This window comes from Aotus nancymaae, unplaced genomic scaffold, assembly GCF_030222135.1.
Source record: "Aotus nancymaae isolate 86718 unplaced genomic scaffold, 86718_ANA_hifiasm-v0.15.2.pri h1tg000059l, whole genome shotgun sequence".
Lineage (NCBI taxonomy): Eukaryota > Metazoa > Chordata > Mammalia > Primates > Aotidae > Aotus > Aotus nancymaae.
Genome location: NW_026988473.1, coordinates 4,691,804 through 4,825,637, shown reverse-complemented (window position 1 = coordinate 4,825,637; position 133,834 = coordinate 4,691,804). Strand labels below are relative to the sequence as shown.

Here is a 133,834-nt window from a genome sequence, read left to right as displayed (position 1 = left end):
GCCAGGATGGTGGCTGGGTGTCTGTAATTCCAGCTACTCAGGAGGCTGAGGCAGGAGAATCGCTTGAACCTGGGAGGCAGAGGTTGCAGTGAGCCAGGATTGTGCTACTGCACTCCAGTCTGGGCGACAGAGCCAGACTCTGTCTAAAAAAAAAAAATCTAGAAACACCCAAGGTAGTAATTTTATGTTCCCCCAAACTTACTGCCCAGTTAACAGCTGCATTACAGTGATTTTCAAACTTTTGTGACTGTGACTCACAGTGAGAAGTACACATAGCTGTATAAATATCTGAAAGAAATGTTTTGCCAAACACTACGTACCTTTACTGCATGGGTAAAGGTAGTAATGTTTTCTGTTCTGCTCATTCTGTTTCATTTTTGTTAATGCTACTAGGTTGAACCATATGAAACACGTCTGTGTAGTGAGAACTCAAACATGGGCAATTTCATATGGTTCAACCTATTCGTGACACTAATTTTACAACCCACTTCCTTAATGGAACGCATCCCATAGACTGAAAAATGTTGCTAAGTGGGCATGTTTCCAGTTAATGTTTTTTTTAATTATTTTTTTTTTGAGATGGAGTCTTGCTCTGTCGCCCAGGATGGAGTGCAATGGCACGATCTCGATTCACTGCAACCTCTGCCTCCCAGGTTCAAGTGATTCTCCTGACTCAGCCTCCCGAGCAACTGGGATTACAGGCCCCTACCACCACACCCAGCTAATTTTTGTATTTTTAGTAGAAACGGGGTTTCACCATGTTGGCCAGGCTGGTCTCGATTTCTTGACCTCATGACCCACACACCTTGGCCTCCCAAAGTGCTAGGATTAGAGGTGTGAGCCACAGCGCCTGGCCCACTGTTTTCTGTTTCTTTGAGACAGGATCTAACTGTCGTGGAAGCTGGAGTGCAGTGGCATGATCACGGCTCACAGTAGCCTCATCCTCCTGGGATCCCACCTCAGCTTCCCAGGTAGCTGGGACTACAGATGTGCACCACCACACCTGGCTAATTTTTTTTTTTTTCTTCTGAGACAGACTCTGTCACCCAGGCTGGAGTGCAGTGGCACAGTCTTTCTGGAACCTTCGCCTCCTGGGTTCAAGTGAGCACATCTGGCTAATTTTTGTAGAGTCTCCCTATGTTGGCCAGGTTGGTCTTGAACTTCTGGGCTCAAGCAATCCACCCACCTTGGCCTCCCAAAGTGCTGGGATTACAGGCATGAGCCACTGTGCCTGGCCCACTTCCTTGTTTTAAGGGCTTCATGGAATCCACATGCACCTAACCCGGTTTAGATAACCTGCCCTCACTGGAGGCACTTAAATTTTTTCCAATTTCTTGCTGTTCCAAACCATGCCACAGTGAACTTCCTTGTCATAAACGTTCTTGTGCAATGCCAGAGTTTCTATGGTGCAGGCTCCTCAAAGCAGGATGGCAGACTCCTACCATCTAGGCACTTACCATTGATCTTAATTGTGTTTAAAAGCCTCTGGGTAAGGGCTATGCTCAGTTTCTTCCTTTGTGTGTGTCTGATGGAGAGTAAATGGTGCCGACTGAAGGGTCCCACTCAGGCACCCTATCTGTCCAGCCCTCCTCTGACCACAAGCCCCTTTCTGCAAGATGGGAAGCTCTAGTTTCTTCCAGACCTCTCTCTCTCTCTTTTTTTTTTTTTTTTTTTGAGACAGAGTTTCACTCTTATTGCCCAGACTGCAGTGCAGTGGCGCTATCTCAGCTCACCACAACCTCCACCTTCCGGATTCAAGAGATTCTCCTGCCTCAGCCTCCCGAGTAGCTGGGATTACAGGCATGCGCCACCACACCCGGCTAATTTTGTATTTTAGTAGAGATCAGGTTTCTTCATGTTGGTCAGGCTGGTCTCAAACTCCCGACCTCAGGTGATTAGCCCGCCTCAGCTTCCCAAAGTGCTGGGATTACAGGCAAGTGAGCCACCGCACCCAGCCCCCTCCAGGCCTCTCTAGGCAAACTTCATGGAGGCGTGAAGACAGTAAGCTTTACCACTGACCAGACCTGAGTTTGAATGTCACCCATGCTCCTTAAACTCTCTGGATTCCATTATCATAGCTACAAAAAGAATACAACCCTCTCAGGGTTGCAGGGAGGATGAAGCTGAACACGTGGAGTGCGTTGCAAACAGTTACACAGAAGTTAGCCATTGTCTTCAGCTGGTGCTGACAGCTCTTTCCCAAGCATGAGAGGCTCCTCCGTGCTGCCTATTCACATTTACCCTGCTGGGACCCAAATTAAGACAATAAGGTTCTCCTGAGTTTACAATCGGCTTGGTCCCAGGCCTCAGTTTCCTCAAGTTGGACTTCTTTTTTTCTTCTTTTTTTATTTGTTATTTTTCACCAAGTAAACGTTGGACGTCTTGAGCGCCAAGGTAAAGAAGGAAACTCTTGGACAAAGCCATTCATTTAACAACAAATATTTATTGAGCACCTACTACGTGCCAGCCACTGTCCTAAGCATCATCTGGGCCTCAGTTCTCCCATCCGCAAAAGTAGGAATTGTACTTTTCAACTGGGAACCGCTGGGCCTCTGGGGACCGGCAGCTTTTGGGGCCGACTACGATTCCTTCGTTGGAACCCAGGGGCGCCCCGCACGTTTCCGAAAGGCCTCCAGGGGGCACTGCCGCCCTGAATCGAGAGCCACTGGAGCTGGGTATGGGGAGGCCCAACTTTCTGCTCTGCCATTGGCCGACTGAGGATGATGCCGATGGCCCAGATTAGCAGGATGTGGACCGTGTTTCTGGGAACTGGGGCCTACACTGGCCACAAGATGAGTCCGTCCGTCCCTGGGGCCCTGCGTTCTGACTCTTGGGTCAGACGCAGCCAAGATACAACTTCAAGGTTTCCGCTCCGGCCGAGTGCCCGGGTCCGGCGGGGGAAAGGGTGACGGTGTCGCCCTCGCTCCCCCAGCCTCAGCCCTCGGGAGGCGCAGCCTCAGGGCGGGCGGCCACGCTGAAGCCCCCTGCGCCGCTAGAGGGATTCTCGCAGCAGCGGCGCGGGCCGGCCTTGCGGTCACGTGCGGCGTGGGCGGGACCAAACCAGCGGCCAGCCAATCGGCTGTGCCGTTGCCGGGCGTGATAGCCAATAGGGGCCGGGAGCGGGGTCCCGGGACTGGGAAGAAACGGTGGCCGGGAGGGGGCTCCGGGGACCATGGGGCTCCTGGCCATTCTGAAGAAGATGAAGCAGAAAGAGCGGGAGGTGCGACTGCTCATGCTGTATCCTCCCCAGCGCCGGAGCCACGGGGGGTAGCGGGGCCCCGCCGGGCGGGCGGTGCCGGGCGCCCCCTGCCGGGAGCGGAACACGGCGGCCGGCGCTTCCCAACTGCCCCTGGCGTCACCACGCGGGCCCCACCAATCGCCCCAGAGGGCCAGGGGGAACCGCACCCCCAGCCTGGAGCTGGGGCCAGCTCAGAGGGCCGCTGAAATGTGCCTACAGGCGCAGTGGCGGGACCGGGCGGCCCGAGTGTCAGGGGTGGTGGGACCCGGAGGTGACTCGGACGCCACCACCCAGCGGCCTGGCCCGAGCGTGGGGCCGCTGCCCTCCCAGCTCTGATCTCCTCCCCGCGGCCCGAGGGTTTCAGGCCCCGGCTCCGTCCTCGAGCTCCTAATTCCGGGGGCGTGCGGGGTGGCGGGTGTGGGCTCCATGGATCCTTTCCAGCGTGGATCCAACAGTCCGTCTCTTTGTCTTTGCTGCTACGCGGGCCGTGGATGTCCCTGCGGCTGAGGATGTGTGGACCCGAATGTCCCGTGCGCCTTCTGAGTCCAGTTAGGCGCCTGCACCTGTTCCCCCCTGTTCTGTGCCAGGCCCCGCAGGGGGAGAAAAGACGCTTACATGCACATCTAACTTAATAATCACTTCATGACTGTTTTATTTTTTGAGACAGGGTCTTGCTCTGTTGCCCTGGCCAGAGTGCAGTCAAGGCTCACTGCAGCCTTAAGCTTCTAGGCTCAAGTGATCCTCACGCCTCAGCCTCCCAAAACCCTGGGATTATAGGCATGAGCTACGGAGTCCGGCCCATGTCTGTTTCATTTTAATTTTTTTGAGACGGAGTTTCGCCTTGTTCCCCAGGCTGGAGTGCAATGGTGCAATCTCGGCTCACTGCAAAACAAAAAAATCTTGCCTTCATGGAAATTCTGTAATGCAAGGGGGTAGAAATGACAACACAGGAAGTAAGTAGAATATGTGATACGGGTTGGGTGCAGTGGCGCACACCGGTAACTCCAGCACTCTGGAAGGCTGAGGTGGGAGGAACGATTGAGCTCAGGAGTTTATCAGCCTGGGCAACATAGTGAGACCCTGCCTCTATTTATACACATATACTTCTCCATATATACTGCATATATATGGGCCATGCTTTGGACCATGCTTCTGGGGAACAGGGCCTTATCCTGCTACAGGATGAACTCCCAGTACGTATATATGTATATATGTATGGAGAAGAATGCAATTTACGGTGGTCGTAGAAAACCACTCTATGATGGCTGGACGCGGTGGCTCACACCCGTAATCCCAGTACTTTGGGAGGTCGAGGCTGGAGGTCGAGGCTGGTCGAGGAATTCCAGACCAGCCTGGCCAACATGGTGAAATCCCATCTCTACTAAAAATACAAAAATCAGCTGGGTGTAGTGGCGTGCGTCTTTAATCCCAGCTACCTAGGAGGCTGAAGCAGGAGAATCACTAGAACCTGAGAGGCAGAGATTGTAGTGAGCCAAGATCACACCACAGCACTCCAGCCTGGGCTTCAAGAGCAAAACCCTGTCTCAAAAAAAAAAAAAAAAAAAAAAAAAATTGAAACTCTCTTAAAAATTGAGTACATGAGGGAGGTGAGGGTTGAACCATGCAGCAATCTGGGGTTGGGGGGCACTTTAAAGCAAAGGCCCTGGGAGGACTAACGCATGTTCGGAGAAATGGCCAGGCAGGCAGTGTGTCCTAGGAGAGCTGGCTGGAAACCTAGGGCCTTTTGGTTCTTGGTTTTCCCTTTTGATGAGAAGTGCAGAGGAGACAAGGAATCAGACCAGTTAGGCCACTGCAGTGATGCAGGCGAGATAGGATGGTGGCTTGGACCAGGATGGAAGTAGTGAGGTCATGGAAGTTTCTGGCCTGAACAATTAGAAGGGCGAGGAGCCATTTGCTGCTGAGCTGGAGAAGACTGGGGGAGGAGCAGGTTCAGAGGGGAGATGGGAGCCCTGTATGTGCCATGTGAGATGCCTCTGGACAGCCCAGAAGTGTCAGGCAGACAGCTGGATGTAGGCACTGATGTCGTGTGTGGGAGGTACACATTTGGGTGTTGTGAGGATAGAGATGGTGTTGGAAGCTGTGATCCTGGATGCGGTCACCTAGGGATGAGCCTTGCCCCGAGAAGAGAACCCAGTTATACCAGGATAAAGTCAGAGAGGTGAGGAGGACAACCAGGGTGGGGGTATGTCCGGGTGCTGAGGACAGCACTTGTGCTGGGGAGGAGGGTGAGCCCCTCCGATAGATGCTGAGTGGGAAGTGGATGACTGAGGGCTGCTCTGGCACTGGAGGGCCGGAGGGAGGTCTTTGGGGACTGACCTTGGTAAGAGCAGTTTTGGGCACAGCAGAAGCAAAAGCCTGATGGGAGTGTGTTCTAGAAAGAGCAAAAAGGCAGAAACGGGTGAACACAAACAACTATTCTGAGATTTCCTGTAACAAGGAAAGATATAAATGAATAAATAGATGGGGCAGAGAGATCAAGGGCTTTGTTTGCTCTTTTTAAGGTAGGAAGAACAGAAAGCTCATCAGCCAGTGGGAATGATCAAGAGGGGAAGGAAACATGGATGATGGCTTGAGGGCAGGGGCTTAGCAGCAGCCAGGTTCCAGGGGCTAAGGCTGGGCCTCAGGGAAAGTCCCCTCCTCACCCCTCTCCTGGGCCTGGGTCACTCGCCTCAGCTTTGATGAGCAGGGAGAGGTGGCCGAGTCCAGGACCTGCCCACCCCACCAAGTTTCAGTGTTGGGAGGACAGAGGAGGGTGATTCTCTCCCACAGGGAAGCACACCCATTAATTTGCACTCTGCAGTAGCAGGTCTGGAATATTCCAGAAACAGATGAGGGAGGCTGCCTCCAGATATTTGTTCTTCCCTTAGTTCTTCAAAAAGCTTGCTCCTTGTATTTCGGGTCTCAGCTCCAGACACCTCAGAGAGGGCTTTCCTGGCACCCAAGCTGAAAGCGCCTCCTCCGACGGCCCTCTCGGAAAGCCTCTCTGTTGTGTTGATGGCGCTAGCCAGGATCTGGCAGGGCCTTCTTTTCTCATGTGTTTGTTCTCTGTCGACTGTCTTCCCACTAGAGTGTAAGCTTCCTAAGGGCAGGGCTTTGTCCTGCAGCACCCAGAAGAAGGTCTGGCACATAGTAGGTGTTCAAAAAACTAAGGAGCTTTTGGTCAGTAGAGATGATATTTGTATCTTGATACTTTCACATTTATCATGGGCCAGTTATGGCCAGGCCTGTGCTCAACTCAGTTTGAACCGTGGTGGGAAATGGTGAGTCCCCTAAGAGGGGCTCTGTGACTATGTCGCCACCCAGCAGAGCACAGGGACTTCTCCTTAACCTGCTGCGCCCAGTGGCCTGGACAATGCTGGGAAGACAACCATCCTGAAGAAGTTCAACGGGGAGGACATTGACACCATCTCCCCGACACTGGGTTTCAACATCAAGACCCTGGAGCACCGAGGGTGAGCAGGGTCCCCGTGGGTGAGCCAGCCCAGAGCAGGGCAGGGAAGGTGGGAGAGGGGCCCAGCTGACCCTCCTGCCGCCTGCTCCTTGCCCAGATTCAAGCTGAACATCTGGGATGTGGGCGGCCAGAAGTCCCTGCGGTCCTACTGGCGGAACTACTTTGAGAGCACCGACGGCCTCATCTGGGTGGTGGACAGCGCGGACCGCCAGCGCATGCAGGACTGCCAGCGGGAGCTCCAGAGCCTGCTGCTGGAGGAGGTGGGCACTTCTACCCTTTGTGCACACATGTGGACCTGTGGCCGCCTTCTCGGCAGATGCCCGGAGGAGTCCATGGTCCCAGAGGGAAACCTAGAGGCAGGATCTATTCCTTCACTGGGCCCCCACCATGGGAGGCCCACGGCGCCAGAGGAAGGACATGTGCTGTGGACTGAAACTGAGTTAATGTCCCTGTGGTGTGACTGTGTCACTACCCTGAGCATCAGTTTCTGTGCCTTGAAATGGCGATGATGACATCCACCTCACTGGGCTTTAGGGAGGATGACCCAAGGCCAGCATGAAGCTTTGAGAGGCCATCAAGCCTGGCTCAGGAGTCTGACTCTTCACTATGTGACCTCAGCCAGGTGTGGTGGCATGTACCTGTAGTCTTAGCTACTCCAGAGGCTCAGACAGGAGGATCAGTTGAGCCTGGGAGGTCGAGGGTGCAGTGAGCTGTGATCATGCCACTGCACTCCAGCCTCCTGGGCGATAGAGTGAAACCCTGTCTCAAAATAAATAAATAAATAAAAATAAAAGAAGGAAAACTTGCAAAGACAGTACAGAGGTTCCCCATATACCCGTTACCTTGCTTCCCCATCTCACCTAACCGTGGTCAGTCCAAACTAAAAAATCACCATTGGGGAATTACTCGTATCGTAATTACAGATTTTACTGAATTTCATCAGTTTTTCCACTAACGTACTTTTTGCTTTCCAGTGTTTGATTCAGGCTACAACATTGCATTTAGTTGAAAATGAGGACCCTTGTGAGAGTGAAGGGGTCATTAATGATTCTGAGGCAGAGGGGATTGTCCTGGGCACACCACACACTCCTCCTGTGGGACTGGAGCAGGTCAGACGAGATCAGGGCCATCGAATGCTGGTCAAGGCAGGTCCAGGCCCAAGGGTTAGACCCGCCCACCCACATCCCAGTCACAGACACATATGTGGAAAAAACTAGAATCAGAATTGGACAGTAGGCCTGTCGGGACTGAAAATGGTTAAAGGGTGAACTCAGAAGAGAGAGAGGTCACTTCCAGCAGACCTCCATGGGCCTCTGGGATGCTCACATTCTCTGTGCATGTCTGGTCGTCAGATTGGAGCAGTCTAGAACCACAGAGAGCTCAGGGATCATCTTACCCAACACCCCTCCTGTTTATGGAAGAGGAAGCTGGAGCATGGGGGACAGTGGTGTCCCTTGGTGGTGGTTGGCGGTAACCAGAACCCTGGCCCAGGGCTGCCTCTGCCCACATGGGCCAGCCTTGATGACTGTGTCCACCACCTCACTCCTCCTGGGCCTCTCCCACCACCACGGGCCTTACCTTGATCTTCCAGGTCAGTCCTTCACCCCAGATGCTCTGCACCATTAGAGGAGGCGTCAGTCTGTCCTCGAGTCCCCACCTCACCCCTCTGTCTTGTCTTCCCCAGCGCCTGGCCGGAGCAACCCTCCTCATCTTTGCCAACAAGCAGGACCTGCCTGGAGCACTGTCCTCTAACGCCATCCGCGAGGTGAGTCCAGGCCCTGGGACAGGCTCACTGAGGGAAAGGGGCACACATTTCTTTATTTTAAAAGCTTTTACTAAAAATAAAAAAAGTTTAAAAAGAATAATAAAAGCATTTATTAGCTCCCACTAGGTGGCAGGACCTATGCAGGGCACTGGGGAGCCAGTGATTAATAAGGCATGGGGTAGCCACAGCCTGGGGAACGCAGAGCTGCACATGTGTTGTCACGGGGTAACAGTAGCCAGCACACAGTGAGTGCTTTTGGTATGCTCTGCTCCTCGTATGGATTAACTCATTTCATTCTCACAGCAACCTCATAAAGTGAGGACTATTATTTTACAGATGATGAAGCAGGCTCAGAGAGGTTAGGTAACTTGTCCCAGGTCACATAGCCACTAAATAGACAAGCCTGTCTGAACTTTGGGTTCCTCCTTGGTGAAATGTCTGACACAATCCCTGGCTCATGAGGGCTTGAGGGGAATGAGAGAGAGGACGTGTGGGGCTCCTAGCATGATGCCTGGATCCTGGTGGCCGCTCAGGAGCCCATGTTGCATTTACATCACTAAGGGACAGCACTGGCGTGGTGCTGGACAGAGAGCCCAGGTGCCCCTGGGGGCTGACAAACTCTCCCAGGGGCCAGCGGGGCTTCTTGGATGGGATGACGTAGAGCAAGGCCTTGAGGGAGGTGCGGAGCTCCCTGGGCTGGGGAGGGAAGGGGCTGAGGGCAGGCGGGGGCTACAGTCACTGGCCATCACCACCAGCGCCTTCGTCCTCCAGGCCCTGGAGCTGGACTCCATCCGCAGCCACCACTGGTGCATCCAGGGCTGCAGCGCCGTCACCGGGGAGAACCTGCTGCAGGGCATCGACTGGCTCCTGGATGACATTTCCAGCCGCATCTTCACAGCTGAATGAGCCACTCCAGATGCCCCCCACCTAGCAGTCTAGGTCTCCCAGCCCTCACCAAACACTCTCCACGGGGACGGGAGTCAGCCGGCCAGACTAACACTCCCCTCCTCCACCCCAACCTGCTGCTGCTACTGCTGCCCGCTGCTGCTCTGTGGCGGGAGGGCTGTGCCCTGGCTGTCTCCCTCGCTCCTGACCTGGCCTTTGGCTGCCATACCAAGAAGAGAGGGCTAGGCGGGCAGAAGCTGCCTCTGCTGCTACCGAGGCTGTGGGCCTCATCCTTCGCTCAGCTGTGAAATAAACCACTCCTTGTCCTGATTCCTGGCTATTTGTTGATTCAACAGCGTTAGAGACCACCTGGGACCCACAGTCCAGCAGGGGACAGAAAGGAACAGATCATTGGAACTGATGGTGAACTATGGCTACATCAAAGCGATGCAGAAAAAGTTACAGAAGCATGAGACACGGTGCAGCTAACTCCCATCTAGAGGAGCCCAGGCAGGCTTCCCAGAGGATGTTACATTAAAGCTGGGAGTAAAGCCTGAGTAGTTTTCCAGGTAGAGGAAGGGGAAGACAGTTCACCAGGGGAACTCCAGCCCTCATAGATATGAATTAGAAAAAGAGACACGGCTCCAGACCAGGGCTCCAGCTTTTTGCATGGAATGTGGGCTGAAATTCAGCTCCCAATTCGCAGTGGCAGCCAGGTGATCCTCCCACCTTGGCCTCCCGAAGTGCTGGGATTACGGGCATGAGCCACCATGCCCGGCCTGGGTTTCCTTAAGAGTGGAAAAAGGGAAGTTAATGTTGAGTGGACAAGCTTAGAACATGAACAAACTGCCCTTCACTGTACAAAATTAGAAGCCCCTGCCCTGTCCTCCTTACAAGACAGACCTGGTATTAGAAAAAGGACTCAGGCTCTCAAACCTGGACTCTGGCCAAACCCTGGCTCTGCCACTCTCTGGTTGATGCTGAGCAACTTGCCTAGCCTCTCTGTGCCTCAGTTTTCCTCCTAGTGTTGGAACGAGGACCAAACAGGTTGGTGTCTCTTTTTTGAGATGGACTCTCACTCCGTCACCCAGGCTGGAGTGCAGTGGCACGATCTCGGCTTACTGCAACCTCTACTTCCCAGGTTCAAGCGATTCTCCTGCCTCAGCCTCCCAAGTAGCTGGGACTACAGGTGCGTTCCACTATACCCAGGTAATTATTGTATTTTTTTTTTTTTTGAGACAGAGTTTCGCTCTTGTTACCCAGGCTGGAGTGCAATGGCACGATCTCGGCTCACCGCAACATCCGCCTCCTGGGTTCAGGCAATTCTCCTGCCTCAGCCTCCTGAGTAGCTGGGATTACAGGCACGCGCCACCATGCCCAGCTAATTTTTTGTATTTTTAGTAGAGACGGAGTTTCACCATGTTGACCAGGCTATTCTCAAAACTCCTGACCTCAGGTGATCTGTCCGCCTCAGCCTCCTAAAGTGCTGGGATTACAGGCATGAGCCACCACGCTTGGCCCGGTTGGTGTCTTGTATGCCATAAGCACTGTGTAAGTGTCAGCTATAATTGTCATTATTTGAACCAGTAGGCCTGTAAGCAAATTCAACTAATGTGAAGTCAGTCACCCACTGACACAAGTGTCACCCCAGTGTTGATGTCCTCCCAAGGGCCCTGAGGAGACAATGCTCTTCTTGAAAAGGTGAATTAGGCCAGGCTTGGTGGCTCACGCCTATAATCCCAGCACTTTGGGAGGCCAAAGTGGGCAAATCACCTGAGGTCAGGAGTTCAAGACCAGCCTGACCAACATGGTAGAACCCTGTCTCTACTAAAAATACAAAAATTAGCCAGACATAGTGTGTGCCTGAAATCCCAGCTACCCACTGGAGTGCAATGAGCTGAGATCACGCCACTGCACTCCAGCCTGGACAGCAGAGTGAGATTCTGTGTGAAAAAAGAAAGAAAAGGTGAATTATTCATAGTTATAGACAAATATGAAAATAACAAGGTGATAATTCATCACAGAGGTCTCCACCACATGGTCAAGCATTCCCTGGGTGAGCTCGGGTAGCAGCCCCTGAGGGAGTGTGGTGGGCAGCCCAGTGTGGGGCCCCTGCAGCCTCTCCCGCTTCACAGCTGCCTTATTTTTTTTTAATTTTTTAATTTTTTATTTTCCCATCACCCTGTTACTGAATTTTTTTTTTTTTTTTTTTTTTTTTGAGATAGAGTTTTGCTCTTGTTGCCCAGGCTGGAGTGTGATGGTGTGATCTCAGCTCACTGCATCCTCTGCCTCCCGGGTTCAAACGATTGCTCCTACCTCAGCCTCCCAAGTAGCTGGGATTATAGGCATGTGCCACCATGCCTAATTTTGTATTTTAGTAGAGATGGGGTTTCTCCATGTTGGTCAGGCTGGTCTCGAACTCCTGACCTCAGGTGATCTGCCCGCCTTGGCCTCCCAAAGTCCTGGGATTGTAGGCGTGAGCCACCGCGCCTGGCCTCTACTGCCGCCTTCTGTTTGCTCCTCCTGGTGAGGGAACTGGTGGGGTGGGAGATCTGGAGAAGGCCAGGGGCTAAATTGCTCTAGATGAAAAAGGGCTTGGAGGGAACAGGGAGAAAGAAGGGGAAAGGGAAGAATGTGGGAGATGCTGCCCCAGAGAGGGAGGGAAGATGGGTGAGAAGGAAACTGAAGCAACAGCCCTGCTGAGGGAACTTTGGAGAGGGGAGTGATGTCTGAAGGGGTCTTCAGAGGAGTCCTGGTGTGTGTTGCACGAGGGGACATCCCCTATTCCCGGCCTCCTCCTGAACACCTGCTAGATGAGCCACCCAATTCAGAGCCACCAGCATCTGATCTGGAGTCTGCTTTTTTTTTTTTTTTTTTTTTTGAGACAGCATCTCACTGTGTTGCCCAGGCTGTAGTGCACTGGCATGATCATAGCTCCCTGCCACCTTGAACTCAGTGACTCCATAGCTCACTGTAACCTCAAACTCCCGGATTCAAGCCATCCTCCTGCCTCAGCCTCTGGAATAACTGGGTGTACAGACCCATGCCACCATGGCCAGCTAATTTTTTTATTTTATTTTATTTTTTTTGAGAGAGAGAGTTTCGCTCTTGTCACCCAGGCTGGAGTTACAATGGCACAATCTCAGCTCACTGCAACCTCTGTCTCCCGGGTTCAAGGGATTCTCCTGCCCCATCCTCCCAAGTACCTAGGATTACAGGCACCCACCACCACATCTGGCTGATTTTTATATTTTTAGTAGAGACAGGGTTTCACCATGTTGCCCAGGGTGGTCTTGAACTCCTGACCTCAAGTGATCCACCTGCCTCGACCTCCCAAAGTGCTGAGATTACAGGGGGCCACCGTGCCTGGCCCCTACCTAATTTTTACATTTTTTGTGGAGTCAGGGTCTCACTATGTTGCCCAGGCTGGTCTCGAACTCCTGGCCTCAAGTAATCCTCTCACCTTGGCCTCCCAAAGTGCTGGGATTACAGGCATGAGCCCCATGCCATGCTTTGCTTCTTTCTGAAGACCAAGGCACCTTGCCTGTACATCTGAGTTCCGGAACAAGAGTGGCTATTCACAGTGGTTCCTCTGCACAAAGCACTGTGTATCATATTTAAGCCTCCCACCTTCATGCTGCACTTCAACAGATTTTCGCTTCAATTCTAACGCTTACTGGAGCAAAGGTGACCACCATGCCGGGTTTGAGAACACCAGTCTCCACGTGGCCCACAGGGACCGTACCAATACCACCAATTCTGTGGATGTCCTGGAGGGGCAGAACCAGAGCTTCTGGGCAGCATAGTTCCACAGCATTGCCATCTTCACAGGTAACTTTCCATCCCTTGAGCCAAGGCCTGTGAGCTCTTGGCTCTCACCTGTCACCATTCCAACCAGATATTGGCACAAATACTACTATGTCAGGGTTGTAGACAATTTGCTAATGTACGTCCTGATTTCCTTAATGATTTCCCCCATCTCTCCTCTTTAGGGTGGCTCAGTGGGATCCATTTTGTTAACACCAACAATGTAAGCCAGAAGGGTATGCTCACGCGTCTGCCCATTCTTGGAAATACCAGCTTCAAATTCACCAACACCAGCAGCAACAATTAGGGCAGCATAATCAGCCTGAGATGTGCCTGTAATCAGTTCTTTGATAAAGTCTCTGCATCCTGGGGCATTGATGATGGTCACATAGTACTTGCTGGTCTCAATTGCCGGCAGGGAGGTGTCCGTGGTGATACCACTCTCACGTTCAGCTTTCAGTTTACCCAAGACCCGGGTATGCTTGAGGGAGCCCTTTCCCATCTCAGCAGCCTCCTCAAAATTTTCATGAGTTCTTTTGTGGATCCCACCACGTTTGTAGATCAGATGGCTGGTAGTGGTGGACTTGCCCAAATCAGATGACAATGTTGAACTGAGTCTTTTCCCCCTGCTTCGCTTTTCTTGAGATGGAGTCTTGCTCTGTTGCCCAGGCTGGAGTGCAGTGGCCCGATCACAGCTCACTGCAGTCCCAACCTCCTGGGCTCAAGCCATCCACCCAGCTCAGCCTCCGGAGTAGCTGGAATTACAGGTGTGCACCACCACACCCAGCTAATTTTTGTTTTTTGTTTTTTGTTTTTTGTTTTGAGACGGAGTTTCGCTCTTGTTACCCAGGCTGGAGTGCAATGGCACGATCTCGGCTCACCGCAACCTCCGCCTCCTGGGTTCAGGCAATTCTCCCGCCTCAGCCTCCTGAGTAGCTAGGATTACAGGCACGCGCCACCATGCCCAGCTAATTTTTTGTATTTTCAGTAGAGACGGGGTTTCACCATGTTGACCAGGATGGTCTCGATCTCTTGACCTCGTGATCCACCTTCCTCCACTGCCCAAAGTGGGATTACAGGCATGAGCCACCACGCCCCGAGCCCCATTTTGGCTTTGATTTAACGGTGATTTTCATGACATCTGTGTTCTGGCAGCAAACCCACTGCAAAAAAGCTCCACTGCCCTAGGTAGATTATATTATAAACATTTCCATTCTACAGATAAGAAACTGAGGCTGCGTAGTTAGGGGAAAGTCCTACAGCTAATAAGAGTCGTGACTCAGAGCCCATGACACCATCCTGCTTCTCCAGCGTTCTTTGCTTCCTCTACTTTCCAGAAGATATGAATTGTGGAATCCTGTGGAGGGAGACAGGGAAATAATTTGACGTTGTCTTGCACATACTCGACACAATAAGCATCGGGTGGATGAGGCCGGGCGCGGTGGCTCACGCCTATAATCCCAGCACTTTGGGAGGCCGAGGCGGGTGGATCACGAGGTCAAGAGATCGAGACCATCCTGGTCAACAAGGTGAAACCCCGTCTCTACTAAAAAAATACAAAAATTAGCTGGGCATGGTGGCGCACGCCTGTAGCCCCAGCTACTCGGGAGGCTGAGGCAGGAGAATTGCTTGAACCCAGGAGGTGGAGGTTGCGGTGAGCCAAGATCGCGCCATTGCACTCCAGCCTGGGTAACAAGAGCGAAACTCCGTCTTAAAAAAAAAAAAAAAGAACAGAAATGAGACAAGTAATCACAACCTCCCCAACCGATCTTTCCAATTACCTAGGTTTACGCTTCACCACAGAGAGGGAACTTTTTAGACGCTCCCTTAGCCGAACGCCAGCGACCAGAACAGCGCTGTCACTTGCGATCAAATCCCTGCGCCGAAGGAAGAAGGGCGCAGGCCCGGGAGAAGCGGTGGCGGGTGGAGGCCGGGCTGGAGGGGTGGGGACGGCGAGGAGGTGGAGGCCGGTGCTCCGCTCCGCTTAGCTCCAGCTCGGTTTCATGTCCCGCCAGGCGAAGGATGACTTCCTGCGGCACTACACAGTGTCGGACCCCAGGACGCACCCTAAAGGCTACACCGAGTACAAAGTAACCGCGCAGGTGAGGTGGGGCCCAGCACTTCCTTTACCCTTTTAACCAGAGGAGCGCCGAGTTTTACCTTAAGGAAAAGCGCTGCAGCCTCTGCTCCCTATTTAGACGCCAGAAATGGGTTTCCCCTTTAAGGGGAGGTTGCGGTACGAGATTTGGTTTGCTGCTTTAACCATTAGGGGGCGGGGCCCTAGATGGGTGCTGTCTTTTTTAAAAGGGCGTGGACGGCCGTTCCCAGGTAGGCAAGGCGAGTGTGCCCACGCTCGGTGTGTAGGGTCTAGGCATCAAGCTGTGAATTCCTCTAAATTAACATGAAAACTCTGGTTTAACCCAAATATTAGTTAGTACGCCAATCTCGTAGAGTAAGTTTTGTTTATCGGTTTGTTTGATCTTACATAAAATCCCTTTAACGAGTTTAACCATTTTTAATTTTTCAAAAAATAATACTGGTCAATGGTTGAAGAAAATTCATGCAGTTCAGACTGATTAAGGAGCAAGTCGCCATATCAAGGTCACAGCAGGAAGTCAATAGGCTAGAGTTGATATGTGAAGCAATAGCAACATCGTAAGTACATTTTATAGAGACATGGAGGAAACCATGAAAATAATTAAAAGTAAAACAATAAAACAGGACACCTGTAGAATGATATACAAGAATTGGTAACAAGGAAGTTCCCCAGGAAGAGGAACTAGGTCACTGGGGACAGGAGTTAGGAGAAGACTTTTTACTGTAATTTTTTTGTACTTTTAGAATTTTCAACTAGCCGACTTTTGACCTTTTTTTTTTTTTTTTTTTTTTTTTTTTGAGATGCACCCCAGGCTGGGGTGCAGTGGCGCGATCTCAGCTTACTGCAACTTCTGCTTCCCAGGTTCAAGCGATTCTCCTGCCTCAGCCTCCCAAGTAGCTGGGACAGGCGCATGCCACCACAGCTAATTTTTCGTATTTTTAGTAGAGACGGGTTTTCACCGTGGTTAGCCAGGATGGTCTCGATCTCCTGACCCCATGCTCTGCCTGCCTTGGCGTCCCAAAGTGCTGGGATTATAGGCGTGAGCCACCGTGCCTGGCCAACTAGGCGACTATTAAGCTGGTATATTAGTTAACTATAAAAGCTAAGCAAGCACATAAGGACACTTTCAAAGTGATCTAAGTGCAGAATCTTAGCTATTTATGCTTTCCCCAAATCTTTTGTCTTTTCTATGCCTAAATAAATGCAAATAAGGCCAGGCTCAGTGGCTCACACCTGTAAATCCCAGCACTTTGGGAGGCTGAGGCAGATGGATCGTTTGAGCTCAGGAGTTTGAGACAAACCTGGGCAACATAGCGAGACCCTGACTCAATATTTAAAAAAACAACACACACACACACAAAACTTAAAAAAAAATTTTTTTAATGCAAATAAAAAGATTGTCCCTGGGAAGACAGACCGGAGGTGGGATTGGTGTGGGAACTTTTTCTTTTTTCCTTTCCTTTCCTTTTCTTTTTTGAGACAGAGTCTCGCTCTGTCACAGAGGCTGGAGTGCAGTGGCACAATCTCAGCTCACTGCAACTTCTGCCTCCTGGGTTCAGCCTCAGCCTCAGCCTCAGCCTCCTGAGCAGCTGAGACTACAGGCGCATGCCACCATGTCTGGTTAATTTTTTTTTATTTTTAGTGTAGACAGGATTTCACCATGTTAGCCAGGCTGGTCTCAAACTTCTGACCTCAAGTGATCTGCCTGCCTTGGCCTCCCAGAGTGCTAGGATTATAGGTGTGAGCCATCGTGCCTGGCTGGAACTGTAACCTTTTCTTGTAAGTCTTCCCAGTGGCTTTTTTGTGTCATTGCTTGCTTTGTTTTGTTCTTGAGATAGTCTCACTCTGTTGCCTGGGCTGGAGTGAAGTGGCTTGATCTCAGCTCACTGCAAACCTCTGCCTCCCGGGTTCAGATTCTCCCACCCTTAACCTCCCAAGTAGCTGGGACTACAGGCACATGCCATTATGCCTAGCAACTTTTCATACTTTTTGGCAGAGACAGCGTTTCACCATGTTAGCCAGGCTGATCTGGAACTCCTGACCTCAAGTGATCCACCCACCTTGGCCTCCCAAAGTTCTGGGATTACAGGTGTGAACCATTGCACCTGGCCACTTTTTTCCCCTTTTTTTTTTTTTGAGACGGAGTCTCTCTCTGCTGCCCAGGCTGGAGTGCAATGGCGTGATCTCAGCTCACTGCAACCTCTGCCTCCCAGGTTCCAGTGATTCTCCTGCCTGAGCCTCCCAAGTAGCTGGGAGTATAGGTGCATGCCACCACGCCCTGCTAATTTTTATATTTTTAGTAGAGACAGGGTTTCAGCATGTTGGTCAGGCTGGTCTCCAACTCCTGACCTCAGGTGATCTGCCTGCCTCAGCCTCCCAAAGTGCTAGGATTATGGGCATGAGCCACCTCGCCTGGCCGTGTTTTACTTTCTTTACTCAATATTATGTTTTTGGAATTTATCCATGCTGTTGCATATTTCAGTAGTTTGGGGATTTTAGGGGGTTTTGTTTGTTTGTTTTGAGACAGGGTCTTACTCTGTCACCCCGGCTGGAGGGCAGTGGTGTGATCTTGCAGTGTCCACCTTCCTGGCTCAAGCCATCCTCCTTCCTTATCCTCCCCAGTAGCTGGGACCACAGGTGTGAGCCACCAAGCCCAGCTGATTTTTGTATTTTTTTTGCAGAGATGGGGTTTTGCCATGCTGTCCAGGCTGGAGAAGTTTGTTCTTTGTTATTGATGTGTAGTAGCCCATTGTATGAATTTATCACTGTTTCTTCATTTATTCTCCTGTTGGACATTTGGGTTGTCTTGAAAAAAATTTTAAGTCATAAAGTTGTACGAACATTCATATACAAATTTTTTTATGGATTTATACACTAATTTCTCCTTGGTATATACCTAGGAATGGAATTGGTGGATCATAGGAAAGGTGTATGTATATATAGCTTTACTAGAAATTGCAGTCACCTCTGGAATCTTCAAAGAGAAAAAAGAAATTGGCAACAGTTTCCCAGAGTGACTGTACCATTTTATACTTCCATTCTCAGCAGCACTTGCTGTCATCAGTATCTTTCCTGTTCATTTCAGCCATTTTTGCTGGGTTGTGTGGTGTCTAACCGGAGTGTTAATTTGTATTTCTCTGATGACTAAAATGATCTTGAGCATATTTTCAGAGTCTTCTTGGCCATTTAAACATTTTCTTTTGTGGGAGGTGCCGGTTCAAGTATTTTGGCCTTTTTTTTTTTTTTTGAGATGGAGTCTTGCTCTGTCACCCAGGTTGGAGTGCAGTGGCGTGATTTTGGCTCACTGCAACCTCCACCTCCTGAGTTCAAGCTGATTCTTCTGCTTCTGCCTCCCAAGTAGCTGGGATTACAGCTGGGATTACAGCCACAACACGTGGCTGATTTTTGTATTTTTAGTAGAGATGGGGTTTCACCCTGTTGGCCATGCTGGTCTCAAACTCCTGATCTCAGATGATCCTGCCCGCCTTGGCCTCCCAAAGTGCTGGGATTACAGGTGTGAGCCACTGTGTCCAGCTGCATTTTGCCCATTTTTAAAAGTCATTTGTCTTAAAATTGATCTGTAGGAGAGCTTGATCAGTTCTGGATATGAGTCCTTTATCAGGTGTATATTCGTATATGTTGTTTTTATTTTCTTTCATTTTATTTTTTTGAGATAAGTCTTGCTCTACTGCCCAGGCTAGAGTGTGGTGGCGTGATCACAGCTCCCAGCAGCCTCAACTTCCTGGGCTCCAGCCATCCTCCTCCCACCTCAGTCTTCTGAATAGCTGGGACACAGGCTCATGCCACCACACCCAGCTAATTTTTTTTTTTTTGAGACAGAGTCTTGCTCTGTTGCCCAGGCTGGCATGCAGTGGCATGATCTTGGCTCACTGCAACCTCTGCCTCCCAGGTTCAAGCAATTCTCCTGCCTCAGCCTCCTGAGTAGAGTAGCTGGGACTAGAGGCATGCGCCACCACACTTGGCTAATTTATATTTTTAGTAGAGAGTGGGTTTCACCATGTTGGCCGGGCTGATCTTGAACTCTTGACCTCAAGTGATTCGCCCACCCTCAGCCTCCCAAAGTGCTGGATTACAGGCATGAGCCACCACACCCAGCCATTTTTGAATTTTTTGGTAGACACAGGGTTTCGCCATGTGGCCCAGGCTAGTCTCAAACTCCTGAGCTCAAGCAATTCACCCACCTCAGCCTTTCAAAGTGCTGAGATTACAGGTGTGAGCCACCACACCTGGCTACTCAATTTTTTTTTTTTTTTTTTTTTTTTTTTAGACAGAGTCTTGCTCTGTCACCCAGGCTGGAATGCAATGGTGCAGTCGTGGCTCACTGCAACCTCAGCCTCCCGAGTTCAATCGATTCTCCTGCTTCAGCCTCCCAAGTAGCTGTGACTACAGGTGTCTACCACCATGCCCAGCTAATTTTTTTTATTTTTAATAGAGATGGGGTTTCACTATAATAGCCAGGATGGTCTCAATCTCCTGACCTCGTGATCCGCCTGCCTCGGTCTCCCAAAGTGTCGGGATTACAGGCGTGAGCCACCTCGCCCAGCACTCAGTGATTTTTAAGTAGTTTCTTTTACCAGAATATTTTAGGCAGTTCTCTGTTGTCATAAGCCAAGGCCAGGGTTTGAGTCCCAGCTGTCCTTCTTACTTGGTATGTGACCTTGTATGGCCACCCCTCTCAGAACCTCCATTTCCTCATCTTTTAAGTGGGCATGTTAATTATGTCTGCCTCAGTGGGGTCTAGGATAAGGAATAGGAGATGTTTTTATTTATTTAGTGTGTGAAAGACAGCGTCTCACTGTCTCCAGGCTGGAGTGCGGTGGTGTGATCTCAGCTCACTGCAATCTCTGCCTCCCATGCTCAAGTGATCCTCCCACCTCAGCCTTCCAAGTAGCTGGGACTACAGGTGTGTCACGCCACCACACCCAGCTAACTTTTTGTATTTTTTGCAGAGACTGGGTATCACTATGTTGCCCAGGCTGGTCTCAAACTCTTGGACTCAAGTGATCTGCCCACCTGGGCCCCCTAAAGTGTTGGTATTACAGGCATGAGCCACTGTGCCCAGCATAGGAGATGTTATTAAACCATCAAATACCCTAAACCATAGGACATTATTTTAAAATTATTATGAACATAACATGATGAAAACTGAATCCTGTTTTCACCTCAAACCCATCCGCCTTTCCAGGGGACTTTAGCTCCAGCGATGGTTCCTTCTGTGTCCAGGGTGCTGAAGCACAGGACTTTCTCCCTTAAGGAAGGGTGTTCCTGAGGCAGAACCTCCCTTCTTTGGAGATTTGGGGTTATTTGGTTTCAGAAGGAGATGCAGGGACTTGGCCTGTTCAAGGAACTGGGGTAAAAATTGGGCTGATGGCCATGCGCAGTGGCTCACGCCTGTAATCCCAGCACTTTGGGAGGCCAAGGTAGGTGGATCACTTGAGGTCAGGAGTTGGAGACCAGTCTGGCCAACAATGTGAAACCTGTCTTTACTAAAGATACAAAAAATTAGCCGGGTGTTATGGTGCGTGCCTATAATCCCAGCTACTCGGGAGGCTGAAGCAGGAGAATGGCTTGAACTGGGGAGGTGGAGGTTTCAGTGAACCAAGATCATGCCATTGCACTCCAGCCTACAGGGCAAGGCTCTGTCTCAAAACAAAATATTGTTGGGCTGAGGTTGGAGTAGTCCAAATGGGCCTTCAGGGTTCCTCCTGTTTGACAGATGGAGAAACTGAGGTGCATAGTGGAAAAATTGCTGAGGTTACACTCAAAGGCTTAAAGCCAGGGTGCCTTGATGCCAGATCCCAGTGGCCAAAGGACACTGCCCCTTGCGGGGGACTAGGAGGCGTCTGGGCATGACAGGGTGAGAAGGTATCAGTTGGTGGTCTCTGGTCTCAACTGGCTCTTGCCTTTCTTTCTCAGTTCATCTCAAAGAAGGACCCAGAGGATGTCAAAGAGGTGAGGCTCCTGGGAGGAAGAGGGAAGTTGCAGATCTGGAAACTGACAAGGAGCAGTTGGTAACTCTGTTTGAACACCGGCCCTCCTTCCTCCCCGGCCCTGGGCAAAGCAGTGCTGCATCCTGATCCTCACACCCCCTGGGGGCAGACTGGGCATGGAGGTGGCTGCCTCCCACCATTGCCAGTCCCAGGCAAGTCTTGTGTCCCTCGTAGGTGGTCGTCTGGAAGCGGTACAGCGACTTCCGCAAGCTGCATGGAGACCTGGCCTACACCCACCGCAACCTCTTCCGCCGCCTGGAGGAGTTCCCTGCTTTTCCCCGGGCCCAGGTGTTTGGTGAGTGTTAGATCCGGGCACTCAGGCCGAAGATAGAGGGAGCATTGGGCAAAGGGGACATCTGCCAGTGGGGGCTGGATAGAGAGGGACTGAATCTCTGGGCAGATACACGTTTGGAAGGGCCTTTAGGGATGACCTTATTTGACAGATGAGGAAACTGAGGCTCAGAGCAGCCTAACCCTGTATATTGCGCTTTTTTCTTTTTTTTTTTTTTTTTGAGACGGAGTCTCACTGTATCGTCCAGGCTGGAGTGCAATGGCATGATCTCGGCTCCCCGCAACCTCCGCCTCCCGGGTTCAAGCAATTCCCCTGTCTCAGCCTCCCAAGTAGCTGGGACTACAGGTGCGTGCCACCACACCCAGCTAATTTTTTAAGTAGAGACGGGGTTTTACCATGTTGGTCAGGCTGGTCTCGAACCCCTGACCTTGTGATCCACCCGCCTCAGCCTCCCAAAGTGCTGGGGTATTGAGCCTTTTAACATTCCTGTCGGGCCAGGTGCAGTGGCTCATGCCTGTAATCCCAGGGTTTTGGGAGGCCAAGGCGGGTGGCTCACCTGAGGTCAGTAGTTCGAGACCAGTCTGACCAACATGGTGAAACCCTATTTCTACCAAAAGTACAAAAAATTAGCCAGGCGTGGTGGCACATGCCTGTAATCCCAGCTACTCGGGAGCCTGAGGGAGGAGACTCACTTGAACCCAGGAGGCGGAGGTTGCAGTGAGCCAAGATCGCGCCACTGCACTCCAGCCTGGGCAACAAAAGTGAAACTCTGTCTCAAAAAAAAAAAAATTCCTGTCTTTATTAGCTCCATTTTCTTTTTCTTTTTTATTATTGTTGACAGCCTCACTTTGTTGCCCAGGCTGGAGTACAGTGGCACTATCTTGGCTCACTGCAATTTCCACCTTCCAGGTTCAAGCGATTCTCCCGCCTCAGCCTCCCAAGTAGCTGGGATTACAGGCATGCACCACCCCACCTGGCTAATTTTTGTATTTTTAGTAGAGACAGGGTTTCACCATGTTGGCAGGCTGGTCTCGAATGCCTGACCTCAAGTGATCTCCTGCCTTGGCCTCTCAAAGTTCTAGGATTACAGGTGTGAACCACTGCACCCAGCCTATTAGCTCCATTTACAAGGTAAGGGAGCTGAGGCTCAGTGAGGTGAAGGGTCTTGGCCTGTAGGTGGCAGAACCAGGATTCCTTGCCACAGCTGCACAGCTGGGATTTCCTGTAGACCTGTGCCTTCCAAAACAGTAGCCATGAGCCCTGTGTGGCTGAGGAGCACTTGGGATGAGAGTAGCTGGGACTATTGGCGCACGCCACCATGCCCAGCTAATTTTTATATTTTTAGTAGAGACAGGGTTTCACCATGTTGGCCATGCTGGTCTTGAACTCCTGACCTCAAGTGATCTACTTGCCTCGGCCTCCCAAAGTGCTGGGATTACAGGCATGAGCCACCGTGCCTGGCCGAGATGTTCTTTTGAAGCAAGGAGAAGGATCGCTGCTGTCAGGCCAGTGGGGAGTGCCGCAGACTGGCCACACAGTAACTGGACCAGAGTTAGCCTGCTCTATTTAATACTTAGGACAGAGCAATGAAACTGTGGCTCAAACCTGTAATCTCAGCACTTTGGGAGGCCAAGGCAGGTGAATCAGTTGAGCTCAGAAGTTCAAGACCAGCCTGGGAAACATGGCAAAACCCCATCTCTACAAAAAATACAAAAGTTAGCCAGGCATGGAGGTGTGCGCCTATAGTCCCAGCTACTTGGGAGGCTGAGGTGGAAAGGCAGGTTGATCCCAGGAGGCAGAGGTTGCAGTGAGCTGAGATCACTGTACACCCACCAGCCTGGGTAACAGAGCCAGGCCCTGTCTCAAAAAATAAACAGGGAGGCTACTTGCTGTGTGACCTTGGGCAAGTCACTTTACCTCTCTGAGCCTTACTTTTCTCCTCATTAGATCAAAGCCATCAGAAATGCTTTTGTTTCTTGTTAACTACCTAGGTCTCCCTGTATAGAATATGATATTCACAAGGGCAGAGACTTGTGTCTCCCCTGTACACCTGAGCCTAGCATATAGTAGGTGCTCAGTAAACATCTGGCAAATGAATGAATAGGGAGACTGATCCCTCCTGGAAGCCCCTACCTCACCCCAGGAGGAGCCGGGGAAGACTGCTGGGAAGATGGGTAGGAGGGCAGTGAGTTGCTAAGAGCATCTCTGGCAGGACCAGGAAAAGTGGCTTTGGGGCAGAAGCCTCTGTGAGTCACCACCACTCTCCCCTCTTCCTTGTCGTGGGGGCTGTAGGCCGGTTTGAAGCCTCAGTGATTGAGGAGCGGCGAAAGGGGGCAGAGGACCTGCTTCGCTTCACGGTGCACATACCTGCGCTCAACAACAGCCCCCAGCTCAAGGAGTTTTTCCGGGTATGTGCACCCGGTCCTTCCATCTTCCCAGAACCTGGGCCACGTACGTGCCACCGGATTGCACCCCATGACTCCCCATGGCTGGTCTTTCTGTCCTGCAGGGTGGGGAGGTGACCCGACCCTCAGAAGCGTCCAGGGACCTGCACATCCTGCCACCCCCTCTGATCCCCACCCCACCCCCTGATGACCCCCGGCTGCCCCAGCCGCTCCCTGCAGAAAGGAGGGGCTTCGAGGAATTGGAGGTGCCAGGTACATCGGGGTGGGAGGAGGGAACCAGGGCTGGAGGGTGCAGAGTGGGGAGGGAGCCCACACTCCCTCCTCAGCGATCTTAGTGAGAAATGTGTGTGTGTCCCGGGTCTGTCGCTTGCTGGCTGAGGAACTTTGGGCAGGTCCTTTTCCTTCTCTGAACTACAGTTTGGTAATCTGTAAAATGGGCGCAAACTCTAATAATAGGCTTGTCTATGCCCGTGGTTGCTGCAAGGGTTTAGGGAGAGAGTAATTCCATTTTGAAAGCTGAGAAATAAATGCAGGTATTCATGTCCCCAATTATCTCTTCCTCAGCGGACCCCCCACCATCCAGCCCTGCCCAGGAGGCCCTGGATCTCCTCTTTAACTGTGGGAGCACCGAGGAGGCGTCCGGTTCCCCTGCCCGAGGCCCCCTCACTGAGGCTGAGCTTGCACTCTTCGACCCCTTCTCCAAGGAAGGTAATGAGCTGGGACAGCCGGGAAGGAGCCAGGGCAGGATATCCTTGGGACAGGGAGGAAGGCAGAGCCTCACTAGCCTGCTCAGTGCCTGCGCAGATCTGAGAAAGATACCCCCTCCACAATGCTGCCCTTTGGGCCAATAGCAGCTTCATTGAGAATTAGAAGCCCCGTGCCAGGGCTCATGCGTGGTGTGCTGGATGCCCCTGTGCAGCGAGTAGCCACGAGGAAGGAAAAGACGCACTTCCCACGTTGGGGCCGTCTCACTGAGAAGGCTTTAGAAAGAGCCAGGTCACACTGCCCTGGGACATTTTAGTTCCTTCCGTGAAAGCTCATGGTGGGAGTTCAGGGTCTGGCTGCAGATCTTGAAGGCAAGAGGCCTGCTGGTCAATGGGGATGAGGTCTGAGCTCAAAGAGCAGCCACAAAGGGAAACCCCTCTGGGGGCCTGGAGCCACTGGCATTTGGGGACGCCAGAGATAGAAGGGCCCCCCGATGGAGGTCAGGGTCCTGGGCACCTTCTTGCTCTGAGATCCTGGGACTTGACAGTCCCAAGTTCCGAGACACTGGAGTTTTTCATTCTAAGATTTGGCAAGGCCTGGCACAGTTACTTAAACCTGTAATCTCAACACTTTGGGAGGCTGGGGCAGGAAGATCATGTAAGCCCAGGAATTCAAGACCAGCCTGGGCAATATAGTGAGACCCCATGTCTGTTATTCTTTTTTTTTGAGACGGAATCTCACTCTGTCACCCAGCCTGGAGCTCAGTGATGCAATCTCTGCTCACTGCAACCTCTCGGGTTCAAGCCATTCTTCTGCCTCAGCCTCCCGAGTAGCTAGGACTACAGGCACACGCCACGGTGCCTGACTAATTTTTGTATTTTTAGTAGAGAAGAGGTTTCACCATGTGGTGAGGCTGGTCTTGAACTCCTGACCTCAAGTGATCTGCCCATCTCAGCCTCCTTAAGTGCTGGAATTATGGGCGTGAGCCACAGCACCTGGCCTGTTATTCTTAGAATTAAAAACTTAAATAAGGCCAGGCATGGTGGCTCACACCTGTAACTCCAGCACTTTGGGAAGCCAAGACAGGCAGATCATGAGGTCAAGAGATTGAGACCATCCTGGCCAACATGGTGAAACCTGTCTCTACTAAAAATACAAAAATTATCTGGACGTGCTGGCGCGCGCACCTGTAGTCCCGGCTACTTGGGAGGCTGAGGCAGGAGAATCGTTTGAATCTGGGAGGTGGAAGTTGCAGTGAGCCGAGATTGCGCCACTGCACTCCAGCCTGGTGACAGAGCAAGACTCTGTCTCAGAAAGATAAATAAATACAAAAATTAAAATTAAAAACTTACATAAGGCCAGGCATGGTGGCGCGCACCTGTAGTCCAGCTACTCGGGAGGCTGAGACAGGAGAATCGCTTGAACCCGGGAGGTGAGGCTGTTGCAGTGAGCCGAGATCATGCCATTGCACTCCAGCCTGGGCAGCAGAGCAAGACTCCATCTCAAAAAGAAACCAACAAAGCAAAACCTATTTTAAAAATAGAAGGAAAAGAAAAAATTTGCCAAGTTTATGATGTCACTGCTGGCATGGTGTGGAGTGGCTGGTCCCACTCAGGGATAATCATGGGAGAGTTTCCATTTTGATCTGAGCGGTTTTAAGCCTGTTTTGTTGGTGTCCCTTCTTCACCCTTTGGTGACCTCCTGGGCAGACAAACCCATGGCTTTCTGGTCAGTTTAAGGCATGTGAGCTCTCTCCCTCAGGCAAGAAAAAGTCTAGTCCTGGCGGGGCGCAGCGGTTCATGCCTATAATCCCAGCACTTAGGGAGTCCGAGTTGGGTGGATCATGAGGTCAAGAGTGAAACCCCATCACTACTAAAAATACAAAAAATTAGTCGGACGTGGTGGCGCATGCCTGTAGTCCCAGCTACTCGGGAGGCTGAGGCAGGAGAATCACTTGAACCCAGGAGGCGGAGGTTGCAGTGAGCCGAGATCGCACCACAGCACTCCAACCTGGGCGACAGAGTGAGACTCCATCTCAGAAAAAAAAAAAAAAGTCTAATCCTGTCTGAATTAGGACCGCCGTCTCCCGGTCTCAGCCTCCCCACTCCGCCTGGCTCAAGCCTGACCAGTGACCTGCGGCTGTGAGGAATCTCCTTTCACTTTTTTTTTTTTTTGAGACAGAGTTTTGTTCTTGTTGCCCAGGCTGGCATGCAGTGGCACGATCACTCACAGTAACCTCCGCCTCCTGGGTTCAAGCGATTCTTCTGCCTCAGCCTCCTAAGTAGCGGGGATTACAGGCATGCGCCACCATGCCCAGCTAATTTTGTAGTTTTAGTAGAGACAAAGTTTCTCCATGTTGGTTAGGCTGGTCTCCAACTCCCAACCTCAGGTGATCCACCCACCTCGGCCACCCAGGGTGTTGGGATTACAGGCATGAGCCACTGTGCCTAGCCTTTTTTTTTTTTTTTTTTTTTGAGATCGAGTCTTGCTCTGGATTGCCCAGGCTGGAGTGCAGTGGCACAATGTCACCTCACTCCAACCTCCGCCTGCTGGATTCAAGCAATTCTCCTGCCTCAGCCTCCCGAGTAGCTGAAACTATAGACGAGTGCCACCTGGCTGATTTTTGTATTTCTAGTAGAGATAGGGTCTTGCCATGTTGGTCAGGCTGGTCTCGAACTCCTGACCTCAAGTGATCTAGCTGCCTCAGCCTCCCAGAGTGCTGAGATTACAGGCGTGAGCCATGGCGCCTGGCTCTTTACTTTTCCAGTTCTGCTTCCCAGAGTGCTGAGATTATGGGCGTGAGCCATGGCGCCTGGCTCTTTACTTTTCCTGTTCTGCTTCCTCCCTTCCCTGCTCCTGACTCTCCAGTGTTTGGGAGTGGGACAAAGGAATGAGAGGGAAAGGCAGCGTTGGTGTCCCGGGGCTGTTGTGCCTGGCCTCTGGGTGGCAGGCATCCAAGTGCTCTGCCCTTCTGCCAGCTGAGGCCCTGCTGGACAGGAGCTTTACTATTTTCTCTCTCTCTTTTTTTTTTTTGGAGACAGAGTTTGCTCTGTTGTCACCAGGCTAGAGAACAGTGGTGCGATCACAGGTCATTGCGATCTCTACCTCCTAGGCTCAAGTGATCTCCCACCTCAGCCTCCTGAATAGCTGGGACAGAACCACAGGCATTCACCATCATGCCCAGCTAAGTTTTTTAATTTTTGTAGAGATGAGAGGTCACTGTGTTGCCCAGGCTGGTCTCAAACTCCTGGGTTCAAGTAGTCCTCCCACCTCAATCTCCCAAAGTGCTGGATTATAGGCATGAGCCACTGTGTCCAGCCAGGATCTTTTCAAGACCCTTCACAGACAGCTCCTGTAAGACAGTCACTCAGCATATGGGAGGTTTCAGTGAGCTGAGATCATGCCATTGCACTCCAGCCTGGGCAACAAGAATGAAGCTCTGTCTGAAAAAAAAAAAAAAAAAAAAAGGGAAGATAAGGCTGTTTTTACAAAAGCACGTGAACCCTATCAATCAAATAGATCATAGCTAGTTTTTGATCCACAGGCGACTTCTGGATTGCTCTGGCATTGGTCCCCTCCACTGGGGACATGCTGATATCCTGATGGACAAGAGACGTCCGGGAATTGGGCAGAGGGCCTTGGGAAAGGAAGGGCTCGTCTAGTCTGAGTCCTCTCTGATTGCAGAAGGTGCAACCCCCAGCCCCACCCATGTGGCTGAGCTGGCAACTATGGAGGTGGAGTCGGGAAGGCTGGACCAGGAACCCTGGGAACCAGGAGGGCAGGAAGAGGAAGAGGACGGGGAAGAAGGGCCCACCCCTGCCTATCTAAGCCAGGCCACAGAGCTCATCACCCAGGCCCTGCGTGATGAGAAGGCAGGCGCCTACGCTGCCGCGCTCCAGGGCTACCGAGATGGTGTACACGTCTTACTCCAGGGAGTGCCCAGTGAGTAGGGACTGAGGGTGGAGGGTCAGGCCTGGGTCCCAGATGGGGCAGTGAAGAAGGGAGCAAAAAACAAGCACTTCAAGAATCAGGAGCTCTTGCTCCTCACTGACCAGCTGTGTAACCTTGGGCAGATTTTTGTTTCTGTTTCTTTTTTTAACCTCTTGTGCCCTCAGGTTTCTTATTTGTGGAATGGGGAGAATGGACGCTGGGCCCCCGGGAGGAGGGAAAAGCACATGGTGATGCTCTGTGAATTGTAAAGGACCAGACTAGGGGTTCCGACTAGACCAGTGGTGCCCAGGTGCCTCAGCTGAGCAGTCTCTCCACAGGTGACCCATTGCCTGCCCGCCAGGAAGGTGTGAAGAGGAAGGCAGCCGAGTACCTGAAGCGGGCAGAGGAGATTCTGCGCCTGCACCTGTCCCAGCTCCCACCCTGATGGGGAGTGGGTCCTTCCCTGGGACTCTCGCTCCAGCACTGCCAGCCCCTTGTCCTCTCCCCAGGGCCTGGCCCTACCTCCTGGTCTTATAACCCCAGGGGCCATTTCTGAAGGTAACTGGACCACGAATTAGAAAAATAATGAATCTCAGCTCCCTAACTACACCTACCACCTTGGAATCAAGGACTCACACTTCGGACCCTGTCTTTTTTTTTTTTTTTTTTTTTGAGATGGAGTCTCACTCTGTCACCCAGGCTGGAGTGCAGTGATGTGATCACAGCTCACTGCAACCTTTGCCTCCCAGGTTCAAGCGATTCTCCTGTCTCAGCCTCCCCAGTAGCTGGGATTGTAGGCACTCACCACCACGCCCAGCTAATATTTTGTATTTTTAGTAGAGACGGGATTTCACCATGTTGGCCAGGCTGCTCTGGAACTCCTGACCTCAAATGATCCGCCTGCCTCAGCCTCCCAAAGTGCTGAGGTTACAGGCATGAGTCACCGTGCCTGGCCCCTGCCTGTCTGTCTTGATGTGTGAGCAGCAGCTATGGTCATTAAACCATTAGCTTACCCCTCTAGAACGGGTCTGCAAACTCCCACCTGCAGACGGATCCGGCCCACCTCCTTTTTAATGTAAGGCCTGTGAGTTACAGTGGTTTTTACATTTTTTTTAATTAAAAAAATCTAATACTCTGTGACAGGTGAAAATTATATGAGTCTATAAATAAAACTTGTTGGAAAACAAATAGGCTGATTCATTAGTATTGTGATGGCTGCGTTCGCGCTACACTGGCAGCTGAACAGTTGCAGAGTTGAGTCTTTGCCGCCTGCAAATCCCAAAACGTGGCCCTTTGCAGAAAGCATTTGCTGATCCCTGAGCTATAAAATAGGGAGTATAGTCTCCAGGGAAACAGAAAATGACAAGCCGATGGAGCCGTTTTATTGGGTGGAAGGGACGAAGGAGAGGAACCCAAAGCGGGGGTACCTGTCTCGGAGGCCCCAAAGCCGAATACGGATTGCTCAGCTGGCTGGAGCCCTGCAGGACTGGGGGGCGTGGCCTCAGTCCCGCCCCGCCTCGCCTCACCACAAAGCGATTGGTTGCGGCAGGGATTACACCGGTGTATCATGGGAGCGGTCCGGACTACCCTCTAAAACCAAGGGGCGCGCGCAAAGCTGAACTTGGCGCTTGATGGGGACTTTTTGCCGCGCGGGAACCACAGGGGCGTTGCAGGACTACAGCGCAGTGCATCTGGGGAGGCCGATTCGACGGGACCGGGTGAGAGGACGGAGGTGGGCAGGGGCGGACGGCAGTGGCCCGACGGGCGACCAGGAGGCCGGAGATCATGGCGGGCAGGCGGACCCAGCCAGGTTCAGCCTCGCCTCGTCACGCCCCATAGCCAGCCGGCCTCGCGTGCCCTTCCGCGGCACAGCCGTCCCCGGGATGCTGAGCCCCCACCGTCTCCTTGCAGCCCCCTCATGCCCGGCTGCGAGCTGCCCGTGGGCACCTGCCCGGACATGTGCCCGGCCGCCGAGCGCGCCCAGCGCGAAAGGGAGCGCCGCCTGCACCGCTTGGAGGTGGCGCCGGGGTGGCTCCAGGACCCGCCGCGCGCCGACCCGCCGCGCGCCGACCCGCAGCGCACGGTGAAGGAGTACAGCCGACCAGCCGCCGGCAAGCCCCGGCCCCCGCCCAGCCAGTTGCGTCCGCCCTCTGTGCTGCTGGCCACCGTGCGCTACCTGGCCAGTGAGGTGGCGGAGAGCGCAGACGCCGCCCGCGCAGAGGTGGCCAGCTTCGTGGCAGACCGCTTGCGAGCCGTGCGCCTGGACCTGGCCCTGCAGGGCGCGGGCGACGCCGAGGCAGCAGTGGTGCTCGAGGCGGCGCTGGCCACGCTGCTGGCCGTGGTGGCGCGGCTCGGGCCCGACGCGGCGCGGGGACCCGCGGACCCGGTGCTGCTGCAGGCCCAGGTGCAGGAGGGCTTCGGCTCGCTGCGGCGCTGCTACGCTCGGGGCGCCGGACCGCACCCCCGCCAGCCCGCCTTCCAGGGCCTCTTTCTGCTCTATAACCTGGGTGAGTCGGGGTCTCGGCAGCTGGGCAGAGCGTGGGGACAGGAGCCCTCCATGACAGTGGAGGTAGGGAAAGGAAGGATTAGCTTTAACATCTCACCATTAGCTCCCTCCCAGGACAGCACAAGATCCACCCAGCCCCGACGTGGGACCTCGGGCCCGTCTCTGAGTCTTAGTTGCCTCAGGAATAAAAGTGGAGGGGGCGAGGATAGAACGAGAGAATTGGCCTAAATCGTGATCGTGATTTTTAACCTTTTTTTTTTTTGAGACGAATTGTTGCTCTGTCATCCAGGCTGGAGTGCAGTGGCATGATCTTGGCTCACTGCAACCTCCACCTCCTGGGTTCAGGCGACTCTCCTGCCTCAGCCTCCCGAGGAGCTGGGACTACAGGTGCGCACCATCGCGCCTGGCTAATTTTTGTATTTTTAGTAGAGACGGGGTTTCACCATGTTGGCCAGGTTGGTCTCAAACTCCTGACCTCAAATGATCCACTCACCTCTGTCTCCCAAAATTCTGGATTACAAGCATGAGCCACCACACCCGCCTGTTGGTGTTTTTTGAGACGGGGTCTCACTTTGTTGCCCAGGCTGGCTTGATTATAGTTTACTGCAGCCTAAACCTCCTGGGCTCAAGGGATCCTCCTCCCTCGTCGCCTTCCGAGCAGCTGGCACCACAGATGTGCACAACCTGGCTAACTTAAAAAAATTTTTTTGTAGAGATGGGGTCTCGCTTGTTGCCACTCGAGTTCCTGGGCTCAAGTGATCCTCCTGCCCCACCTTCCCAAGTATCTGGGTGCCTGCCATCATGCCCAGTTAACGGTTTATCTTTGTTCACATTGCTTCTGTGAAGACATAGTAATTATCCCTGGTCTAGTGGGGGAAGAAACCGAAGCCCAGGGTGGTGAGGTGACTTGCCTCTTGACACAGCACTGGTTAACAGTAGTAGAGGTAGGACCATGATTTTCTTTTAATTTTTTAAAATTTATTTTTATATAGAGATTGGGGTCTTGCCATGTTAACTAGGATGATCTCAAACTCCTGGGCTAAACTGATCCTACCACCTTGGTCCCCCAAAGTGCTAGGATTACAGGCATGAGCCACTGTGCCCAGCCCTCTAATAAGCTCTGTTCTGGCTGGGCCCTCTCTACTAAAAATGCAGAAATTATCTGGGCATGTGGCACATGCCTGTAATCCCAGCTACTTGGGAGGCTGATGCAGGAGAATCAGTTGAACCTGGGAGGTGGTGGAGGTTGCAGTGACCCACTATACTTCAGCCCGGGTGACAGAGCAAGTTGTCTCAAAAAAAAAAAAAAAAAAAAGACTGTTCTATACAGTTGTAACAAAATGCTGTTGACTTCACAACCTACTAATTGTTCAGAAGCCCCAGTTTACAAAAGTGGCCCAAGGTTCCAGTGCCTGAGACTCTTCTGGAAGGGAAGTAGGAGCATAGTCTCCTGAAGTGGCCTTCCCAGGTGGTCAGGGGAAGGTGAGGCAGAATTGGCTTCCAAAACTGTGGGTGCAGGGAAGCCAGGGTAGTGGGAAATCCAAGTCAGAAAATTTGGATTGGGGTCACCACTCTCAGACGAGTCATTAAATTATCTGGGCCAGCTTCCCAAAGCCTTATACCCTGCCTACTTCAGTGTTGTAAGTAAGGATCCAGACTGCAGGAGGTCCAGAGCCTGAGGCAACTCGTTCAAATATGGGTCAGGGAAGGAGCCAATGGCTGAACCATAGAGGGAAGAGGGAAGGTGGGCTAGGCCTGGAGAAGGGGCGTGGTTGAGGAGATGGGTGGGTGGGAGGTCCGGAGCTGAGCTTGGGCCAGAGGAGATGGGCGTGGCAAGGAAGAATGAGGAGTTGGGAGAGGAGATGGTCCTGATCCTGTAAGGACCTGGCATCCTCATTCTGGCTTCTCCCCCTCACAGGCTCAGTGGAGGCCCTGCACGAGGTTCTACAGCTGCCTGCTGCCCTGCGTACCTGCCCGCCCCTCCGCAAGGCCTTGGCAGTAGATGCTGCCTTCCGAGAGGGCAATGCTGCCCGCCTGTTCCGCCTACTCCAGACCCTGCCCTACCTGCCAAGTTGTGCTGTGCAGTGCCATGTGGGCCATGCACGCCGGGAAGCCCTGGCCCGCCTCGCTCGTGCCTTTAGCACCCCCAAGGGCCAGACCTTGCCTCTGGGCTTTATGGTCAACCTGCTGGCCCTGGATGGACTCAAGGAAGCACAGGACCTGTGCCAGTCCCACGGCCTGCCCTTGGACGGAGAGGAGAGAGTTGTGTTCCTGAGGGGTTGCTACGTGGAAGAAGGGCTACCACCTGCTGGTACATGCAAGGTGTTAGTGGAGAGCAAACTTCGAGGACGCACCCTGGAGGAGGTGGTCATGGCAGAGGAGGAAGATGAGGGCATGGACAGACCTGGATCCCTACCTGAGGAGGGAACATGAGCCTCCCAGAGCCCCGGACTGGGTCAGAGCACTTAGGTTTCTTTTTCCATGGTTCCCAGATAATAAAAGGAACTTGTTTTGTTGGTACCAGTCACTAGACTTGATTTATTTGGGGAGCTGTTGTAGGGAGTTAGGACACCCAGCATGCAGGGAGAGGAACGCAGACTAGGCAAGGCCCAAGGCACCCTGTGCCTCAGTTTCTCCACTGGTCCTTGGCCTTGGTGATCTGAGTTGGCATGCATCCCATCTTCACGCATCCGCCAGGAAGAGCAGTTGGTGGTTTTGCCATTCCCACCATCCCTGTCCCCTCTGCCCACCCTCTGCCACCTGTGCCAGGGTAAGGGTGAGTTGCATCAGGGCTTGCCACTCCCCTCAGGGACCCCAAGCTGTTGTCTGAGAGGCTTGAGAGGGCCCTGTGGTTGTGCCCTCCCCTTGCACCAAGGAAGACAAGGACATACAGGAAAGCAGGCAGGAAAGGGTGGGGGTAAAGGGAGGGCTAAAGAAAGAGGGCTGGGGTCAGAGGTCAGCCACAGGCCTCAGGGTGGCTGCTGCACCCTCCAGGGCCATCACCACAATGCTGATCTGTCTCTGCACCTCAGCCCAAGCTTCAGATCCAGGGGCTGTGTCCCTGGCCCTGGAGCAGGCATTGGATAGGCCTGGGAATGTGGCTACGGAGCCTGTGCGAGGTGCCCAGAGCACATGGCTGGCGGGAGAAATGAGACAGGATCAGGGTCAGGAAAGAGCAGCCTGGGTCTGGAACTGGCTCAGCTCCTGTACGCAGCTAGGCAGAAAAGCATCTCCCTCCATTTGTCTCTGAAAGCCAGGGGGCTCTTACAGCAGTGGCAGTGGAGAAGGAAATGTGGGTTCTAGTCCCAGCTCCCAGAGGGACCGTCAAGCAACTTTCCTCCCCTCCCTGAGCCTCACATTCCCAACTTCTTCAGGGGCTGGGTTGTGCTGTAAAGGGCAGAGAAGCTGCCCACCTCCTCTCTCAGGTCCGGGGCCTTACCCGGCCCCACCTAGAGGCACCTCCCAGGACTTGGGAACAGACTCACCTGTAGTAGCGTTCCTCTGGGAAGGCTCGAGGGTTCAGGAAGGTCCGTTCCAAGAGCATCAGCTGGTCATTGAGCATCCGGACCTGCAGGGGGCTGGTAGAGGCAGGACCTGCCGGTCACCCTGGAGCCAGCAGCCCAGCTACCAGCCTGGTATCCTTCCCTGGATGCTGCCCTCCCAGACCCTGCCTGCTGCCCTTGCTCACTCAGGGCTGCCCTTCTGCAGTGTTGATATGCGTTCGCCCAAGGCTGCAGCTTCTGCATCAAACTTCTCCACTGCAGTCACCAGAGGCCCTGTGAGAAACAAGCAGTGGCTTAGTCCTGGGGGTGCAGGGCTCCCCATGCCTCAGCGTCAGGGGCTGTGCATACCCAGGCTGATGCCGTGCTGCTCCAGCAGGGCCCCAAGGTCCTGCTGGGCTGCCTGCAGGAAGCTGCGGAGTGTCTCACTGTAGTCACTGACGTTGAGGGGCAGGAAGAAGCTGTCACTGAGCCGGAGAATCACACTCCCTGCTGTCTGGGCCACAGCCTGATGGCTGCTGAAGCCTGCAGCAAGGGTCACAAGGCCAGGGCTCGGTCTTCAGCCTCTCTTGTCCTGGTCTCAGGATGCCCCTTGACCCCTCCTCACCTGGGTCCAAAAACTTGTCCACATAGTCAAAGGTGTCAAAGGCTGTGTGATAGGTGGGGTAGATCCTGGCTGACGTCTTGCTCTGGGGGAACAAGGCCCAGAGGTGAGAGGCTTGGGATGGGAAATGAGAGAAGGTATACCTCCAGGGATCTACAAAATGTGGGCATTATCTCCATTGGATCCTGGTCATGTATGTGAGGTGGGTTCTAGAATTTCCACAGAAAAGGAAACTGAAGCTCAGAGAGGTTAACCTGCCTGACATCACACAGCTAATCAGTGACAGAGCTGGATCTGGTGCCAGTTTCCAGTTTCACAGGAAGGAGAAGAAACTGGGGCTTTGGAGTCAGATAAAGAGATTGAAATCCCATCTCCACTACTGAGAATCACTGTGGCTGTGGAGTGGAGAACGTACTTTTTGGAGCATGAAATGGAGATTCCAGCTGGTCACTCTGCACCTCTTGTCTTGTTTTACCTTTACCCCAATGCTCACACCAATGGTATGGGTCATCCCTGCTTCATACTCTGAGTTAATCAATGCTGAGATTAACTTTTTCCCCTTACATTTTAAGATCTCTAGAACAGGATACTTCTTACAGGCAATGTCATCCTACAACTGGTTGGAAGTGGTGTTTTTTTTTTTCCTAAATATTGCATAGCATAATGGCACATCTTATAATCAGTAGTATCTTACATTTGATAAAATAACATAGATGAGCATAAAGAGATGTTTGAAAAGGTTACAAAACTTGGCAGAGGCCGGTTGGTGAGTCTCATGCCTGTAATCCCAGCACTTTGGGAGGCTGAGGTGGGAGGATGGCTTGAGCCCAGGAGTTCAAAACCAGCCTGGCAACAAAGCAAGACTCCATCTATATGTGTGTGTGTGTGTGTGTGTGTGTGTGTGTGTGTGTGTAAGAAACGTGGCAGAAGTAGCAATGAGTAAAGGAGAAGGGTTCAGTCTATACCAGAACAGCCCCAGGAAGAGGAGGTGGTGCGTGCAGCAAGGTACCGGGGCAGGGGCAGAGGGGTTCCTGCTCACCCGGTCATAGGTGTAGGCGAGGTCCATGGAGGAGATGCCCAGGAAGTGAACGAAAGGTGCATAGTCGCTGCCAGCACCCAGAGAACCCAGGCTGCGGGAAGGAAGGGGACCGGGATAAAGAGCGCTGGGCCGGACCGCCGAGCCCCGGGCCCTCTTCCGAACCTGGGCTTACCTGGGGACCAGGCCGTACACCGGGCTGCTGCGGTTGAAGTACCGGATCCAGTTGTCGTAGATGCTCAGTTCGCCAGGGCCTGGTGAGCGGATCTGGCAGGAAGGAGAATTTAGTCTCGGTGCAGGGCCCTCCCTAGCCCTAACAACAAGGGGTGTCCTCCGCCGGTCTCCAGCCCACCCACGGTCCAGTCCTTACGAGGCTCGCCCCAGCCTCAGTCCAGCCTCAGCAGATCTAGAGTACCACTCCTAGCCCCGCCCACCCACGAGGCCCCGCCCACCACACACGGCCCGCCCACCGCACTGCCCCGCCGCGTCTAGTTCAGCCCCGCTGGGCCCGCCCACTTCCACCTCTTTGGTTGCAGAGAAGACGACACTCTGAACAGGGGGCGTCCCCTGCACCCTGAGGGTAGCGTTGGCTGTGGGAGGAGAGGAGAAAGACTGTTTGGGCCCGAGCCCCTTCATTTACCCACCCCGTCGTCAGGCCGTCCCCTCACCTTTCCCACCCCGCCACCCCCATACCAAACACCGAGATGTCCACGTTGATGTAGGCCACCGTGCGCTCCTGCAGCTTGTTGAAGAACTCCTGCGGGTGCGAGGGGCGACGTCAGCACCGCGCCGTGCTGCCCTGGGAGCCCCTTTAAATCCCCTACAGGGTAGGGCCACTCACTTCTGTGAACTCCGTGGAGCCAATGAGCCCAAACTCCTCAGCCCCCCAGCTCGCAAACACGATTGATCTGCGGGGACGCCAGGTGCCTGGGAAGCGGGGATAGAGGATTGGAAAACGGAAAACCTGGGATGCCTTAGGAGAAAGGCTGAGGACGTGGGGATGACGGAAGAGCTGGAAAAGGCAGGGCAACTAGTGACAGGAGGTCTTGGCACCCTGCAGCCAGGCCTTCCAGGAGGCTCCCGCACCAAACACTGACCCCAACTCCAAGCTCCCCAAAGGGTCAGGTGGTCCCTTTGCCAGAATGTCCGCCGCCCCTCTCTCTGTGGGCATGCTCCGGGAAGACTTCCGACCCTCCACCCTCAACCCCCGCCTCCAGGCCAAACTCCACAGCCTCCTTCACTTGGTGATAACACATGAACGTTTCCTCACAGGCCTTATCCACGTTGAACCAATTCTTACAACAATGCCTTGAGGGAGAAAATATTATTATTTCTATTTCACAGTTGAAGAAACTGAGACAGAGAAGCTAAATGACTTTCCCAGGGTCACACAGCTAGTAGGCAGCAGAGCTAGTTTCAAATCCAGATATTTGGCTCCACACTGTGCTACAGCGGGCATAGGGACTAGAGGTAGAAGCCAGGCTGCAGGGTGCTCCACTCCCAGGTTCAGGCAGCAGAATCGCTTGAGCCTGGGAGGCAAAGGTTGCAGGGAGTCGAGATCGTGCCACTGCATCCAGCCTGGATGAAAGAGTCTTACTCTGTGGCCCAGGCTGGAGTGCAGTGGTGCGATCTCGGCTCACTGCAACCTCAACTTCCTGGGGTCCAATGATCCTCTCACCTCAACCTTCCAAGTAGCTGGGACCACAGGCACACACCACCATGCCTGGCTTATTATGTATTTTTGGTAGAGATGGGGTTTCTCCATGTTGCCCAGCCAGTCCTGAACTCCTGAGCTAAAGTAATACACCCACCTTAGCCTCCCAAAGTGCTGGGATTATAAGCATGAGCCACTGCAACCAGCAAATGAAGAATTTTTCAGTGTGATGTGATTACATGCTTCCAATAAAAAATGTTTACACTTTTTTCTGCCAAAAATATATAATCTAAATCAAATGAGACAAACCCAAATTGAGGGGTATTTGACATAATAATAGCAGGATAATAATAAAAGGATCATGAAAGAGTAATGAACAGCTACACAATTATTATAGATTAAAGGAAACTAGTGACCAGATCACTAGTGTGATCCTGGATTGGAGCGTGATCACGGCTCACTGCAGCCTCAACCTCCCAGGCTCAAGCGTTCCTCCCACACAGCCTCTGAAGTATCTGGGACCACAGGCACATGTCACCATGCCCAGTTATTTTTTTATGTTTTTTTTTTATTTTTTTTTTTTTGAGACGGAGTTTCACTCTTGTTACCCAGGCTAGAGTGCAATGGCGCGATCTGGGCTCACCGCAACCTCCGCCTCCTGGGTTCAGGCAATTCTCCTACCTCAGCCTCCTGAGTAGCTGGGATTACAGGCATGTGCCACCATGCCCGGCTAATTTTTTGTATTTTTAGTAGAGACGGGGTTTCACCATGTTGACCAGGATGGTCTCGATCTCTTGACCTCGTGATCCACCCGCCTCGGCCTCCCAAAGTGCTGGGATTACAGGCGTGAGCCACCGCGCCCGGCCTATGTTTATTTTTTGTACAGACAAGTTCTCACTATGTTGCCCAGGTTGGTCTCAAACTCCTGGCTCAAGTAGTCTGCCCACCTCAGCCTCCCAAAGTGCTGGGATAACAGGCATGAACCACTGTGGCCAGGCTTCAAGTCTCTTTTCTTTCTTTCTTTCTTTTTTTTTTTAAGAAAAAAAAAGAAAAAAGAAGAAGAAGAAAAAGGAAGAGAAAGAGGGAGAGAGAATGGGAGTATTGCTTTATTGCCCAGGCTAGAATGCAGTCTAAAAATGGGAATTGAAAACCTCTTTTATGCCAATAATTCTGCTTAACAATGGAGACAGGAAGGAATAAGGGAAGAAAATAACAAATAAGCAGCCAACCAATATTTCATTTAAACCTATGAAATGCTATGCGATTACTGAGGAGTGATTTACTCCCAATTATGTAGTCACTTTTGGAATAGGTGTGATATGATACTGATAAGAATGTGTGTTTTGTGTATTTGAAGTGGAGAGTTCTATAAATGTTGATTAAGTTTACTTGTTCCTGGTCTAAGTTCAAGTCCTGGATATCCTTGTTAATTTTCTGTCTCGTTGATCAGTCTAATATTGACAATGTGATGTTACAGTCTCCCACTATTATTGTGTGGGAGGCTAAGTCTCTTTATAAGTCACTAAGAACTTGTCTTATGTATCTGGGTGCTCCTGTATTGGGTGCATGTATATTTAGAATCGTTAGCTCTTCTTGTTGCATTGATCCTTTTACCATTATGTAATGTCCTTCTTTGCCTCTTTTGATCTTTGTTGCTTAAAAGTCTATTTTATCAGAGGTGAGAATTGCAACTCCTGCTTTTTATTTATTTATTTTTGCTCTCCGTTTGGTTGGTAAATCTTCCTCCGTCCCTTTGTTTTGAGTCTCTGTGTGTCGTTGCATGTGAGATGGGTCTGGATACAGCATAGCGACGGGTTTTGGCTTTTTATCCAGTTAATAATATATGTGAGCTTAATACTGCCATTTGATGCTAGCTGGGTGTTTTGCCCATTAGTTGATGTAAGTTCTTCATTATGTTAATGCTGTTTACTTTTTGATATATTTTTGGAATATTTTCGGAAAAGCTGATACTGGTTGTTCCTTTATATGTGTAGTGCTTCTTTCAGAAGCTCTTGTAAAGCAGGTCTGGTGATGGTGAAATCTCTAAGTACTTGCTTGTTCGCAAAAGATTTTATTTTTCCTTCGCTTGTGAAGCTTAGTTTGGCTGGAAATGAAATTCTGGGTTGAAAGTTCTTTAAGGATGTTGAATATTGGTCCCCACTCTTTTCTGGCTTGTAGGGTTTCTGCTGAGAGATCTGCTGTAAGTCTGATAGGCTTCCCTTTGTAGGTAACCTGACCTTTCTCTCTGGCTGCTCTTAGTATTTTCTCCTTCATTTCAACCCTAATGAATCTGACGATTATGTGCCTTGGGGTTGGTCTTCTTGAGGAATATCTTTGTGGTGTTCTTTGTATTACCTGGAGTTGAATATTGTCCTGCCTTACTAGGTTGGGAAAGTTTTCCTGAATAATCTCCTGAAGAGTATTTTCCAACTTGGATTCATTCTTTCGTCACATTCAGGTACACCTATCAAATGTAGATTAGGTCTTTTCACATAGTCCCATATTTCTTGGAGACTTTGCTCATTCCTTTTTATCCTTTTTTCTCTAATCTTGACTTCTCGTTTTGTTTCATTAAGTTGGTCTTTGACCTCTGATATCCTTTCTTCTGCTTGATCAATTCGACTGTTAAAACTTGTGCATACTTTGCAAAGTTCTCGTGTTGTGTTTTTCAGCTCCATTAATTCACTTATATTCCTCTCTAAATTGTCTATTCTTGTTAGGATTTCATCAAACCTTTTTTCAAAGTTCTTAGTTTCTTTGCATTGGGTTAGAACAAGTTCTTTTAATTCACAGAAGTTTCTTATCATCCACCTTCTGAAGCCTACTTCCATTAATGGAACACACTCGTTCTCCATCAGGCCTTGTTCCGTTGCTGATGAGGAACTGTGATCCCCTGTAGAGGGAGAGGCATTCTGATTTTGGGTATTCTCAGTCTTTTTACGCTGGTTTCTTCCCATCATTGTAAATTTATCCACCTGTCGTCTTTGTGATTACCGACTTTCAAATTAGGTCTCTGAGTGGACGTCCAACTTGTTGATTCCCAGTGCTGAAATCTGAGCAATCCACTGCGCCGGCCAAAACAGCGGTGTTAAGATTGATGGTGCTTTTCTGCCCGGGAATCTCTAGCTCCCTTGAATAGGTGCTTCCCGAAGCTCCAAACAACATCGGCCAAAAGGGGACCCAGTCCCGCTCACTCTGCACCAAGAACTGCCGCGCCGAGGTGCTGGCAAAACCGCCACGCCGGCCACAAGAGTCGTGCTGGCAACCCGTGGGTCTCCTCCGCTGGGAATCTCCTGGTCCGTGAGCAATAAAAATTCGTCTGAAAGTGTGGCGTCCTCTCATCCTCTGCACTTTCACTGAGAGCTACAATCCCGAGCTGCTAGTGATCAGCCATCTTGGATCTCTCTCCCCAAGTCTCTTTTCTGAACTGTGACTTCAATATCATACAAGGAGGGGGATGGAGCTTGACAGGAGTGGAGTGTTCCTGTGCAATTACAGTTGAGTGGGGATCAGTTCAGATGCCACACTTACATATAATCAGTTATATGTAAGGGAAGATGAAGAAGTTCTGGAGCTGATGGCAGTGATGGCTGCAACTTCAGAAATGTACTTAATGCCACTGAGTCAAATACTTACAAATGTAAAACTGGTGAATTGTGTTATGTATATTTTACCACGAGTTTTTGAAGCTAAAGAAAGAGGGCCTGGCATGGGAACTCACGCCTGTGGATCATTGAGTCCTGGAGTTCAAGACCAGCCTAGGCAACATAGCAAGACCCTCACCTCTATAAAAATAAATAAATAACTAAAACTAAAACAGAAACAAGAAATCAACATGGGAAGACCCGAATTCCCGTCTTCCTTAAGGCTGGTGTCATGCATTTCTGCCCCTAGAGCCCTCAGGCGTGGCAGAGAGAGCACTGCAGGGTGAGGGAGAGGAGGTGGAACAGAAAGGTGACCTCTAGGGGCAAGAGTCCCTGGGCCGGGGGGGGCCGCCTCACCCCTCTTCAGCAGGGTCCCCAGGACTCGGGAGAGCTCCAGGAGGACGGCGGTGCCGCTGCTGGGGTCCACAGCCCCGTGCACCCAGCTGTCCCGGTGGTTCCCATACAGCACATATCGATCTGGCCAGAGGAAGAAAGGCAGAGAACCAGAGAAGAGGGAGAGGTGGGCAGGGCAGCTGGGGTGGGGGTGGTGAGGGCAGGGCTGGATGAGGATGCAGTGGCAGCGGCACCCAGAGCAGAGCAGGGGCCTGGGGTGCGGGGGCAACAGGAGGGCTCACCAGGCTCCACAGCCCCGCGGATGATACCCAGGACGTTGGAGGAGTTCCGCAGCTCCAGACGGTTGTGGACACTCACATTCACCTGACTGGGGAGGGTGAAGGGTGTGAGAAGACTCTTGGCCTTGCCGACTGCCCCCCACCCAGTGCAGGAGACAACGCGGCCCAGAGCTGGAAAGCAACTTCGAGGTCATTGGGCCAGAGGTCCCAAGAGAGGCAGCAGGGCTGAAGCCCGCTCTCCTGCTCACTCACTGGATAGGTGCTTATTGGGTACCTAGCCCCTGACTGGGCTCCAGGCAATGACCACCACAGATGTGTACCTGGTGCTTGTGGGGCCTCCCTCTCCCGGGGGGGCGAGACACACCACAAGGACCAGAAGAGCTGAGTGAAGGGGACTGGGAGGAGAGGGCACCTGGAGGCCAGGGGCTGCTGCAGGGAGGGAGGGTGGTACAGGTCGGGAGTGGCAGAGGCCCTGATTTGGGAAGGAGCTTGGCATCTTCAAGAGAGGGAGTCATGGGGTGCAGATGTCAAGATGAGGTGGGAGGGGCAGGGGAATCCCCGCAGGACACAGCTGCAGCTGTTTCACAAACTTCCCCAAAGACAAGACAGGTATTTTGGAGTCATGAGAGGGTCTGGGAGAGAGAAGAAAGGGGAAGGTCCGGCTTTGAAGTGGAAAGAGGGAATGCAATCATGAGGGAAAGGGAGAGGTGAGTTGGGGGAGAGGGCGGCTGAGGGAGAAGGGGTCTGCGCCTCACCTGTCTGCTGGGAAGTCTCCGTCAGGCCGGAAGCCCGGACCCAACCTGTAGCCGCAGCCCAGTGCTCCCTGCCAGGTGGCTGGGGCCAAAGTTCCGTTGAGGTTGCTGGGAAGGAGGAAGAGGCCCTTCAGGGTAAATGTGGGTGTGGGGCTTGAAGTTTGGAGGTCACTGCGTGCTGGGCAGGACACCCCAGGGCACAGACTCACCAGAGCAGATCTCTTGCATCCTGGAAGCCAATGGGCTGTGTAGGAATTGGGGGAAATCCGGAGACATTGGCAAGGTCCAGGCGGAAGGAAGAGGGAATGGCTGGAAGGTAGGGAGTCAGAGGGTCCCCAAAATACTCGTAGTAGGAGCCTCGCTCCACTCCTGATGGGGGCAGGTACCAGGAGTTGGGAAAGGTTTCGCTGGGTGAACTCAGCCCGTCGTTGATGTCGGCGGGGTCTGTGTACACCAGTACCCCGGCCACCCCATGCTTGGCAGCGTTCACAGCCTGCAGCGGGCAGAGAAGGTTGTGTGTAAGGGAGGGACAGGGACCGGGTGTGTTCCGTTCCTCTTCCTCCCTCCTCCACTGTGGAAGCCAGGATAGATGGATCTTCCCACCGTCAAGGTGATGTTTGCACAAGTCATTTATGGCAGTGCTGCTTGCAACGGCAAAGGCCCGTTCGGCACAGCCAGGCCAGTGCCTATCAGTGGAGTCTGGTTGAATATCAGGGACATCCTACAGTGGAATACCATGAAATTGGGTAAAATAACACAGTTGTGGGCCGGGTGCGGTGGCTCACACCTGTAATCCCAGCACTTTGGGAGGCTGAGGCAGAGGGATAGGTCAGAAGTTTGAGACCACACTGGGCAAGATGGTGAAATCCCATCTCTACTAAAATTACAAAAATTAGCTGGGTGTGGTGGCAGATGCCTGTAAGACCAGCTACTCAGGAGGCTGAAGCAGGAGAATCACTTGAGCTGGGGAGGCAGAGGTTGCAATGAGCCAAGATTGGGCCACTGCACTCCAGCCTGAGCAACAGAGCCAGACTCTGTCTCAAAAAAAATAAAATAAAATAACACAGTTGTGTACTCATGTCCACAACAGTGCTATTCTCAATGGCCAAAAGGAAGAAACAGCCCAAGTGTCCATCAACAGATGAATGGCTAAACCAAATGTGGGAAATGTGGGCTGTAACATACAACAGAGGCGGGGCACGGTGGCTCATGCCTGTAATCCCAGCACTTTGGGAGGCCAAGGCAGGCAGATCACCTGAGGTCAAGACCAGCCTGGCCAACATGGTGAAACCTTGTCTCTACTAAAAGTACAAAAATTAGCCAGGTGTGCTGGCACACACCTATAGTCCCAGCTACTTAGGGGACTAAGGCATGAGAGTCACCTGAACCCAGGAAGTGGAGGTTGCAATGAGCTGAGATCGTGCCATTACACTCCAGCCTGGGCAACAAAGCAAGATTCTGTCTTGAAAAAAAACCAAAAAAACAAAAAACAATGGAATATTATTATTCAGCCTAAAAAGAAATAAAGTTCTGATACATCAATGAGCCTTGAAGATGTTATATTAAGTGAAATAAGCCAGACACAAAAAGACAAGTAGCTTATACTTTCACTTATACAAGGTACCTAGAACAGGCAAATTCATAGAGACAGAAAGTAGAATTGAGGTTAAAGAAAACAGAGTAGGGCTGGGGCAGGGACATGAGGAGTCATTGTTAAATAAAGTTTCTGTTTGAAATGATGATAAAGGTCTGGAAATGGATAGTGGTGATGGTTCATTAACATTCTGTGGATTTCTACACTACTTGTTCCCCTTTCTTTTCTTCCTTTCTTTCTCTCTGCCTCCCTTCTTTCTTTCTCTTTTCCCAGCTCTTATTATGGACACATTTTTTTAAATTGTGGTAAAATACACATAACATGAACTTAGCATGTGGAGTGTGCAGGTCAGTGGCACTGAGTACATTCATATTGTGCAGCCATCACCACTACTCACTGCTAGAACTCTTTACGTCGACAAATCCGAAACTCTGTCCCATTAAATATTAACTTTCCCTTCCCCTCTCTCATTCTACGCTTTTTATATCAAATTTTTTTTAAGTTTTTTAAACCAGGGACATGTAATACCTAGTCAGAATTTTTTTTTTTTTTTTTTTTTTTTGCCAGGCAGGATGGCTCACGCCTGTAATCCCAGCACTTTGGGAGGCTAAGGCTGGCAGATCACCTGAGGTCGGGAATTCAAGACCAGCCTGACCAACATGGAGAAATCCCGTCTCTATTAAAAATACAAAATTAGCTGGGTGTGGTGGCAGATGCCTATAATCCCAGCTACTCGAGAAGCTGAGACAGGAGAATCGCTTGAACTTGGGGGGTGTTCAAATTTTTTGAGACCGAGTTTCACTCTTTTTCACCCAGGCTGGAGTACAGTTGCGTGATCTCACCTGACTACCGTCTCCGCCTCCCGGGTTCAAGCAGTTCATCTGCCTGAGCCTCCCGAGTAGCTGGGATTACAGGAGGCATGTGCCACCACGCCCCGCTAATTTTGTATTTTTAGTAGAGGTGGGGATTCACCATGTTGGCCGGGCTGGTCTCAAACTCCTGACCTCAGGTGATTCGCCCGCCTTGGCTTCCCAAAATGCTGGGATTACAGGCGTGAGCCACTGCACCCAGCCCCTAGTCCAAATTTTTGATGGAAAAGAAATGGCAGGAAGAGGGCCAACAGGAAGGATTTCAGTTGAATATTCAGAACCACTTCACAGGAGGACTTAGACTCTGGAATACCAAACCTGAAAACTATACTCAACCCCTTTGTTTCCTAAGGCTTAGAGAGGGTCAGGGAAGCATCCAGGGCCACACTGCCCATTGGTAGGACAACCCGAAAACAGCTCGCCTTTCCTGCCCCAGCCCGGGGCTTGGTTCCCCGCTCAGCACTGCCCCTTCTCCTTCCCCTTCTCGGCACTTTCTTCAGTCCACTCTCTGGCCCCTTCCTGGCCCAGGCCTCCTGTACTGGGGGACTGCCACTCACCTTGGCCACACGCCCTACACCCCCATAGCGAGTCAGGGCGATGGTGCCTTCGAGTTTGATGCCCTGAGTCTGTAGCTCCTTAAAGTCTTCTTCCGAGCCCTGGTTGGCATAGACGAGGAGGCCCTAGTCCCAGGAGCGGGTGATCCTTAGAGCTGGGCCCAGCGAAGGGCGGGGCGGGGAAGGGGGCTGGAAAGCTGGGTGGCAGGAGGAAGCATTTGGATTCTGTTCCCCCACCTCGCCCAGAGCTTATAAACTCCCCAAGGACAGTCACCCCTGGTTTCCTCCATGTCTGGGTGCCCTGTTAACAGGCCTGGCCTTGAGCAGAGCCACTAGTGTTTGTTGAATGACTGATGGAGGAAAGGAGCAGTGATGAAGTGTGCAGGTGAGTAAATTTGGGAGGGGGCGCTTTGCCCCAGTGAGGCATGTTCCCTGGGTCAGGGTGGGAGAAGCCTGGGTGGAACCAAGGGAGCTGGGCAGGGGCAGTAGGGGGGTTCTGGGCCTACCTGTGGGGCTCCAGGGGGAGCATAGGCGGCATAGGGTTGTACCACATCTGACCCCCCTTGCTCCCCGGTCAGGTTCTCCTCGGTCTGGCGGCAGGAGTAGATGATGTCCCCAGTGGGGCCCACTATTGGGGGGTGGGTGGCAGTGTCATGGCTGGCCCAGCAGCTCCCCAACTGGGAACCCTCTGGGACATTCCCAAGGCTGGGCAGGACCTCACCAACATGTACAAGGTTAGGCTGCTCCTGGCTGGGGAAGGACAGCAGCACCTCGTACTTGGAGGCCTCGGCCGAGTCCAGGCCCGACTCTGGGTCCCTCCAGCGCTGCAGTAGCAGCTGCACCAGGTCTTCATCCCGAGGGCTGGTGGCAAGGTGCGGCTCCCTGGAGAGTTCTCTGCAGGGTGGACAGAGGGAGGGGCAAGGCTAGCATCAGGGAGGGGGCCTCTGGCAAAAGGAGGAGCAGACACCCCCACCTCTCACCTGAGGTCCTCCCGGATCCTGCTGGCATTCAGCTGCCCCATGACGGTCTCCAGGATCTGCAGGTCCAGGTCCTGGGGGGCTGAGACGCTGGGGGCTGGGGACCCTGTAACTGGGGGCCCTGGGGCTGGTGAGCTGGCTTCCTTGGGGATGGCAAAGTGGCCCAGGATGATCCCCAGCCCCAAGAAGGCAGCAGCCCCCAGCCCCAGCCCCAGCACCTTTGTCCACTGCATCCTGCGGACTCTCGGCCACTGGGGTGGGCCTGGTCTATAGGTAATTCTCTATAGAGGGGGTGTTGGGTCTGGTTAACCATTACCCCATGGGTGGCACTGCCCTTTGGCCCCCAGCTGGCAGGGAGAGTGAGGAACATCCCACAGTGAGAGCCAGGAGCCATCTGCCTCCACCACATTCTGCATCGTTTACCTGGAATGGCCCTCCAAGGGCAGCGAGGCCACCCAGGGGCACTGAGGCCCAGAGGGAAGGGTCTCACCCACGGTATCCCAGTAAAACAGAGGCCAAGCCAGGACTGACTAGAACTCAGAGCTCCTGCATTCACAGCGGGGCCGTGTCCACTGCCCACCCTCACTGCCTCTGCCTCCCTCCAAGGCAGCTGATCTGCAGAACACCCAGCCCTGCCTGCCTGAGCAGATTTTGAGTTGAGACCTCCTCCTTGCTGGACGTAAGCTGTGTGACCTTGGGCGATTCACTCAGCCTCTCTATGTCTGTTTTCTCAGCTGCATGCTGGGGATAATAAAACCTGCTTTACAACCCTGTGGCGCCATTTTCATTCAACAAGATGGTATCTGTAGACATAGCTGGAGCAGTGGCTGGCATGTAGCGGGAGCTCATTCATTTTAGCTACTTGTCCCTCATCTGACCCCCTAAGACATAAGGCCTAGAGCCAAAGGAAGAAGAAGGACCCAGAAGAATTCTCTGCATCTATCCTGAAAGGGCCCAGCTATGTGAGGAGTGGGAGTCCTGGGAAGGGAAGCTGTCCCAGAGGACGCAGCCAGGGAAGCCCATGCCTCCTTAGCAAGGTGACTCCTCTTCTATTCCCTGGCCCTGCCTGGACTCCGTCATCCACTCTTCTATTTGTCCATCCACCCATCCCTCCATTCACCTATTCATTCCTTCCCTATACACTCAAGCACTGTTTATTCATTCTGCGCTATGCTAGAGCTATGCAAAGTCCAGCAGGCGAGGCAGACAGACTCCAGGTTCAGCCATGTGGCGAGTGCCCTGTAGAGGGAGGACCACCATGCTCCCAGTGAGAGAGTGAGAAATTCTGTCTAGGAGGGAACATTTGAGGGGGTCCTCCAAGGCTGAGAAGGTATTCCAGCATGTGCAAGGGCAGAGAGGGCAATGAGACCCCAAGTACGCAATACACATATTGAGCCTCTTCCAGATCTCACAGAGAGCCAGGCAGGGCTGGGAGGGTCCCTAGGGCTTGAGATGGGACTTCTCCCACCCTCTCATGGCCTGTCCTGCCTTGACTCTGCCTGGCCAGGTTGCAGCCCATGGATGAGCTCAAAGATGCCTGCAGAGCTTGGGGGCTGGGCCAGGGCAAAGTGTGTGTGTGTGTGTGTGTGTGTGTGTGTGTGTGATTTCACAGCCCCATCTCAGAGCAGCCTCCTTCCTGCTCACAACCCCATTTTGCTGGCACCACCATCTCTTGTGCTGCTGGTCAGGAGGGCCAGCATGGGAGGACTGGGGTGGCTGGGAGGGGGTGTCGTGTGATCAGTGACTTCTGGGAGGTGCACCAGGAAGCCACAGTTCTTGGCAAGGTGATTATCAACGCCCAGAATATGACCTTGGATCTTATCAGAAGCCCATCAGTGCAGGGAGCATAAACCTTCCTTATGAGGACACAGGACAGTCACCACCAGGTGGAAAGTGGGACGCCAAGGTCAGCTGATAAGTTGAAGGAATGAGGCAGCAACCCCATGGTCCTTCCCCAACCACTCCTGGAAGGAGTTAACCCCTCAATCATGTGACGACACTAACAGGATGCCTGGACAAGAGTGTGTGACATCTAAGTGGATGACACCTGTGAGTGTGGTTTGTGTCAGAGAGTGTGCAAACAGCAGTGTGTGTGACACCCAAGAGATCCACTCAGGCTGTTGGAATCCATGGTGTCTACATGGCTGTAGGCACCAGACATTAACTTGGTTAATTTTCTTCCTCCATCTTTGCTGGATGGGTGGTATGGTCCCTCCCAGAATATTCTGGATTGTGGGAGTTGCTAGAAATCACTTAAGGTAGTTAGGGCATGTGACCACCTTTCATTTTCCCACCTTATTCCCCCAGTGGCTCTGGCTCCAAGGGGTCTTTAATCCTCCAGGACCAGCAATGCACTGCTGCTGGCTCCCCCGCACTCTCCACCTGCCCCACACACTCACCTTGGTTCCACCCTCCTTCGCCTCCCACATGTACTCACCTTGCCCAGTTAGAGCCCTGGAAGCCCTCTCAACCCCCGATCCTCTCTGCTTTGCTCACATCCACTGGGAAAACCCCATCCTGGTTACATCTGACTCACTCTCTGCCTCCTCTGTACCTGCACTCTTGCCCCTGGATGTCCTTGCAGAGCCACGTGGCCTCCCAGACGTCATGTTGTGAGGACACTCAAGAAACACTATGGACAGGCCTCACGGTGAGGCACTGAAGCCTCCTGCCAACACTCAGCACTAACTTTCTAGCCCTGTGAATAAGCCACCATGGAAATGGGTCCTCCAACACCAGCCAAGCCTTCAGAATACGGCAGCTCCTGCTGGAATCTTGACTGCAGCCTCACAACACACCCTAAGCCAGTACCACCGAACCAAGCCACTTGGAAATTCCTAACCTGTGGACACTGTGTGAGATAATACATGTTTATGGTTTTAGGCTGCTAGGTTTTTGAGTAATTTGTAACACAGCAAAATAGAGAACCAATACAAATGACCAAATGTAAACCAGAAAGCCACAGGTATATGTCTCCCATGTGAACCTCTCCCCCGAACTCTTGTATTTCCAGCTGCCCAATTTACATTCACACTTGGGTGATCAAAAGGCATTTCAGACTTAGCATACGCAAAACTTAGTTCCCAATCTTCTTCCTCACACCTCCTCCTCCCACAGGCTACACTTTTTTTTTTTTGAGACAGAATCTTGCTCCATCGCCAGGCGCCAGGCTGTAGTGCAGTGGCATGATCTTGGCTCACTGCAACCTCCGCCTCTTGGGTTCAAGCAATTCTCCTGCCTCAGCCTCCTTAGTAGCTGGGATTACAGGCGCGTGCCACCACACCCAGCTAATTTTTGTATTTTTAGTAGAGACGGGGTTTCACCATGTTGGCCAGGATGGCCTCCATCTCTTGACCTCGTGATCCGCCCGCCTCAGCCTCCCAAAGTGCTGGGATTACAGGTGTGAGCCACTGCGCCCGGCCTTTTTTTTTGAGACAGAGTTTCACTCTTGTCACCCAGACTGGAGTGCAATGGTGTGATCTTGGCTCACAGCAACCTCCGCCTCCTGGATTCAAGTGATTTTCCTGCCTCAGCCTCCTGAGTAGCTGGGATTACAGGCATTTGCCACTACGCCCAGCTAATTTTTTTTTTTTTTGGAGACCGAGTCTCGCTCTGTTACCCAGGCTGGAGTGCAGTGGTGGCATCTTGGTGCACTGAAACCTCCGCCCCTGGATTCAAATGATTCTCATGCCTCAGCCTCCCAAATAGCTGAGATTATAGGCCCACGCCACCACACCTGGCTACTTTTTGTATTATTAATAGAGACCAGGTTTCGCTATGTTGGCCATGCTGGTCTCGAACTCCTGACCTCAGGTGATCCACCCACCTTAGCCTCCCAAAGTGCTGGGATTACAGGTGTGAGCCACCATGCCCAGCCCAGGTTATAGGATTTAAAAAATAAATGCCCTATAGAATATTAACCACTTTTGTATGTAATTTAGCAATCTTCTATCAAGATTCCTTCCCTTTCCATTTAATGTGATTCAAAAGAAAAAAAAACTAAAGACAAAAAAGAGGAAAATAAAAAATAATAATAAAAAAGGAAATAAAAAGATTCTTTTCTTCCCCTTGACTATGTATGTGTCGGTTTTTTGTGTTCTTTTTTGTAGCCCCATTGGTGGAGAGGGGTTGGGGGCTCCCAGGAGGCCGGGGGCCAGAGGGCTCCTGGGTGGGGGGGTGAAACTCAAAATTGATATGTATCTCTAGGCCTAAGGGCTGTAGGATTCCGGCCCTTGAGGAGTCACCACCACCTCTCTCTTCCCCACAACCCCATGACTTACGAAGGGGAAGGGGCTTTTCCAAGGTAACCAGATGCGTAGTGGCTCTTCCCCCATCCCTCCCCCACCCCCACCCCAGTATCCTTCTGCACTTTGGAGTTAGAACAAGGTGCCTGGATCCTCTGGGGAGCGGCTGTGGCCCCTTTCCAGCCCCGCCCCAGTGCTTATGGAGGGCAGGGAACATCGCCCTTGAGCTCTCATCTCAAGGCTGACAAAAACCAGCCCTGGAACCTTCTGTGAGGGGCGGCGGGGAGGGCCGGGTCCTGTTGGGGAGTGGGTAGATCCAGGATGGGTGAACTGAGGGAGTGGAAGTAATGTCAGAGGGTGGCTGAAGGGCTGAGCTCAGTGCGGACTTGGTGACCTCCTTCTCCCCATCTGAGGCCCAGGGCCCACAGACAGGTGGTGGGGCTGAAGCTCAGCTTCCAAGTTTATTGCCGGGATCTAGGGAGGAGCTGGCTGATGGAGGGGCCTCCTGAAGAGGTGTCCGACCTCTGGCCTGGGGTCCAGCCAGGCCTGACCCTGGTCTCTGTGGTCGTGGGGCAGGTCAGGCAGCATGAAGAGATCTGCCTTCTCAGGGTTTGGGTCACTGCAGGCAGAGACAGCTCGAGTGAGCAGCCTGGGGCAGCCGCCTCCTCCCTCCCTGCCCCACGGCTGCCCACACACTTGAGCAGAGCCACCTTCAGCAGGGCCTGGGTTTCCTCCCGCAGGGCCTTCACTTCATCCTGAATGGCCTGGGCCTCCTCCTGGATCACCTGGACTCCCTCCTTCAGGCTCTGATACAACAAGGTGGGCTGGACAAAGGGTTGCAGGGCCCGAGGTGGGTGGCTGGCCTGCAGGACAACCTGAGACCCCTCTAGCAGAGCTGGGCTGGGAGGCAGGGAGGGGGCAAGACAAAGAAACGGGGTCCTGGCTCAGGGGCTCACCAGGTTTTGCAGCTTCTCCCCCAGGGCCAGGTTGTGTGCTTGAGTAGCTTTCAGCGACTCCCGAAGCCTAGGGTTGAGAAAGAGACCCCTTCCACCTCAGCCCCTAGGCTCTTGTTCCAGGCAGCACTCCCCCACCTCCTGCATCAGCCACCTGGTCCTATAGCCACCTGGGACCAGCGTCACCAGTCTTCCTGTCCCAGCAGGTGGGACGGGAATTGTTCTCTCTGCAGGGATCCAGACAGGGTAGCAGGGGATCCAGACAGAGACTAATTATGCTTTTTGTCTTCCTTTGCAAGAGCAGGGCAGGCTGCTTCTCTGGCTGGGTTAGAAACCCTCAGAGGCTCCCCTTGGAAGGGTGGGTGGTATAGGACTAGTTGCCCCTTTGGGCTGTAGACAGGGTTGAAACAGGATTCTCTGTGGCTCCAGGTCAGTGACAGGGTCAGCACTGGAACCAGCCCTGCCTATGTGCTCCAAGTCAGCTGTGTATGAATGGGAGAGCTGGTCACTGAGGTCCATGGCCTGGAAGCCTCTGCCATGCCCCACCCCCACCCAGCACCTCTGCTGACAGGTGGGGCTCTGACCCCGGCATTACCCCAGAGGGGTGAGCGGCCATGGGATTGTGCAGACCCCAGCTCCAGACCCTGACATTCAGGGAACAAGCTACTCCCCAACACTGAACCATTCAAGTTCTTGGACAATTAAAGGTGGGGGTTCCTGAATACTTACTCACCAAGCACGTGGGCCCTTACCTGAAAGCCAGGCCTTGCCTCAGCTGGGGGAAGCCCTGTCACCCTACCTGCCCCCACTTGCCCGACCAACTCACCTCATGCAGTCATTCTGCAAATGCCTGATCTCCTTTGTGGTCTGCTGGGGGCCCCAGTCTTCCTGATCTAGGAACGAGTACTCCTGGATCTCTGAGTCCCTGGAGCAAGTGGGCAGTGAAGGTCAGGCCAGAGGCTCTAGGGGATGGCGGAGGTGGGTGGGCAGTGTGGGGGTGCCCAGCCGAAGGCCCAGGCCCCATCAGGCCTCTCTGGGCTTCCTCTCTGCACAGCCCAAGGCTGAGTCCTGGCCCAAGTTTGAATGTTTCTGGGTGTGGGGTTGGGAGAAGCACCATCCACTCCCCCCGTTTTTCACATGCCTGCATGTGCCTGCACACGCACACACACACACACACACGTACTCTCTCTCATGCAGCCTTACGATTCAGGGTCTTGGGGCTCAGTAGGCTCAGACGTGTTCAGGAGTGTAAACGGGAACGTGATGGTAGGTTCCAGTTGTTCTGAGGAAGATGGCTTTGCAGAGAAGGTGACAAGGTGATGGAGAGGGACGAGGCTGCTCACCCAAGAGCCTGGGTCCTCCCATGCCCCCATCCTTGCCATCTCCCTGCTTTTCAGGGGCCCTGTCATCTGTATCCCCCACCCTGTAGAGAAAGTGTGATAGGAATGTGAATGGGAGCTGTCCAGGAGGCCCTCCACTGCTGAACTCCCCTCCACCCGTTCCTCAGCCCTGAGCCCAGGAGCCAGGCCTGGACACTGACAGCTGGAGGCTGGGTGTGACAACGAGGGGTTCAGGCCTCCATTCGGACACAGGAAGAATTTCTCCAGCTCTCCTGCCTCCCCTGGCCGCTGCCTTGGGAGGCCCTGGGGCTTCCTGTCACCTCCGTGTTCCGTTCCTTGGAAGCCTGAGGGTCCTTGGGTTCCTGCTTCTCAACGGGCTGCACCACTGGCTTCTTGACAAGCTTGGAGTAGGCTCTTTGTCCGCCCCTAAGAGACTGAGGGAAACAGAAGCCCACATCCACCATACCCCCAAACCCTTTCTGGACTGGTCTGGTTTTTGTGGGGCAGCTTCCAGCCTGGGGAGTGTCTACCACCAGCTCCGTCCAACAAGCCAGACCCCCTCAAAGTGAAAGTTGCCAGATTTAGCAAATACAATACAGGCTGCCCAGTGAAATCTGAATTTCAGCTGAAAATGGATACTTTATCATTATCTGTCTCACACAATGTTTGGGATATACTTACACTAACAAACAATTCACTGTTCATTTGAAATTCAAATTTAACTAAGTGTCCTGTATTTTATTTGGCAATTCTACCAAACTACATGCTAAAAATATTTTGAGGCTGAGTGCAGTGGCTCACGCCTGCAATCCCAGCACTTTTGGAGGCCAAGGCAGGAGGAAGGATTGCTTGAGCCCAGGAGTTAGAGACCAGCCTGGGCAACATAGCAAGACCCCATTTCTACAAAAAATTTAAACATTGGTTGGGCATGGTGGCATGTGCCTGTAGTCTCAGCTACTTGGGAGGCTGAGGTGGGAGGATCACTTGAGCCTGGGAAGTCAAGGCTACACTCAGCTGTGTTTGTACCACTGCACTCTAGTCTGGGCTTCAGAGCAAGACTCTCAGGAACAAAAAAAAAAAGGGCTGAAGTTAATAGAATTGTTGCCATTTTTCACGCTGGTATTTTTCAGAATCCTGTGCATCTTCTGGCCAAGTAACCACAGACATGGTTCTTCACACTGAGCCCCCCTGCGCCTCTAGATCCCCACGGACTTGTGGCATGGGCTTGTGGCTGTGTTATATTGTACCTTTCGAGGCAGCCTAAAATTACACAATTCCTGACCACATGATATAAACTGACACTCTGCAGAAGGCCCTATAACCCCAGACAGTCCTTGAGTCCAGCGTAGTATGGTTGCTGGAGAGTAGGCAGCTCTGTCACCAGGGGAACCTGGCTGCGGAACGATCGAGAGTCATGCCTCTGAGAAACTCACTTTGCAAACTAGGCTTAAAGAAACAACTCCAGATAAAAGTAACTCACACGGACGACCACAATAGCTGATGTGCACCATGAAGAAAAACTGGAAGTGGACTAAAAGCCCCAGATATAAGAAATGGTAAGGAAAGAAAGACTTATTCACATGCCAGGATACATTCACTCACGCGCTTACAGGCACATTGCCTATGGCATAGGCCGTGGGAACATATAGAAGGACGCAACCTGGTTCTGCCCAGGAGAAGTTCCTGGAGGATGGGGGAGGCTCAGGTTTGCAGATGACCACAGTACATGGGGATGAGCCACAGAGAGGTCTGTACAGAGAGGCTGCAAGAGGAGGGAGTCATGCCCTCTGCTTTGGAGCTCCAGAAAGACTGCATGGAGGATATGCTGCCTGGTCTCAAACAAGGATGCAGGGGAATCCAGAAGAGGGAACAGTGTAAGCAAGAGCTGTGGGGTCCTGCGAAGGGCCCACAGCAGGGCCTGGGCTGTAGCCCTCTGGGGATGAGGAGGTATGGGGATCTTTGTGTATCTGTCTATGTGGGCTGTTCGGCCACAGTTCAGAGGGTGGGTGGAAGGAGGGAGACACTGAGGGGGGATTGCCAAGGGTCTTGGAAGTGAAGAAGTTGGTGGCTGCATGTGACAAGTGTCTAAACTGTGTTAATCCTGGAGAAGGTGTGCATGAGACCCTGACACACCACAAAAGCAGATCTCACTATAGAATGAGCCGGGTACCACTGTACCCACGTAGGGTTGCCAAATAAAACACAGAATGCCAGGTTAAACTGGAATCTCAGATAATGAATTTTTTTGAGACTTTATTATGTATTTACTTTTGAGACAGGGTTTCACTCTGTCGCCCAGGCTGGAGTGCAGTGGCACCCTCATAGCTCACTGCAGCCTTGACTTCCCAGACTCAGGTGATTCTCCCACCTCAGTCCCCGAGTAGCTATAACTGTAGACCCGCCACCACACCCAGCTAATTTGTGTATTTTTTGTAGAGGCAGGTTTTCACACGATGTTGCCCAAACTGGTCTCGAACTCCTGGGATCAAGCAGTCCTCCTGCTTTGGCCTCCCAAAGTGCTGGGATTACAGGCATACGCCACTACACCCAGCCAAGTTGAGAATTTCTTTTTTTCAATTTTTTTCCATTTTTTATTTTAATTAATTAATTTTTTTTTTTTGAGACGGAGTTTCGCTCTTGTTACCCAGGCTGGAGTGCAGTGGCGCGATCTCGGCTCACCGCAACCTCCGCCTCCTGGGTTCAGGCAATTCTCCTGCCTCAGCCTCCTGAGTAGCTGGGATTACAGGCACGCGCCACCGTGCCCAGCTAATTTTTTGTATTTTTAGTAGAGACGGGGTTTCACCATGTTGACCAGGATGGTCTCGATCTCTTGACCTCGTGATCCACCCACCTCGGCCTCCCAAAGTGCTGGGATTACAGGCGTGAGCCACTGCGCCCGGCCTCAATTTTTTATTTTTAATGTCCCCACCCGAATTTCATCTTGAAGAGAATTTCTTATCTGAAAGGCCTATCTAGAAGTGTTTTGGATTTCAGATTTCTTAGGATTTTGGAATATTAGCATTATACCAGTTAAGCATCCCTAATCTGAAAATCCAGAATCCAAAATACTACAGTGACTGTCACGGCAGTGCTCAGTTTGGGATTTTGGATTTTCAGATTAGGGATATTCAACCCACATATGCATATCCCATATGTAGCATGGGACATCCTTGTCCTAGAAAACTATGTTATTTCTCTGATTTGGGGCATGCTTATTCTTTTTTTTGAGACAAGTCTTGCTTTGTCACCCAGGCTGGAGCACAGTAGTGCTGATCTTGGCTCACTACAACCTCCGCCTCCTAGATTCAAGCAATTCTCCTGCCTCAGCCTCCTGAGTAGTTCAGATTACAGGTGTGTGCCACCATGTCTGGTTAATTTTTTGTATTTTTAGTAGAGACGGATTTTCACTGTGTTAGCCAGGATAGTCTCGATCTCCTGATCTCATGATCCACCTACCTTGGCCTCCCAAAGTGCTGGGACTACAGGTGTGAGCCACTATGCCTGGCAGGGACACACTTATTTATTTATTTATTGAGACAGACTCTCACTGTCATCCAGGCTGGAGTGCAGTGGCTCGATCGAGGCTCACTGCTACCTCTGCCTCAGCCTTCTGAGTAGCTGGGATTATAGGTGCCCACCACCATGTCCGGCTAATTTTTTGTATTTACAGGGTTTCACCATCTTGGCCAGGCTGGTCTTGAACTCCTGACCTCCTGATCCACGCACCTTAGCCTCCCAAAGTGCTGGGATTACAGGTGTGAGCCACCGCACCCAGCCAGGGACACGCTTATTCTGAAAAAATTGTGTTGTTTTTCCAAGATTCAGGCTTAACTGGGCATCCTGTATTTTTTGGCTAAATCTAGCAACTCTTAACACCATGCCCACATGTTAGTGCCCATCAGAGGACACTGGGAAGCATGAAAAGCTCCATGGTTACCAGTTGGTATGTGAGGATGAGCAGATAGACAGACAGACAGGACTGGGGTCCCCTCAGGGTCCCACCAGCCAAGCACAGACAAGTGCTTATTCAGACGTGGACAGAAGATAGCTTAGGACACAGATTTGAGTCCTGCTCTGCCGCTCATAGATGGGGCACTGCAGGAACTCAGGCTCAGCTTCCTACTCTGTGAAATGGGAATTCAACTCCACAAATACTGATTGAGCCCTAACTTTGTTCAAGGTCCTTCCCTGAATGTTGAGAAGGTACAAAAATGAATCTCCTCCTTTAAGGGGTTAATCACAGGGCTGCGTAAAATGCTACTAGCAATTTGTGACCAGGAATCTGCTAGCTGCTTTGCATGTGACCATCAACCTGGAAAACAACCCCCAACCAACTCTGTTAGAGGGATGGAATTGGCCCCACTTTTCAGAAGAGAAAACCATGGCTGGAGAAGAGTCACAGCTGGGGGTGTACTGATCCTCAAGCAGGTGGCTGTCAGAGAGCCCGCCAAGCTGTCAGCCACACTGTGGAGGGGAAGGCAGCCTGGTCTACGCTCATGTGTTGGGAGAACCACCAGGCCTGAGCCAAGGCCTCATCTGAAGGGGTGGTGGGCCACTGGGCTGAGGACCCAGGTGAGGAGGCAGGGGTCCATAGGCTGTGTGGGGAAGTGCCCTGTGGAGAGGGAGGGTGACGTCCACTCTCCAAGAAATGGGGACAGTTGTGAGCCATGGGGCTGGCTTCAGTCCTCACATGCATGCTGGTGGGACCAGAATTTGTACCTGTGTGGGAGGTCATGCCTCAGGCAGGCTGCCAGGCACCATTGCTTGACTCCACCTGTGCCCCTCCAACCGGGCACTCAGAGGCTCTCTGAAGCCTCTGTCCCCAGCTCCCACTGGAGGGGCACAACTGCGCAGGCTGATGGGAAACCACCACAGGCACTTACTTCATGACATGCCTGGACACTGGGGGGACAGAGACAAATATGACCCTGTCTCCAGCCTGAGGGAGCTCACAGCTACTGTGTGAACACATGTGCGGAGCAGACAGAACGGAGTTTGGAGGTGCTATGATGGAGGTCTGTGTGGGCTTCTGGGACTTAAAAATGGAGGGAATGGTCAGTTCTACTTGAAAATTGTTCATTGAGCACTGACCATGCACTAAGTACTTTACTTGTAGTATCTTCTTTTTTTTAAGACAGAGTTTTGCTCTTTCACCCAAACTGGAGTGTGGCGTCATGATCTTGGCTCACTGCTACCTCCACCCGCCCCTGCCCCTACCCCAGGTTCAACCAATTCTCCTGCCTCAGCCTCCCAAGTAGCTGGTATTACAGGCACCTGCCACCATGCCCAGCTCATTTTTGTATTTTTAGTAGAGATGGGGTTTTGCCATGTTGGCCAGACTGGTCTTGAACCCCTGACCTCAGGTGATCCACCCACCTCAGCATCCCACAGTGCTGGGATTACAGGTGTGAGTCATCACATCCGGCAGCTATCTCATTCTCTTTTTTTTTTTTTTTTTTTAAGAGACGGAGTCTCGCTATGTTGCCCAGGCTGGAGTGCAGTGGTTATTCACAGTCACGATCCCACTACTGATCAGCACGGGAGTTTTGACCTGCTCTGTTTCCGACCTGGGCCAGTTCACCCCTCCTTAGGCAACCTGGTGGTCCCAGGAGGTCACCATATTGATGCCGAACTTAGTGCAGACACCTGATAGGCATAGCACACTACAGCCCAGAACTCCTGGGCTCAAGCGATCCTCCCACCTCAGCCTTCCCGAGTAGCTGGGACTACAGGCATGTGCCACCTTGCCCAGCTATCTCATTCATTTTTAAACACTATGGCATAGGTATTATTATTGTCCCCATTTTACAGATAAGGAAACAGGCACAGCAGAGGCTAATGATTATCACTTGTCTAGGGTCATACAGCTAGAAACTGGCAGAGCTAGGCTTCGAACCCAGTTGGATTCCAGAACCTGTGCTCTTTGCTTCCACTGTGGTGGGGCAGGTGGGGAGGAAAGGCTCAGCAGGGGTGACATGTGAGCCAGACTTAACGACGTGGGGCTCCCCAAGTGACCCTGGAGTGGGGAAAGACACAAGAGGCAGAGAGCAGTCTAAGTGAAGGTTCACAGGCAGGGACCTCCAAGCAGCTAGTGGCCTTCGATGGGTCTGTGGGCTGAAGCCTGGACATCAACCTCGGCCTGGAGTTTTCATGAGCCCTGCTAAGGCATCAGGGGCCCCCTAGACCAGCCAGCATTCTGGGGTGCAAACAGGAAACAATGCTGGCTGATTTGAGTGAAAAGGAGTTTATTGGCAGGATGCTGAGGAGTCACAGAACTCATGGGAAGAAGAGACTTCGAAGGGCAGGCACTGTGGGGTGCTGACTGCCAGAACCAGGACGTGGGGAGGGCCTGCAGACAAGCAAACTCGCATTCCTCACACCAGACACTGCTGGACAGGTGGTGCCTTCATTCCTCTTCACACCCGTCACTCCAGGTGGAGAATCTGATCAGCTTAGGTCCTGGTTGCCAGGATCAGGAAGAGCAAGCATCTGATATTCACTCCCACAGGGGGCTGAGGTCCTGCAGACAGCCCATGCCTGGAGGCTGAGATGCTGCTGGGCAGCCAGACACCAGCGACCATCCATTACACCGCTGCACGGAGCATGGGAAGTCAACGAAGATTTCTGTTTTATTGTGGTATTTTTATCTGTTTTACCTTTTTTTTTTTCTTTTTTGCTATCCATATTCTAATGGCATTTTTTCTTTTTGAGATGAAGTCTTGCCCTGTCGAGAGGCTGGAGTGCAGTGGTGCGACCTCAGCTCACTTGCAACTTCCATCTCCTGGATTCAAGCAATTCTCCTGCCTTAGCCTCCCAAGTAGCTGGGATTATAGGTGCGTACCACCATGCCCAGCTAATTTTTGTATTTTTAGTAGAGACAGGGTTTCACCATGTTGGCCGGGATGGTCTCAATCTCTTGACCTCATGATCCGCCCGCCTCGGCCTCCCAAAGTGCTGGGATTACAGATGTGAGAATGTACCATTTTAACAATTTTAAGTGTACAGTTCAGTGGCATTAAGTACGTATATATCGTTATGCAACCGTCACCACCAGCTCCAGAACTATTTCATCTTCCTCAACTGAAACTCTGCACCCATTCAACATGAACTCTCTATTCACCGCTCTCCCTAGCCCCTGCAAACCACCATTCTCCGTTTGTTTGTGTCAGACTCTGTGAGTTTGACTATTTTAGGTACCTCATATAAATGGAATCATACATGGTTTCTTCTGTTGTGACTGGCTCATTTCACATAGCATAATGTCTTCAGGTTCATCCATGTGTAGCATGTGTCAGAATTTCCTTTTTTTTAGAGACAGAGTCTCATCCTGTTGCCCAGACTGGAGTACAGTGGCGCAATCTTGGCTCACTGCAACCTCCACCTCCCAGGTTCAAGCAATTCTCCCATCTCAGCCTCCCGAGTAGCTGGGACTACAGGCACATGCCACCATGTCCAGCTAATTTTTTGTATTTTAGTAGAGACAGGGTTTCACCACGTTGCCCAGGCTGGTCTCGAACTCCTGAGCTCAGGCAATCCACCCACCTCAGCCTCCCGAAATGCTAGGATTACAGGTGTGAGCCACCACACCCAGCAAGTGCCAGGATTACAGGCATGAGCCATTGTGCCTGGCCATAATTTCCTTCTTTTTAAGGCTGAATGATATTCCACTGTATGGATAGGTCACACTTTAATCATTTAGCTGCTGGTAGGCATTTGTGTTGTTTCCGGGTTTTTGGTTATTGTTGAATAATGCTGCTAGGAACATGGGTGTACAAATCTATTCCAATCACTGCTTTCAACTTTCTCTGGTCTTACACTCAGATGTGGAATTGTATTAAAAGGTTTTAAAGGCTGGGCATGGTGGTAAGCACCTGTAATCTTAGCTACTTGGACAGCTGAGGTGGGAGGATGGCTTAAGCCTGGGAGGTGGAGGTTGCAGTGAGCCCAGATCACGCTATTGCAGTGCAGCCTGGGTGACGGAGCCAGACTGTCTCAAAAAAAAAGGGGGAGTTTTAAGGAGGGGAAAAATAGGCCAGGTGCACCAGCCATGGTGGCTCAGGCCTGTAATCCCAGCACTTTGGGAGGCTGAGGTGGGTGGATCACCTGAGGTCAGGAGTTCAAGACCAGCCTGGCCAACATGACGAAACCCCGTCTCTACTAAAAATACAAAAATTAGCCAGGTGTGGTGGCGGGCGCCTGTAATCCCAGCTACTTGGGAGGCTGAGGCTGGAGAATCGCTTGAACCCAGGAGGCGAAGGTTGCAGTGAGCTTAGATTTTGCTACTGCACTCCAGCCTGGGTGACAAGATTGAAATTCCATCTCAAAAATAAAAATAAAAAATTGAGGGGAGAAATAGGATCAGTGTGTCTTAGGAAATGTGTTCTAGCTGCAGTGTGGACAGTGTGGAGACAAGCAGTTAAAGGGAAGGAGACCCACAGGAGGTCAGTGCAATTGTAGTGGCTGTGGGGTGGGGGGATGTTGAGGAGGATGAGGCTGGCCGGATAGGGTGCAGGAAGGAGCTGCAGTTGGTCCCCGGTTCAAGTAAACAGCAACTTGAACGTTCCTTCAAGCTTAAAAGGAGGGAGTAATGGTAGTAGCTAACAACAGATGCTGGTCAAGACTTTTGTCTTTTTTGTCTTTTGAGACAGGGTCTTTACTCTGTCGCCCAGACTGGAGTGTAATGGCATTATCATGGCTCACTGCAGCCCTGACCTCCTGGTCTCAGGTGATCCTCCCACCCCAGCCTCCTGAGTAGCTAGGACTACAGACATGCACCAGTTAATTTTTTACATTTTTTGTAGAGCCAGGGTCTCCCTGTGTTGCCCAGGCTGGTCTCAAACTCCTGAGCTCAAGGATCCTCCTGCCTCAACCAAAGTGCTAGGATTACAGGTGTGAGCCACTGTGCCCAGCCTGGTTGTCAATTTTTAACAACAAAGCAAATAAAAGCCATTTAGGACTTGGGAAAAAAAGAGGAACAAGGTTTTAGAGACAAGATAATTGGATCAAAAGCCAAAGTGGAAAGGCTAGCCTTGAAGAGGGGACCCATCTCCTCTGGGTAGGGGAAGGAGGTCAAAGTGGATTAAGTCTGGGGAGAACTTAATGGCCTTGATTTGTTTGGATGACTAGGAGGCAAGTTCGAGTGTGGAGGATGGGATGGAAGGGAGGCTGCTCTATGCCCTCTGCCTGTAGGTTCCTAGCCTTACCTAAGGCCAAGTGGGAGAAGTTTCAGGCATCAGCATCACTGACCAGCTCCCCATGGGTCCCGCAGCACTGCTGCTACACAACGTCCAGTCTGGACCACGGATGAGCAACTCGGGCTCCTTCAAAGGAGCCTGAAAGGGAAGGAAGGGCTGGACTTGGGAAGGTGCTTCCTTCCCAGGCATCTCCCTTGGGCACTGGGGGAGCTCTTAGCACCCTCTCCCCAGACCCAACTTTCTTCCTCTTGGAAGAGGAGCGGATGGGGGACTGGACAGAAATAAGACATGGGGCAGGACAGTGATCTACCATGGGGCCAATGGGGGGAAGTGGGGCTGGGAGCCCCTGGACAAAAGGACAACCCTGGTGATGCCGCCCAAAGGAGGCCTGACCTTACCCTCAGCTCTGCCTTTGACCCATTGAAATAAACACAGTCCATGAACAGGCAGAAACTTTTATTTTATTTTTAGACAGAGTCTTGCTGTGTCACCCAGGCTGGAGTGCAGTGGTGCAATCTCAGCTCATTGCAACCTCTGCCTCTCCAGTTCAAGCGATTCTCCTACCTCAGCCTCCCAAGTAGCTGGGACTACAGGCGCCCGCCACCATGCCCAGCTATTTGTTTTTGTATTTTTAGACACAAGGTTTCACTATGTTGGCCAGGGCTGGTCTTGAACTCCTGACCTTGGGATCCACCTGCCTCAGCCTCCCAAAGTGCTGGGATTACAGGTGTGGGTTTCTGACCGCACCCGGCCAGAAACCCTTTAATCACAGTTTTTTCCAACTCTAAAACAAAACCCCATTTCCCCCTTAAACTCAGTTCCTCAGGAACAGAGAAGTTTGCAATGATGATCTCAACTCCACATCATCTAGTGACCCCAATTTTGTAGGACTAAGACATTTCCCAAGAGTTCTGCCCCATCAGCCAGTGAGGACGAGAGTTCTTCAGTACAGCTCAGCTCAAGGACACCTAGGCTTGCTTGTAGGTCTGACAAAGCACGGAGCGTTGAACAGATGGCCTGGGACTTGCAGGCCTGGCAGAAGGTTTCATTGAGGCCCGCCTAGCCTATGCCATTTCATCCAAGTACCCTGACCCGGCGCTCATCTTCCCTGGCATTCTCTGTTATCCACCAGCTCTTCTGTACACCTCAGCTTCTACTTCCATGAACTTGTAAACATAAAAGGTCCAACATCCTGAAATGCAGCAGGAGAGTGGGGGGCAGGGCAGCCTCCAAAACCACACCTTCTACCAGTATTGAAAGAAGAGAAAGCAGGGAAATTGTCCAGAGATCATGAGATGCATCCCAGGCAGTATTCTCACGTGAGAGGGTAGAGAGGTCAAAAACAAGCTGCTGTAAACCCCTGCCACTGTCTGGCGCGCTAGGAAAGCTTCTGAGGATTTTACAAGCATAGTCGCACAATGCTAGTAGGGCTAGGACTCTTCAACTTTTTCTTCTAGGGCCAAGTAGACTCTGTGTAACTTATTTTGTAAGAAATGGGTGTGGGTGACAGGCGGGGCCGCCTTCCACCCCTGCAGCAGAGTGGTAAGACTCCAGCCTGGGCCCTGTGCAGCGGACCAGCCCAGAGGCTGTGAACCACGGAAACTCACCGCACCTGGTGGCCATACGCCAAAATGCACACTTTGCTCCAGGCAGCCAGCGCCCTATCAACCTGACAGTTACCAAACATCTCAACAGCAGACCAGAACTAGAAAACACAGCTTCTGGTAGTAAACACTTATGGTCTGAGACCCAAATAAGGCCCCCCAAGTCCTTCAAAACCCAGACTCTACAGGCTCAATGTCCAGCTTCTTCCTCCAAGACAGAACTGCTCTCTCAGCCCACGAATTCTCTCTGGGACTATCTACAAAATCGAAGAGGAAACCCACAGAATCCAAAACCTCTTCACATAGCTGGGCTCAGGAAGAAAGTCACCAACTGAAGGCAACTCAGGAGGGAGAAGCCAAGGCTGGCAGAGCCCCTGGGCCTGTTTCTAAGCAGCCACCCTTCCCAACAAGAGCAGAGGTGCCCTTCACCATAACCCCCAGTCCTTTAACTTCTGGCTGGGCCAGTCATTCTCCTCCCCAGTCTGCGGCCCACCTGGAAACTGGCTGTGCTACTTTAGGGAGATAGGAAGGACATGATGACAAGAGACAGGACACTAGCAAGTGGCTGGGCCAGGCGGCCCCATTTCCTGAAACCAAGATGACTGCCACTGCTGCCCAAGCCCTCAAAGGTGGACAGGCCTCATACGCGGCACCAGCACACACACAAGTAACAAGACCAGGAGAGGGGACCCTAAGTGTCCTCTCCACAGGGAGGTTGCTATGTACAGGGACAGGAGGGAGAATTTGGCCAGGTGCACCCCCACTGCATCTCATTCAACCAGGAGATCAAACTGCTCAGCAGCTTCAAACTCGGCATTCATGGCCGCAGCCCACTCATCCAGCTCCGTTTTCTGAAGGAAGAGAATGGGGAGCAGGTGAGTGAGAAGGGAACATGGTAGCTGGAGCATCTCACCCACACCCTGCAGGTGCTGCTTATCCCCCAAAAGAGCCAGAGCCCCAGCCCTGCACGGCTCCCAGAGCATACGGCAGAGAAAAACCCCGCCTCTCACTCACCAGTATCTCTGGCATCTTCTTCTTCTTCTTTCGTTTCTGTTTCTCGGGTGGTGGAGAGATTCCAGGGAGAGTCATGTCTGGGGCCCAAGGCTTTGCACCAACCCTGGGGACCTCGGTGAATTTTGAGCACACCACTGGTGAGACTCTGGACAAATCTTCTGCCCCCAGCAGCCCATCGAAGCCAAAGCAGGACCGGCGGCCTGGGGTGGAGGTGGAGGCAGAGCCCAGGGTCTCCAGCCGGCTGTAGGAACGCCTGACTTTTTTAAACATTTCCAGGTCTCTGGCATCCAGCTCTCTCTCCTTGGAGCTGGACTCAGCCTCAGGGTTGAGCACGGGAGAGGTGTTGGGAGTGGCAGAAACACTGTATGTCTTGGAAAGGTCCTCCTTAGTCAGCTCCCTGCAAGGGGGCTTGTTTTCCTTCTCCAAGAAAAAGGCAATCTGCACCAGGACAAAAGAGATGCCCCCGGTACTTAGCTGCACTGCTTACTTCCAGAAAAGCCCAAGAAGTTCAGGGTGGAAACAAACACCCACAGGACACATACTTTTTTAAGAAACAAATCAGACCCTGAAAGAGATGTGGGGAGAAGAAAACACCCCACCATTGCTTCCGTGGAGTCTGCGTTTGTGACCCAAGTGGACTTGCCCTCACTGGCTGGTGTGTTACTAAAATGTGCCCAGCATCCAGCCTCCCCTCTGACCAACTCAAACCCTCATTAGGCGTCTTCTAGACCAGGTCAGCAATCTTTTCTGTTTTGTTTTTGGATACAGGGTCTCAACTCTGTTGCCCAGGCTGGAGTACAATGGCACGATCATGGCTCACTGCAGCCTCAGCCTCCAGGGCTCAAGCAATCCTTCTACCTCAACCTCTGAGTAGCCGGGACTACGGGCATGTGCCACTCTGTCTGGCTAATTTTTTGTCAGTTTCTTTGTAGAGAAGGGGGTCTCGTTATGTTGCCCAGGTTGGTCCCAGCAACCTTCTGATTGCTCTCCCTGCTTTTGCCCTTTCCTGCTATGGTCCATCTGCCACACAGCTAAGGAGGATTGTCCTAAAACGTCCACTCAGTCCATAAGTACTTATCAGTCACCTGTCCTGTGCCAGGTACTGGGAATACATCAGGGAATAAAACAGAGGAAACCCCTACCCTACTCTAAGGGAAAAACTGTTAAGAAAATTCAGTATTATGTTAGCAGTATCAACCACTACAGGAAAACATAGGAGTGCTTGGGGTTGGTTAGAACTGTAAAGAGATAAAGGTCAATATAAGCCTCATTGAGGTGATATTCGAGCTACAGATTGAAGGAGGTGTGGGAGTGACTCATGGCCAAGTGTTCTAGGCAGTGGGAACAGAAGGTGCAAAAACCCTGAGGCCACGGCATACTAGTCAAGGTCAAAGAACAAGGAGGCCAGCGTGACTGAAGTGAAGGAAAGAGGACAGAAACTGAAGATGAAGCTCAAGAGGTAATGGGTGGCCAGACGTGGTGGCTCACGCCAGTAATCCCAGCACGTTGGGAGGCTGAGGTGGGTGGATCGCCTGAGGTCAGGAGTTTGAGACCAGTCTAGCCAACATGGTGAAACTTTGTCTCTACTAAAAATACAAAAATTAGCTGGGCGTAGTGCCGTGTGCCTGTAGTCCCAGCTACATGGGAGGCTGAATCATGAGAATTGCTTGAACCCATGAGGCAGAGGCTGCAGTGAGCCAAGATTGCACCATTGCACTCCAGCCTAGGTGACAGAGTAGGACTTCAACTCAGAACCCTGCCCCACCTCCAAACACACACACACACACACACACAAAACCAGGGAAGCTGAACAAATTGGTAGTCACTACTAACTACTACTTCCTCATCCTCTATAGCCAAGCAGTCACTCAGGTCCTGGCAGCTTTACCCTGTTCAATGTCCCTTGAATCTCAAATCAACCAACAAGAACGAGTGGCTAGTAGGGGAAGCAGAGTCCCTACCCTTCAGGTGCCTATGTTCTTAGAGTGAAGAGAAAGACATCAAACATGCAAGAAAATACACTGTAAGAAGCGATAAGGACAGGCACAGTGGCTCATGTCTGTATAACCAATACTTTAGGAGGCCAAGGTGGGAGGATCACCTGAGTCCAGAAGTTCAAGACCAGCTTGGGCAACATAGTGAACCCTCATCGCTACAAAAAAAAATTAGAGAAAACATCAAAAAATTAGCCAGGCATGGTGGTGTATGACTGTAGTCCCAGCTACTTGAGAGACTGAGGAGGGAAGATCTGCAGTGAGCCAAAATCTTGCCACTGTGCTCCAGTCTGGGTGGCAGAGCAAGACCCTGTCTTTAGAACTGATAAGGTCTAAGAGAATTACATAGAGAAATGTGATAGCAATAGGGAAAGGATAGTCAGGGAAGGCTCTGGGGGGCGGTTCCCTCTGAACCCAGTACTGTGTATTAGCCTGCCTTTAGCTCACACCCTTACCTTCACACATCAGGATTTCTGAACTTCACATCATTCCACTGGTCTTGGAGCCCCAGGGTAGCCCTTCTCCAAACCAATCTCTCCACAACTCCCAGAGGGATCTTTCTTAAAACACTCAAACTTGACTCAGTCTGTACCTTACCCGGAACTCTCCAAAGGCTGCCCACAGATCCAGGAATGAAGCCCAATCCCTGAGTGTGGCTTTTGTGCCTCATCAGGATCTGCTCTGCTGTAGGGTGCTCCCTCCCCTGCTGAGGTCTGCTGCAGACACTAAACAAATTGCTAGTCCCCAAACCTTGTGATTTTTCTTTAAATTTCCAGTCTCTGCAAACATGGCTTCCTTGGCCTGGAACACCCCTGTTTTTGTTGTTTTTTTTTTTTCAGTCACCCAGGCTGGAGTGCAGGGGCACGATCTTGGCTCACTGCAAACTCCACCTCCTGGGTTCAAGTAATTCTTCTGCCTCAGCCTCCTGAGTGGCTGGGACTACAGGCGTGCGCCACCATGCCTGGCCAGGCTGGTCTCCAACTCCTAACCTCGTGATCCACCTGCCTCGACCTCCGAAAGTGGCGCTGGGATTACAGGCGTAAGCTACCGCGCGTGGATTTTTTTTTTTTTTTTTTTTTTCCAAAGACAGAGTCTTGTTCTTGTCGCCCAGGCTGGACTACAATGGCACAATTATGGTTCACTGCAACCGCTGCCTCCTGGATTCAAGTGATTCTCCTGCCTCGGCCTCCTGAGTAGCTACATTACATGTGCCCACCACCACGCCCAGCTAGTATTTGTATTTTTAGTAGAAACGAGGTTTCACCATGTTGGCCAGGCTGGTCTTGAACTCCTGACCTCAAGTGATCCACCTGCCTCGGCCTCCCGAAGTGTTGGGATTACAGGCGTGAGCCACTGCACCTGGCCCAGATTTTCTATTAATGAAACATCCTTTGATAATAACTTCTGCTAAAGCTGTAAAAATATCATACACGTGACTTATTTTAGACCACCCATAAATGAAAACTGATGACAAAATGGGTTAGAAAGACAGTACTTGCAGTTAAGACACAGCTCAGCTTTTAAAAGAAGTTCCAGAAAAATGGTAAAAATACACAAGGCATAAAAAGTTAAGTGTATTAAGTCTTCAGGGAGTAATCAAGACTGGCAATGCATGCAAGTGCCCAAAAGCAAACTTATTGCAGTACTGCAAAACAGCTCCCTGGGCAGATGTGAGCAGCCAATGTGTACTGTCCAGCTCTAGAGTGACCCTGATTTTACTTAACTAAGTAGATGAAAATGAACTCACCCTAGGGCTCCTGCGAGGCGAGTGAACAGCTGGGACCTGCAGGTGACAATACCAATTGATCACATAGCTGGTTTTGCCCACCTACCAACCCACAACATCCCATCTTAGCTTTTACCTCTACAGCATGGGCCACGATCTTCTTCAAGACGATGGGCTTTCTGATTGCAGCCGCACTGGGTGTCTGAAGAAGAAGGATGAAGATGAGCTCTACATTAGGTGACGGGCCACAAGGGGAGGAAGTGAGAAACCTGGGGCTCACCTTCGGCCAGATTTCAGGGGGGATGCTCGGGAGATCAGAACCTGATTTCCGTTGGGACCTCCGCACAGACTTAATAGGAGATGGGGCCCTTGGCCCTGGAAAGAGAAAAAAGTTACGAGGTAAAGGAGGACTCTAGGTCTTAGAGTCCAGAGAACAGATTCTAGAGAAAGCGAGGATTCCCAAACAAGCCCTTTTAAGGGCACCTCCTCCGGCGGCGGCAGCAGCGGGAGGGAAGGGCCATCTTTCACAGGACCGCGTCGCCCAAACGGCTCGACCTCATGTCTCCCGCGCGCCCTCAGCTCACCGGAGCGCTGAGCGGCCCCTCCGGACCGCGTTCGCCTCCCAGACATAACTATGCTCCGTATCGAGCTCCTCCAGCGCCGCCGCCCCGGGAGCGCGCCAACCAGGAAGGCCACTCGCTGCAAGGAACTTTCGAATTACCCGCCCTGCGGGGAAGGAAGCGGAAGTGACGTAGAGCGAGAGGTCCGCAGCGCTCTGATTCCCCCCCAGTCTTTTCCACCCGTCTTCCCGTCTAGCGTCATGGAGGCGTGGCCCGGGGGCGCGATGGCGTCATCAGCGCGCGCCGCACCCGGAAGAGACGTGGCAGCGGAGGGGTAATCGGGGCGGCCAAGGCTGAAGGGAGCGGAGCAGGAGCCTCGGGGAGCGTGGCCCCTGCCCCACCGCTCCTCGAACCATCGCTAGCGCCCTTCGAAACTGGTGCAGCGGCCGATCAGTAAACACAGAGACTGGGGTCTGTAGAGAAGGGGCGGGGCTTGGGGGGGTGGGGCTCAGGAGGTGCCTTGGGGGCGGGGCCGGTGGTATCGGGGAGTCGCTCATGGAGGGACCTGGCCGGGGGCGGAAACCAGAAGGATTGAGGGGTCGCCGTAGGCGGGATTTATGCTGGGAATGTTTCCCCGCCTAAGGAAGGGCAATGAGCAGGAATCTGGGGTCGGGGCGAATATGAGAGGTGTTGGGGAGTTAAGTGGAGACTGGGCTGGTAAGAGCGTAGTGGCGGCCACCAGAACCTGGCTTCCTACCAACTCCCTTTCCCAGGATCGATCATGGGGCTTTGTAAGTGCCCCAAGAGAAAGGTGACGAACCTATTCTGCTTCGAACATCGGGTCAACGTCTGCGAACACTGCCTGGTAGCCAATCACGCCAAGGTGGGGCCTTCGGGGAGCGGTTGACAGGGCACTGGGTGGGCAGGCGGTATTGGCTTCCTCCAAATCCATGAGGGGCCCCGCAATAGAATGTAAGCCCCACGAGGGCAAGGACTTGGTTTATTTTGTTCACTGATATATCCCCCGGCCCCAAGAGAGAGTCTGGCACACAGTATGTGCTCAATAAATGTTTATTGGTTGAACAAATGAAAGGATGAGTCTCCTCTGTGGCTAGAGAAAAAGAGACTGTTGGACCTTAGGGTGATAGGCCGAGCAGCACCAGCACCAGTTGTGACATCTCTCTCCCACTCCAGTGCATCGTCCAGTCCTACCTGCAGTGGCTCCAAGATAGCGACTACAACCCCAATTGCCGCCTGTGCAACATACCCCTGGCCAGCCGGGAGACGACCCGCCTTGTCTGCTATGGTGAGGCCTTGGCACCTTGGGGGGATCAGGCCAGCCTCAGGGGCCAGCTTGGTGACTGGTTTCCAGGCCCTTCTCAAGCAGCAGGACAGTGATTCCCCCAAGTCTCAGAGCCCAGATTCTAGTCCTGTTAAAGTTCCTTACCTGCTCTGTAAGTTCAGGCAAGTTATTCTTCCTTTCTAGGCCTCACTGTCTTTCCTAAAAAGTAAAGCTCCTAGTTCCTCTTTCCTAAAAATTAAAACACTGCCAATCTGGAGGGTTGAGCGAGAGCCAGTCAAGCTTATGGGTATGGTGGTGGCTGTGACTATTAGCTAGCCAGACCGGCATGTAGCTTTCAAGGTTTCAGATATTTAGGATCCAACACTGATTCCAGGGCTAAACAGAGAGGAAGTGAGTTTCCCACATTAAAGTTAGCTAAAAGAAGTCAGCAGACATATGTGTCATGACTTTGACGTGAATCTGGGGTAAGAGCCTTAGCTCCAGTTTTTGTTTTTGTTTTTTTGAGACAGAGTTGCACTCTTGTTGTCCAGGCTGGAGTGCAGTGGCATGATCTGGGCTCACTGCAACCTCTGCCTCCCAGGTTCAAGTGATTCTCTTGCCTCAGCCTCTTGAGTAGCTGGGATTACAGGCATACGTCACCAAGCCCAGCTAATTTTGTGTTTTTAGTAGAGACGGAGTTTCTCCTTGTTGGTCAGGTGGTCTCGAATTCCCAACCTCAGGTGATCCACCCGCCTCAGCCTCCCAAAGTGCTGGGATTATAGTCAGGAGCCACCGCGCCTGGCAGCTCATTTTTGAAGGAGCACATGCAGAGACAGCTCCATAGGTGTTTCTCCTTGTGAGTGCGTGTGTGTGCTTGTAGGCATTTAGTGAACATGGTGTGTTTAAATGAGTGTTAGTGTGTTGATTAGTACTTGGGGGTGAGTGAATGGGTAAATGTACGTATGTGAACATATGAATACAGGTATGTTGTATGAGTGCAAGAGAATGCATGGTTGAGGGTGCCTGAGTGTGAGCAAACCTGTGAGTGTACGGATGTTTATGTGTGAGAGCTATGGTGCCATAGTCTAGATAATAGGGAATGCTACTTGTGTTTGAATATGTGCTTATAAGCACATGTACATTTGTGCACATGGATAGGTACATATATATGTGTGCCTGTGTGTATATCGAGGAACTTTTTTGAAACTGTTCATTATTAGCCATTAGCCCAAAGAGTATGATGAGTGCAGGCCCAGAGAGGACTCACTTCAATGGGAGGTGGCATTTTCTTGCCACCCAACCTCACCCCTGTGAACTGGACAGCTTGGTAGCAGCTGCCTGGACTTAGATGGTGGCAGCCAAGAAGACTGACGTTTTAGGGAACACTGATGAAACGGACCTTTAGGGGAGGAGGAGGGGGAGGAGAAGGCTCTGGTACACATATACATGTCCGTATGTCCCTACAGTGGTCTGGGGTCTGATGCTAGGCTAGGAGCCCTAAGCGCCCTCTTCCTCATGTCTCTTCTCCCCTGTCTCATGGGCCCTAAGATCTCTTTCACTGGGCCTGCCTCAATGAACGTGCTGCCCAGCTACCCCGAAACACGGCACCTGCCGGCTACCAGTGCCCCAGCTGCAATGGCCCCATCTTTCCCCCAAGCAACCTGGCTGGCCCCGTGGCCTCCACACTGAGAGAGAAGCTGGCCACAGTCAACTGGGCCCGGGCAGGACTGGGCCTCCCTCTGGTGAGAGTCCCTCTGACCATCCATCTGCCCTGGGCCCCACCTGAGCTAGATGGGTGGGTGGGGACAGTACTAGGCAGCCTGGTGACCCAGATTCCTTCCTCCAGATCGATGAGGTGGTGAGCCCAGAGCCTGAGCCCCTCAACACCTCCAACTTCTCTGACTGGTCCAGCTTTAATGGTAAGTGGTGGCTTCCACCAGCTGTTTGAGCTTTAGCCTCCTTGCTCTGCTGACGGCTCTCTTGGTCCGCAGTCAAATGCTCTACCCCTCAGCTCTACCCGCTTCTGCTGACAGCTCTCTTCCCACCCACAGCCAGCAGTACCCCTGGACCAGAGGAGGTAGACGGCGCCTCTGCTGCCCCAGCCTTCTACAGCCAGGCCCCCCGTCCCCCGGCTTCCCCAGGCCGGCCCGAGCAGCACGCAGTGATCCACATGGGCAATCCTGAGCCCTCAACTCACGGTGAGCCTGGGAGTTATCCAGGCCACAGAAGGATAAAAAAGGGGTAGCGGTTTGTGTGGGGGGAGCTTGAGGATCCAGAGACCCACCTGGAGGAACCCTTCCTCAATCCAGGCACTGCCATTACCTCCTCACAATTCTGAGATGCTCTGTCAGACTGAGGAAGGCAGGTGATCCCCCCAGCCCTCCCCAAAGTGGCCAGTTTTCCTGAATCTATTGATGCTAGTGGCTCTACCCTATAGCCCCAAGGAAGGTGTATGACACACGGGATGATGACCGGACACCAGGCCTCCACGGAGACTGTGACGATGACAAGTACCGACGCCGGCCTGCCTTGGGTTGGCTGGCCCAGCTGCTAAGGTACAGAGGGTCAGGCAGGGCAGAGTGCCGGGAAGGGGCAGAGAGGGAGTAGGAGCCAGAGGCCTTGGGAGGGACAGTTTCATGGCAAAAGGGGCTTGTTCTGGAAAGGAACAGTACCTGGTGCCGTGCAGAGAGGCCTTGGCTGCGCAGCAAAAGCTGTGGTTTGTTTCTCTCTGGGGCTGTCTCTGTGCCTCCCACACAGGAGGTTTGGACTCAGGTTCTTTGAGGCTCCTCCCCGATCTGACACCCACTAGTCTTTGTAACTCTGCCCGATGCCTGACACATTCTGGTTTGCCGAACACAGCCCTGTGCCTCCGCTGGTCTGAGCTGCACAATAGCGCCCTATGGTGGCAGGTACAGGAGTGATCATCCCTGAGACACAGACGAGGAGGCGGAGGCTCAGGAATGGGTGGTGACCAGGGCTTCCCTCCCTGCCGTGGGGGCCGCTGGGGGCTGGGGCCTGACCTGATTTTCCCCTCATCCCCCCAGGAGCCGGGCCGGGTCTCGGAAGCGGCCGCTGACCCTGCTCCAGCGGGCGGGGCTGCTGCTGCTCTTGGGGCTGCTGGGCTTCCTGGCCCTCCTTGCCCTCATGTCTCGTCTAGGCCGGGCCGCAGCTGACAGCGATCCCAACCTGGACCCGCTCATGAACCCTCACATCCGTGTGGGCCCCTCCTGAGCCCCCTTGCTTGTGGCTAGGCCAGCCTAGGACTTGGTTCCTGTGGAGGAGAGGTGGGGTGGCGGGGAGGCTGGGGGCACCTCTTCACTGCTCCTCTCCCTCAAGCCTAAGACACTAAGACCCCAGCCCAAAGCTGAGTCCACCAGAGTGGCTGCAGGCCAGGCCTGCAGCCCCGTGAGTCAAGCATTTGTCTTGACTTGCTTTCCCCTGGGTCTCCAGCCTCCCACCCCTCACCCTGTGAAGGAGTTGGCAGGTGGCAATAAACGGCAACTTTATTAAAACACCCGAGGCAGCCTTTTCCTTCCCCTCCTCAGCCCTGTTCCAACTCCCCAGGCCTCAGTGGTTCTCCTCCCGGTACTCAATGGCCAGAAACTCCAAGGACAGGCGGCTGAAGAACATTGCTCCGTTGAGGACTGGGTGGAGGACAGAGCTCGCATCAGCCCCAGTACCCTTCCCTGCCTACTCCATGCTACATCTCAGGGTTCCAAAGCTCCCGGCTCCCCCTTCCACCCTCCTGCTGTTGCCACTCACTCAGGATGGTCATGGCAGAGCAGCAGGTACACTTGTTTTTTGTCATCTCAGCGTAGAGTGACCCCGTGGCAGCCCAGCAGATGCTGATCACCTGGGAGAACTGTAGGCCCATCCAGTGGGAGAGTGGCCCCGACACAACAGTGGGGTTTCCATCAGCCCCTCGGGCCTCCCGCAGCCAGCCCTTGAGTCCCTGCCCTGAGCTTACCATCAGGACGACCGTGTAGTGGAAGCTCATGCGGTCATAGTGGTGGGTGACGCAGAAGTTATGCATGTCGCTGATGAAAACGCCCAGGTGTAGGAAGAAGAGCATCAGTGCAGCCGTGGTGAGCACCATGCCTTTTGGGAAGAAGAATGTGGCGATGCGGTCCTGCAGCCGCATCTTGCCCATAGTGTACACGCAAGTCAGACTTGAGAGCTGGAGCAAGCAGGCCCTGCCCAGGAAAAGCAGCAGCGCCTTTGATTCTAGAGTGTCTGGCCTGGAGTAGCAGTGGGATTCTAGAACCAGAAGGACAGCAGAGGGGACAAGATTCTAGAACACAGGCTGATTTCAGCCAATGCAGGACTGCTTCACGGGTGGTAGGGGGTGCTTTGAATTGTGAGACCAGTGGGGGCCCATGGTGATGGCGAAAGGGCAGCAACCCTAGTTGTCCTGTCCTCACGCTAGACACTTTTGTGCACATCTCAATTTTCCCATGATGGAGGCAGTGTGAGCGCAGTCTACAGATGAAGAACGGGGGCTCAGGAAAGTTGAGGGGCGGCTGGGCATGATGGCTCACGCCTGTAATCCCAGCACTTTGGGAGGCCAAGGTGGGTGGATCACCTGAAGTCAGGAGTTTGAGACCAACCTGGCCAACATGGTGAAACCCTGTCTCTACTATAAATACAAAAAAAAAAAAAAAAATTACCCAGGCATGGCAGCAGGTGCCAGTAATTCCAGCTACTTGGGAAGCTGAGGCAGGAGAATTGCTTGAACCTGGGAGGCAGAAGTTGCAGTGAGCTGAGATTGTGCCACTGCACGCCAGCCTGGGCAACAGAGTGAGACTGTGTCTCAAAAAAAAAAAAAGTTGAGGGGCATGGTATAGAGCCATGGAAGTCTTAAGCAAATGAGAGATTAGGACCCAGCTGCATAGCTGGAAGGCATTCACAGGTAAGGGGAGGCCTGGGCTGGATCCCAAGTTCCAAGTATTTTCTCGACTCTCTGGTGGAGAGGAATTACGAGAAGGGAAGGGTCAACAGATTCTTCAGAGCTGTTCTGGGACCTTCCCCATGCCCTCCCCAGGTGTGCCCCCAGAGGGCACCTGGCTTTTCCATTCTCTTCCCCAGATGTTCTTACAGGACCCGATGCTGAGCAGCTTTCCTCTCTGCCACCTACAGGTGCTTGGAGCACTTTCACCTCCATCAGTCCAAGAATCCCATGTGACAGCTGGAGCTGGCGGGATAAATCCTATTTGATGCTTGAGTCTGAGGCGGAGGGAGGGATGGGCTTCCTCAAGCTGTCATAGCCAGTGAGGGACGGAGTCAGTACTGAAAGGAAGATCCGATACTACCTTAGGCTGTGCCGAGTGAGCACGGTCAGATGCAAGAAAAAATGTCCTCCATGCACGTAAGAGATGAGAACTAGGCTGGGCATGGTAGCTCACGCCTGCAACCCGAGCACTTTCAGAGGCCCAGGTGGGAGGATTGATTTGGGCCAGGAGTTCAAGACCAGCTTCGGAGACAGCAAGACCCCATCTCTTAAAAAAAAAAAAAAATGCTGAGTGCGGTGGTGTGTGCTTGTAGTCCCTAACTCCTAATTTTAAAAAAATTATACATGTAATGTATTAATATGGGCCAGGTGCGGTGGCTCATGTCTGTAATCCCAGCACTTTGGGAGGCTGAGGCAGGTGGATCATCTGAGGTCAGGAGTTCAACACCATCCTGACCAACATGTTAGGCTGGGTGAGGTGGCTCACACCTGTAATCTCAGCACTTTGGGATTCCGAGATGGTGGATCACCTGAGGTTAGGAGTTCAAGACTTGCCTGACCAACATCTCTACTAAAAATACAAAATTAGCCTGGCATGGTGGCACATGTCTGTAATCTCAGCTATTCGGGAGGCTGAGGCAGGAGAATCGCTTGAACCTGGGAGGCGGAGGTTGGGGTGAGCCGAGATCTCACCATTGTACCCCAGCCTGGGTAACAAGAGTGAAACTCTTGTCTTCAGAAAAAAAAAAAGTATATATATATATATCTGAATATGTTCTTATAAAATGTGTGCATAATACACAAGCATACAGAGGAAAATGTAACAGTCTTTCTGCTGCATCCCCACCACTGAGGTAACCCCTTCACCAGTTTGGTGCGTTGGCATCTTTTAAGATGTAATGGTAATGGTAACTTCATAAATCTAGATGTACATATATGTAGGGTCCAGCCCTACTGGGTCCTGTTAGCCCCTCTCTACTGGTGTGGAAACGAGAAACTGTGGAAATAAAAGATACAAGACACCAAGAAAGAGAAAAAAGTTTGGGCCCAGGGGTCCACTGCCAGCCAAAGCACAGAGTCCGGCAGTGGCCTCGAGTGCTTGGACGCTCTGACTTTTATTCAGTACAAAGCAGGGAGCAGGGTAGGTAAGGCCAGGCATTGGTGGTCAGTGATAGGGTCAAGTAAATCACGTGTCTTGGAGATAGGGGCCCAGGACTTTCAAGTAGCTGAGGCGAGGAGAAAACTTAATGTGTCAGCACTTTTTCCATACTTGTCAGGAAATAACATGGACATTAAGATTTATGTTACTATTACTGATTGTTTTTTTTTTTTCTTTTTTTTAAGATGGGGTTTAACCGTGATGGCCAGGCTGGTCTTGAACTCCTGACCTCAGGTGATCCACCCGCCTTGGCCTCCCAAAGTGCTAGGATTACAGGCGTGAGCCACCATGCCCGGCCTCTCTCTACAAAAAAATTTTTAAAAATGAAATTTGCTGGGTGTGGTGGCCAGTGCCTGTAGTCCCAGCTACTTGGGAGGCTGAGGAGGGAGGATCACTTGATCCTAGGAATTCCAGCCCTGCTTGCACCATTACAGTCCAGTGTGGGGGCATAGTGAGACCTTGTCTCAAAAAAAAAGATCTTTAACTCATCAGTGAGGGGATTCCCATTTGATAAGGTGGTGATGCACATGAGGAGCGGAGCCGGACAGGACAGGCATTTAAAGAGGAATGTTAGGCCGGGCACAGTGGTTCATGCCTGTAATGCCAGCACTTTGGGAGGCCAAGGTGGGTGGATCACCTGAGGTCAGGAGTTCAAGACCAGCCTGGCCAACATAGTGAAACCCCATCTCTACTAAAAATACAAAAAACTAGCCGGACATGGTGGTGTGCACCTGTAATCCCAGCTACTTGGGAGGCTGAGGCAGGAGAATCGCTTGAACCTGGGAGGCAGAGGTTGTAGTGAGCTGAGATCATGCCATTGTACTCCAGCCTGGGTGAATAGCAAGTCTGAAAATAAATAAATAAATAAAATAAAGAGGAATGTTTAGCACATGATTAGTAGGTTAGATGCAAAATACACTGGATGTCTTACATGACAAAAATTATACCCTTTGAGGTTACTTTCTCTACTGGATATACATGTTTTTCATCTCTCCGGGACTATATCTCCTTGTAATTTCAGAGTCTATTTACCTTACTAGTAAGTAGCAAAGTCAAACAACTGTGTATTCCTGTGGGTAAATAATCCTTGGGCGGGCTTCTGAAACAGTGACCCAGTGTGACATTGAAAGGACACACTACACTCTTGGATTTCCAATTTTTGGATGATTTTTCTTAACATTATTCTCCAAGTTTTTTTTTTTGTTTTTTTTTTTGGAGACAGAGTTTCACTCTTGTCACCCAGGCTGGAGTGCAGTGGTGCGATCTTTGCTCACTGCAACCTCCACCTCTTGGATTCAAGTGATTCTCCTGCCTCAGCCTCCCGAGTAGCTGGGATTACAGGCGACTGCCACCACGCTTGGCTAATTTTTGTATTTTTAGTAGAGATAGGGTTTCATCATGTTAGCCAGGCTGGTCTCGAACTCCTGACCTCAGGTGGTCTGCCCGCCTTGGCCTCCCAAAGTGCTGGGATTACAGGCGTGAGCCACCATGCCCAGCTTCAACTCTGCTCTTATAGAGCAAAAGCATATAGGTCATACATTAAAAATGGGTGTGACTGTGTTTTAATAAAACTTATGGACAATGGAATATGAATTGCATTTGATTTTCAGGTGTCATGAAATGTTATTTTTTAAAAAAACTATTTACGAATGAGAAAACCATTCTATCTCACAAGCCATATGAAAACAGGTGGTGAGCTGTTTGGCCTGCAGGAGCCCTGGCAAAGAACAAGTAAACCAGTGAGTTTTTCCATTCCAACCTTCCTCCAACAGCCTATCATAAGTAATGTTTCAAGGGCTACTTTGATACTTGAGAAAGTCTTTTTCTCCTTTTCCTCCATTCCAACTCTATGTCCTAATCTGAAGTCCAGATCGTTCCCTGTCCTCATGAGCTCCTCACCTTTGTGCACAGCTGCACTTTTATCCAAGTCAGAACCCTGGAGAGAAGATCAGTAGGCTGAGGTGGGAGGATCCCTTGAGCCCAGGAGGTAGAGGCTGCAGTGAGCCAAAGATAGGACCACTGCACTCCAGCCTGGTGACAGAGCAAGACCTTGTCTCAGGAAAAAAAAAAAAAAAAAAAGGCCAGGTGTCTCATGCCCGTAATCCCAGCACTTTGGGAGGCCGAGGCAGATAGATTGAAAGGTTAGGAGTTGGAGACCAGCCTGGCCAATATGGTGAAACCCTGTCTCTACTAAAAATACAAAAATTAGCTGGGTGTGGTGGCAGGCACCTATAGTCCTAGCTACTCAGGAGGCTGAGGCAGGCTTGAACCCGGGAGGCGGAAGTTGCAAGGAGCCAAGATCATGCCACTGTACTCCAGCCTGGGCAACAAGAGCAAGACTCTGTCTCAAAAAAAAAAAAAAAAAAGGAAGAGAACCTTGAGAGTTATCCTTCACATTTCCACCCAACCCCTCACTCAGCACATTCCATTAGTCACTTAAACTCTGCTGAGTCCTTTTTTTTAGATAATAGAGAGGGGGTGGTCTCACTATGTTGTCCAGGCTGGTACTGACCTCCTGGTCGCAAGTGATTCTCCCACCTCCGCCTTCCAAAGTGATTGGAAGGGGATTGCAGGAGTGAGCCACTGTGCCCGGCCCTAGGGGTTCTTAAATGTGAGTGTGCATCAGAACTACTTGGGAACTTTCTAAAAAGAAGCTAGTTCTGAGAGAAGCCCAGAGGTTTTTGTTGGTTTGTTTTTTTCTTGCTCTGTCACCCAGGCTGGAGGGCAGTGGCACGGTCATGGTTCAAGCGATTCCCCCACCTCAGCCTCCGAGTAGCTGGGACCACAGGCGTGGGCCATCATCCCAGCTAATTTTTGTAATTTTTTTTTTTCCTTTTTTGGCAGGGGGATGGACTCTCGCTCTTGTTGTCCAGGCTGGAGTGCAATGGCACAATCTTGGCTTACCACAACCTCCGCCTCCCAGGTTCAAGGGATTCTCCTGCCTCTCAGCCTTCCAAGTAGCAGGCATGCCCCACCACGCCCAGCTAATTTAATTTGTATTTTTAGTAGAGACGGGGTTTCTTCATGTTGATCAGGCTGGTCTTGAACTCCCGACCAGGTGACCCACCCTCCTCGGCCTCCCAAAGTGCTGGATTACAGGCGTGAGCCAACGCGCCCAGCCATTTTTGTATATATATTTTTTATACAGATGGAATTTCGGTATTTTGCCCAGGCTGGTCTCAAATTCCTGGGCTTATGCGACCCACCAGCCTCGGCCCTCCCAAGTGCTGGGATTACAGGAGTGTTTGGTGCAGCCCAGCCCAGAGATTTATAACGCGCCACAGATAGTCCTGAAGGCAATTATGATGCAGGTCAGAGGACCAGGCCTTAAGAAGCACTGCGCGGCCAGGCGTGGTGGCTCACGTCTGTAATCCCAGCACTTTGGGAGGTCGAGGTGAGCGGATCATGAGGTCAGGAGTTTAAGATCAGCCTGACCAATTTTGTGAAACTCCGTCTCTACTAAAACTACAAAAATTAACCAGGTGCAGTGGTGCATGCCTGTAGGCCCAGCTACTCAGGAGGCTGAGGCAGAAGAATCGCTTCAACCCGGGAGGTAGAGGTTGCAGTGAGCCAAGACTGCACCACTGCACTCCAGCCTGGGCAACAGAGCAAGACTTCGTTGCAATAATAATAATAATAATAATAATAATAGGCGCGGTGCAGTGGCTTACGCCTGTAATCCCAGCACTTTGGGAGGCAGAGGCGGGCGGATCACCTGAGGTCAGGAGTTCGAGACCAGCCTGGCCAACATGATGAAACCCCGTCTCTAAAAAAAATAAAAATTAAAAATTAAAAAAATAAAATAAAATAATAAAAGAAGCACTGCGCTAGAGGCACGGTACGGGATAGTGTACATGCATTTAATCCTCGCAGCCCCGCTGTGAAGTATGTACCCCAATTTTAGGAATGGGATAAACTGAGCCACTGCCCAGGTATCGAGACAGTGGCAAGATCCCAGGAACATTCTACTCTGGCCTCACGTCCCGCATCCGTTCATTGCACCTGGGCACATATTCCGTGGGCCGCTTGCCTGCGGGGGTGCAGGTTGGGGAGCCACTACCCGTCTCCCTTCTGGGAAAGCAGCAACTCGAGGCAGTTGCACAAAATGCTTCCACCCATCAGGGCTCTTCCGGAACCTTTTCACTTGAGGAAGACAGGTGCAGTGGAACTCTTGTCTCGAATGACTCAGGGCTGCTGGGGGACGTTTCACCTGAAGGACTGCCTCGTTTCAACAACAACTTTATGGATCCCGGAAGTGCCTCCTCCCCGCCCCCTTCCCAGCCTCACGCTCGTGGGCTGCAGTAAGAGCGATGGCGGCGGCAGCTACGGCCGGGTCTAGCCCAGGGTCTGGACCTGGGGACTCCCCAGAAGGGCCCGAGGCTGAAGCTCCGGAACGTCGGCGGAAGGCGCATGGGATGCTGAAGCTTTACTACGGCCTCTCGGAAGGGGAGGCGGCGGGACACCCCGCGGGTCCCGACCCTCTGGACCCGACTGATCTGAACGGGGCGCATTTCGACCCGGAAGTTTACCTGGACAAGGTGTGTGTGCGGGTGGTAGGAGGGGTGAGGCCAGGGGGGAAGGGAACCAGGCCCCTGATATATTGCACCCCCAGATCACGCCTCCGACTTTTTGTGAGGTTGAGAGAAACAGGGGTTCCTAAGAGGACGAGCCTCGGCCAAGGAGGACTAGCAGTTCAGGCGTCTGAGGGAATGTGAGCAGGATTGGACTGGCCTAAGGTGATGCCGCATCTGAGGTCTCCTGGGCTGATGTGATAGGCCTGGGATTGGGGGCGTGGTCCAGGCGTTGACAGGCGCGGGGCTGGGCTTAGGCCGAGCCCCAGGATTTCAAATGCTGGCAAACACCAAACAGGGTCGAACCTAGTAACCCCTGAGTTAGGCCACTTAGGGCCCGGTGCTTGGGATTCCTGAGCCAGCAGTGGTTGGAGGGGGTGTGGATCAGAGATTTCTTGCACTGAAGGCCTATCAGCTGCAGGCAGGGCTGGGGGCATGAATGCCTACTGACTCAAACACTAACCACCCAACTTCTCCAGCTGCGTAGAGAGTGCCCTCTGGCCCAACTGATGGACAGTGAGACGGACATGGTGCGGCAGATCCGGGCTCTAGACAGCGACATGCAGACCCTGGTCTATGAGAACTACAACAAGTTCATCTCAGCCACAGGTGATCCCCACAGGGACACACCCTCCAAAGTCTCACAGCCCCCATTCTGTGAGACTTCCCACCTGTGTTGGGAAAATCAGCAAGGGATTTAGAGGGAGGAGACTCAGATTCCAGTCTTGCCCTGACATTATTCCATTCTCACCTTCTTCCTTTTGAGCCTTCGTGGTCAGACTACTATAGAGATAATAGCTGCTCTCAGAAGGTTGTCTTAAGTACCAAAGGAGAGAAAAGACAAAAGGAGATTATTTATTTATTTTTGAGATGGAGTCTCACAGTGTCGCCCCGGCTGGAATGCAATTGTGCAATCTCAGCTCACTGCAACCTCCGACTCCCAGGTTCAAGCGATTCTCCTGCCTCAGCCTCCCGAGTAGCTGGGACTACAGGCATGCACCACCTTGCCCAGCTAATATTTTTGTATTTTTAGTAGAGAGAGGGTTTCACTATGTTGGCCAGGCTGGTCTTGAACTCCTGACCTCATGATCTGCTCACTTCAGCCTCCCTAAGTGCTGGGATTACAGGCGTGAGCCACTGTGCCTGGCCTATTTATTTATTGTTTAAGAGACAGTATCTTGTTTCGTCTCCCAGGCTGGAGGGCAGTACATGATCATGGCTTACTGCAGCCTCAACATCCCAGGCTCATGTGATCCTTCTGGATCCTCCCAAGGCACTAGGATTACAGGTGTGAATCCCTGGCCCAGCCCAAAATGAAATGTATTTATCTGAAGCACTTGAAAGACCAGGCATGCGGCTCATGGCTGTTAATTCCAGCACTTTGGGAGACTGAAATAGGAGGATCACTTGAGCCTAAGAGTTTAAGACTGACCTGGGCAACATAGTGGGACCCCACCTCTACAAAAAAATAAAAACAAAAATTAGCCAGACCTGGCGGCATATGCCTGTAGGCCCAGCTACTCAGAGACTAAGGAGGGAGGATCACATGAGCCTGGGAGGTTGAGGCTGCAGTGAGCTGTGATTGTACCACTTCATTCCAGCCTGGGCAACAGAGCAAGACCCTGTCTCCAAAAAAAGCATCTATCTGAAGAAGAATCCCTGACACCAAGGAACGCTCATTAAGGTTTAGTTTCTCTTATTATTGATAGCTTTCTTCTCTGCTCCAGAGAAGAAAGAAGGTGGTCTTGTCCCTCCCTTCCTTTCTCTCTCCCTTCTTTCCCTCCTTAACTAAGCAAAGAGAGAAGATGTATGATACTAAGGGACACAAAGATCATGTAGAGGCTTTTTTTTTCTTCTGTCCTATTTATTCTCTAGCACCAGACAGCGTTCTGCTATTTTCCACACTGGCTTCTGTGCTGTTTTGAGGAGATAGATGTACTGCTCAGACTTCTGTAGTAATTTTGCGCCCATGTGTACTAAGTCCAGGAGGCAAATCAAAGGGTTTACCTGCAGTCTGTGGAATGTTCTGGGAACATCTGTGGGTTGCATTCTGATGTCTGTTACTCTCCTCGTGTCGCAGTGGTGGGTGTAGTAACCTATACTCATTGTTCTTTTATCTGATTTGAAGCAGATTCCATGAGTAGGCACCTTCCTATTTGTTAATACCAGCATCAAAATGGCAAGAAATTATAGCTTCTGTGCTGGGATATTTCTCACAGGAATTTTGTAAGATTATGTTTTCCATTTGTTGGAATGTGTATAATGTTTTGAGACTTAGCTCTTTTGTAAGAAAAAGAGAAAATTATGAAGTGATTGGGAGTCAGGGGTTCTAAATCTAGGAATACTAGCCAGGCGCAGTGGCTCACACCTGTAATCTTAGCACTTTGGGAGGCTGAGACAGGCAGATCACCTGAGGTCACTAGGGAGGGACTGTGGAGTGAGAAGAGCAGAGGTCTGAGCACTGCACGCTGGGGCATCCCAACTGAGGATCAGGAAGAGGCCTGAGGATGGGGCATCCGGACACTGAGGGTCAGGAAGAGGCCTGAGGACCCAGCATCCTGAAACTGAGGGTAAGGAAGAGGTCTGAGCGCTGCACCCTGGGACATCCCAACATTGAGGGTCAGGAAGAGGTCTGAGGACAGGGCATCCCGACACTGAGGGTCAGGAAGAGGTCTAAGGATGTGGCATCCTGACATTCAGGGTCAGGAAGAGGTCTGAGGATGGGGCATTCCAGCATTCAGAAGCCATAGAGATAAGGAAGATCCCACAAAAGGAACAAACATTTAGGAAAGTGCGAGGATAACCAGGAGCATTGATGTCTTAGAAGCTTAAGTGAGGGGCTGGGCATGGTGGTTCTCACTTGTGATCCCAGCCCTTGGGGAGGCTGAGGCAGGTGGATCACTTGAGGCCAAGAGTTCAAGACCAGCCTGGCCAACATGATGAAACCCTGAATCTACTAAAAATAGAAAAATTACCTGGGCAAGGTAGAGCATGCCTGTAGCCCCAACTACTCAGGAGGCTGAGGCAGGAGAATCACCTGAACCCAGGAGGTGGAGGTTGCAGTTAGCCGAGATCGCGCCACTGCACTCCAGCCTGGGTGACAGAGCGGACTCAAAAAAAGAAGAAGCTAAGTGAGGAAGGCGTTCCAGGACGTGGAATTGATAGACTTGGGCGAGACACTTAGCAAAGTAATGTAGCATAGAGTGTGTGTTGATTGGGCAAGAGAGAGAAAAAATGAGAAAGGAACAAGGTCCTCAGGAAGGAGACGGGGTGGAGCAGGGCAGGGAGGGAGGCATTGGCCTTAGCCAAGGGCCAGAAGCTCATCTAGGGCAGCAGGAGGGGAAGCAGGATGTGAGCAGAGCCAGGAAGGCAGTAGATGTGCACTTTACCTAGAAACCTTCCAGAACGTGTTAGGGATTTGGCCTTTATCCACAGAGAGCCAAGACAAATGAGTGATGCACTCAGATTTCTGGTTCGAAAAGATTCCTCCAGCTGCACTGGAAGGAATGGATTGGGCTGAGCACAGTGGCTCATGCCTGTAATCCCTGCACTTTGGAAGGCTGAGGTGGGAGGATCACTTGAGCCCGAGAGTTTGAGACCAGCCTGGGCAACATAGTGAGACCTGATCTCCAGAAAAAAAAAAATAGCTGAGTATGGTGGTGTGCACTTGTTAAATTAAAACCAGCTACTTGGGGAGGCTAAGGTGGGTGGATCACATGAGCCCAGGAATTGGAAATTGCAGTGAGCTATAATCTCACCATGGCAGCCTAGTCCGGGTGACAGAGCAAGACCTAGTCTCAAAAAAAAAAAAAAGGCCGGGCGCAGTGGCTCATGCCTGTAATCCCAGCACTTTGGGAGGCTGAGACAGGTGGATCACCTGAGGTCAGGAGTTTGAGACCAGCCTGGCCAACATGGTGAAACACCATCTCTACTAAAAATACAGCAAATTAGCTGGGTGTGATGGCGGACACCTGTAATACCAGCTACTTGGGAGACTGAGGCAGGAGAATCACTTGAACCTGGGAGGCAGAGGTTGCAGTAAGCCAAGATTACTGCAAGCCAAGATCACTGGAGTGCCATTGCACTCCAGCCTGGGCAACAAGAACAAAACTCCGTCTAAAAAATAAATAAATAAATAAGGAATAGGTTGGAGAGGAGGCATGAGTGAGGCCATCATATCAGTAGTCAGGCCAGAGATTCTGGGATCTGACACCAAGATGGTAATGGTGAAAATGGACAGTGATGGGCAGACTGGGGTATCGACAGCCCTGGTATTGAGGAGCTCTGGGTGTAAAGAATGACCTCTGCTTAAGATTTCAGTTTAAGCACCGAATCATGGATATAGCAGCAAACAAGACAACATTAGGTTGTCACAGAACATACATTCTAGAGAAAGACAGTTAATGAACAGACTGATGAAACAACCTATACGGAGGCCCTGGGAAAGCTCTCCAGTGCAGGAAGAACAGGAATGTGGGGAATGAAGCAAGCAGGGCTAGACTGTAAACCAGGGGTTGTCAAACTTTTTTCTGAAAAGGACCCAAAAGTATTTTAGGCTTTGTGGACTATCTGGTCTCTTGCAGCTACTTGACTCTGTCTCTGTAGCCTGAAAGCATCATAGACAGTATGCAAATGAATGAACATGGCTATATTCCAGTAAGAAAATTTTATTTACAAACATGGGCAGTGAGGGTCTGGAGTGACATCAGCAAAAATGCTGGAATAAATACATTAAATATTTTTATCCTCCAAAAAAGCAATGAAAAAAATTAGGCTGGGTGCAGTGGTTCACACTCGTAATCCCAACACTTTAGGAGGCTGAGATGAGTGTATCACAAGAGGTCAGGAGTTTGAGACCACCCTGGCCAAAATGGCGAAATCCTGTCTCTACTAAAAATATAAAAAAGGACCGGGTGGATCACCTGAGGTCAGGACTTTGAGACCAGCCTGGCCAGCAAGGTGAAACCCCATCTCTACTGAAAATATAAAAATTAGCTGGGTGTGGTTGTGTGCACCTGTAGTCCCAGCTACTCAGGGAGGCTGAGGCAGGAGAATCACTTCAACCTGGGAGGCGGAGGTTGCAGTGAGCCGAGATGGAGCCACTGAATTCTAGTCTGGGCGACCGAGCAAGACTCCATCGCAAAAAACCAAAACGATAGCTAGGTGTGGTGGCAGGTACGTATAATCCCAGCTACTCGGGAAACTGAGCCAGGAGAGAATCGCTTGAACCCTGGAGGTGGAGTTTGCAGTGAGCTGAGATCACGCCGCTGCACTCCAGCCTGGGTGACAGAGCAGGACTCCTTATCAAAAAAAAAAAAAAAAAAGCAATGAAAATTCTAACCAGAATAGTCAGAAACAACTTTACTCTGGAAATTAACCAAGGTTTGCATCAAGCAATCCAGGGAATATTGAAAAACGGCTGAATCTTGGTAAGAATAGTGAACCCTGTGGTGTTTAACTCGCCCTAGCCCCACTACTTGCTCTCCAACTCAGCTGTAGCCTTAAAAAATAACACCTCAGGCTGGCCGCTTTCAGTGGCTCAAGCCTGTAATCTCAGCACTTTGGGCGGCTGGGGCTGGCAGAACATGAGGTTAAGAGATCGAGACTATCTTGGCCAACATGGTGGAAACCTATCTCTACTAAAAATACAAAAATTAGCCAGGTGTGGTGGCACGTGCCTGTAGTACCAGCTACTCGGGAAGCTGAGATAGGAGAATCGCTTGAACTTGGGAGGCGGAGGTTGCAGTGAGCGGAGATCACGCCACTGCACTCCAGCCTTGCGACAGAGCGAGACTCCATCTCAAAAAAAAAAAAAAAAAAAAAAAACCCAAAAATAACCAGGCCGGGCTCAGTGGCTTACGCCTGTAATCCCAGCACCTTGGGAGGCTGAGGCGGGTGGATCACGAGTTCAGGAGTTCAAGACCAGCCTGCCCAAGATGGTGAAACCCCTTCTCCACTAAACATACAAAAAAAAAATTAGCCAGGCCTGGTGGCAGGGTTTTATTTTGTTTCGTGTTTGAGACAGAGTCTCGCTCTGTCGCCCCGGCTGGAATGCAGTGGTGTGATCTCAGCTTATTGCAACATTCCTCTCCTGAGTTCAAATGATTCTTCTGCCTAAAGCTCCAGAGTAGCTGGGATTATAGGCACTCACCACCACGTCCAGCTAATTTTTTGCATTTTTAGTAGAGACAGAGTTTCATCACGCTGGCCAGGCTAGTCTTGAACTCCTGATCTCGTGATCCGCCCACCTTGGCCTCCCAAATTGCTGGGATTACAGGCATGAGCCACTGCACCTGGCCTACTAGGGATATTTTTTTGGAGACGGAGTCTTGCTCTGTTGCCCAGGCTGGAGTGCAGTGGCATGATCTCGGCTCACTGCAACTTCCTTCTCCTGGGTTCCAGTGATTCTCCTGCTTCAGCCTCCCAAGTAGCTGGGCTTACAGGCATGTGCCACCATAGCCAGCTAATTGTTGTACTTTTTACTAGAGATAGGGTTTCACCATATTGGCCAGGCTGGCTACCAGGACTTTTTCATTGTCAAAATAATTATAGGCCAATGTTGCGACTGCCCGAGTTGGTGGGTGATAGTTGGTACAGACGTAGACTAACCAAAAGTGCCTTAATGAAAAGCTGAGAAATGGATATCCACAGCGGCTTTGACAAGCTCTGACGTATTCCCGGGAATCTCGAAGGCCACAGGCATTTGTAGGGCTGTATGTTGGTTCGGGAAAGACCTGAGAATGCCCGGTGCTCTCATGCCTGGCTCATCTCTAGGCTCTGCACAAGCAGGAATTGAAGGCTAAGGCCAAGTTAGAAACTGTCTGGCTGAGTGTTTAAGGTGTGCCAACACGAACACACAGAGCCCCTCAGCAAAGACAGAGATTTATTGGATCCAGGCATTTAATTTTTTAATTAATTTTAATTAATTAATTTTATTTATTTATTTTTTTGAGACAAAGTTTCCCTCTTGTCACCAGGCTGGAGTGCGATATTCTCAGCTCACTGCAACATCCGCCTCTCAGGTTCAAGCGGTTCTCCTGCCTTAGTCTCCCAAGAAACTAGGACCACAGGAACCTGCTACCAGGCCCAGCCGAGTTTTGTATTTTTAGTAGAGACAGGATTTCACCATGTTTGACCAGGCTGGTCTTGAACTCCTGATCTCAAATGATCTGCCCACCTTGGCCTCCCAAAGTGCTGGGATTACGGGTGTGAGCCCCTGCACTTGGCCTCTACAAAAAAATTCTTTAAAAATTAGCTGGTGTGGTGGCATGCACCTGTGGTCCTAGCGGCCTAGGAGGCTGAGGTGGGAGGATTCCTTGCTGGAGCCTGGGAGGTTAGATTGCACTGAACTATGATCATGCCACTGCACTCCAGCCTGGGTGACAGAGCAAGACCCTGTCTCCAAAAAAAAAGAAAAACAAAACCCACTCAATATAATGCCCCATAGTAATAAGATAAATAGTAATAAGGAAAAAGGGCAAAACACGTGATCAACTCAATAGATACAGAAAAGAAAAATCCCATAAAATCCAACAACCTTTCATGGTGAAACACTAATAAATCAGGACTAAAAGGGAGCTTTTCTCAAGGGAGGGATAGGAAGAGATGTGTTAAAGGATCCAGAATTACAGCCAGATAGGAGGAATTCATTCTAGTGTTCTGTATCACTGTAGGATGACTATAGTTAACAATAAAATATAGTTTCAAATAGCTAGAAGGAGAATGTTGAATGTTCCCAATACAAATAATGTTTGAGATGATGGATATGCTAATTACCATGATCTGGTCACTATATCTTATATACATGAAAACATCACTATGTACCCCATAGATAAGTATGGTTATTATTTGTCAATTAAAATAAAAATGTGGCTGGCTGGGTGCGGTGGCTTATGCCTGTAACACCTGTAATCCCAGCATTTTGAGAGGCTGAGGCAGGGGGATCACCTGAGGTCAGGAATTTGAGACCAGCCTGGCCAACATGGTGAAACCCCATCTCTACTAAAAATAGAAAAAGTTGCAGCCAGGCTTGGTGGCTCACACCTGTAATCTCAGCACTTTGGAAAGCCGAGGCGGGCAGATCGTGAGGTCAGGAGTTTGAGACCAGCCTGGCCAACATGGTGCAACCCCGTCTCTACTAAAAATACAAAAATTAGCTGGGTGTGGTGGTGTGCACCTGTAATCCCAGCTACTTGGGAGGCTGAGGCAGGAGAATTGCTTGAACCCGGGAGGTGGAGGTGTGGTGAGCCAAGATCGTGCTGCTGCACTCCAGCTTGGCAACAGAGTGAGACTCCATCTCAAAACAAAACAAAACAAAACAAAACAAAAACAAAAATTAGCCAGGTGTAGTGGTGCACACCTCTAGTATCAGCTACTCGGGAGGCTGAGAAAGGAGAATAATTTGAACCCGGGAGGCGGAGGTTGCAGTGAGCCACAGCACTGCACTCTAGCCTGGGTGAGACAGAGAGAGACTCTGTCTCCAAAATAAATAAATACAAATAAAATAAATAGAGCCGGGCGCGGTGGCTCACGCCTGTAACCCCAGCACTTTGGGAGGCCAAGGCAGGCGGATCACGAGGTCAAGAGATTGAGACCATCTTGGCCAACATGGTAAAACCCCGCCTCTACTAAAAATACAAAAAAATTAGCTGGGTGTGGTGGCACCCGCCTGTAGTCCCAGCTACTAGGGAGGCTGAGGCAGCAGAATTGCTTGAGCCCAGGAGGCGGAGGCTGCAGTGAGCTGAGGTCACGCCACTGCACTCCAGCCTGGCGCCTGGTGATGGAGTGAGACTGTCTCAAAATAAAATAAAATAAATAAAAATTGGCTGGACGTGGTGGTTCATGCCTATAATCCCAGCACTCTGGGAAGCTGAGGTGGGTGGATCACCTGAGATCAGGAGTTCAAGACCAGCCTGGCCAACATGGTGAAACCCTGTCTCTACTAAAAATACAAAAATTAGCCAGGTGTGGTGGCATACACCTGTAATCTCAGCTACTCAGGAGGCAGAAGCAGGAGAATTGCTCCAACCCAGGAAGCAGAGGTTGCAGTGAGCCAAGATCGCACCACTGTACTCCAGCCTGGGTGACAGAGTGAGACTCTGTCTCAAAAAAAAAAGAAGAAGAAAAAAAACTTAAAAAAAAATAAAAATTTAAGAAAAGAAGGGGAATTTCCTTAACCAGCGAATGATGAAAAACCCCTAGGTAACATCATACTTAATAGTGAAAGGCTGAAAACTTTCCTGCTAAGAATCAGACAAAGATATCTGCCCTTACCATTTCTATTTGACTTTGTGCTAAAGGTATTAGAGCCTGGGCAATAAAAGGCATCCAGATTAGAAAGGATGAAGTAAAACCATCTCTGTCTGCAGATGACATAATCTCTGTCTCAAAAAAAAAAAAAAAAAAAAGAAATTAAGAAAGCAGTTCCATTTATAGTAATATCAAGAATAAAATATTTAGGAATATATTTAATAAAAGAAGTAAAGGTATTTTCAGTATTTTGTATATTGAAAACCATAAAACATTGTTGAAAGGAATTAAAGGAGACCTAAATAAATGAAGACATTCCATGTTCATTGATCAGAGAACTTTTTATTTATTATTTTTATTATTTTTTTATTTTTTTGAGACAGTCTCGCTCTGTCACCCAGGCTGGAGTGCAGTGGCGTGATCTCGGCTCACTGCAACCTCAGCCTCCTGGGTTCAGGCAATTCTGCCTCAGCCTTCTGAGTAGCTGGAATTACAGGCACCCGCCACCACACCCAGCTAATTTTTTTTGTTATTTTTAGTAGAGACAGGGTTTCACCATCTTGGCCATGCTGGTCTTGAACTCCTGACCTCGTGATCCACCTGCCTCAACCCCCCAAAGTGCTGGGATTACACGTGTGAGCCACTGTGCTTGGCCAAGTACTTTTTAAATTACTATTTAAGATGGCAGTACTTCCCAAATTGATTCAATGTCTTTCCTATCACTTTTCCAACTGACTTTTTTTTTTTTTTGCAGAAATTGACAAACAGCATAAAATTGTATGAGGGATTGCAGGAGATGCAGAACTGCCCAAATAACTTTGCAAAAGAAGGACAAAGTTGGAAGACTCGCACTTCCAAGTTTTTTTTTTTGGAGACGGAGTTTGGTCTCACTTTGTGGCCCAGGCTAGAGTGCAGTGGCATGATCACAGCTCACTGTAGTCTTGGCCTCCCAGGTTCAAGTGATCCTCCCACCTCAGCCTCCTGAATAGCTGGGACCACAGGTGTGTGCCACCACAACTGACTAATTTTTTAGAAGTTTTTTGGGCTGAGTGTGGTGGCTCACTCCTGTAATCCCAGCACTTTGGGACACTGAGTGCCAGGTCCCACCCACAGACCCTGACTGAGTAACAGATGAAAGAAATACACTGACACGATATTTTGCCTGTCAGCATGACTAAGGGTCTCTGCTTCCAGAATTAGCAGCCACCCTGATAAGCCAGTAGCCTTTGCATTTATTTAGTACAGATTAAATGAGAAAGGTTCTAAGTAAACACCATTAGAGGGTAATTAACATTTCTAACCCCCAGTAGAGAGCAGTCATGCACCCACGGAAGATCAAAAATCAGTCTTAAGACCACGTGACTGCTTATGCATGGCTAAGAAAAAAAAAAAAAACGAGAGAGAAGACCACATGAGTAAACAAGTTATTTAGATAAACTCCTTTTCATTCCTTTGTATCTACTCCTAGCTATTAGCTCAAGGTAAGGGGGTTAGGCTGCCTTCAGCCATAACCTCTTTCCCAAGGCTTTTGCAAAACTTTCCGGCCTTCTAAGGTTTACATCTTTCTATAATGTTTCCACCACCCTGACTGATCTACAGCTGAGGTGGGCAGATTACTTGAGGTTAGGAATTTGAGACCAGCCTGGCCAACATGGTGAAATCCTACACAGAAATTAGCTGGGTGTGGTGGCGCACACCTGTAATTCCAGCTACTTGGGAGGCTGAGGCACAAGAATCCCTTGAACCCGGGAGGCAGAGTTTGCAGTGAGCCAAGATTGCACCCTTGTACTCCAGCCTGGGTAATTGAGTGAGACGCTGTTTCAAAAAAAAAAAAGAAAAGAAAAAGAAATTTGTAGAGACAGGGTCTCATTATCTTGCCCAGGTTGGTCTTGAACTCCTGAGCTAAAGTGAACCTCCTGCTTTGGCTTCCCAAAGTGCTGGGATTACAGGTGTGAGCCAGTGCACCCAGCCACACTTCCAAGCTTTAAAACTTAGTGTAAATCTACAATAACTAAGGTGGTGTAATATGGCATAGGATAGATATCCAGATCAATTTAATAGAATTGAGAGTCCAGAACCAACCTGTGTATCTGTAGTCAACTGATTTTTTTTTTCCCTGCAAGCTTATCCTTAAGGTCAACTGATTTTTAATAAGGATGCCAAGGTCATTGAATGCAGAAAATAATCCTTTCAACACATGATGCAGTGCTGGGACAACTGGATATCCATAGGCAAAAGAATGAAGTTGAAGGCAGGGCACAGTGCCTCATGCTTGTAATCCCAGTGCTTTGGGAGGCCAAGGTGAGAGGATCACTTGAGCTCAGGAGTTCAAGGCCAGCCTGGGCAACATAGTGAATTCTCAGTCTCTACAAACAATTTTTTAAAAAGTTAGGCAGGTGTGGTGACACACGCCTGTAGTCTCAGCTACTTGAGTGGCTGAGGCAGGAGGATTGCTTGAACTCAAGAGGTTAAGGGTGCAGTGAGCTATGATTGTACCACTGCATTACAGCCTGCGTGACAGAGCAAACCCTGGTCTCAAGCAAACAAACAAACCACAAAAACAAGAAAAAACAAGAGTGAAGTTGGATCCCTATCTCACATCACATACAAAAATTAATTCAAGATGAATCATAGACCTACACATAAGAGCTAAAATTGGCCGGGTGCAGTAGCTCACGCCTGTAATCCCAGCACTTTGGGAGGCTGAGGCGGGCAGACCACAAGGTCAGTGTTCGAGACCAGCCTGGCCAATATGGTGAAACCCCATCTCTACTAAAAACACAAAAATTAGCAGGGTGTGGTGGGCAGGCACCTGTAGTCCCAACTACATGGGAGACTGAGGCAGGAGAATCACTTGAACTTGGGAGGCGGATGTGGCAGTGAGCTGAGATCATGCCACTGCACTCCAGCCTGGGCAACAGAGCAAGACTGTCTCAAAAAAAAAAAAAAGAAAAAGAAAAAGAGCTAAAATTATAAATCTCTTAGAAGAAAACAGATACAGATTTTTATGACCTTTTATGACCTTAACCTTGGATTATGCAGTTTCTTAGTGATAGCACTCAAAGTACAAATAACCAAAGAGAAAAATAGATATATTGGACTTCATCAAAATCCAAATCCTGTGCTTTAAGGACCCTATCAAGAAAGTAAAAGGGGCCAGGCATGGTGGTTCACGCCTGTTATCCCAGCACTTTGGGAGGCTGAGGCAGGCGGATCACAAAGTTAGGAGATGGAAACCATCCTGGCCAATGTGGTGAAACCCTGTCTCGGCCAAAAATACAAAAATTAGCCACGCATGGTGGCATGCACCTGTAGTCCCAGCTACTTGGGAAGCTGCGGTGGGAAGATCACTTAAGCCCAGGAGGCTGATGCTGCAGTGAACTGAGATCATGCCACTGCACTCCAGCCTGGGTGGCAGAGCGAGACCCTGTTTCAAAAAAAAATGACAGCCCATGGACTGGGGGAATATATTTGCAAATTATATATCTAATAACGATCTAGTGTTCAGAATATATAAAGAACATTTTTTTGCTCAAGGCTAAAAAGACAAATAACCCTAATTTAAAATGGGCAAAGGATTTGAGTAGACACTTCTCCAGAGAAAACATACAAGTGGCCAATAAGCACATAAAAAGACGCTTAACATCATTAGGTCTTAGGGAAATGCAAATCCAAACCACAAAATGCTGTACCCAGCGTGGAAGACAGTTTGATCGTTCTTCAAAACCACACACAAGGTTACCATATGATCTGGCAATTTTACTCCTAGAAATATACCAAAGAGAATTGAAAACGTATGTTCACACAAAAACATGTACACAAATGTTCATAGCAGTATTTTTTTTTTTTTTTTTTTGAGAGAGAGTCTAGCTCTGGTACCCAGGCTAAGAGTGCAGTGATGCCATCTTGGCTCACTATAACCTCCACTTGCCCAGTTCAAGCCATTCTCCTGCCTTAGCCTGGTGTGGCTTACAGGTGTGAGCCACCTCGCCTGGACAATAGCAACACTTTTTTATAGTAGCCACAAGGTGGAAGCAATCCAAATGGCCATCAATTGATGAGTGAATAAAAACAAATATCCACACAGTATAACATGCTGACACAGGCGACCACATAGATAAACCTTGGAAACATGCTAAGTAAATCATATGCCTATGATTCCATTTCTGTTAAATGTATTCTGTAGAATAGACAAATCCTTAGAGACAGAAAATAGATTAATGGTTGCCAGGTTCTAGGAGTGGGGGAATAAGGAATGACTGCTGAGGGTTACAGAATTTCTTTAGGGGATGATGAAATGTTCTGGAATTACATAGTGACATTGTACAACCTTGTGAATATGTTAAACATATTAAAAACCACTGAATTTTATGGTATGTCAGTTATATCCCAATTAAAAAGAAAAACGAGGATTGACCCAGCTTTGGCCCGCAGGCTGTAGTTTGCCAAGCGCTCACCTACACATCAGATTTCATTGTATAATAATGCATTTACTTGTGTCAAAATTAGAAAGATCTCAAACGTTGTACAGGGAAAAGCCTCTTCTAATTCTTTTCTCCTGCCAAGGACAAAGCAGTCTTTGACAGTACAGTTCACTGAAAATTAACAGAGGCGGGACGTGGTGGCTCATGCCTCAAATCCCAACACTTTTGGAGGCAGAGGCGGGCAGATTGCTTGAACTCAGGAGTTCAAGACCATCCTGGCCAACAGGCGAAACCTGTCTCTACAAAAAATACAAAAATTGGCTGGGTGTGGTGTCATGCCCCTGTAGTCCCAGCTGCTTAGGAAGCTGAGGTGGAAGGTTTGTTCCTGGGAGGCAGAGGTTGCAGTGAGCCAAGATTGTGCTACTGCACTCCAGCCTGGGTGATAGACCCAGATCCTATCTCAAAGAAATAAAAAACATTAACAGATATACAGAAAAGTGCACATAAGTAGACAGCTCCATGAATTTCACAAAGGGAATGCAGTCACATAGCATCCAGGTTGGGAAACAGCATAACCAGCAAAGCCCCCGAGCCTCCTACCAGTTACCACCCAGTCCCCTCCCCGGGTAGCCAGCATCCTAGCATCCAGGTGGTTTTCACTCTCCCTGGTTGCAAACTGCTTAACAAGCTTTTTGTTTGTTTGTTTTTGTTTTTTTGTTTTTTTTTTTGAGACAGTCTTGCTCTGTCACCTAGGCTAGAGTGCAGTGGCGCAATCTCGGCTCGCTGCAGACTCCACCTCCAGGGTTCAAGTGATTCTCCTGTCTCAGCCTCCCAAGTACCTGGGATTACAGGCGCCTGCCAGCACACCCAGCTAATTTTTGTGTTTTTAGTAGAGACAGGTTTCACTATGTTGGCCAGGCTGGTGACCTCAGGTGATCCCCCTGCCTTGGCCTTCCAGAGTGCTGGGATTACAGGCATGAGCCACCGTGCCTGGCCTGCTTTCCTTAAAAGCTTGAAATGGAAAGATAAATGGTGCAGTCTTTACGACTGAATGGTATGGATGCTTTTCACTGTTGTTTTGGAGATGGTCTGATTTTTATCTCCAGTTTAATGGCTCCAGGGCTATGCAGGCCGCAACAGCGACAGGACACAACAGTGCTAGGTGTTCTTTCACTCTATTTTTGTAACAACTTAGTGCTTGGAGTTTACCTTTAGAAGTTGGCTTCAAGCTTCCTTCTTGAGGTAGCACCTAAGTGTCATGGGCTCAGACATCCACTACCAAAGGAGTCTGCTCTTTGGATGGTAGGTTTTGGCAGACCTGGAAGGAGCTTGTCACACGGCCTGTAAGCAGAACCAAGAATTCACTGGGCGAAGACGAAACGCCTCATCAACTGCCAAGCCTCTGTCTCCCAGTAGATCATGACCCAGGATCCCTTTGCGAACCTCAGCCTCTGCCCTGCTTTTACTGTTTTCACTGCATAGCACTGCCTTTGCTACATCCATTAATTTACCATCTATGAATTGGCAAGAAAAATCATTTTCCTCACAGGTATAGTGGCTCATACCTGTAATCCCAGCACTTTGGAGTGCTGAAGTGGGAGCATTGCTTGAGCCCAGGAGTTTGAGACCAGCCTGGGCAACATAGAGAGACCCCATCTCTACAAAAAAATTTAACAAAAATAAAAAAAGTAGCCGGGTATGATGGTGCATGTGTGTAGTCCTGGCTACTTCAGAGGCCAAGGCGGGAGGATCGCTTGAGCCCCAGAGTTCAAGGCTGTATAGTAAGCTGTGTTTGCGCCATTGCATTCCAGCCTGGGTGACAGAGCAAGACCCTGTCTCAAGCAAACGAACCAACCAAAATAAATTACAATTTTCCCAACAAAATATAGGCAGTGGGCCCAATGGTCCCAAAAGTAAGATGGATGTTGTTTTTATTTATTTATTTATTTATTTATTTTTTAAGACGGGGTTTCATCATGTTGGTCAGGCTGGTCTTGAACTCCCTACCTCAGGTTATCCGCCCGCCTTGGCCTCCAAAGTGCTTGGATTACAGGTGTGAGCCACCGCGCCCGGCCAAAATGGATGTTTTATATCATGTGATTTTATTCTTTAGTAGCCTTCCTCTCTATGAAATCATCTCTAAGAGGGTTAAATGATCTTTTCTCATGGACTGTGTTGCTAAAGTGAAAAGTTCATTTTGCTGATACACGATCTCCCTTTCCATGTAACTTTTAAAAACCCTTAGTAGCTCTACAGACGTTAGCCCTGTAGGTTCTTTGTCTCGGGCAGTTCTTTCTCTTGGATTTTCTCTAGTATTTTTTTCCTGCATTTTTTGTGTCTGTTTCTTGTCAAATTGACATCAGTGCTTTTCTCCTTACCCTTCCAGCGATCTCCCCAAGTGGGGTAGAGTCCCACAGTTCAGGGAATGTTCTCGAAGCAACACTGGGGCTCTACCCCACTTGGGGAGATCGCTGGAAGGGTAAGGAGAAAAGCACTGATGTCAATTTGACAAGAAACAGACACAAAAAATGCAGGAAAAAAATACTAGAGAAAATCCAAGAGAAAGAACTGCCCGAGACAAAGAACCTACAGACCAGGTGTGGGTGTGTGAAAGCTCACAAGTGACTGCAGTTAGATATTTCAATATTCTTTTTTTTTTTTTTTTTTTTGAGGCAGAGTTTCATTCTTGTTGCCCAGGCTGGAGCGCAATGGCATGATCTTGGCTCACTGCAACCTTCGCCTCCCGGGTTCAAGCACTTACAGGCGCCCACCACACCCAGCTAATTTTTTATATTTTTAGTAGAGACGAGGTTTTGCCATATTGGCCACGCTGGCAGTTAATGAGGCATTTCATCTCGAACTCCTGACCTCAGCTGATCCAGCCGCCTTGGCCTTCCAAAGTGCTGGGATTACAGGCCTGAGCTACCACGCCCGGCCCCAGATTCTTCTTTATAAATACTGATCAGTTTGCATAACCACCAGCAAAGAAGAGAATACTTCTTTCAGTCTTTGACAATCTGAAAAGTAAAAAGTGTTATTTTAAATTGTTTATAGTAATATTTATGGGTTTTTTTTTTTTAGGGCTATTTATTCAATTATTATTATTATTTGAGACAGAATGTGGCACTGTCACCCAGGCTGGAGTGCAGTGGCACAATCTTGGCTCACTGCAACCTCTGCCTCCTGGGTTCAAGCAATTGTCCTGCCTCAGCCTCCCCAGTAGCTAGGATTACAGGGACCTGCCACCACACCCAGCTAATTTTTGTATTTTTAGTAGAGATGGGGTTTCACCGTGTTTGCTAGGCTGGTCTCAAACTCCTGACCTCAAGTGATCTGCCTGCCTCAGCCTCTCAAAGTGCTGGGATTACAGGCATGAGCCACTGCGCCCAGCCTATTTATTAGATTATATCATCTGCAAATAGTGATACTTTCTCTCCTTTACGATTTGTCTATCTCCATAATACATCTGGCAAGTCTAGCTGAGTTGGCTAATGCCCCAGAACAATGTAGATAACACTGGCAATCAAGGTTGTCCTTGCCATGTTTTGACTTTAAATGAAGTGCTTCTAGCACTGCCTCAGTCAACATGATACTGAGTTTTGGAGGTTAGGGAAATATTTAGCTGCTCATATGTTATTGAGAGTTTTTAAAAAAATCAATAATAGATGTTGAAATATCTCTTTCATCTATTAACATGGCAAACTATTATTTTTTATTTTTTGTGTGTGTGTGTTTCTCTGCCTGTTTGATCAGGTCTTTATTCAAAAGAAACTGTCTAAAATGATTTGACCTTTATGGAATAATCAAATTTAAGAGTTTATGCAGCAGGCTTCTTTTCCTCTGTAGTGGGTTTCTTTTCTGCTGTCTTCTTTTCAAGGGCTGGTTTCTTGGTAGCTGCTGCCTTTTTTCCTCCTGGAGGCTTCTTCTGCTTCTTAACACCAGCAGCCTTCTTTCCTTTCTTACCTACTGCAGGCTTCTTGCCTGCAACCTCCTTCTCATCTGATTTGGCTTCTAGTGCTGCTGCTGCCACGGCCGCCTTATCCACCCGGAGCTTGTGATTCCGGAGCGTGGCGTTTGCGTATGGGTTTAGCTTCAACATGATTCTCAGGTTTTTCAGTGGGTTGTTCTTTAGGACTCTGCGATGACTCTTCCTGCGTGGTGCTTGAAGGGCTCTTTGGATCTCTGGGCTTTTCAAGATTCTGCTGAGATCTGTATTGATCATCTTGTGCATGGGGAGATTGTAGTTACTCTTGAGGGAAGCGGCTTTACGCCGAGTGCCATACAATTCATCTAACTTCCGGAAAGCGCTTTTGGTCCAAATGCAGAAACGTCCCACACGCCCACCAGGAGCAAGCTTCAAAATGTTCAGTTTGCTTACATTAGGCAGAGTAATTCCAGGGATGTTTCTGAAGGCCTTGATGATACCATTATCCTCATTGTAGATGATGCAGGGGCCTCTGCGCTGGATACGGCGACGGTTTCTCATTTTGCCCTTGCCAGCTCTCATTCACTGAGAGGCATAGACCTTTTTGATATCATTCCAGGCTTTAAGTTTCTTCAGAAGCAAAACAGCCTCCTTGGTCTTCTTGTAGCCTTCAACTTTATCTTCGACTACCAAAGGAAGTTCAGGAACTTCCTCAATACGATGACCTTTAGACATGACCAGTGCTGGTAAGGCTGAGGCAGCCAGGGCAGAACAGATGGCATATCGTTTTTGGGTTGTGTTCACTCTACGATGCCAACGGCGCCAGGTTTTGGTTGGTGCAAACATTCGGCCTCCACGACACATATTTCCAAAGCCACCCTGGCCAGAACAACGTGTCCCACCACCTCGAACTCTGGGAATTTGAGCCACAGCTCTGCCAGTACCCTAAGACCCAGCACTAGTCTGATGACCTGCTAATTCACTGACTACATAGGGCTGTCTGTTGTTTTTGCGCAAGTTTGTGTGAACGAAGTTCACAATATCCGGTCGAATAGGAGCCTTGAATACAGCAGGGAAAGTGACATTTTTGCCAGATGACTCCCCCTTTTTGGAGTACACCAATATCAGTGGGCGAGCACACGCCATGGCGAGAGAGAGGAGACAGCCACGCTCCTCTCGGCCCGGCAGCTGCCACAGGAAAAGCCATGGCAAACTATTATTAAGAGATCCTCTAATTTTGAGTCATCCTGACATTCATGAAACAAAAACCATTTGTTATTTATCAATTATTCTTTTAATATGCTGCTGGATTTTGTTTGCTTATTTGTGCATTTCCATTTGTTCCATTTCCATTTCCATCTTTACATCTTCATTTGTAAAAAATATGAATGTGTATTTCTGAAGTATTTCTGTTATTTATTTTTTGAGATGTTTTATTTATTTATTTATTTATTTTTCTCCTTTCCTCCTGAGATGGAGTTTTGCTCTTGTTGCCCAGGCTGGAGTGCAGGGGCACGATCTTGGCTTACTGCAACCTCCGCCTCCCAAGTTCAAGTGATTCTCCTGCCTCAGCCTCCCAAGTGGCTGGGATTGTCGGCATGCTCCACCATGCCTGACTAATTTTTTGTATTTTTAGTAGACGGGGTTTCTCAATGTTGGTCAGGCTGGTCTCGAACTCCCAACCTCATGTGATCGGCCCACCTCAGCCTCCCAAATTGCGGGGATTACAGGCATGAGCCACTGCGCCCAGCCTTCTGTTATGTTTTCATAACAGTGTTACGTTTGTTCCACCACATTTGTGTGAGAGCTATTCTCATTTCTCTGCTGGGACAGTGTTTATACAGAGAATTGGAAGGACCTGACCTTCGAGCTGTGGCAACACCCTTGGACATCTGGGCCAGGAACCTCTGTGTGGAGGGGAAGAGAGAGGAGGGTCTTTCTTTCACAATATTCTCTATTTTTTCTGTTGTGTTTTCTTGTTTTCTACAATCCATTTTGGTAAATCCTATTTTTGTAGCCAATTATCCATTCTAGCCATAGAATTTACCAAGCCGTTACCAGTTTAGTGTTTTCTTGCTATTTTACCTATGCTGCAATTGCAGTTTTGATTTCCTTTCCTGACCTCATAATTGGTTAAGAATGAGGTTTTTCGGCCGGTTCCCCCATGCTGTTCTCGTGATACTGAGTTCTCGCGAGCTCTGATGGTTTTCTAAGGGGCTCTTCTCCCTTCGCTCGGCACTTCTCCTTCCTTCTGCCTTGTGAAGAAGATACCTTGCTTCTCTTTCACCTTCTGCCATGATTGTAAGTTTCCTGAGGCCTCCCCAGCCATGCTGAACTGTGAGTCAATTAAACCTCTTTCCTTTATAAGTTACCCAGTCTCGGGCAGTTCTTCATGGCAGTATGGACCCAGACTACTATATGTTTGCTTTTATTTTCTCCCAAGTCCAGCTTGAACCTGGGAGGTAGAGGTTGCACTGAGTTGAGATCGTGCTACTGCACTCCAGTCTGGGTGACAGAGGGAGACCCTGTCTCAAAAAAAAAAAAAAAAAAAAGAGTTGTTTTTCTTTGTAAACTACCATATGGAAAGGTTTGGGTATATTTTATGGCGTTGTTTGGGAAAAACGCAAACTGTGTGCTTTCTACTCACATCACCACAATCATGACCACAAAAGAGTTCTGAGACCAAATACATTGGGTTTCTTCCTTACACACCAAGCAGCAGACACCTGCTGGGTGTCCTCTGATAAAATTCCAATGCTATTTTTGTTTTAACCGAGTCTCACTCCATCGCCTAGGCTAGAGTGCAGTGGCATGATCTCAGCTCACTGCAACCTCCTCCTCCTGAGTTTTGTTTTGGAGGCGTTACATGTGGGCTTTTTGTGCACTGTCCCCATCAAGGTGTTAAGTAGGTCATTAGGCAGTGCTCTAGTCAGAACAGGAGGCAGAAGTGTCTCAGTCACCACAGCTGCAGGATTGGATGAGACCTCTCTGGAGAGGGAGAGCAGAAGACATAAACTGTGCACAGAAGTCTGTTTGCTTTGCAGATTTATAGGGAGTTGCTGTTCGCTTTTATTTTCCCCATGAAGCACATGTATGAAGCCGGGTCCCAGTTGAGAGTCAGCATGTATTGGAGGTTTGGTTGTTTTTTGTTTGTTCTTGAGACAGAGCCTCACTCTGTTATCCAGGCTGGAGTACAGCTGGACAATCTCAGCTCACTGCAAGCTCCGCCTCCTGGGTTCAAGTGATTCTCCTGCCTCAGCCACCCGAATAGCTGGGATTACAGGTATGCTATGATGCCTGGCTAATTTTTGTATGAGATAGGGTTTCACCATGTTGGCCAGGCTAGTCTCAAACTCCTGACCTCAAGTGATCCACCTGCCTCAGCCTCCCCAAAGTGTTGGGACTACAGGTGTAAGCCATTGAGCCTGGCCTTGTATTGGAGTTTTGGGGACTGAGAAGAAAATGTTACCTTGGACAATGGGAAAGCAGACCCACTAGAAGGTTTGGAAGGATGGCTAGGCAATGTGGAGTGCTATTTTGGGACTTGAGGTCATAAAATTTAAAGGGAGGCCAGTTGGGATGATTGGTTCAGATGCCAGGGGGAACTGGCTCATGGGGCTTAACCTGCACTAGGGTTTTGTCTGACAAATAATGGAGGGGGTTGGGGCAAGAGAGGCAAGGGGGCTTGCAAACGGTGATGATGCTGATGGAGAACCGCAAATTCTGAGAGCAGTGAGGGTAAAGGAAGTGCGGCCAGGAGGGGTGTTGTAAACAGGGACCAAGTGCTGGGGTCAGTGCATCCAGACTTCCTGCAGAGGCCAACGGATTATCAGGGCAGACAGGGTGAGTGGCCCAAATTACAGAAGGCAGTGAGATTTGAGGCTGAGATTTTAGAGGTGGCAGTTGTTGGAGATGGCAAGGAGAGGGTGGACCAGATAAAGGCAGACACTAGAATAGGTGGAATTGAGGCAGTCAGTGAACAGTCGAGAACGTTCGAAGGCTCATTCATGTGGGTCTGCACAAGGAGGTGACAGGAGGGGGACAAGAGGAAGCAGTGACCGGGAACTGAGAGGAGTGGCAGAGGACAGTAGAGACAGCAAAGAGGAGGTCTGTAGCTTGATGGCATGGTCTTTGGAGAAGCTGGGGTTTTGAAGAGGAGGTCTAGACATGATCTAGAAGCACGAAGGGACGGGGCTCCCAGGCACCTCCCTAGGCAGGTTTCTCTCAGGACCGAAGGGAAAGGGCCCTTCAGAGAAAGCCCACGTTCCAGAAAGCATGTGGAAGGCTTTGGGAGGTCTGGAAAGGAGATGAGGGTGAACAGCAATGTATTGCTTAGTGCGCTGGGCACACAGATGTGCCTGGGAGCCAGCAATCTGTGCCTTGGCTGTTGGTGGTCTGACGGACAATTGAGGCACAGTGGCGGCAGCTGGCTAAGCACCTTCGGCCTGCTTCGGCTCTGGACTTCGTAGGGCCGGCACTGTGGCTCTTCGGGCCGGCTCCCCTAGGCACCAGGGCTAGGGGCTCACAGGGCGTAGGTAGGTGATGCCTGCTTTGGGAACATAAACCCCCTCTTCCTCGCCCCCATTTGCTCTGTGCGCAGCCCTTTCTCTCGAATCATCCATGTACCCCTGGAGCAGCCTGGGGCGTCTGTGAAGGAGTGTGTGAGAGTGGGCTGAGGTTGCGCCGGCCCCGCAGTCACCCGCTCTCCCCTCTCCTCGGCCCCTGCCCTCCTAGACACCATCCGGAAGATGAAGAACGATTTCCGGAAGATGGAGGATGAAATGGATCGGCTGGCCACCAACATGGCAGTGATCACGGACTTCAGCGCGCGCATTAGCGCCACGCTCCAGGACCGCCACGAGCGTATCACCAAGCTGGCAGGTGGGTGCTGCCAGCTGGGGCCTGCAGTGGGCCTCCCCTGGAGCTCCGGGGCTCACACCACCCTCCGTCCCCCAGGAGTCCATGCGCTGCTGCGGAAGCTGCAGTTCCTCTTCGAGCTGCCCTCGCGCCTCACCAAGTGTGTGGAACTGGGCGCCTACGGGCAGGCAGTGCGCTACCAGGGCCGTGCGCAGGCCGTACTGCAGCAGTACCAGCACCTGCCCTCATTCCGCGCCATCCAGGACGATTGCCAGGTCATCACGGCCCGTCTGGCCCAGCAGCTGCGGCAGCGCTTCAGGTGTGGCCCGTCTGCCCTGACTCCAGCGCTCCTGCCGGCCCAAGCCCACCTATACCCCACCCCTGGGCCCTCCTGGAGCTGTCGCCCTGCTCCTGCCCCATCCACCAGCAGCCCCGGCCCTGCCCTTCACTACCCTCTCCTTCGTGTAGGGAAGGCGGCTCAGGTGCCCCAGAGCAGGCGGAGTGCGTGGAGCTGCTGCTGGCCCTGGGCGAACCTGCGGAGGAGCTGTGTGAGGAGTTCCTGGCGCACGCCCGCGGCCGGCTGGAGGAGGAGTTGAGAAGCCTGGAGGCCGAGCTGGGGCCCTCCCCTCCGGCTCCCGACGTGTTAGAGTTCACCGATCACGGAGGCAGTGGCTTCGTGGGTGGCCTCTGCCAGGTGGCGGCGGCCTACCAGGAGCTGTTTGCGGCCCAGGGCCCAGCAGGAGCTGAGAAGCTGGCAACCTTCGCCCGGGAGCTGGGCAGCCGCTATTTTGCGCTGGTGGAGCGGCGGCTGGCGCAGGAGCAGGGTGGTGGTGACAACTCGCTGCTGGTGCGGGCGCTGGATCGCTTCCACCGGCGCCTGCGGGCTCCTGGGGCCCTGCTGGCCGCTGCCGGGCTCGCAGACGCTGCCACAGAGATCGTGGAAAGAGTGGCCCGCGAGCGCCTGGGTCACCACCTGCAGGGTCTCCGGGCGGCCTTCCTGGGCTGCCTGACTGACGTCCGCCAGGCACTGGCAGCACCTCGCGTGGCTGGAAAGGAGGGCCCTGGCCTGGCTGAGTTGCTGGCCAATGTGGCCAGCTCCATCCTGAGCCACATTAAGGCCTCTCTGGCAGCAGTGCACCTTTTCACCGCCAAAGAGGTGTCCTTCTCCAACAAGCCCTACTTCCGGGTACGGCCTCCTCTTGGGTATTCCTTGTTCAGTCTGCTGGTTGACCCTTCAATACCCTTTATAACAGTGCTTGGGGAACTGGGGACAAGTTACCAGGGTAGATGCAGTCCCTGCCCCAGGCACTCTGGGTGTGGTTTCAGGTTCTTGTGCACAGTCTGGGGAGTGGGGAAGGCATGGGTAGTGTGCAGCTGGGCTAAGAATAGGGGTGCAGTGGGGTACCCAGTGTTGGCTCTCCCTGCCCCCACTCAGGGAAGCTGCTCCAGGGTACTTAGAATGCAGGATGATGTTGTCCCTTGCAGAGGGGGCTGGGGCACTTAGAGCCCCAGCAGAGGGTCATTAACAGCCCTACCTAGAAGAGGGGACCTGCGTGGATCTGGGCACCTTCTCCTTGCAGGGTGAGTTCTGCAGTCAGGGTGTCCGTGAGGGCCTCATTGTGGGCTTCATCCGCTCTATGTGTCAGACGGCTCAGAGCTTCTGCGACAGCCCTGGGGAGAAGGGGGGTGCCACACCACCTGCCCTGCTCCTGCTGCTCTCCCGCCTCTGCCTGGACTATGAGACAGCCACCATCTCCTACGTCCTCACTCTCACTGATGAACAGTTTCTGGTGCAGGTGAAGCACTAGCTCCTACAGGGATGGTGGTTCTGGGAATGCAAGTGGCTGGACGGTGCCCTCATGGCCAGACCCCAGACCAACTGCTGTGTGTACCCCAGCCTCCATGTTGTCTGTGCCTAGCTCCTGGTTGGCAGTGGCCCCCGTACCCACTCCCTCTGTCCTCTGCCTCCTTGGCTCAGGATCAGTCCCCGGTGACGCCCGTGAGCACACTGTGTGCAGAGGCCAGGGAGACAGCGCGGCGGCTGCTGACCCACTACGTGAAGGTGCAGGGCCTGGTCATATCGCAGATGCTGCGCAAGAGCGTGGAGACGCGGGACTGGCTCAGCACCCTGGAGCCCCGGAACGTGCGTGCCGTCATGAAGCGGGTGGTGGAGGATACCACTGCCATCGACGTGCAGGTGCTGCCCAGGCTGGTCCAGGGAGCCCTGACGCAGGCTGGGGGTGCTGTCCCTTCATGAGGGGCTGGGGCAGCAGAGGATCACTAGTGGCTCCTGCCTGGAGGAGAGGACCTGTTGTGTATCTGGGCTTCTCCTCACGGGGCGAGTTCTGTAGCCAGGGCGTCTGTGAGGGAACTCCGGGGAAACAAATCTCCAAGGATGAAGACGAAAGGGGCTGGGCAGTGCCTGTGTCCACGGTCATGTTCCTCCTCAGCATTGGGTGGTGGCATCTTCGCTCCCATTTTGCCTGTGGGTAAGCAGAGGCTCAGGGTTACCTAGAAAGTCAGGGCAGGGTTGGTGCTGAAGATTAGGCATCAGACCAACTCTTGTGTCCTGCCTTTGCCCCACTCCACTGCTTCTATAAATAGCGACCATGTGCTCGGACCTCCTTGCATTCCTTTTTTTTTTTTTTAATCATGTAGTCCTCAACAACAGGTGTTGCAGTACCTCTTTTTACCACCAGGTGGGGCTCCTGTACGAAGAGGGTGTTCGCAAGGCCCAGAGCAGCGACTCCAGCAAGAGGACCTTCTCCGTGTACAGCAGCTCTCGGCAGCAGGGCCGCTACGCCCCCAGCTATACCCCCAGGTCTGGCTGGTCAGGGGAGCCCCAGGGGAAATGGACAAAAGCGGGCGAAGGTGCAGGACAGGCTCTGATTCGTTGTCTCCCCCAATCCAGTGCCCCGATGGACACCAACCTCTTGAGCAATATCCAGAAGCTGTTCTCTGAACGTATTGATGTGTTCAGCCCTGTGGAGTTCAACAAGGTCCGTGACTCAGACTTCCAAGGAGCCTGGGGAGGGTTGGCTGGAGCAGCCCCACACCTGCCCAAGGAGCCCCAGGACTCTGTGACCAACTGGGGGTGACTCTGACCCTCCAGTCTCTGTCTCTAGGACTGTTTTTAGGTAGTCCAGAGTACCCTGTCCCCGAATTCCACGGCCCCTGCCCCAAACTTGGTGTATGCCCAGCCTGAGTCTCGGTACTGACTTGGGATGACTCTTTGCCCTTGTCCTTGTCCCCACAGTAGTCCTGGGTCCTCCCCAAGGTTTCCTATTCACCCATGGTCCTTGGCCCCCAACTCTCCAAGGTCAGGGATGCCTTTGATTGCTGGGCCCTACACCCATGGTCCCTGGCCCCCCACTCTCCAAGCTCAGGGATGCCTCTGGTTGCTGGGCCCTACCTGTCCCCTGCCCTCCAGATGACGGCGCTAACATTGTATCCGTCCCCTTATCTGGCCCCGGGGACTTTCTGCCTCATCCCAGCTACTGGCACCGTATGTCTCCATGGCCCCTGCTCAGAACTTGGGTGCCCCTCGCCAACACCTGCCGTCCCCAAGCTGAATCCCTGTGTCCCTGCCTGCAGGTGTCGGTGTTGACGGGCATCATCAAGATCAGCCTGAAGACGCTGCTGGAGTGTGTGCGGCTGCGCACCTTTGGGCGCTTCGGGCTGCAGCAGGTGCAAGTGGACTGCCACTTTCTGCAGCTCTACCTGTGGCGTTTTGTGGCTGACGAAGAACTCGTGCACCTGCTCCTAGACGAAGTGGTGGCCTCGGCTGCCCTGCGCTGCCCAGACCCTGTGCCTATGGAGCCCAGTGTGGTCGAGGTCATCTGCGAGCGCGGCTAGGAACAGCCGCTGCCATGCACAGGCCTTCCCCGGCGCCCCAGGGCCCGGGTGGTCTTTCACCGCTGGCAGGTGTCAGGACCCGCTTAATAAATAAACCTGTGTGGCTGCCTCCTCTCGCTTGCTGGGCGGGCCTTTCCGGGGGCGGGGTTTTGAAGCTGAGGCTTCTGAGGCGCCCGCGTCGGTTCCGCCCCCGAGTGCCGATTGGCTGGTGTTCTGGGCCCAGGATGGGCAGGGGGCGGGTCCACTTAAAAACTCTGGGACAGGAGCGGTCCTTGTCTGCACTCAGGGTTCTGGCAGGTGCAGCCGCCTCGGGGCCGGATCCTCGGCGCGGCCGAGCCCGTCTCCTGGGAAATGGGGCGGGCTGTGTTTCCTTGACCGACTATCGTGAGCGCCCCCTCTCCAGCGGAGCGGAGACCATGGCCCCCCCTCAGGGCCCCCGGGCCCCACTGGAATTCGGTGGCCCCATGGGTAATGGGGCAGAGAGAGGGGACCTGGGGCAAAGGCTGAGCGAAGGAGAGCTGGAGGGGATGAACTAAGAGCGGGGGTGGGATCTGAGGATGGAAGGCCTGTGGGTGTCGGAGGCAGAGGGAGCCGGGGGTTTGCAGCGAAGAGTGTCTGGAGAACGAGAGCTGAGGAGGGGCCGGTTCTGGGGGCTGCAGGGCGGGGATTTATGCGATCTACTGGGAGCAGAAGGAGGGTCTTCGAGGTGGGCAGGGGACCAAGATGGAAGCCTGGGAAGGGAACCGGGAGGCAGCGGGGAGCCTGGGGGTCGAGGGCTGAGAACGGGATGCGGAGGCCGGCGCTGGGTATGTCTGGGAGACCCCGCAGAGACGTCAGGGCGCCTGTGGGAGCTAGCGGGGGGCTGGGGACGGACGCTGGACGTGATGGTCCTTCCCGCAGGCGCCGCGGCGCTGATGCTGCTGCTGCCCGCCACCGTGTTCCACCTGCTCCTGGCGGCCCGCTCGGGCCCCGCGCGCCTCCTGGGCCCACCCGCGTCCCTGCCAGGGCTCGGGGCGCTGTGGAGCCCACGGGCGCTGCTGCTGTGGCTCGTCTGGCTCGGCCTGCAGGCGGCGCTCTACCTACTGCCGGCGCGCAAGGTGCGGGCCCCGCTCGCGGACGCGCGGGGGAGGGAAGCGGAGGGGCTGGGCAAGGGAGAGGACGCCCCGGGCCTTATCAGAGCCTCCTTGGACCTGCAGGTGGCTAAGGGGCTGGAACTGAAGGACAAGAGTCGCCTGCGCTATCCCATTAACGGTGCCTGGGGAACGGGCCCTCGCGCTGGAATTGAGCGGCCGGGGGTGGAGCTCCAGGCCTAGCGGGGAGGTCCACGGAGATTGGCCCCCCACCCCAGGCCCGTTTGTGTGCCTCTGTTACCTCCAGGACAGACCCGGGGACTCTCCCTAAGCCCCTCCACCCCATTTACAGCTACTCTGCGCCTAGCAGTGGCTGGGGTGATCCTCTGAAGGCCAGGGTGGCAGCCTGATGCTTGGTGCAGGGTCTGTGGCCCCCCTGAGTTTTGGGCTCTGTGTGTGTTTGCGGGGTGGGGATGTGGAGGTGCGCAGCCCCCGGGCTCACTGTGCGCTGTGGTTCAGGCTTCCAGGCCCTGGTGCTGACCGCCCTGTTGGTGGGGCTGGGGATGTCAGCGGGGCTGCCTCTGGGGGCGCTCCCGGAAATGCTCCTGCCCTTGGCGTTTGTCGCCACCCTCACCGCTTTCATCTTCAGCCTCTTTCTCTACTTGAAGGCGCTGGTAGCCCCAGTCTCGGCCCTGGCACCTGGGGGGAACTCAGGTGAGAGGGGTGCTAGGGGGTGGAGATGGAGGCAGATGGGGGCGTCTGCCTGTACCTTCACTCTCTAATATTCTCTAGGCAATCCGATTTACGACTTTTTTCTGGGACGGGAGCTCAACCCTCGTATCTGTTCCTTCGACTTCAAATATTTCTGTGAACTGCGGCCTGGCCTCATCGGCTGGGTATGCTGGACTTGACTGAGCTGGCCTCAGGCCGGGGGAGGGTTAGGGTGGGTGAGCAGTGCTTGGGCAGGGCAGGGCCAAAACTGTGCAGATGCGAATCATTAATCATACATATTTCACAAACATTTGTTAAATCCACCTGTGCCCTAGGCCCTGCTCTAGGTACTGGGAGACAAAAATAGAGGCAAGAAAAACATCTTTGTCAAAGAGAGCCTACATTTTAGTGGGAAAGATAGACAAAAAATAAGTAAAATATATATAGCATGTGAGGGATGACATTAGGAGAGCATGTGCAATTCTCAACAGCAGTCAAGCAAAGAATCTACTTCCAGGGAGTGATGGCGTGCTGCTTGATGGTCAAGGCAGTGCAGAACCTGAACTTGATCGCTGGGTTTAGCAACCTACCCGTCACTGGTGGCCTTGATAACATTCCAACTGTGTGCTCTGGTTATAGTCACCCATGCTGGACTGTGGCCAAGATTACCCAAAGGGACTCTTGGGCAAGGCCTCTCCTGTCACCCTGGAAATTCTCTTACCTGAAACAAGAGTGCCAAGTGCCCACCTTGGAGCTGGGCCCTGGCCTGACCACAGGCACATCTGACGCCCTTTCCTCATCTGTGAAATGGGATAACATTTAAGCTTTCTCCTAAGATTACTGGAAGATTAGAAGAGGTAACCTTCATGACAGAACAGAGCTCAGTGTAAAATGCAGGCGCCCAGCACAGGCTTGCTCCGGCTAGCCAGCACTGAGCATGTACCACGTGCCAGGCACACTCTGGAGTGCTTCAAACACAATGATGCCATTGAGTCATGACAGGCCCATGATTATCCCCATTTTTCACACAGGGGTACGGAAAGTAGGCTGTGGAGAGGGTAAGCAACCTGCCCAAGTGGTGATGCTGAGATTCCAAACCAGGTCTGTTTGAGCTCTGGAGCCTGAGCCCCCAACTGCTCCCTGGGCTGCTCCCCGAAAGAGCTCAGGACAGACAAGGCAAGAAGAAGCAGGCTGCAAGCATCTCCTGGTCCACAGTCTCTGTCCTGGGTCCAGGGCCTGGATCCACTCAACAAAGGGCTGGAGTGTAACTGTGACAGCTGAGAAGGGCAGAGGCTGGCCACTGCTTTACCCAGGGTTGCCACCTCTGTGGAGATGATTGCCCTGTTCCCTCTCCCCCAGGTCCTCATCAACCTGGCCCTGTTGGTGAAGGAGGCAGAGCTTCGAGGCAGTCCCTCACTGGCCATGTGGCTGGTCAATGGCTTCCAGTTACTCTATGTGGGTGATGCCCTCTGGCACGAGGTGAGGCTGGACTGGACAAGGGAGGGTGTGTAAGGGCCACATGGGGACTAAGCCAGCATGTTTGGGTCCTATCTACCCTGCAGGAGGCTGTCCTTACCACCATGGACATCACACATGATGGGTTTGGCTTCATGCTGGCATTTGGGGACATAGCTTGGGTACCCTTCACCTACAGCCTGCAGGCCCAGTTTCTGCTGCACCACCCACAGCCCCTGGGGTTGCCCATGGCCGCTATCATCTGCCTCATCAATGGTCAGTCAGGAAGGGGCAGCAGGCTGGGCCCATCTGTCCCCTCTCCCGTTCATTCATGTGCTGTTTAGGCAGCACCACCACAGAGATGCTAACCCCCAGGTCCTCTCTAAAGCCAGGGGCGGGGTCCTGGGTGTCCAGGCAGAGTCTGGGCTACAGACGGGTTGGGAAGATGGTCAGGGAAGGCAGGAGGCTGCAACCCTTGACCCTGACCACCAGCTCACACTCTCTCACCAGCTATTGGTTACTACATCTTCCGTGGGGCGAATTCCCAGAAAAACACTTTCCGAAAGAATCCTTCTGACCCCAGAGTGGCTGGTGAGCTGGGTCTCTAGGGTGACATGGGTGAGGTGGGGCAGCTGGGCTTCCTGGGAACTCCCTACCCTGCTGTCTTTCCCCAGGGCTTGAGACCATCTCTACAGCCACAGGGCGGCAGCTGCTGGTGTCTGGGTGGTGGGGTATGGTCCGCCACCCCAACTACCTTGGAGACCTCATCATGGCTCTGGCTTGGTCCTTACCCTGCGGTGAGTGGCCCACATGGATATGGGCAGGGACATGTGAGGGAAGAGGCGGCTGAGTGACCACAGGATGCCTAGTTTGGGTATACGTTGGTGAGAGAGCACTGGGGATGGACCCAGTGTGTGGCTGGGGCACACCTCTGTGCCAACCTAGTACCATTTGCCTTGCTGCAGACCCCGGAGCTTTCACTGCTGAGCCCTGATGCCCACATGAGCCATTAGGGGTGGAAACGTTTGTGAACCGAGGGGTGGGGGTAGGGGGCTGGCAGGGTGGTCACAGAGCCTCCCTCCCTGCAGGGGTGTCACACCTGCTGCCCTACTTCTACGTCCTTTACTTCACCGCGCTGCTAGTGCACCGTGAGGCCCGGGATGAGCGGCAGTGCCTGCAGAAGTACGGTCTGGCCTGGCAGGAATACTGCCGACGTGTGCCTTACCGCATCATGCCCTACATCTACTGAAGCGGCTCCACCACCCCAGGTGGGGGCCTGTGCCCACTCATCCACCAGCACACCCAGGACCAGGAGCCTGGGCACACTCGGGACTCAGGGGCTTGCACCCCACCCAGCCCTGAGGATGAACAGCCTCAGAGAAGAGGTGGTTCAGAGCAAGGAAAAAATGAAACAAGTGACCAAAATCGGAGCTGCTCTTCCTCCTTTGGATAAACACTGGGAACCCTTGGTGCACTTCTCTGCCATTCTGGGGCTAGGGTGTTTAGGACTGGCTGGGTCAGCACTGATCAGGGAGAAGCTGAGCAATGGCTGGTGGGCCCAGTGGGTCAACAGCTGTCCCTCAGAAACAGGTACTGTCAACAGGGCTGACCAGTCACAGCTTTATTAATGACAAGGGTCCCCAGTTCAGCCAGGAAGCTCCTCGATGAGAGTCCTTGGGGCAGGTGGCACGGAGCCTCCCCAAAGCCGCTCCAGCTCCCCAGTGAGGGCAGCCACCTCCTGCGCTGCCACAGCATGGGCTTGGTGAGCCCTGGCGCAGTCTAGAGCCAGCGGTGTGAGGGCTGCCTCATTTTCGTTGGTCCAGGCCAGGAGGAACTGGCACTTCTTCCGGGCCCGGTAAAGGTGATCTCGCTCTTCTCTAGCCACAGCCTGTTTCCGGGCACGGCCCAGGGTCTGCGCCAGGTGTCCCAGTGCTGCCAGCGTGTAGCCTTTCTGGTTGGCCAGGCCCTCTCCCAGCAGGATGCGGGCGACCTCGTGCATAGCCCCTCGTGTGCCCAGGGGCCCAGGCGGGTGCTCGCCCGCTTCCAGAACGTGGGCTGCGGCCTGCAGGGCTTCTTCTGCAGAGGCGAAGACTTGCTGGGCACCCAGGGCTCCGGAAACGCCGAGCAGTGTGGCACAGAAATCAGAGAGCAGTGCGTCGTCACCGCCGTGATACAGGGCAAGAGTGTGCGCGTAGGAGAACAGCACGTTGGGCAGCTGGAAGCGCACGAGCGGCGAGACTGGGCCGCGGCTCAGGCTGACGAGCGCGGGGATGCGGGTGGGCACGGCGGGCATAACGGCCCCCGGGGCATGTCCAAGAACCCGCTCGGCGGCCACAGGCTCCGCGGCGGAGGCAACTTTCACGGATTCCCGCGAGGTCCTGGTAGGGGCGGGCTCCAACCCCGCGGCATCACTGCCCGGGGCATCATCCAGCTCCTCTAGGAGCGGCGGTATGGATTCGCTGTTCCACCACCACGGCCGCCATGGAGGCAGCAGCCGCCCGGCCTCACCGCGGCTCAGCAGCCGCTCGAAGGCTGCTTTTTCGGCCGGTGCCAGCCGCTCCCAGAGTCCCGAGAGGCCGCCGGGCGCCGCGGCGGGCCTGAGGCCTGCTTCCCCGGGCTCGTCCTCGGTTTCGCGTTGCTGACGCAGCCGGCGTAGGGCGCTCGCCAGGCGGCTGGGCGAGGCGCTGCGGCCGCGGAGCTCTCCCAGCACCTGGTCACGGTAGAAGTTTTCTGCGCAGATGCCATGCGTCCGGTAGCAGCGCAGCGAGCAGTACGGCGCATTACAGCGAGGGCAGGTGTAACGCGCGGGTTGGCCCTCCCCCGCCGGGCAGAAGTCACAGGGCCCGGCCGGCTCCATAGAATCTGGTGCCACGACCTACCTGCAAATGGAAGCCGGCGGTAGTTCGAAACTTCCGGGACTTCTCTGATTACTTCCGGTTCACCGCGGGGCCGACGGCGCGCTTTGGTTTCTCAAAGCTCCCAAGGATTCTCGGCAATTTCCGCCCACGCCCGGAAGCCGAACCCCACCCCTTTCCCAAGCAGGGCGAGGGCGGGCCCAGAAACCGGGAGTCAGGTACGAGCCCCGCCCTGTACGATGACGCAAGGAGCGGAAAAATAGGTCTGACCAGCGGTCCGCCGGTGCCACGTTGCCCCCTAGTGGTCACACCAAAACGTAGTCCGATAGTCTAAACAGAAAACCCTCTTTTTAGGACTATAATGAGCTATGGCAGAAATCCATTTGCGAAGCACCTACCGTGGGCCACTAATTGTGTGAAGCCTACGGGAGGTGATGCATCCCTGCGCTGGAGAAGCAGCCATTCCACTTGGGGACACAAATAAAAGGGCAGTTGGAGCCGGGCGCGGTGGCTCAGGCCTGTAATACCAGCACTTTGGGAGGCCGAGGCAGGCAGTTCACCCGAGGTCAGGAGTTTGAGACCAGTCTGACCAACATGAAGAAACCCTGTCTTTACTAAAAATACAAATATTAGCTGGGCGTGGGGGGCGGGTGCCTGTAGTCCCAGCTACTCAGGAGACAGGGGAATAACTTGAACCCAGGAGGCTGAGGTTGCAGTGAGCCAAGACCGTGCCACTGCACTCCAGCCTGGGAGCCTGGGCCAGAGAGAGAAACTCCACTTAAAAAAAAAAAAAGAAGGCAGTTGGGGCCTCCTAGCCTACATAGCCTGGGTGTGTTTGCCCTGTTCGGCAGAAAACGGTATTTAAGAAATATCTGAGCTCCTATTTTTTTCCTCCAAACCGCCTTTTCATTAAATACTACTATTCATCCATCTTTATTAATGCAGGCCCCATTCTAGGTGCCAAGAACACAACACAGATCAAAGGGAGTGGGGCGGCGGGGGGGGGGGGGGGTCCCTGTCCTAATAGAGCTGTCTTGTGGTGGAGTGGGGTTGTGACAAACCAAACTGTGACCACGTTCTTTGCATTCCCACTACTACTGGTGGTCTAAGCTTCCTGCCCCTTCACCTGGATGACATTAAGTGTTTTTCCTTTCTTGCCAGCCCTCCAGAAAAACCTGCCAGAGAAATCAGATCATATCCATCTCTTACTCAAAACCCTTCTGTGACCCTCTATTGCACTTGAACTCAAACCCAAACTCCTCTCCACGGCTAACAAGGTGTTGCAGGATCTGCTACCCATCCCTAGACATCACCTCTTCCCCAGTTTTCATACAGTCCTTTTGGCTTGAAATATTCCCCTACCTGATCACTTGATTGGTTCATCTCAGGTCTCACACATGTCATTTAAACAGGCCCTCTAGGCTGGGCACAATGGCTGATGCCCATAATCTCAACACTTTGGGAAGCCAAGGTGAGGGGGTTCAACACCCAGTTCAAGACCAGCCTAGGCAACATAGCAAAACGCTGTCTCTACAAAATGTACAAACAATTAGCCAGGTGTGGTGGTGCATACCTGTAGTCCTCAGCTACTTGGGAGGCTGAGGTGGGAGGATCACCTGAGCCCAGGAGTTGGAGGCTGCAGTAAGCCATGACTGTGTCACTGCACTCCAGCCTGGATGACAGTGAGACCTTGTCTCAAAAAAAACAAAAACAAAAAGAGGCCCTGGGATGCTATTGTATCTGTCCATATCCTCCCCCTTTCTAAACTGCTAGAAGGCAGAAGTCATGTCTTTAACACCATGGAGACAAAAATAGCCAATATTCACAAACTTACTGTAAGCCAGATGTTAATCTACATCCTTTATTTAATCCTCACAGCAGCTATGGAGATGATGGCAGAGATTAAATTAGTAGTTAGTTCAAAGGCCAGCCACCCAGTAAATGGAGCAGGAAAAAAAGAAGGTCCAAACTCAGGCAGTCAAAAGTCCACAGCCCAAGGGCTTTACCCTGTGGGATGCTATTTTCTAAGATCTGGCAGGTCCAGAAACTTTAGCCAAATGAGGGAGTAGGGTACGGAAGTGCTGGGAGACTCAGGTGCCAGAAGGGAACCTTGAATCAGCCCCAGAGGTACTCCACTTTTGGGAACAATGAAACACCACGATACCCAATCACAGATGTGATTAGGTTAGCAAAGGCCAGCCAGCCAGATATCCCATCACAGATGTGATTAGGTTAGCAAAGGCCAGCCAGCCAGCCAGATATCCGATCACAGATGTGATGAGGTTAGCAAGACCAGCCAGATTCCTGCCCTGGACTCTAAGGCCACAGCTGCTCCCAAGTTCGGGGAACGGCCAGATTCATCTTCTATACAAACCTCTTCCCCCACCCCTCTCTTCCATTGCTGCCTCCATAACAAACCTCTCGCAATTATTCCTGCTACCTTCTCTGTTTAGAAGATGAAAAAGAATAACTTGGGAGGACTGATCAAGTTACTTAGGATCGGGAATAACCCTGATTCTATATCTGAAGCGCCAGGATCTGTGGCTATTGCTTCTTCACAGGAAACTTTTCTGTGAAGGAATGTTAGTTTACCATTTCGTCCCATTATCGAGGGCCTCTGCCTTACTGTTCTTCTAGGGGAAATACCACCAATCCGAGAAGCCACACCTCTCCCTGATGCCTTGCAAATAAAGATGAAACAATGCAATGACTGAACTAAGTGGCTTTTTTTATTAGAGAAAGCCGGAATTACAAAGGACTTAAGAGTTGGCATTGGGGCCCTTCTTCTTGCCAAAGGTGGGCACAACGTTGACAAAGCGCCGGTTGTACTGCATCCGCCTCTTAGCCCGGCCTGTCTTCTTCTTCTTCTTCTCCTGTTTAGCCACCTGGAAAAGGGAGGGCCCTGGTTCCTGTATACCTTGCCTAGCATCCCTTCCTCAGGCTCATCTCCAGGGAGAAGGCAAACCGGCTAAGAGCCCAGCGTCTCGGATTAGCTCTGACAGGAAAAGACGAAGTCCAAACAACACCACCACTAATACTCTCTCACTCACCTTAGGAGTCTGACCTCTCACTTTCCCAGCACGGGCCAGGGAACCATGGACTTTACCTGTAGTGGGAAAGGAAGGCAGCGGCAGGTTAAGAGCAAGAAGGTGCCACCCAGCAGAACCCCTCTTTCCTCAATTCAAGCTTTAAAGAGAAGCTGGGCCCAACAGGTAATGAGAACAAAGTTGCAAATATTTGATCTTGAAATCTGAAGTTTCATTTAAGGATTTTCCAGCTCCTAACTTTATAGAGCACTTTGGGGGCTCTGGTCTGACCTAATTTTAGTGAGGAAGCTTATAGCCAAACAAGGATCCTGTATGTGACTGAAATACTTCACTCTGGCTCAGTCTCGCATGGATGTCTGTGTTCAATTTGAGGCACGTAAACAGGAAGAATCACTGTGAACTGAGGATACAGGGAAGAACTCTATATTACCATAGGTGTGACGACACTCAGCTACCAGGACCATGCCCCCACACCCATAGATGCGCACAGGTAGTTCAAAAAACATTCCTCTCTCACTCACCTCCGAGCATTCGGCCTGCTACTTCCAAGGTGGTCAGGGCCTCCACCCCGCACTGGCCCAGGGTGGCCTCATCCTCCAGGGGCGTGCCTGCCAGGAGTACGACTTGATCTTCCGGGGCAATGCCCTCCAGTGAGGCTACATGAGCCTACAGGGAAAGATAAGGCTCGTAAGAGTTCCCTCGGTCCCCGAAGGTGAAGAGCACAAGAAAATGGAATCCAGGGCGCACCAAACAGCCCTACCTTAATCTGGGCCACCGTTTCCTGGCCGGTCACCTCGAGGGTGTGTAACTCCTGGGCGCGGACGAAGAGCTGCATGTTGGCGACTGAGTAAAGAAAGACGGCTTGTAAGAGAAGCGAAGAAATGCTCTGGGATAAAGGAGGTTTGGGAATGGAAAGCTGCCCAGAAACGATCGCGACGGGATGGAGGTGGTCGCGGAGACTCACGTGGGGAAGGCCAGGCCTGCCAAGAAGTTCGGATAGGAACTGGAGCAGAACCGCAAGGCAGGTCCCGTTCTTCAGTTTACCCCGCTCCCTCTGACACGGCAGCCAACTTGCTACTAAGCCCTTCGGATCCAGCCAAGGCCCTAATCTTACCTGAACCGCGGTGTCAGCTGCCGCTACCGTGAAGATGGAGTCGAGAAAGAGGAAGGAGCGAGGACGCGCACGTACAGATCACCGGTTGCGCGTTGCGTCACTGCTGAGCGACCGCGGGGGGCCCTGGTATTTGTACCGCCCAAGGTGGCACTAGCTCCGCCCCTTTACACTGGCGCAGGCGTTTTTCCGTCCCAGGCAGCGCGCGCAGGAGGGGGCGGGATCAGACAGTTGCGCGCGCAGACGGCTGGCGTAGCGGGTCAAGATGGCAGCTACCAAGTTTGGGGCTTTGCTGCAGGGATGGAGAACCGGCGTCCCTCGGAGCTACGGCCTACGGCTGTTGGTGAGAGCGCTGAGCCTGGAGCTGAGGGCATCGCGTGTCTGAGGCTCATTGTTAATCATTGTAACTCTGAAAACTAAGGCATTCCTACTTGGGGCCTTAGTTTTGCCGTTTACGATCCGGAGAACTTGTCTCGAGTGTAGATATAGGAACGAGAAGGAAAGTGGCAGAGACTCGAGTGCTCTTTGGGAGCAGTGTGTAGGTTAGATTCTGGCTGCAGGACATCCCAGGTTAGTCAGGACTGAGAGGAGCTGCACATCGACTCTAGTAGCTGCCCAAGTTTTCGAAAACGAAATCACAGAGCAGGCGCTGGCACCAGACCATTGGCGACGCTTTTGGGAGCGCAGAGCTGCTGATATTCAGCTACTTCATCCTATTTCCCTGCTCTTGTAACCCCAAGCCTGTCCGAACTTAGGGGTATCTGTCCAAGAAGGATCTTTATGCTGGAGGATGGGAAGGCAGACTCCGGGCTGTGACCTTAAGTAGAGAGTTTACAATTATTTGTTAGTGTAGGCCTTTCCTGGCTGTAAAAATGGTGTAATAAAATACCTAATCAGGCACGTTATTAATTCGAATTAAGTGAAGGCCAGTGCCCGTAAAGCACTTAACACAGTGCCTGGCAATATGAGTGTGCGTGGGGAATTATGATTGCCTTAAAAATTAAGGCAATCATTAAATTAAACACCACTATATCCAATCACAGATGTGATTATGTCAGCAAGGCCAGCCAGGCAATCATGGAGGTACAAACAAGGCCACCCTGCCAATGTAATAATAATATTTATTTCTAAAACTGAGGCAGAAAGTTAAGCCTCAAGTTTCTGAAGGCTTGATTGGCTTTTCAGAAGCGTACACATACTCTTGAATCCCACAAATCCTAAGACAGGCAGACCGTTCAGAGTACCTGAGCTTCCTTTCCATCCCATCTGTACCCTTCACCATGGAAAACTAAAGACCAGTGCTATCGTATGTCAACCTAAATAACAGACTGTAAAAGAAAATGATATTTATTTGGGAATGGGTGTAGACTATGTGCTTATCAGGGAGGTAAAAGAAGACAAAGGTTTTTAAAGGAAACATGGGCTGGGCATGGTTTCTCTCACACCTGTAATCCCAGCACTTTGGGAGGCCAAGGTATGCAGATCACCTGAGGTCAGGAGTTGGAGACCAGTCTGGCCAACATGGCAAAACCCCATCTCTAATAAAAATACACAAATTAGCTGGGTGTGGTGGCAGGCACCTGTAATCCAGCTACTCCAGAGGCTGAAGCAGGACAATCGCTTGAATCCAGGAGCAGGGTTGCAGTGAGCCGAGATCACACCACTGCACTCCAGTCTGAGTGACAGAGTGAGACTCCATCTCAAATAAATAATAATAATAAAAATAAATCAATCAAAGGAAAGCAAAAATGAGTGTTGTATAATTGTTTTGAAAAAAAAAAAAATGTTTTGAGATAGTTATCTTTGGCTACCAGGATGAATAACAAGGGTAGTGCCAGTTCAAGATTGGACAGGCAGTTGTTGGATAGATGTCCTTGCAGACTTTTTTTTTTTTTTTTTTTGAGACAGAGTCTCACTCTCTTGCCCAGGCTGGAGTGCAGTGGTGCAGTCTCAGCTCACTGCAACCTCCACCTCCTGGGTTCAAGCGATTCTCCTGCCTCAGCCTCCCTAGTAGCTGGGATTACAGACATGCGCTACCACACCTGACTAATTTTTGTATTTTTAGTAGAGATGGGATTTGGCTATGTTGGCCATGCTGGTCTCGGAAGTCCTGACCTCAGGTGATTTGCCTGCCTCTGCCTCCCAAAGTGCTGGGATTACAAGTGTGAGCCACCTTGCCCGGCAGAAATATTTTTTTTGTGTAAGGTTGTGGTGGCCTTTGTGCAAGGCTGTAGTTTTTACAGTCTTTTGTGATAGTTCTTTTTAAGTATTTGTGCACAAGAACTCTCTTCATGGCCCTCCCTAGCTCTGTTTGTTGGGTTTTTAACCCAAGTGACTCTATTTTGATTTTGATAACTTTCACACAGATCACCTAGCCTTTTATTTCTGCCATTCTCTCTACCTGTAATGTTTCCATTCTCTACTTACTGAAGTTATGCCATCCTATGTTGGGAAGGCTAATGGAGAAATGGGTTTTTTGTTTTACTTCAGAGCCAGACCCAGGGTCCTCCGGATTACCCCAGCTTTGTGGAGTCTGTGGATGAATACCACTTTGTGGAGCGCCTTTTACCAGCTACCAGGATCCCAGTTCCCCCAAAGCATGAATGTTACCCTACACCTAGTGGTTGGCAGCCTCCCAGAGGTGAGCTGGGTGGTTAGGGATGGTTTGAAGGCTTCACGGAGCATCATCCTCTCCAGAGGTTGGCCTCCCCCGTGAGGTTCCAGATCTCCAGTGGGTTCAGAACTTGTTTTGATATCCCTCTGTGTTAAATCTCTCCCATGCCCAAGGAAGAGCCCAGGAGTGGAGCCCTCTGTTTCACTGGTACTCATCCATCCACACTACTGGGACTGAGTCTTTCCTATATGGGAGAAAGTTTTCTCTCAACAGAGAGAAAACCCAAGAGCTTGGACCTTCTTTCCCCCTAGCAGACTGTGTATTGTAATTAAGAACACAGTTTGGAGTCAGGCAGTTCTGGGTTTGAATTTGGCTTTATTTACTGTTGGTGTTATCTTAAATTAGTCACTTAGTTTGACCCAACCTGTTTTAGCAAAATGGAGATAATCTGCTCAGTTCACAGAGCTCTCAGTGCAGAGCCCAGCATATGGTAGGTAAATCCTATGCTGTAGTGCTTGTAAATCCCAATCTCTTTGTTCCAGAGATTGATTTCACCCTCCCTGACCCAGTGGAGAAGGGCAAGGGTTGGCCCAGAGGGGGACCCAAAGATCTGGGGAGGCATGTCCCTGACTTCATTTTTTCTTGAGCACCTACTTAGTGCCAGGCCTTGTGTTGGGCCTTGGGGTACCAGGGTGAACAATTTGGTCTCCAAGCTGAAGGAAAGAGGAGACCCCCTGACCTGAAGTCTGGTGGTGGCTTGGTCCAGCTGGGTGTACTGTCTGCAGACTGAGGGAAAGGGCCTTGGCTGAGGTGGGATGGTGCCTAGGAAGAGTTGATTTAACAATGTCTTTCCTGGCCGGGCACAGTGGCTCATGCCAGGTAATCCCCACACTTTGGGAAGCCAAAGTGGGTGTATCACAAGGTTAGGAGTTCGAGACCAGCCTGTGTAACACGGTGAAACCCTACCTCTACTAAAATATAAAAAATTAGCTGGGTGTGGTGGAGGATGTCTGTAATCCCAGCTACTTGGGAGGCTAGGGCGAGAGAATTACTTGAACCTGGGAGGCAGAGGTTGCAGTGAGCCGAGATTGTGCCACTGCACTCCAACCTGGTTGAAAGAGCAAGACTCGTCTCCAAAAAAAAAAAAAAAAGTCTTTCCCTGTTGCAGACCCCCCACCCAACCTGCCCTACTTTGTACGACGCTCTCGGATGCACAATATCCCTGTCTACAAGGACATCACGCATGGCAACCGCGAGATGACTGTGATCCGGAAGGTGGAAGGGGACATCTGGGTAAGTGGGTGGGTGGGGCTGGGGCTGGGCCTGACCCTTTCAGGGCTGAAGGGACTGAAGGAGTCCTTTCAAGGTAAGGGACTCTTGGCCTACCTGATTTGCTATCTTCCCCCAGGCCCTGCAGAAAGATGTGGAAGATTTTCTGAGCCCACTGCTGGGGAAGACACCCATCACCCAGGTCAATGAGGTGACAGGTACCCTGCGGATCAAAGGCTACTTTGACCAAGAGCTTAAAGCCTGGCTTTTGGAGAAAGGGTTCTGAGGCCCAGCTGAACAGCCTGCATGACAGCATCCCCTCCAGATTGAGCCTAGGGGGCCGAGGGAGGTGGACATTGGAGCCCCTGGCACTGCAGATACAGAAACTAGGGCTAAAGGACTTTGGGGTGAGGCCTTGCTTGCATAAAGGAGAAAACTTGACCCTATGTACATGCTGGGGGAAGAGTGCCTAATGCCGGAGACCAAATAGGAATAAACCAGGCTTGTGGTGGGCATCAGCAGCTGTCTCTCCTATCTTGGCCTGTTTTTGTTTGTTTTTTTTTTTTGAGACAGAGTCTCACTCTGTCGTCCAGGGTGGAGTGCAGTGGCGCAATCTTGGCTTGCTGCAACTTCCACCTCCTGCTTCAAGCGATTCTCTTGCCTCAGCCTCCTGAGTAGCTGGGATTACAGATGCCTGCCACCACACCCTGTTAGTTTTTCTTTCTTTTTTTTTTTTTTTTTTGAGATGGAGTCACTCTGTCGCCCAGGCTGGAGTGCAATGGTGCAATCTTGGCACGCTGCAACCTCCGCCTCCCAGGTTCAAGCGATTCTCCTGCCTCAGCCTCCCAAGCATCAGGGATTTGTACCACCACGCCCCGCTAATTTTTTTCTTTTAGTAGAGACGGGGTTTCACCACGTTGACCAGGCTGGTCTTGAACTCCTAACCTCAGGCAGTCTGACTGCCTCAGCCTCCCAAAGTGCTGGGATTACAGGCAGGAGCCACCACACTCGCCTAGTTTTTCTAATAGAGATGGGGTTTAACCATGTTGGCCAGGCTGGTCTCGATCTCTTTACCTCAAGTAATCTGCCCACCTCGGCCACCCAAAGTGCTGGAATTATGTGAGCCACTGCACCCGGCTTACCTTGGCCTGTTCTTTCCTTTCCTTGGGACTCCTTGGGCTCAGCAATTCAAATTGTAGTTGTTTTCTGGTGGAAGCAGTAGCCCAACCCAGCTTAGGGGAAGGTAGAACAGGGCAGAACCACTGGGTACTTTGCTTTCTCCAGAGATCACTGTTGCAAATATCCCCAGGCCCTTGCTGCAGGCCAGATCTTGCTTGGTGCAGGCTGTGGGGAACACAGATGACTCAGGCATGGGTCTTGGAGATCTTGTTCCAAGTGCAGTGCTGACACTGGGGCAGAGTGCCCACATTAGCCCTGGGCTCTTTCTGAGAGATAGGTGGTCCATTCTTTCTTGGTCACTGTTCCATTGCAGACTAGACTTGCTGGCCTGACCACAAGGAGTGCCTGGGAACTCCTCGTAGCCAGCCTAGGGCCATCCACCTCAGCCTGCTGACCTGGAATCAAGGCTAGAGAGGGGTTTGCAGGCAGGAAGATGCTGACCTTTCACTCTACCATTGCATCCCAACCCCAGCCAACTAGTCTTTGTACATGCCCTATACTTGGAGTCACAGGGGCCAAAGACCTGAGACCTCACCCTACCCCCAAACTGCCTAAGACAGCTTTCAGTTCCTGGCTCCCCAACTTGGTCTCTGCCCTGAGGCAGGGCACTGAACTCTGGGCCGCTTCTCCATGTGTAAAATGAGCACATCTTCCTAATCTGTTAATGGTCAATGGTATCCCCAAGGATAGTTTTGGCTTCCATAGAAACCCTCGAGCCTGAAGATTCCAGGCCATTCTCAAGTGTACAGCCAGAGCAGGGAGCCCAACGCTGATTTCTTTCTGTGACACAGCCTCACCAATTGTTAATGCAAGTTTTTTATTTGGCTGTATATACAATTTAAGCTATTAAAATTTGTACAATATTTACAAATTAAATAATCATCTGAAACTGTCTCCAGCAACTCTTGTAACACAAAACCATGGGGAAAAGACAGGGGCAGGCAAGTCCTAGCTCCTGTGGTCCCTCCTTGGCACTGAGCCTTTTCTAAACTGGAAAGACCAGGAGTCTGGCACTCCTGCTCCTCCTTCCTGGGCGGGTTTAAGCATTCAACTTCAAAAGACAAATTTTAAGCCAAAAGACCCTAGTAAGGAAGTAATTCCAATTCTAAACTCAAGAAATTCTGCTAGTTGAGAAGTGGCCTTCCTTGGACGCTGGGGTTGCAGTGGTCAGGAGCAGGCACACTGGCCCTTGCCTGGAGTGTGGCTGGGCAGTGGCTGCTGGGTGAGACAGGTCAGTCTCACCTAAGAAGCTGCAGGGGAAAGAGGCCTGGGGGGAGGGGAGGGGCAGGGTCCCTCAGTGCTGCCCGCCTGCCCCCCCACTCCCAGGCATTCCTTTCCCTGAGTTGTGTGGTTGCCAGTAAGACGCAGAAATGCCATAGGGCATAGGGGGCACAGCCACCACCACAAAGGGCTTCTGGGGAGATCAGGATAAGAAAAGGAAATGGGTACCAGTCTTGGGGGCAGGCCAGAGAACAAGTTCCTAGCTTACCTCTAGCCCCTCTGGAGTCCCCACTTGGGAATGGGAGCTAATACTGTTCGGCACTGCAGTGTGACTCCGCACGCACAAGTAGGACTCGGAGGGGCTGCCCCTCCTCCCAGAAAGGGGTGGGGAAGAAGAGGGCTTCTCAGAGGCTGAATCACCTGCCTTCATGGCCCCAGCAGAACACAGGGCTGAAGAGTTGGAGAGGAAGGCTGGCTGGAACTGACCCAAGATCCCCATGACTGGCTGGGACTATGAGAGCTGGAGTCAACTGGGAACTCCAGCCTCTTTCCACTTGGCCTAGGGGATGCTGCTGCCTTTTTCTTAGAGCTGGGGTACTACTCCCTGGTGCAGACAGAGAGGGAGCTGGCACTTGGTGGCAGGACGTGTTCCAGCGAGGGCTGCTCAAAAGAGCCAGGACTAGGGCAGTGTCAGTGGGCAACAGGAGACTCCAGCTTCTGCAGGCGGCGCCGGCGGAGCTCGGCTGCATCAGGCTCTCCATCCTCAGGCATCTCCTCTGTGCCCACTGACTCAGGAGCTGGGGATGATAGACTAGAAGTGGAACCTAGAGAAGTTCCCTCCTCCCCGCCACCCCCAGAGGCCAATCACGCCTACCTGGAGGCCTTTCCGTTTCAGGGGCTGGTGGGGAGGCTCCTGGGGTTGGGGTCGTGGCCTCTGAGTCAGGGATGCTGGTGGAGGCAGCAGCAACTGTAGTGGCAGTCTCCTCAGTACGGTTGACTGAAGTGGCAGGCCGGGGGGGCCTGGGAAAAGAAGGGATGAGAGGCGGGCCTGGCCTTGACATCCTAGGTTGGGCAGATTCTCCTGCCCTTGGTAAGCCTTGCAGAACAGAGTATAGAAATGATGTGCCCCTGTGGCCCCAGTGCCTGGCAAACACAAGTGAACATGCTGAATGAACTCACATAGGGTGACTTGACTCAAGGACCAAATGATTCTATCCCTGAGACTGCAAGATGCTTGCAGGTAGGGACTGGTGACCTGTTCACTCTTACCCTGCAGTCTCCACCCTGGGGAGTCAGGCACTTTATAGGGGACCCACCGAATACATCACAGTGCCCAAGCCTTGGACCCAAGTTCCCCTCTAAGCCTGTGCTGTCACTGCTGGATGCCAGGCATTATGTACATGTGACTTTAAGAGACAGGGTCTCAGCTGTTACCAAAGCTGGAATTTAGTGGCACAATCAGCTCACTGCAGCCTGAAACTCCTGAGCTCAAGCAATCCTCCTGGCTCAGCCTCCCAAAGTGCTGAGATTACAGGTGTAAACTACCACATCGGCAGTATACATCACTTATGAACAGGAATTAAGACCCCGTTATTCAAATAATGTGAGAGGTCAAAAGCAAGTGAGTGATGGGACGAGCGCTTGAACCTGGGATGGCTCCAAGTGACTTTCTATTATTCGCTCCCTCAGTTTGAGGGCAGCAGTTGCCAATCCAAGTGTTACCATATCTCAGGAGAATATTGTGATAAATTAAAGCACTACAAATTCTGAATAATTTGACTTTAGAAAAATAAAAAGGAGTAAACTCCAAGGTCAGCTCTCAAATAAACATCACTCCCACTGAGATCCAGACATGCTTTCTGGAGTGGGAAGACAGACAGGCACCAGGAGTTACCAAGAACTTCTGGAGAACCTGGGAGGGCCTGTAGATGGGTAGCCTGAACCAGCAGGTGTCAAAGGCCAAGAACCACTGCTGGGGACCTCTTAGCAGCTCCACTCCCACCAAACCCACTCTGCTTCCCCTGTGCAGACACACCCCAAGGAGGCCAGCACAGTGAGGTACTGGTTGATCTGCAGCATGGCGGCGTCCAGCAGTGTGTGGATGTTACGCAGGCTCTGCAGCCGGGCCTCCAAGTGCTGCCGCTCATGGCCCTCCAGAGCTCGCAGCTCCTCTGGGGTCAGCCCAGCAAAGCCCGCAGGGGGCACAGGCATTGGAGGGAAGGCTGGAGAGAGAGAGAGGGGTTCAGTCTGGGCTGCTTCTGGGGCCAGATACCAACCTCACCCCCAAGAAGAACCCAGAGAGTGGCTCAACTTACCAAAGGGTGGAGGCAGGGGCATGCCCATCCAGGGAGGAGGGAAGGGGAAGCCAGGGGCAGGGCCAGCCTCTGAAGCAGAGCTAGAGCCCGAGCTGGATGGTGTAGCAGAAGCGGCAGCAGCACTGGTGCCAGCAGCTGTGGTTGTGGCTGCTCCACTGGGCCGAGAAAGGGCTGCTGAAGAGCAGGAACAAGTTATCAGTGAGTGTTCCATCCCTGCCACCCCCTGGCTGTCACAGTACCCAAAGGCTCACCTGCACTGGTGGATGGAGGGGCCACAGCCTCTCCTGAGCTGGGGGGAGGTGGGACAGGTGGAAAGGGGCCCATGGGGGGCCACAGTGGGAACATGCCTGGAGGAAAAGGAGGCAGGAGGCCCTGAGGGACTGCAAAGAAAAAGACAGAGGTGAGAAAAGGACCAAATGGACACAAACCAACTCCCAGGCAGGGGCCCTGGCTACTGGGAGCTCTGTCCTCTGTTCCCAAGGTCCTGAGCTCAGCACTGGTCACACACTGACTGCAAGCATCTATTTCTCATCTTTTCACCCCTCCGTAGTCCAGACTGAGACACTGGAGGACAGGGACTCTCCAATTTCCCAGCATCTTCCATACTCATCCCAGGGCAAGTACCCAGTGGTGTGCTGGATGGCCAGACAAGAGGATACTCACAGTTGGGGGGCTGAGGCAAGAGTGGTGGGGGATGGGGGGCAGGGGGTGGCCCCTGATCCGCAGGCTCTGGGGGCGGTGGTGACTGGGCTGGCAGCGATGCCCGAAGGACATCCATACGGCAGGTGGGGCAAGTCTGCTGCCGCTGGAACCAGGAGCGCAGGCAGCTGGGGGTCAAGGCCAGGCAGAGGTCAGCAGGTCCCTAGGGGCCTGCCTTCTGGGGCCTGTGCCCTGCTGTGCAGGCTCCCCAGGGCCCCTCCCACCTGGTGTGGAAAATGTGGTTGCAGGGCAGTCTCTTGGCACCAGTCACCATCTCTTCTCGGCAGATGATGCAGACATTGTCCATTGCCTGGAGTTCCTCTGGGGTGGCATCTGGATACCTGGTTAGGACGGCAGGGAATGTGTCAGGTCCAGCGCTGGAAGCAGAGGGACCCAGGACAGAGCTTGGGACAGCAGCCATGACAAGCCTACTTACAGTGTGTTCATGTTGCGGATGGCCCGGCGAGACATAATGGCATCTGTCACAGCTTTCTTGAACTGTCTGAAAGGACAGCCAGTGAAAGCAGGGAAAGGGAAGGGATTGCATCAGGAGGATCGGGGGACAGGGCTAGGCTTACCTCATGGCGAGGTACATGGGCCGGATGGCAAAGAGTGGGAAGGTGTGCACCTTGATCATGATGGTCATGAAGGCCATGTACAGCAGAACCTTGATGAAGCCTGTGGGGAGGGGATGCAGAGAGCAGCAGGTCACAGGGCCTGGAGGCAGAGTGCAGGGTGCTGATCCAGATCAGGAGAGGCCCAGGCTCCTCTCACCTGTAAACAGCTCCGTGTAGAGCATGTACACAGCCTTGTTGTCCCAGGGGTTCTCACTCTGGAGGTCCACGGAGTGCAGCACATACTTGATGAAGATGGTGAGCACCATCGTCATCAGGATGGCATACTGGAGAGAGAGGGGGGTGAGGGGGATAAAACACACGGCTCCCCCGGGCCTCTGCAGCAGGCGCAGTGGTATAATCACAGGCTCAGGATACACCCGGGGTCGTCCTAGCTCCTCCACTCGCTAGCTGTGCCTTTTGGCAACTCAATGAACCTCAGTTTACTTGTCTATAAAATGACAGAATTAACTATTCCTTTATAACAATACTGTCTTGCTAAGAGATACAGGTCAGGAGCTCAGCACAGGGCCTGGTGTGAAATTCACACTCAACAAATATGAGCTGTTATCACTGAACACATTCTCCCTCTGCCAGGGATATGCCTCCAATTGTCCATCAAGCTAATCTTCTCCTGTCCATTACCAGCTAGCTCTGGCACGAGCCTCCAGGAACCCTCCCCTGAACCCCAGTTTGGGGCTCCTCCTTGGCCCTAGCCTTTGTGCTCTTCCCCAATCACCTAGAAGTGAGTGTGTGGAGGGCAGGAGCCATATCTGATCACTGCCCCTTGGTGGCCGGCACAGGTTGGCCACATAGCAGATGCTGAGGAAGGGTCTGTTGGGCTATGCAAGGCACATGTGGGGTCACCTCGAGCTTGTCCTCTCAACCTCCCAACCCAGTCTTACCTCAAAGCCAAACACCAGCTGCACAGAAGCCCCACGGGTCAGGATGCTGTGATAGGCATGGCTGACAAAGAGGAAGTCCAGGATACCCAGGAGGAACATAAGAGCTGTGGGGACCCCCATAAATGGGGGGTAGGTGGGATCAGCCCAGGGCCCAATAGCTATTTAATGCTCTAGGACAGCCCCACCCTCAAGCCCTTCATGGCCCCAGGAACCTAGTCAGGTGGGCACACACCACTGAACCTGGCCCTCTGGGAACTCCCTGGGGGAGGGGGAGTCGTTGGAGCTGCCCAGGCTGCAGGTGAGGAGGCAAAGAGCTGAGGGCCCAGGCAGTTGAGAAGCCCTGGAGTGGAACAGGACAGAGACTATGCAAATTAACTTCCTAAATTATCTTTCCTGTACAGCTGTGAGCTAAGGGGGCAGCCTGTGCTCTGGAGTACAGGTCCATGGTTCACGTTCCAATCCTTCCCTCCCCTCCCCTGAATCTCACTCACAGACAATGCGGCAGTGAAAGAGCCAGGAGATGTTGGGGCTGCGTTCCATCTGAGGCAGAGCACAGAGGGGGCCTGTCAGGAAGCCTGGGGCTCACCCCAGATCCCCAACCCAGCCCTCCCTGCTCCTTAAGCCTGCTCTCTGGCCACTCCCTGGCTTCCACCTGCTCCAGAAAACCCCCTGACTCGACTCACAAAGTCCACACGGTCCTCAGCCAGCCAGTGGAAACATTTGAGGAAGAGAAGGAGAGTGAAGAGTGCAACAAAGCGGGGGCTGAAGTCATCCCGAAAAACGGTGAAGGCCAAACAAGTCTCTGTGACAGCGTACCAGGAACGTTCCAGGAGGTGCTGGAGGCCAGGCAGGGAATAACGTGGATCCCAAACATTCTCTCCCAGCACCCTGCCCTCATCTTTGGGGCCACCGCCATCTTACCTCCATCTCTGCTGCCCTCAGCTGCCCAAAGAACACCTTGCCCATCACCTTGCCCAGGAGGAAGACAAGGACAAAGGCCTGGATGTACAGGACCTAGGAGTGGGGAGAGGCTGTGGTTTGAGGTCACTTTTCATTTTCTTCTGCCTGGGACTCATCATTCAGGATCCTCCATATTGTCATCACAGTTTATTCAAACTTAGGCAGCTGGTGGCTACTTCCCTACTTATGTGATCTCTAGCCCCGCCCCTGGCCCAGGAAGACTCCTCCCTCCCTGAGCCCTGAACTCACAGCCATGCTGGGGCTGGACTTGGTCAGGTACACCACAGTGGGGTAGAACTGGTGTTTGAGGTAGTAGGCGTGAGCCACCACGGCCCCAGTCAGCGCCAGGCTGGCCGCCATCATCACTGCCGTGCGGAACATTGCCCTGGCCCGGAGACCTGCATGGGGCAAGAAAACTTATGTGATGCTTATGCTGTGCAAAACAGCGCGGTGCCTGGTACAGCCTCAACAGGAGAAAGGGGGGAAATCACATTTCTCTCTCGAAATCATCAAACCAAGAATAGCTTACGCTCCCCCATTTTACAAATGAGACTCGAAGGGGTTAAGTGATCACACTGACGCAAGGCCTGGAACCTGGGTCAGTCTTGTTTCAAATCTAGGGCTCTTTCCACGCTGCCTGCCAAGCCGCCTCCTCTAGGGAGGCGATGAGGAAAAGCTGCAGTGTTGGAGGAGGGGGAGCTGCACTGCTGACCCTCCAGTGAAGGAGCTGGCATGGAAGTCAACAGCAGAAATCTGCTCCAGGGGCAGGAACGCGAGGCCAGGGCTGAGAGCAGCCAAGGCACAGGGGGATGCAGACCGGGTAGGCGACAGCGCCGGTGACAGCTGTGTTAGATTGGGCAGTTCGGACGCACGACCAGTGGGAGTGGGCGGGGAACGTCAGCCTGGAACCCTGGGGTCCCCCGACCCCCGGAGTGGCGTCAACTCAGGGCACCACAGGAACGGCCGGCCGGCAGAGAGCAGCGGCGGGACGGGAGGAACCGGGTCGCCCTCGCGGCCTCGCATCTGTGAGCACCAGGAGTTGCGAGCGTCGCAGGCAGGGTCCAGACTTGAGCAGAGCGGCCGCACCGGCATCTGAGGTCTCCCGCCAGCTGACAGGCCGAAAGCGCGCGGCAGGGCTGAGGGGCGCGCCGACCCCAGAGACCTCAAGGGGAAGGTTCGGGTCCCGACCCTGACCACAACTCGGGCCTGACTTCGCCCCACTCACCAGGAACCCAGGGCCGCGAGCCCGCTCAATCCGCGCGACTGCGGCGGCCGCTCCGGTTAACAACACTCCCCACCCCCTGCGAACCGGAACTTCGAGGGTCAGACACCTCACTTCCGGCTGCGCGGGGCGCGGCGTGGGTCGTACCAAGTGGGTCCTGCTCTGGCTCGCACTGCGCCCTACGTGGGACCATGGCAGTGGTTACCACCGTATCTGGGGCTCGTGTCTACGGGAAATGGCTGGGCAAGATATGCGAGAGTTGGTCAGAAGGTAATAGGGCAACAGGGAAGACTTGGGCCCCCCTATTATTTATTAGTCACAGATGGTACGGCCCCTGCTCTGAGTGGCCTCCTCCAAGTGGGGGACTCGGCACCGCGAGCGGCTGGGAGGTGGAGCCGTGTGCGGGCTGTACCACCTGGAGGGGGGAGTAGGTCAGGGAGACTGTACAGGCCTAAGGGGAATGAAATGTTTAAGAGCCTCAATTTAGGGAGAGTCACAACAGTTTGACAAATAGGGTGCTCTCTGAGAGAACTGGATGCGGAAGACAAAAATTTGTCTTCTCCATGATCACCCCCCAAAGTGTGTGGGAGTGAGTTGGGTCCCGTGGCTGCCGCTGATTGGTTGCGATAAAGTTACGCGGACCAATAAGAAAAAGAAAGTACCTTTGCTGGCCTGTAGAAAGGGGAAAGCAGGTGAGTGGTTGTTAGGGGTGGACCGCTGTGTTGCTTAGGCCCGGGTCCCACCCTAGTTGGCTGAGAGTAGGGAAAACGCGGTCCGTGGGCGGGTGATCCCTGGCTGGCCTCCGGGGATATTTGCCGCACCAGGACAGGGAGGGGCAGCCAGGTGTACCCGGGACAGGGAGATTAATTTCTGCAAATCTTGGGGTGGAAGTGTTCTGTTTGTGCAAAGGAATTGACTGCAGCGAAGCAGGTCTGCCCCCATCTCAGTGTGTGGTTTTGCTATCCGTGTATTGTTCAGCTCTGAGCCATAAGCAAGACCCCCACTGGTCCTGGGCTGCGCTGTATTTTCGTTCGTGTCTGGGTCGCAGCCAACTAAGCCCGCTGATTAACAACATGGAGCTAATGCATCCGCTTTGTTCCTTGCGTTTTCCTCCGTCATCTCATTTATTTATTTATTTATTTATTTATTTATTTAATTTATTTTTTTGAGACGGAGTTTCGCTCTTGTTACCCAGGCTGGAGTGCAATGGCGCGATCTCGACTCACCGCAACCTCCACCTCCTGGGTTCAGGCAATTCTCCTGCCTCAGCCTCCTGAGTAGCTGGGATTACAGGCACGCGCCACCATGCCCAGCTAATTTTTGTATTAGTAGAGACGGGGTTTCACCATGTTGACCAGGATGGTCTCGATCTCTTGACCTCGTGATCCACCCGCCTCGGCCTATTTATTTATTTTTAAAGTGGGGTTTCTCCATGATGGCCAGGCTGGTCTTGAACTCCTGACCTCAGGTGATCCACCCACCTTGGCCTCCCAAAGTGCTAGGATTACAGGCGTGAGCCACCGCGCCCGGCCTAGAATAACATTTATATTGATTTTGCAATATAGGTACTAAGGCAATTCAATGGTGAAAGATGATTTTTCTTTTCCTTTTGTTTTTTTTTTTTTTTTGAGGCTGAGTCTTGCTCTGTCACCCAGGCTGGAATAGGATCTCGGCTCACTGAAACCTCTGCCTCCCAGGTTCAAGCAATTCTCCTGCCTCAGTCTCCTGAGTAGCTAGGATTACTGGCATGTGTGGCCATGCCTAGCTAATATTTGCATTTTTAGTAGAGACAGAGTTTCATCATGTTGGCCAGGCTGGTCTCGAATGCCTGTCCTGGTGATCTGCCTGCCTCGGCCTCCCAAAGTGCTGGGATTACAGGCGTGACCCACTGGGCCCGGCCAAAAGATGATTTTCGTCAGAAGTGGTGAAATAATTGTATATCCATATGAAAACATAAAACCTACTTCCCTACCTTGTATCATATACAACACTTAACTTGAAATGCACCATAGGTCTAAATATGAAACCTAAAACTATAATATCTCTAGAAGAAAACAAAACATCAAGTTAATATAAAAAGTTGCAGGTGATAAAGAAAAAAAGAAAAAAAAATTATTGGTGTTGCTGGGTTAGGCAAGAATTTCTTAAATAGGATGCAAATAGTATAAACTATCAAAGAAACAAATTGATAAATTGGATTTAATCCAAACTAAACACTTTAGCTGTTCATATGACAGTTAAAGGGAGAAAAATTGGTAGAAAATATTTGCAAACCGTGTATCTGACAAAGGACTCATGTTGTGAATACATAAAGTGTTCTTATAACTTAATAATAAGAAAATGAGGCTGGGCGTGGTGGCTCACGCCTGTAATCCCAGCACTTTCAGAGGGTGAGGTGGGCGGTTCCCCTGAGGTCAGGAGTTCTAGACCAGCCTGGCCAACATAGTGAAACCCCGTCTCTACTAAAAATACAAAAATT

General features: G+C 51.9%; 13 protein-coding genes and 1 pseudogene across 19 annotated transcripts; 7 read left to right on the top strand and 7 right to left on the bottom strand.

The window, feature by feature from the left end:
* Positions 1–3,124: 3,124 nt before the first annotated feature.
* Positions 3,125–9,690, top strand: ARL2 (ADP ribosylation factor like GTPase 2). The gene is made up of 5 exons (XM_064364755.1): positions 3,125–3,237; positions 6,601–6,711; positions 6,808–6,970; positions 8,395–8,475; positions 9,247–9,690. The coding sequence occupies exons 1-5, from the start codon at positions 3,173–3,175 to the stop codon at positions 9,379–9,381; spliced, it is 555 nt and encodes a 184-aa protein (XP_064220825.1). The 5' UTR covers positions 3,125–3,172; the 3' UTR covers positions 9,382–9,690.
* Positions 9,691–15,065: 5,375 nt separating this feature from the next.
* On the top strand, positions 15,066–29,796 carry SNX15 (sorting nexin 15). 2 transcript variants are annotated; one of them, XM_012463015.3, is made up of 8 exons: positions 15,066–15,269; positions 21,203–21,238; positions 21,451–21,571; positions 23,861–23,976; positions 24,078–24,225; positions 24,538–24,681; positions 28,363–28,620; positions 28,947–29,796. In XM_012463015.3, the coding sequence occupies exons 1-8, from the start codon at positions 15,171–15,173 to the stop codon at positions 29,051–29,053; spliced, it is 1,029 nt and encodes a 342-aa protein (XP_012318438.1). In that variant the 5' UTR covers positions 15,066–15,170; the 3' UTR covers positions 29,054–29,796. The 2 variants fall into 2 exon arrangements, with proteins under 2 accessions (XP_012318438.1, XP_012318439.1); XM_012463016.3 differs by having other exon boundaries at positions 28,936–29,796.
* A 368-nt stretch (positions 29,797–30,164) lies between these two features.
* SAC3D1 (SAC3 domain containing 1) lies at positions 30,165–33,639 on the top strand. 3 transcript variants are annotated; one of them, XM_064364753.1, is made up of 3 exons: positions 30,165–30,326; positions 30,520–31,115; positions 33,033–33,639. In XM_064364753.1, the coding sequence occupies exons 2-3, from the start codon at positions 30,527–30,529 to the stop codon at positions 33,545–33,547; spliced, it is 1,104 nt and encodes a 367-aa protein (XP_064220823.1). In that variant the 5' UTR covers positions 30,165–30,326; positions 30,520–30,526; the 3' UTR covers positions 33,548–33,639. The 3 variants fall into 3 exon arrangements, with proteins under 3 accessions (XP_064220823.1, XP_021528723.2, XP_064220824.1); XM_021673048.2 differs by lacking the exon at positions 30,165–30,326 and having other exon boundaries at positions 30,512–31,115; XM_064364754.1 differs by lacking the exon at positions 30,165–30,326 and having other exon boundaries at positions 30,512–31,177; positions 33,033–33,195.
* On the bottom strand, positions 33,634–47,163 carry NAALADL1 (N-acetylated alpha-linked acidic dipeptidase like 1). Its single transcript, XM_012462877.2, has 18 exons — positions 46,934–47,163; positions 46,675–46,847; positions 46,460–46,581; positions 45,957–46,079; positions 43,146–43,429; positions 42,940–43,044; positions 42,188–42,273; positions 41,910–42,029; positions 37,096–37,181; positions 36,948–37,011; positions 36,777–36,844; positions 36,430–36,521; positions 36,258–36,348; positions 35,222–35,303; positions 34,966–35,139; positions 34,803–34,890; positions 34,600–34,692; positions 33,634–34,250 (listed from the first exon to the last, which is right to left on the bottom strand). The coding sequence occupies exons 1-18, from the start codon at positions 47,161–47,163 to the stop codon at positions 34,064–34,066; spliced, it is 2,268 nt and encodes a 755-aa protein (XP_012318300.1). The 3' UTR covers positions 33,634–34,063.
* Positions 47,164–63,109: 15,946 nt separating this feature from the next.
* CDCA5 (cell division cycle associated 5) lies at positions 63,110–69,710 on the bottom strand. Its single transcript, XM_012463014.2, has 6 exons — positions 69,584–69,710; positions 69,280–69,374; positions 69,136–69,201; positions 69,021–69,056; positions 65,280–65,717; positions 63,110–65,116 (listed from the first exon to the last, which is right to left on the bottom strand). Exons 1-6 carry the CDS (start codon positions 69,627–69,629, stop codon positions 65,036–65,038), a joined length of 762 nt encoding a protein of 253 aa, XP_012318437.1. The 5' UTR covers positions 69,630–69,710; the 3' UTR covers positions 63,110–65,035.
* A 163-nt stretch (positions 69,711–69,873) lies between these two features.
* ZFPL1 (zinc finger protein like 1) lies at positions 69,874–75,377 on the top strand. The gene is made up of 8 exons (XM_021673049.2): positions 69,874–70,030; positions 70,333–70,442; positions 70,754–70,865; positions 72,390–72,583; positions 72,688–72,760; positions 72,893–73,039; positions 73,279–73,396; positions 73,886–75,377. Exons 2-8 carry the CDS (start codon positions 70,341–70,343, stop codon positions 74,070–74,072), a joined length of 933 nt encoding a protein of 310 aa, XP_021528724.1. The 5' UTR covers positions 69,874–70,030; positions 70,333–70,340; the 3' UTR covers positions 74,073–75,377.
* TMEM262 (transmembrane protein 262) lies at positions 74,409–75,141 on the bottom strand. Its single transcript, XM_012463013.2, has 3 exons — positions 74,809–75,141; positions 74,604–74,703; positions 74,409–74,485 (listed from the first exon to the last, which is right to left on the bottom strand). The coding sequence occupies exons 1-3, from the start codon at positions 74,989–74,991 to the stop codon at positions 74,409–74,411; spliced, it is 360 nt and encodes a 119-aa protein (XP_012318436.1). The 5' UTR covers positions 74,992–75,141.
* A 6,112-nt stretch (positions 75,378–81,489) lies between the features above and the next one.
* Positions 81,490–108,213, top strand: VPS51 (VPS51 subunit of GARP complex). Its single transcript, XM_012463011.3, has 10 exons — positions 81,490–81,765; positions 82,278–82,407; positions 104,131–104,277; positions 104,353–104,572; positions 104,722–105,439; positions 105,834–106,049; positions 106,232–106,450; positions 106,953–107,074; positions 107,165–107,252; positions 107,848–108,213. The coding sequence occupies exons 1-10, from the start codon at positions 81,538–81,540 to the stop codon at positions 108,106–108,108; spliced, it is 2,349 nt and encodes a 782-aa protein (XP_012318434.1). The 5' UTR covers positions 81,490–81,537; the 3' UTR covers positions 108,109–108,213.
* Positions 99,204–100,557, bottom strand: LOC105724443 (large ribosomal subunit protein uL4-like; annotated as a pseudogene).
* A 795-nt stretch (positions 108,214–109,008) lies between the features above and the next one.
* On the top strand, positions 109,009–112,774 carry TM7SF2 (transmembrane 7 superfamily member 2). Of its 2 annotated transcripts, XM_012463007.2 has the most exons (9): positions 109,009–109,205; positions 109,305–109,359; positions 109,698–109,892; positions 109,971–110,074; positions 111,249–111,368; positions 111,452–111,620; positions 111,855–111,935; positions 112,019–112,141; positions 112,433–112,774. In XM_012463007.2, exons 1-9 carry the CDS (start codon positions 109,023–109,025, stop codon positions 112,591–112,593), a joined length of 1,191 nt encoding a protein of 396 aa, XP_012318430.1. In that variant the 5' UTR covers positions 109,009–109,022; the 3' UTR covers positions 112,594–112,774. The 2 variants fall into 2 exon arrangements, with proteins under 2 accessions (XP_012318430.1, XP_064220822.1); XM_064364752.1 differs by lacking the exon at positions 109,009–109,205 and having other exon boundaries at positions 109,305–109,892; positions 111,249–111,344.
* Positions 112,775–112,952: 178 nt separating this feature from the next.
* On the bottom strand, positions 112,953–114,249 carry ZNHIT2 (zinc finger HIT-type containing 2). Its single transcript, XM_012463006.2, has one exon. It carries the CDS (start codon positions 114,199–114,201, stop codon positions 112,990–112,992), a length of 1,212 nt encoding a protein of 403 aa, XP_012318429.1. The 5' UTR covers positions 114,202–114,249; the 3' UTR covers positions 112,953–112,989.
* Positions 114,250–116,906: 2,657 nt separating this feature from the next.
* FAU (FAU ubiquitin like and ribosomal protein S30 fusion) lies at positions 116,907–118,472 on the bottom strand. Of its 2 annotated transcripts, none has more exons than XM_012463005.2 (5): positions 118,361–118,472; positions 118,007–118,089; positions 117,768–117,912; positions 117,250–117,305; positions 116,907–117,084 (listed from the first exon to the last, which is right to left on the bottom strand). In XM_012463005.2, the coding sequence occupies exons 2-5, from the start codon at positions 118,079–118,081 to the stop codon at positions 116,959–116,961; spliced, it is 402 nt and encodes a 133-aa protein (XP_012318428.1). In that variant the 5' UTR covers positions 118,082–118,089; positions 118,361–118,472; the 3' UTR covers positions 116,907–116,958. The 2 variants fall into 2 exon arrangements, with proteins under 2 accessions (XP_012318428.1, XP_064220821.1); XM_064364751.1 differs by lacking the exon at positions 118,361–118,472 and adding an exon at positions 118,211–118,321.
* Positions 118,473–118,576: 104 nt separating this feature from the next.
* On the top strand, positions 118,577–124,313 carry MRPL49 (mitochondrial ribosomal protein L49). Its single transcript, XM_012463004.2, has 4 exons — positions 118,577–118,700; positions 120,848–120,998; positions 122,140–122,264; positions 122,380–124,313. Exons 1-4 carry the CDS (start codon positions 118,623–118,625, stop codon positions 122,524–122,526), a joined length of 501 nt encoding a protein of 166 aa, XP_012318427.1. The 5' UTR covers positions 118,577–118,622; the 3' UTR covers positions 122,527–124,313.
* Positions 124,218–131,429, bottom strand: SYVN1 (synoviolin 1). 2 transcript variants are annotated; one of them, XM_012463001.2, is made up of 16 exons: positions 131,359–131,429; positions 130,383–130,531; positions 130,095–130,187; positions 129,857–130,009; positions 129,665–129,713; positions 129,174–129,277; positions 128,429–128,555; positions 128,233–128,332; positions 128,091–128,156; positions 127,879–127,995; positions 127,619–127,782; positions 127,207–127,335; positions 126,956–127,129; positions 126,676–126,862; positions 125,515–125,660; positions 124,218–125,437 (listed from the first exon to the last, which is right to left on the bottom strand). In XM_012463001.2, exons 2-16 carry the CDS (start codon positions 130,512–130,514, stop codon positions 125,331–125,333), a joined length of 1,848 nt encoding a protein of 615 aa, XP_012318424.1. In that variant the 5' UTR covers positions 130,515–130,531; positions 131,359–131,429; the 3' UTR covers positions 124,218–125,330. The 2 variants fall into 2 exon arrangements, with proteins under 2 accessions (XP_012318424.1, XP_012318426.1); XM_012463003.2 differs by having other exon boundaries at positions 126,956–127,126.
* Positions 131,430–133,834: the final 2,405 nt, after the last annotated feature.

Bases quoted from the DNA above. Each gene is read 5' to 3' on its own strand.
- ARL2 (XM_064364755.1), top strand. From the start codon at position 3,173: ATGGGGCTCCTGGCCATTCTGAAGAAGATGAAGCAGAAAGAGCGGGAG. The intron at 6,712-6,807 runs GTGAGCAGGGTC...CTCCTTGCCCAG, and splicing joins AAGACCCTGGAGCACCGAGG to ATTCAAGCTGAACATCTGGG. The intron at 8,476-9,246 runs GTGAGTCCAGGC...TTCGTCCTCCAG, and splicing joins CCTCTAACGCCATCCGCGAG to GCCCTGGAGCTGGACTCCAT.
- SNX15 (XM_012463015.3), top strand. From the start codon at position 15,171: ATGTCCCGCCAGGCGAAGGATGACTTCCTGCGGCACTACACAGTGTCG. The intron at 23,977-24,077 runs GTATGTGCACCC...TCTGTCCTGCAG, and splicing joins AGCTCAAGGAGTTTTTCCGG to GGTGGGGAGGTGACCCGACC. The intron at 24,226-24,537 runs GTACATCGGGGT...TCTCTTCCTCAG, and splicing joins CGAGGAATTGGAGGTGCCAG to CGGACCCCCCACCATCCAGC.
- SAC3D1 (XM_064364753.1), top strand. From the start codon at position 30,527: ATGCCCGGCTGCGAGCTGCCCGTGGGCACCTGCCCGGACATGTGCCCG. The intron at 31,116-33,032 runs GTGAGTCGGGGT...TCCCCCTCACAG, and splicing joins CTTTCTGCTCTATAACCTGG to GCTCAGTGGAGGCCCTGCAC.
- NAALADL1 (XM_012462877.2), bottom strand. From the start codon at position 47,163: ATGCAGTGGACAAAGGTGCTGGGGCTGGGGCTGGGGGCTGCTGCCTTC. The intron at 42,030-42,187 runs GTGAGCCCTCCT...TCCTCTGGCCAG, and splicing joins CCGCGGGGCTGTGGAGCCTG to ATCGATATGTGCTGTATGGG. The intron at 37,182-41,909 runs GTGAGGCGGCCC...CCCGCTTCCCAG, and splicing joins GGGGACCCTGCTGAAGAGGG to GCACCTGGCGTCCCCGCAGA.
- CDCA5 (XM_012463014.2), bottom strand. From the start codon at position 69,629: ATGTCTGGGAGGCGAACGCGGTCCGGAGGGGCCGCTCAGCGCTCCG. The intron at 69,375-69,583 runs GTGAGCTGAGGG...TTCTCTTTCCAG, and splicing joins AGGGGCCGCTCAGCGCTCCG to GGCCAAGGGCCCCATCTCCT. The intron at 69,057-69,135 runs GTAAAAGCTAAG...TGTCACCTGCAG, and splicing joins TCGTGGCCCATGCTGTAGAG to GTCCCAGCTGTTCACTCGCC.
- ZFPL1 (XM_021673049.2), top strand. From the start codon at position 70,341: ATGGGGCTTTGTAAGTGCCCCAAGAGAAAGGTGACGAACCTATTCTGC. The intron at 70,443-70,753 runs GTGGGGCCTTCG...CTCCCACTCCAG, and splicing joins TGGTAGCCAATCACGCCAAG to TGCATCGTCCAGTCCTACCT. The intron at 73,040-73,278 runs GTGAGCCTGGGA...TCTACCCTATAG, and splicing joins TCCTGAGCCCTCAACTCACG to CCCCAAGGAAGGTGTATGAC.
- TMEM262 (XM_012463013.2), bottom strand. From the start codon at position 74,991: ATGGGCAAGATGCGGCTGCAGGACCGCATCGCCACATTCTTCTTCCCA. The intron at 74,704-74,808 runs GTAAGCTCAGGG...ATGGGCCTACAG, and splicing joins ACTACACGGTCGTCCTGATG to TTCTCCCAGGTGATCAGCAT. The intron at 74,486-74,603 runs GTGAGTGGCAAC...TCCTCCACCCAG, and splicing joins CTCTGCCATGACCATCCTGA to TCCTCAACGGAGCAATGTTC.
- VPS51 (XM_012463011.3), top strand. From the start codon at position 81,538: ATGGCGGCGGCAGCTACGGCCGGGTCTAGCCCAGGGTCTGGACCTGGG. The intron at 106,451-106,952 runs GTGCTGCCCAGG...TTTTACCACCAG, and splicing joins CCACTGCCATCGACGTGCAG to GTGGGGCTCCTGTACGAAGA. The intron at 107,253-107,847 runs GTCCGTGACTCA...CCCTGCCTGCAG, and splicing joins GCCCTGTGGAGTTCAACAAG to GTGTCGGTGTTGACGGGCAT.
- TM7SF2 (XM_012463007.2), top strand. From the start codon at position 109,023: ATGCTGCTGCTGCCCGCCACCGTGTTCCACCTGCTCCTGGCGGCCCGC. The intron at 109,206-109,304 runs GTGCGGGCCCCG...TTGGACCTGCAG, and splicing joins ACCTACTGCCGGCGCGCAAG to GTGGCTAAGGGGCTGGAACT. The intron at 111,369-111,451 runs GTGAGGCTGGAC...TCTACCCTGCAG, and splicing joins GTGATGCCCTCTGGCACGAG to GAGGCTGTCCTTACCACCAT.
- ZNHIT2 (XM_012463006.2), bottom strand. From the start codon at position 114,201: ATGGAGCCGGCCGGGCCCTGTGACTTCTGCCCGGCGGGGGAGGGCCAA.
- FAU (XM_012463005.2), bottom strand. From the start codon at position 118,081: ATGCAGCTCTTCGTCCGCGCCCAGGAGTTACACACCCTCGAGGTGACC. The intron at 117,913-118,006 runs GTAGGGCTGTTT...CTTTCCCTGTAG, and splicing joins AAACGGTGGCCCAGATTAAG to GCTCATGTAGCCTCACTGGA. The intron at 117,306-117,767 runs GTGAGTGAGAGA...TTCCCACTACAG, and splicing joins AGCAGGCCGAATGCTCGGAG to GTAAAGTCCATGGTTCCCTG.
- MRPL49 (XM_012463004.2), top strand. From the start codon at position 118,623: ATGGCAGCTACCAAGTTTGGGGCTTTGCTGCAGGGATGGAGAACCGGC. The intron at 120,999-122,139 runs GTGAGCTGGGTG...TCCCTGTTGCAG, and splicing joins TGGTTGGCAGCCTCCCAGAG to ACCCCCCACCCAACCTGCCC. The intron at 122,265-122,379 runs GTAAGTGGGTGG...ATCTTCCCCCAG, and splicing joins AGGTGGAAGGGGACATCTGG to GCCCTGCAGAAAGATGTGGA.
- SYVN1 (XM_012463001.2), bottom strand. From the start codon at position 130,514: ATGTTCCGCACGGCAGTGATGATGGCGGCCAGCCTGGCGCTGACTGGG. The intron at 128,157-128,232 runs GTAAGCCTAGCC...CTGTCCTTTCAG, and splicing joins CCCATGTACCTCGCCATGAG to ACAGTTCAAGAAAGCTGTGA. The intron at 127,130-127,206 runs GTGAGCCTTTGG...CCTGCTCTTCAG, and splicing joins CCCTCCATCCACCAGTGCAG to CAGCCCTTTCTCGGCCCAGT.